This window comes from Balearica regulorum, chromosome 7, assembly GCF_011004875.1.
Source record: "Balearica regulorum gibbericeps isolate bBalReg1 chromosome 7, bBalReg1.pri, whole genome shotgun sequence".
Lineage (NCBI taxonomy): Eukaryota > Metazoa > Chordata > Aves > Gruiformes > Gruidae > Balearica > Balearica regulorum.
Window position 1 is genome coordinate 2705450 of NC_046190.1, and position 144179 is coordinate 2849628.

The following is a 144179-nucleotide window of genomic DNA, read 5'->3' on the forward strand; positions in this document are numbered from 1 at the left end:
GACTACATAAGATAATGCAATATTTGCTCAAAAGGTGAACTTGTCATGCTATACTTGTTTGATGCCTCTGAAAAGTGAAATGTAATAGGCAATTGTTTCACATAGCAGTTTCGATTGACATTTGTATTGCATTTGCAAAGCCAGTGTACTGAACTCCCTTCTTAACTATAATCTTCATTAACCAAATTTGCACAAAACACAAAGCAATACATATGGATTTTGCCAATTCCAGGCTAACTGTTACTGCTCATTTGTCAGGATGTAATTAAACTGATTTCTCCTGGCAGGACTTAGCTTTGGTAAATCACAGCATCCAAGTATGATGAGATAGTACACAAACATAGCAAGGTGTACTCTGAAAAGTCTTAAAATACATTTTTTTTCTCTTTTCAACCTTATTTGTCCTCTTACGCTAAGAATAAATGCAATTAAGGGGGAAGAAGAAAATAAACCCTCCATAAAACAAGTACCAACCTGAAACATGAAGACTTTTAGATCCTGAAGTTTGTTTGCGTAGTAATTCCACTTCTGCCACCTGCTGAACATGAAGAACCTGTAAATTTGTAAAATATTACAGCAGAGCAACAAACATTTTACAGTTTAGATTTCAACTGTATATTGAAAAACACTAGATTTATAAATAATATGCATTGTTTATTAAAACAGGCTTAGAAGTATGCAAATTAAATCCTAGAATATTTAAAAATTTAAGAACATTGACCAATACACATTTGAGGCACTTTACAGGAAGAGTTTAAGTCTTGTTTTATCATTGAAATTATTAGCTCTAAAAGCAGCTGTAGTATAAGAATATATACAAGCACATTTGAATCTCACCTTGTTATTGGACCTAGTGGAAGATTTTTATTTAAAGAGAACTATAATACTAAAAAAAAAAAAAAAAAAAAAAAAATCTTTCAATAGCCACAGTACTCACAAGCTAACACTATCTCCTTTAAGGATGAAAACTTTGCTGAGAACAAAAAATAAACTAATGAAAGTAAATTAGTAAGATAGGCTTAGTTTGATATTTATAAATTCAAACAATACATTAGTGGACCAGCACATAGAACAACAGATTATTGTTGAAAAAAAAAGAAAAAAAAGAATGCTTATTCTCTAGGGCAAACTTCCCCATTTAAAGCACACACTCCGTACTTCCTGCATCTCATCTCTCTTCAAAAAAAGCTAAGGATTAATTTTTAATAGCATACCTGTACTAGTAACATCATAGATTATTAAGTATCTATTACCAGAAACTGCAAGTCTAAAATTAATAAATTATTAATTTTTTAAAAAGTATTTATCTGAAGGAGTTTATTTGTATTTTCAAACAGAAAGGTAGTCTATGGTTGAAAACCTATTCCGAAAAAGAAAACAGAACAAGGAAATGGAATACCATATCACTACTAATACCAATGTACTTGTAATAAATAAGCCTATGGCCACAAAATTACCTGCAGTGTTTCATCTTTTGGAGATCTAGAACGTCTCTTTCTTGGAGTTGATTGGAGAGGATATTCAAATCTGGAAGAAATATTTTAAAAGACAACCATTTTTTTGTCAAATAGCTGATGAAAAAATTCCCATGATTAAGATACATGACGAACAGTTGTCCACTCCCAATAAGATACACATATCACTTTTAAAGGCTTTAACTACATCAAAATACTTCTAAATTTTCCCCTAAAAATGATCACCCTTGAAACAAAAATCAAAATGATCTCTCTAGACAATTCCGTCTTTATTGGTTTAAGCTTAACCATAATATATAAAAGTGATAAAAAAAGAAATCTTTTAGCCTTTTGAAGAAGGTCTATGAGACATTGTAAAGAAATACGAAATAAACTAGATTAACTTCTGTTTCTGAAGATGGTAAAAGGACATTTTAAGTTTTCCTATTTATCTACAGCCATCTTCCATATCTTCATCCAGCAGCGAGAGCCTGTGTGCACAAAGCTCTCTGCACTGGTTGCCGGCAGAACACATTCTAGGATCGAGGCATTAACAGTTTGTCCCTGGCCCTTACCTGAAAGAACGATCAATAATAGTTAACACATCTCCATGCTTCAGAGGTACAGGTTGCTGAAAACAACCACCATTCAGCTGCGTAGGATTTACTGTACTTAAGTTAGTCAATATTGCCTAAAAATAAAACAAACATTTCAGTAGCCTGATGAGATGCAACGATGAAATGCATGCCGTTAAAATATACGTATATCTTACCTCCTTGTTTTCATTTACTTCAATTTTACAATGTTCTTTCGAGACCTGAGGCAACTGGATGCGAATATCACATTCTGTTCTCCTGTGGGTGAAAACACAATTTGAGTTTCAAGACACACAGAAGACAGAAAAATCTGACTGTTACAGAATTAGGTGATTTCCCGACTTTTCAGCTAATAATTGCACAGCAGCATGACACTTTCTTAGATTTGGTCACAAGAAGAAAATGAACTTCCTAAGTCTTTCGACTATGGCAAAAAATGACAGGAGCTTACACTTATACAACATCAGAGAATCCATATCAGATTCTGAAAAAAGCAGTTCACAGCAAGCTGAAAGAGACATGTCTACAACAGATGCCTGGTGGTTTGAGATTACTCGTTTCCTGACTCGCAAGTTGCCGAAGACTTGTGGAATATTTTTAGAACATACCAGCGTACACTCTTAATCTCACTCTTAGGCATTCATTACTGATCAGTCTCCAGAATATTAGGCAGATGGACCTGTGGTCTCACCGGGATTGCCACTTCTACCTTCTTGAAAGTTGTTAGTTAGAAATTAATTTTTGTACCATGAAGGGTGACCTGTCTGGGCAGCGCTGCTGAAGCTAAAGAACAGTATCATTGACACTGGAGTGCTTCCACTAGACTTTCACTGTGGAATCCGATTCAGGACTGAATCATTACAGTTAGTTAAAATTTCTATCAGTCAGTTAAGTGTTGAACAGACCCAGTTTAGGAGAAGTAAAAACATTTTATTTGAAGCCTATTTATAGTAAGATCATCTAGTTAAGTCTTCACCTATACTGTTCAGGTACATTAATTTTATCTTTTAAAGTAAAACAGCTGGATCAAGCTCAAAACCCACTATCACTCAACTGTATAAGTCAAAGAGAGTTTCAAGATTGGAGGAGGAGGAAGAATAAGTTCTTAGTAAATTTTAACATTAAATCTAGATATTGGCTGACATACTGCATTACTGAGGTTTTGGAGAATCAAAAAAAGTAAAAAAAACTGAGAAGAGCACTGATGTAATGAAGGTGGTCTAATACAAGCCATGTACCTTGCTTCTCTTCACCAGCCAATTACTGGAAACTGACTTTGGATAAAAGAATACCATCACTTGCTTGTCACCTGTGTATTGCTTTCAATCCCTTCCCCAGATTTACTTTGGCCAGAAACTATTAAAACAAAAAATAGTTCTGGCAAGGCAAGGAAAAAGAACTGCAACAAAAATTAAGTTCAGCTTCTTAGTCTGACAATTAACCTTAATCCAATATCGCCTTCCCTCCCCTGAACATGATTTACAAACATTTATTTTTGAAAATAAGCATTAGAAGATATAACCTGCAGGAAAAATATCTCTAATATTATTTTGATGTATGCAAGTACTCAACTAATTCTCACCTTCCAAATAAACAAGAACTTGCAGTGAGTGGAAAACTAATTCCATCAGTCCCATTCCGTTTAATTACAACAATATTCCCAAAGAGCGGCATCTTCAAATTCAAATGGAAGGAATCTTACCTATAAAAGAGTGTCAAAATTACTCATCCAAATAACACTTTACATATTTATTAGACCAATGTAATTATGTTTTTTACTTCTGCTCAAGAGACATTTTTCCAAGGTACAGCAGAAGAACCTCAGTGCCATTTACATGTGTTTGCTTGTGCAGAAAACTAGGAACTACCTACCATGAGCAACCACTGTCATCATACAGGGGAAGCTGAAGCACTGTGTGTTTGGAGAAACTGATGCTCACACAGAGTGCAAGAGCAGTCATCACATGTACATGTAAACCCAGTTACACTACTTTTACATCACAATTGGTTTGCTACCCATCGGAGCCTTTGCACAGACATAGGGCCAACATATTTCATCCCATAAGCAACTTAAAATACTATTTTCATGTAAACAGTCACTCCTCCTCACCTAAATCTGGATATTATACTTTGTCTTATCTACACGGAAATTCTTGAGGCTTGAGTTTAGAAGTAAACAGAGACCGATTGACTACAGTTGTATGCTCCAGAACAAGGAGGAAATGGTGGCATTACTGCGAAGAACTCGGAGGAAGACAGCTGAAAAGAAGGCTGAAAGTTTAGCTGTTGCTAGGATCTCCTGTTCGGCTGCTGACACAGCTCAAAGGCTGCAAACGCACCTCTGCGTGCCACACAGCGAAAACAGAAGGCAGAACGGCTTTTAACTTGGAAAAAAACTAAACAAAACAATAAACCAAACCCACAGCGCTTGCACAATCGGTTTGCACAACGCTATTGCTTTCATATATAAATATAAGTGTGTCACGAAGTACAAGCAATCCTCACAAAAGTATATATAAAATGCACTATCAGGTATACATTTGAAAGTGGTAAGCTAAAACCAAGGGAACTAACTGTAACGAAGAGCGATCCTTCTGAATTTTCTTGCTAGGCTTCACACGGTAAAATACTTGTTGATAAAACAAAACACACCCTAGGACAAATTTGACAGTACCCTGAAGTACCTGTACGTTACAGGAACGGCAACCTTCAGTTTTCCTTACCCGAAGTGCCCTGTTCACAGTTTCCACCGACTCCTACCAGCGAAAAACACCACCCGAGCTGCAGAAGCCGCAGTTTATGCCACCGTTACGAGCCCAGGCTCCATGCGGGCGCGCCTGCAAGCGGGGCGGCCCACAGCCACCGGCGCAGCCGGGGCCGGTGCGTCCCAGCTCCCGCTGACAGGACAGGGCAGCTGCCGGGAAGCAACCCGGCCCAAAAACTCTCCGCGGCGCCCGGAGCCCCAAAGCCGCGTCCGGCCGGCCCGATCCCCACCCCCGGACCCCTGGGACGCCCCTACCTCCCCACGAAGCCGCGTTCAGCCACCACCGCGGCCCGCAGCCCCCAGCGCAGCGGCGGTCCGGACGCCTCCTACCTGCGGCGGAGCGCTGGCAGGTCGCTGAGGGGCCGATGTGGCGGCAGCGGCGCTGCCCCCGGCCCGCACAGCCCCTCCTGTCAGTGCGCGGCGCTGACTGAACCTTCCCGCGCGCGCGCCAGCAGCCGCCGTACCCGGCCCTCACGTCCTCGCCGCTGTATCCCTGCGCCGCGCCGAAACAGAGCACGGCTGACGTGCAGACGGCCCCGGAGAATCGCCGCCGCACTCACGTGCTGACAGCCGCCATGGCTGGCGGGACACACCGAGCCCGGCCGGCTGGAACAGGCGCCCCGCGGCGGCCGGACTCTTTTAGCCTTAACTGATACCGGCTTGGCGGAAGGAGAAAAGAACCCCCGAACTCAATAAACGGTTTCTTTTCGAAAAGGCGCGCGACGGCCCACGATTGGTGGAAAGGAGATCACGTGAACGCCCGGGGGACCCAATCGAAAGCGCGGAGGCGGTTTGATTTCAAACGGAGGCGCAGGGCTGGGGCACCGCCCCTGGGAGCCGTTCCCCGCCTCAGGGCGGTGCCTCCCGCCAACGCCCCCGGCCCGAGAGCCCTTCTGCTCGCCCGCCCCTGTCAGCAGCACCCCGCCGGGCGAGAGAGAGACCTTCAGTGGGGCGAGAGATCCCCCGCCCCACGGGAGCAGGCTGGGGGCCGTACCTGGACGGGTTTTTTCAGCGCCTCTGCGACGGAGAGGAATTCACAGCGGACTCGGCTGAGTCCCTAATATGTACCTCTTTGGCTACTAATGTTGCTTGAACCTTATGAGAACTCGTCGCGTCAGTAAAAAAAAAAAAAAAAAAAAAAAAAATAATCACAGAATCAATTTATATCACTTCAGCTTAACTTAGTCAACTGCTTTCTAGGCTAATTTAAGCACCTGTATCTGCTTTCTGCAGTGATCTTTTGGTAACAGTTTACAAGGGTAAATAGTGACAGGACAAGGGGTAATGGCTTTAAACTAAAAGATGCTATGGCTGCCCCTGGCTCCCTGGCAGTGTTCAAGGCCAGGTTGGATGGGGCTTTGGGCAACCTGGGCTAGTGGAGGGTGTCCCTGCCCACGGCAGGGGGTGGGACTGGATGGGCTTTGAGGTCCCTCCCAACCCAACCCATTCTAGCATTCTATAATTAGATTGAAATATTTTTAACCATGAAAATAAGGGGCTTTAAGGGGGGGGGGAGAAGCAAAGATGGAAGGAGAAAGCAGCAGTAAAAATTAAACTAGCATTTTAAGTCTATTTTACTCAGCCATTTAGTTACCTCCATTTATCTACAAAAACTGAGTCCCTTCTTTGTTCCCTGACAGGAATCCATTATGAAGACTTGAATTTGAGAATCTGTAAGACAAACAATCAAGAATCAAGACAAATACTGTTTGTGCTGCTCTGTATTTGAAGGCAGAAGAAAAACCCCCCAAAATTGACAAGTAACCAGAATTTAGTTCAGTCACACAAAGGTAGAAAGAGCTGTTCCTAGGCAAATCCACTAGCATTGTCCTCCTTATCCTTGATCAGTCTTACATAATTGATATTGCTATCATATGGTTGTACAAGCCTAAAAATTAATTTCTAATCAATGAAATAATCTCCAGGTATTGAAAAGGAGAAGAAACCACCTTTGAGCCGTTTGCATATAATCTCAGATCAGAATAATTTTTCAGATTGGAAAGGCTTTTAACCATAGCCCTCTCCAGAATACACAAGGTATCTTTTTAATACGCTATTAAAAACTTGTGCAGAAAAATGCACGTTGTGCTGACTATGGAACTTCGATCATTATGTTTGGTTCTTCCTGTGGTTTGAACATTTGCACTAGTGGTCTGAAATCACAAAATATAAGCCCTAACACCTAGTTTTATTCTCCGGAGTCTCCTCTATGTGATACACAATATTAAGTTTTAAAAGCAAGCTACCTATTTGCTTTCCCATTCTTTTTGTTGTTCATGGGAGTCATGAAAGCTTTTGAACCTCTAGAAAAGAGACTGGAAGGTGCTGTTTTCACCTCCGTGAAACAGTATAGGAAAGGGCTTAAAAACAAAGGGAACAGAGATTTGTCAGGCAGCACATGAAGGTTCGGGTGACGACACTCTTTCCCCTCCCTGGTCGGCCAGTTCTGAGGAGGACAGGACCAAGGCTGTTCTTTTGGTATTGGTTTGCTCAGACTGTGAAACCTCATTTTCAGACTCATTTTCACAAAAATCTAAGCCAAATTAAGCTGTTGCTGGAGAAGTAAATGGAAAAGAAATTTAAAATAAGCATGAAACCAAAGTACTTCCAGAAAATCTGAATAATTTGGAAAAAAAGGGAAAGCAATTTACTCTTACAGACTATATTTGAAATATATCCTGGATAACATACATTAGTAAGGTTGAATTTCTGATGTTTTCCCCTCTATTTCCTAGCTACCAAACATAAACTGGTAACTAACACTTAAATCTGGTTTTTATCTTTTAAGATGACCACAGGAAAAACATCCTGGAGGAGCAGTGTGGGTTCCAACTTGCACAATATTTTTGATATGCAGCATATTATCAAAGACATATAAACCCAAAACATTTCAGTTACGAATCTCCTTCAAAAAGCAAACCTTATTTTTACCATAACTAATTTACAGCAAAGATAGCCTCACTCTATTCCTTGCTTTCTACCCCAACATCACACGTACAGTTCCTCCCCCAAGATGGCTGGGGAAGCTCCAAGAGAAAATAGATTGTTGAGTGATGCTTCATTTTTCATTTTTATAATAAATATGCATTACTGAGATATGGCATCTGGTGACCTTAATTCCAAGTTAAAGTTCTATGCGTGCGGGGGGAAAGAGATACAAAGGGAGAAAGGCCTTTTACAAGGTCATCCAGTCTTTTGTGCTTTAGGGGATGAAATTCTACTATTCAGATCTTTCACAAAGCAGAACTCCTTTTGATATTACTACTATTTTATTTAATTTTCTAGTTTGCCTCAAATACTACTTTATGTGGTATGATGACTTTAGGGTACTTTAGATGTGATACAGTTAGATGTAAGCAGCTTTTTAAATGTTATTTTTTTCCTTTGAATTAAATTACTCTGAAGTCTATTTTATAAGCTTTGGTAGGGTTTTAATTTAGTTCAGCATATTAAGTCATGACCTTATTTTTATGCCTTCAGCTTGTAACTACTGGACAATCTTGTATTTAGATAGAAAACATTCAGATAAAATCAGAATTCTAACACTGGGTATCATTGCCAGTAAACATATAACAAAGTCAGACCCTTCCCGGGGATCTTTACAACTGCAGTTATACCTGAGCAATGTATCTAAACCAAACAGTTTATACCAACAAAAGTCTTTGAAAGCCTAATTCATTACAGTTTCCACTAGCCCAGATCAGATCAAACTGAGCTGGACAGCAAAAGAGCAATTTTGCTGCTATAGTTACGAGGGCAGTGTCATGTTGACAAGGGCTTTGGTGATTTTAAAACAACAACAAAAAATAAAATCTGCAGTATGTCAATAATTGTATATTCTTGGCATGTCATACAGTAGTTTATTAGCGTACTTACCCCACAGAATCCTGTCACGTCCTTTGTGATAAATGCCTCCGCAAACACAGCAATACTTACAGGAAAACACAAATTATAATAAAGGTTTTAAGCACGGCTTTAAATCTGTCTTTAAGAGCAGCAGTGGTCTCTTAAATAGTAGATATATAAATATTTGCAAAAGCAGATTTATAGGAGGGAAAAAATGACATTTTCTTCAAGGTTTAAATTTTCTGTTAGGGTAATTTGTATCTGTGCACATTTAATTTACTAGGAGTGCAAGTCAACAACTACATCTGCATACAAGTTGAAGTAAAACCGTCAACTTTCAAAAAATGTGTTGAAAAATAGTTTATTTTAAATCAGTGCTTGAATCTCCTTGCCAGTTATTTAGGCATTTTTAACTTATTCAACCACTCAAAGGGTAATTAGGAAAAAGCTGCTTCACTGAGATCCATCCGTATAGATCTATGAGTCTTTTCAGGGCTTAATGATCAGGCTTACCAGTGGAAGACCGTGGCCTAACGATAATTTGGTGGCCCAAACCACTAAAGCATGCTGGGGCTGAAGTCTTGGGCCAAGAGCACAAGAACAACAACAAAATAAAGAGAATTAGGAAAATTTATCATCTTAATTTCTCATATGAAGCTCCTTATACAAAGTCATTTGGTCTAGTTTCTGAAGAGGTGGTTTGGAAGCACTTGAAAGAACGCAGCTTATTTCTCACAGGTTTGTACTACCACTGTTTTTTAACTGAAAGTCTAAGAAAGCACAAGTTCCAGTTAAAGCTTTTACTAGAGTAGGGCTTTATAATGTACATAGGTATTGGTAAATAAGGCACTAAATTCAGGCAGCAACTTTAGTGTTACTGAAAAGCCATCACCACTAGTCAGCCTTCGTTTTTAGAAAACAGAGTTACCTTTGAATAGAGTAACACACAGCAGGGAAGTGAACAGAGGCACAAACGAAGCACTCATGATAAGCCTTGCTTCTAGAATTGCCAAAACAATCTGTATATGATATTTTTAAGCAAAAACTTCTGTATTTCACAAAATCAAAGTTCATCTTGAAAACTAACTTTCTAATAGCCTGTTTTCACATAAAGCCCTCAGAGCCATGAAAGAGGACTGGAAAGCAAACTACACAATGTCATGATGAAATATATAATTTTAAAACTGTGAATTAATACCTGGTTGTCCATATGTGGGGCTGGGCGTGTCGTCGTTCTGTGTCTGTACAACAGACCTGCCAATTACAAAGTTACAGAACTGGTCACATAAGAGTAGGGCTCACCAAGAAATGTATCACTGACAACTCTGGATGCTGAAACAGTGAAAACCCTCAAACCTGGTAACAAAATTCTTATTCCAGGAAATTTTGCCATTAAATCCAACAGAACTTTTAATCCTAAAGGTGATCATAAGAGGGGTTTTGCATTGCCCATTGGGTCCTTTAGCACATCAGCTATTTGTGTAAAAGTGACTGTACATTTGTTTATTATGACCAGGGTGAGATTCCACTGTTTTCAGCAAATTACATCAAGCTCTGTTAAAGTATGCAGTACTCTAACAAGGGAGGAAAGCTGTTCCATGTGCTGCTTCCTTGGAAACAGCTTGTACTTGATCCACAGGCTACTACATGGTTACCATCAAAATCTCAACTAGAAACTACTTGTATAAAATTTTGAAGCAAAATAACGTAGAAGAAAAAAAAATATATTTCATAGAGACTAAGAGCGTACTGGTGTCTCCCAGAAGACAAGAACATGGTCTTGTCTCACAGAGACCATGAGCAGGACAGAGGCAGCCCTCTGCCTGCTCACGTGCTGCCTGTTGTGCCAAAACAGAAAAGATGCAGCCGGGAGCTTGCGCTGCTACAACCTGTCTGCTTGTGCCAGATCACTGCCACCACGAGCACAACCTGAGCTTCAGACTCTGATCCCACTGCAACTATGCTAAAGAAATCCTTCTCAAGCTCTTCCAGACTGGTATCTGTTTGCCTTCTTTGTGTCTACCCAATTGGTATGAAGTCACAACTTAGATCTTTTGTTCAACGCTTATGAATAGTCTGAGCATGGCATGGATGAAAACATTGGAACAATTTCTAATGCGATGCAAACAGGTGAAAGAAAAAAAATATTATTTGTGAAAAGAACTTCCTTGGCAAAATCTCGATTAATAATTTAGTAATTCTCCTATTCCGTGCAAAGTAGCACAGAAAATGTGTAAAAGTCATTAGAAGAAAGCTCTTATTAAACTATCTAAATTACAACATAATCCTTTAATACCTAAGAAGATGAAGAACATTCACGGTGAAGTTCAATTGCCCGAAAAATTCTCAGACGCATTGAACAATTTCTGTATTAAGCATAGCTTAGACCTGACAAATATGCCTTATACAGAACAAACATGGCTTTGATCTTGCTTAGTTTATATTATTTAAATAACCTATTAAAATAAATACATTTCATGAACAGTTTACAATGAAAGTATGTTTTTTTGCTAGAAGCTGAGTTTCTAAAAACATAACCATATTCAGAATCACCAGATGTAAAACGCAAAAACTCAATAAAGCAGCATAAGGTCTTTAGGAAAAAAAAACCATGCACATTCTTATCCAATGAGCCAAGAAAAATCAATTGCTGGAGAAGCGCACAATGATAAAATTTAGTTCTTGCATGTAATTAAATAGACTCTGTATATATAAACAAGATCGCAAAAGATACAGCTTGCTTTCTTACTTTCTGTATAGTTGTATTATTTCTGTATTCCAGTTAAGTCTTACCATTCTTCTGTTCTGCAGATTCGTCATTAAAATGAGACACACCAGAGACCAGAGGGTATCTGTTGTGAGAAAAACACTTTCACTCATTGGATCTTAATCATACTGTCACTTTCTCACTGCAATCTCTTTTTATGGGGTGTTAGAGGCAGACATGAAAACTTTAGCATCAATATAGTGTATAAAAAGCCACGTTAGCTGCTTTACAGAGGTGAGGATCAAATGATCCCAAGTCCTTTCTATAATTTTAGATTTATTGTCAAAAACCCCACTCTGATTGGCTGTGTGTTATCACAGATGCTTTTTACTGTTGATCTTTAATACAGAAACAGACCAACAGAAGCACACTAAGACGAACAAAGGAAGAAAGTCATTCTTTGTCTCTGTAATCCCTGTTATTTAGCTTAAATAACCTAAAAAATGGTGATTCTACTATACTGCTACACAGAACCTTATTATACTAGAAATTGTGCAGATCTGTAGTAATCAAATTATGATTATCAATAATTAAATTAACCAATGATGAATTAAAAAGTGATTAATACTGGAGATTTTTCTATTTTCTGAAGCCACACACAGGCATCTGTCAGTTCTCACACAAAGTGAACTTTCAGCAGGCTCACAAGCTGTGCATCTTGGCATGTGCTAAAAATATACAATCCAATCACACAAAATATTTTATCAGCTCATCTGGAATTACTAAAAAAAATAATAGCTTTCACACGTAATGAAAAAGATTACCCTTAAATTGGTAGTATTTAGTGTCACAGTAAGAAACAGCAATATTTTCCTGAACACTGATTTCCTAAAGGCTCTGTATTTCAGTGTGGTGCATCCCTGTGTTTAAAACTCTGCAGGTAGATTCTCTATTAGTAAATCTATCTTTTCGATGAAGCAAAGACATCTCTTCAGGATGCAAACGCTTGCTGTCTTTGGAAAGCAACGCTTAAGTAGTTGCTACAGTTACTCCTGGATGGTTCAATTTGTGTTGAAAGCAGCGTGATTACCAAGCGCAAACACTTCAATGGTAGAACAGCGAACAAAAAGGACATGCAAACTAAAAGTTCTTCCAAACAAGTTTGGAAAAAATAATCAGAAAATTATCTACACTGAAAAGGTATTTCCACAATGTTAGGTGTCAGGTGTACCAGATGAAACAGGGCCAAAGGGGTCAGACACATAAATATTGCTTCATTAAATCATACTTGAGGAATAATATTCAGTCTTTTCAAATCTCTCTGATATTAGCTTGACAATAGGATTACAATCGTAACCTTTCAGCATAGTAGTTACTCCTGGTTTACATAAATCTCCCGACACCTCTTACAACAGTGGGCCATCTTGATTAACTTTGGCACATGAGGTCCAATATAAAGCCTGTTGAAACTAATGAAGAAATTGCTGGGCTTTCAATTAATGATGGGTGACACAGTTGAAAGCTGAGCTGCTATTTTTATCTTGGCATGACACCGTAGTGTACCGCAGTACTATTACAACTTACACACAAAGAACCGCTCTCGCCTCTCACTAACCTTCCCTTCTCCCTCAGAGACTGAAACCCACTCCTCCATCCCACGGAGCCGCCTGCAATGCAACATGGCGCTGGGGTCCCCGTTCCTCCAACAGGAGCACAACCCCAGGGTTCTTGCCGCTGCGCCCCGCTCCGGTGCTTTGCTGGCCCGAAGAGCGAGGAGCTCTTGTGCTAGGTGCCGTACGGATAGACGGGGGAGTAACGGTGAGCTATGGCAGGGTCAGGCTTTGAATCATCACGTTTAATGCTCATCAGGGAAGGCTGCAATGGGACAAGTCATGTCAACGCTTTCTACCGTCAGGTCTTACTTGTAAATGCAGTTTGGGAAGACCTGGCCTTTCAATTGCCATCAGGAGTTTATATTCACTTTATATGCACAATGCTTCAGTTACGCCAGGAATCTGAATATTACTTCCAAATAGCTGCAGATAAGTACTGAAAAATTATTTATCTAGATAATGGATTTCAACTCCTTTAGAATACTTAATTTAAATGAACACACAGCACAGGAATGAAATAAAAAGATTTAAGGAAGGTAATGTGGTCTGAGAATAAAAACGAAGCTTTGTTCTTGCATCAGAATGTATTAGATCTTGCAATTTGCATATACAAATAATTCAGCAACATTCACCAGCATTAAAAACACAGCAAGATCAAATTATAAATGTAATAAAAGAAAATAATAATAGCTGAAACTGTATAATACATACATATATTATAAGATTTGACAAATTAAATACAATTTGGTTATACAGAAAAGTTTCAATAACTTTACATTAAAAATGGTACTAGGGAAATGAAAACATTTCAAAATACTGAACACAGGTGGTCAGGCTCATTTTAAAAGTTTAAAAAACTGATACGTAAAAATACCCTAAAAAACACTGGTAATTACAGTATGCATTCTTCATTAAGGCCCAATTCAGCAAAGCACTTAAGGGATTGCTTCAGGAACAAAGAACCTATGGGACTTGAATGTTTTGTGGAATAGAGATGTCGTAAAGCGAATGCTTAAATGCTCAGGTGAACTGGAACCTATCTTAACACATGAGAACAGACAGTCAAGTCACATAGTGACCAAAACCACACACAGATCAGAATGTACAACTTCTAATCAACTATTTGGCATTTTAAAGTAATTCCATGCAACATAGGAAAATTTAAAAGAAAATTCATATATATCTATATCAGGAGACAGCTCCCCAGTTATGAAGCTGCTGCAATGAGCAGTCTGTTGACTAAACACAAGAACTGGAAAGCAAGCTTTTCAAATTATTAAAAAAAAGTCATTATGTAGCTATATTTGTGACTTCTGAAATATATTCTAGATATTTCTGCTTTCTCTGAGATACCTTAATACAGTTAGCAACTAAAATCTGAGTACCCACTTAGTATGTGATGTTTCAGCTTAACTCCAGCGTACTACTTGCTGTGACTACAGAGAGCGTAGTTCCGTGCCCTGCAGAACGATCCCTTGTAGTAAACCCCGCGGGCAGGTGCAGTTCCCCTACAGCTCCGGCCGCTGGCGGGGGGGCCGTGGGTCCCCGCTGACATCGCACCGCGTTGCCATTGCGCTGAGGAGGTTTCCTTCAGGAGGCAACTCTTAATCCCAGCTTTTATTTAAGGGACTCGAAAGGCTGTCCAACAAATTCGTTTTCAAACATAGGCTAGATGCTGACATTGGGATCTAATGGGACCACAAAACACGCTGCTTTGGAAAATGGTGGGAAGTTCTTGGCATTATTTTCTATCATCATTTAACCTCTCTCAGTCTCCCTGTGCTACAAATGATCATACTGAAAACCCCACTGTATTGGTTTCCATAACGAATTTATTTGATGGCTTTTTAAAATTTGATAAAATTTTAGCATGCATTAGTAATGTAAACTTACTTAGCATTCGTTTTCATTACCCAACACTTTCTGCGTCTTGAGTGTGTCTTCTAATAGCAACTCACAACAAAGGTTTAGTCTTTAAACAATCTTTTTTAAGTGCATAATTTACTGTACAAATAAATACAGAAGTGCGTCGATGGGAAGACAAGAAGCAGTAAATGGCAGTGTTCAGAACAGTGTGCTTAGAAACTTCTAAACTGCACCTTTTCCATTCGGTAGGAAAGGAAAGGTATGGACACCTTCCCGTTTCCTTGCATTGTTGCAAAGTATAATGCTGTTTGTTACCGGAAAGGAAAAACGGACATGGGATAAAATAGTGCAAGAACAATAGTGAAATGAGCAGTGGAAGTTGCTTATTTTAAATAAGGCTTTTATGTTTGCATCGAAAAAAACCAACCAACTGGACAAGACAGAACTATTGCATATTAGTTAGGTAATTAAAGTACATATTCACATACTTTGTGCTCATTAATTCATATATGCATTTTAAACAGTGGAAAAGATAGACTTTTTAATTATTCAACATTCGGATGCCCTGTGATTTTTTGGATTTTCGAACCCCTAAGCATTACCTGTTCAGGGCTACAATAAAGACTTTTAAACTTTATTTCACCAATTATATTATCAGTAGTACTTTCATTAAAAATATATCTATATACACAATCATATACCCCTTTTAGATAAAGGAAGCATTCCTTTTTTGATAATATGTATGGGAGGGTAAGAACATAGAGGAGCTTTTTGCTATAACGCTTAATGTTGCTGGCATTACACTGTTAGTAAAATGGGTTTTCAAAATTTTAGCCAATACTGCTAATTCTTCTGTTGTGTCTCATCAAAGAATAAGAGTTTATCTCTCTCTCCTTTTCTCAAAGAAGCGGGGAATTACGCATGTGTATGTAGAGAAGCTTTACATCCATTTCTGACAACGGCTATAAAGCCTTTTCACGTAGACAAGTTCAGCTGCTGCAAAATATACTCTTCTGATATGCAAAATATTCTCAAAAAGTGGTAAACTCACATTATTGTCATTCTAAATTGATTTAAGCTGGTGTAATATTTAGGAGAGAACAAAATAAATGGACTTTGAAAGCTATATTAAATCAAAAATTCAAATCTGTATTTATACTGATTATACCTTACTGACAGTAAGACTCAAAATAGAACTGCCATCAACCTGGAGGTTCTTAAAAACAGCCTTTAAAAGCAGTTATATTTTCCAGTTGGACTGTACATTATTACACACGAAGGGCCACATCCTGATACCTTTATCGTTAATAGCACTTCACTCCAACAGGCTCTTTGCCTTCAATGAGACTATCTGTGAAATAAATTACAAGTAAGCATGAACGGGTTATCAGAACGTGTCCCCACATAAACATCTATTTTCATAGTGAAGAAAGGTTTATGGCCAAAACATGTTTAGTTTAAACATATGTACCACAATTCACTTTTTTTGTATGAAATGTAAATCACCTGCGTAAAGTTTCAAGAATTGGGAGATAACATTGATACATATTTATAAGGGGAAAAATTCAAAGAAATAGACCCTCAAGAATTAATTTACTGTTATTTAGAATAAAGATTTCTATACCATCTTATAGTGATATACTGTATATGAACATTATACTTTGCTTTAGAAGATATTTACATTTAAGAAATAACTTTATACAGCAAATGCAACTTTTAGAGCAAACACAGAGTCATATTTACAGTTAAGTCAACAATCAAAATGACATGGAATAAATTAACAGAATATACAACTATTTATACAGACAAATTAAAAAATAAGGCAGGAATTCTCATTTGAAATTAGCATAATCTGAAAATATGTCGATGAAATCTTGTACCACTCTGTAGCAGAATTCATACTGTTCCTGAAAAACAATAAAAAGGTATCAAAACATGCTTTGGTTGCATCGTACGACTACACTGGAGAAAAGCATACCCGTACAAATCCTGGTGGTAAATGCAAGATGCTCCAACTTGGACCATTACTTGGACCCGCAGCTGAGGACTAGCCAGTTCTGATTTTTATTTATGTGTTTATTTTTGAAAATAAAAGGGATGGTGCCTCGCTCTTTTGTCAAACACAGGCTGACTGTTGCTCGTCAGTTAAAGTGATTTCTTTAAGCTTTCTAGGTGATAGTTCTTAAAAATGAATCAGTTCTTAGACCTGCCTTCTCCTTTAAGGGAAGCAGCTTACTGTACCTGGCTGTTACCCAGCTCACACTAAAGCGGGTAACTCCTCCTGCACCTTCCCCAGGGAGCTCCTTAACTCTGGGCTCCATCTTCTGAGCTTTACAGCAGAAACCGAGGGACAAGATACCTCCTGACAATGTAACTTTAAATGTATAGAACATTAAAACCCCTCTACGTTCATTTGGCTGAAGCGGAGCTCCCCTTGCAATGTATTTATCTGCTGCCTGCGTTAGCCTGCCGGCCATTTCTCTGCATCCTGAAGACGGGACACCTCCGCATCTGCTAGACCTGCCGATGCGCCTCCCACGTGATTTGCTGGATTACAAAATCTGTACCAACACTGACAGTGAATCGAACTGGCATCTGAACTCACTCATGCTGTAACGCAGGGTTTAGCCTTTCGCCTCTCCGCAGGCTCAGCTGGGAATATCTGTGGCAATTATGCCTTTAACTAACAGTATTAAATCACTGAGCCAGAACCCCAAAAGAAAGATTTCATCCCTGTCTCAGTGGGACTGTGGCTAATCCAATTCTACTTCTTCGACCCCTTTCTTCCTATCTGTAGCATGGAGAAAATCTACCTGAAAAAGTGTTTTGAGATAATTGTTTCTAAAGAAGTTTCAAATTACTGAATGGAAGCTGCTATCAAAATACAAAATATCAGCATTTTTATATATTTTCCAAAAATGTAAGTCTCAAAAAAATCTTTTTAATGTTTATTCAATAGCGACAAGCGTCTGGACCAAGTTTCATGTATTACTTGTAGCTGTCTTTAAAGAAGTCAAAGACATTTCTCCTTTTCAGTGATCAACTGCAAGCCAATTTAAGCCCAGAAAGAACAATAACTGATACATGGCTTAAAATGCATTTACTTTGTATGTTTTGTCACCTGCAATGTGCAAAAGATTTTGGTTTAACTGTCTCCAGTTCCTGCAAGACAGAATGTTTAGCCAAGTTGTATTTTCAGAAATGCTATTAAAAAAATAAATCTGTAAAAATACAGATTTCTGATAATGCATACACAACCATCATGCAGGATGTATTTCAACCTGCAAAACCCCCCTTTGTTCTCCTCCCACAAGAACATTTACAAACGTACATCCCGTGACGAAGAGCCGGGTTGTTAAATACCGTACCAGTGTTTGCACCATGTGCGGCCTTTGCAGTCGTAAGCTCTTCACAGCTTGAAATACATCCAAGAGCCCTTCAGCCTTCACTCGTTCCAGGATATTGCTGAGCGCTATGAAGGTACCTGTTCTTCCAGCGCCGGCACTGCAACGTAAACGCATTTGCTTGACATACAGTAGGATAAAAATGTTAAAAAGAGAAATAATTGTGATATAGAATAGCCAAACGCTACTGTTTGTTAGCCAACTTCTACTCATTTTTTTGTGCTTAGTTTGTCACGTCAGCTACGCTAGGAGCCGGAATTAATGGAATTAACTGGGAGCCAGGGTGGAACCAGTGAAGGCTGGTTACCGGCTGCGGCAGCACGTGGTACCCTCAGCCTAAGGCCGAGGCCCAAATAATGAACTGGCAAAGCTGCTCGCCCCAATCTGCATTCATCTTCAACAGACAACTTCCCGTGCTCCCACACTCTGCTCTCGGTTCTATTTTTGATGCGGGAAAACACAACCTTCCACTGGTAGTTGCAAAACTTGGGTCCAATGCAAGGAAGCACTGGGCGATCAAACCCACATTGTTCTGTTAGGTTGTGATTTATACTTATACATGGTGGACAGACATGAAAACAGCATTATTATTATTATAATTATTATTACTACTACTACTACTACTACTATTAACTATGACTACTGCTACAAAGCATTTTGAAGGAAAATGTCCTATTGAACTGTAATGATTTTAACAGCTCTCAGGATCTAAGCTGTTTCTTCTCCAACAGGTGTATCGATATAAGGACAAACTAAAGCAAGACTACACGTGAGGCTACACTACATACAAGAACCTAAAATTGACCATTCAGCCTCTATCTTGACTACAATAAGCAACCTAACGTACTCCAAAGGAACTGTAGTTTCTTTTGTTTCAGTATCTTTGACTCAGTATATTTTGTCCAGCATCTGTTTCAGATCATGATTCCATGGAACCAAAATAGATTTCAGTAATTATCTGATTTATTATGCCTAACTCTAGATCCAAAAAAAAAAAAAAAAAAAATTAAAAAAAGATTGCTTTCTCTCTCCTAATCACACTAATTAAGGACTATGTGACACCAACAAAACAGTGGTTGTGCACTTTGATAGGGAATAGTTACTAAAACCAGGATGGGGTTGGGAAATTGGCAATCAGTGGTAAGATAGAGTGGAAGCTTCACTGGATTGCTGAGTAAGGATAAACATAAAATTCATTAAATTTAAAATTTTAACGTGTTTTAACCGTAAGTAGGTGAATTCTAATCACATGTCATGCGATTCTACCTTATTTCTATCAAATACAAGAAAATCTGATAAACACAATCCTTATGAAAAGATTAAGTGCAAATGCATGTATCCTCAGCTGGATACATTAAAAGTCCCGTTGGAGGAAAAATGAACAGGTACAACGTGTTAGACGGGTTATTCCCTTTAGACAATTACTTTTATCAGATTAAAGACAACTACAAAATCCAAAAGGCTTCAGATTAATTTGTAATTAGCTAATCTCTAGTAGCCATTTGGGGTTTCTGGAGTAACCCATGAGTGAGGCATTTTGGAACAGGTCTGCAGCTATCAAAAGATGAAGATGTAAAGGAAACCTGTGCACACACATCATCACCCATGTCACTTATTCATTTATGCCTAGAAGAGGTCGGTACGCATTGCTTTGCACCGCATTTTTAACACTCCTTGTGCTAGGCTCACTCTCCTTTCATCTGAAACATGCTTTTAGCAAATCTTTAAACCCATATAAGTTGGATTTTTTAAATTAATTTAAGGATTTTTAGTATGGATGCATGGAAAATTAAACTGCTTTTGAAAAGCAGGAGAAAATACGTATTGTCTCATGGGAACAGAGCACTACTTTTGGCATACTTGCTTCTCTTTCTGGAATTCCTTTAAAAAACCGAAAGTCAAGAAAGTGAACTTTCAAATTTGACTCAAACTTCATTTCTTGAGACAAAACGTTCAAAGGCAAAGGACATGCAGGATGGGCAAAGACTGGGCAAAAGACAGAAGTTAGGGATCTCTAAGCAACACAGCAGTCTTGCATAGTTTATGTTAGAGTATGGAAAGGGAGAGACGGGGAAGAGAGAAAAAGCATCAGTAGCCATGAACTAAAGAGAAGACAGGAGCAGACACACACTGGAGGAGAAGGGAGTTAGGATTTGGAACAGATTGACTTTGAATTCTGTTGGCAACCCAGTCAGCAAACCCCTTCTACACTATTTAGGGTCATGCCTTGATTCTACTTAGGAATTATCTTTTTTAGCAGCTCCTTAAACTGTTTGTAAATAGTTGGAAAAAACAAACAGAATTTTTCACAAGTTCATGTGAACACTCTGAAAAATCAGTCTTAGACTTGATATGTGTTTACTTTTTCATAAAGTTACGTTACGTTATATTTGAAGACTCAAGTATGACTGCATGGAGAAGTTCAAGTAACTCCAAAGCTATTTTGGAGTTACAAGGCTGTCCAAGTAGGGACAGGAGAGAATTCTCAGCATTAAAAATCCTAGAATACATTGTGTGGTCTGGGTTTCATTTTCTTATTTAACCCATTTTATAATGATTGCAGTAAATTTTGAAAAAAATCTAGGAAAAATGCGTGCCAAATGATTAAGCTAAGGCTTCAGGGAGGCTGTGGGTCTAAAAGCTCAGAAAAGTAGAAGCAATGTGTATGTCAGGTAGGTCTTACACATCTAATTTGGGTATGCCAAAGACAACAGTTCCATTTATCTCTTATTTTATTGGCTAGAACTCCTGGATATTTTACCCACTTTAACTCCCTATCAATTCAAAACCAGTGGCTGTTAAAATTTGTCAAATTGCAGAATCAAACACAAAATGTCCTCGTCACCCTCGAGTGCAGCCACCACGGGGTGAGGGAACCCACAGTCCCCTAGGGAAAACGTATGAAAACAAAGAGCAAAACACTTCCGAAGGAAGGAGGAGGAAGTTTTAGCAATGAATGCGCATTGGTGCAAGATCATGTCCCAAAACACCAACAAATCCGAGTCCTGGATCAGGCTCCCAGGATCTCTGTGCTTCAACAGTGCGTGAAAATACAGGTGACGTTGTAGACAGCCAAACACAAACCTTAGCTCTCAGAGACCGAGACGGCACCTTCGAAACTCAAATCAGAGCAAAATAAAAGTCAGCGGACGCTGCAGAGAACAGCTGTGAATATGGCCGGTCCTATTTCTAACTCTAGTAGCAAGCAGACAGGTTCTTCTATCAAAAATACTTCGAAATGGCCAGCGAGTGTACTTCCCTGTGGATAACGCTACGAGAACCATTTGAATGTTATATAAATCAATACAGGTTTGTGGGGTTTTTTTAGAAGAAAAACATAATCAGTGACTCATTCAAAATCAGATGGATATTCTCTGAAATGCAGGAAAAAATCGAGAAGCAGCATCACGTCACCTAGCTCACTGACAAACGGTGGGAGAAGCTTATTCACGCAGGAGTCAGACATGTGTCTGTCACAGTGTCGGTGCCCAGCATTTCTCAGTAGTGGGATCACAGACAGGTAGAGAAAATACCACAATTAATATAACAGATGGTTTTAGATATAAAGATGCCAGGAACTTGACCTCCATGTAGTGGTAGAAGAGGACCACAGTCCAACGAAATCCAGTTTATCTTGTACAACATTCCCAAGAGGAAAAGATTTAAAAGACCAGTATTTAGCATGAATTAAATAATCAATTTTGAGGGCAGGGATGAAACAATGACTGGTTTTAATGTTGTGGTCAAGCCTGCAAGCTTCAATTGCAAGAGAGACTCTACTGCAGGAGGTCTTACAGGAACACGGTGCAGAGGGACGTGGCCTCTGCAAACTCCTGTGCCGGGCAGCGCAGCCCGGAGTCCGTCGGTGCATCCGCAGCACCGGTCCGGGGAGTCTGCAGCAGTAAAGAGGTTCATGGCAAAGCGTGACCTCGAGGCTAATAGCCTCTTATTTAAAAAACCCAACCCAAAACATAGGAACTTCTCTTCTGGGGGCCCTGAAACCCTGCTGGCCCTGACCCTGTGTACGGTGAGCTTGACTTTGTATTGACCAGAAAGCAGAAAAATCTTTATTGATTTATAAAGATTAAAATATTTTAAAAGCAAGGTATGATTTCTGAACTAGGAATTAGGCAGAACACTAGTTTTACTAGTATTTTTTTTTAAATCAGCATGTAGTACAGAAAGGGAAAAGACGAATTTAAAAGACTTATAAACACCTCTGCACTCTGAAAAACACCATTTCAAAAAACCAGCGAGAAAGCCTTTTAAAAATTAAAACAAACAAACAAAATAGCTGCAATGAAAATGTACAATGAAAAAAAAAAAAAGTGAAAACCTGGCACAGGATAAAGATATATTTTAGTTACACACAAGCTACCCCTTAGCATTCATGTAAACACTGTTTTCTCTGTCCTCGCAGCTCTCCTACCTGCTTTCAAGGACAAGGGCACATTTTGCCTTCAGCTTAGATTAGGGTATATTTTATTCTCCTGATAGTTTGTAAAAACCAACAGCATTTTGATCTTGACAGAACATTTGAGCACTGTATCGGTGGGGTATGTTACACACCACTACAATAAACCTATAGCTTTACTTTCCTAATCACAGCGTTTAGCAATACTTGGGTGCAAAATTATAACTCCGCAAGTTAACAATGCACTTGTTTACTCCCAGCCATTAAGGATATCATTAAGGAATCCACCTTGCTAATTCAGCAAAGTACCAATCACAAATCCTTTATGTAACCCTAGTTTTTCGTTTTTTCTATCTTTTTCTTATATTTCTTAATTTTTATTTATTTTTAAAGGATGCTCTCTACTCCCTCATGAAGGAAAGCTGCTGTAGCAGCAACCAGACTGGAGAAAAAGCCAACCGGTTCCTTAGCAAACGGTGGGCAGAAGAGGCGAGCCTTACCTGCAGTGCACCGTAATCGGGTGATTGCCCGTTTGCTGCTGCTGCTTTTGGACAGCTGCAATCAGGTCGATCATCCCCTTCCCTTCTGCAGGAATCCCGATTTCTGGCCACCCATGGAAATGGAACTGCCGAATGAGCCTGCTTTGCTTCTCCTGGTTACCCTGCGTGAATGCAAACAACAGATTTATCCAGTTGTTAACTCAAAATGGAAACAAACTTCTTACCTTAAACGTCTGTAGCATAAATTTTGCCCGTCTCTAGCGGAGGGGGTGATTTGCAACCTGGTCCATAATCTGTTGTCATGCAGACCTGATTGTTCTGTTTCTGAATTCCCCATCCGCTATGCTGATCATTTACCCCTGTAATTTTCCTTTTGATTTGCACAGCTGCTTCCCCAGGGTAGTACTAAGGATACACTGAAAGATTATTCATCCCGAGCACCACCGGCTGAAAGCTTTCATCGTGCGCAGGCCAAATCCAAAGCGCCATTAAACCAGCCCAGTTTGTGAAATGCACTCACCTTTGCACGACACCTGCTACTCTGAAATGTAACCGTTATTTGCCTTGTCTTTCCTGCTTGCTGATTAAAAGCACGTTAGAAGTGCAAATAGATATTAACACCATGCTAAGGCGGCTAGCCCTGGACAGGTTTGGATGCAGACGGGCTCTTCACCTTCTTAGGATCGCACTACCCTGAGATTTTTGTTTGCTCTTTCCCATGGCTGCATTATAACAGCGCACGGATGCAACATTAATATTCTGGCAATTTTACGACGTCTCATCAGCTCTAGCAAGGCACAGAGTAGAAAACACGAGGTCTCTGCTGATGGCAGGTGTTTTCCATGTGTCCACCATAGGGGACATCTGGTGAACAAGTTTGACGGGAAGTCTCCAGACACTGTTTCGTACTGGAAGCCCAGAAAGTTTCACCATGATGAGGAAAAAGGCTTGGTCAATCCTCCCTCCTCCCAGCTCATTTAACGTAATATTGCTTCAAATATCATTGATGCAGTCTAGCTGGACTCAGGCACAATACAAAAGTTACTCTGATTTCTTAGATCTGCAGCAGGAAAAACTTCTAACGATGCTGGATTGTAGTGCAAAGCCATTGCTGTTTGGATATCACCTGCAGTGCTGTTACGTGGGATTTAAATACTTCCCCAGGTGACAGAAGCCAACACATTGACAAGGACTCTCTGCTTTGTGAAGCACGGTGCGTACTCCCGCCTAATCCACCACCCTCCTTCTTAAGGAAACACAGAGCACTTTGAATTCAAAGTTCTTTTGCTTTGCACATGCTAACTATTTAAGTGCATAAATTATATGCAATGCAATAAGTAGTTAAATGAATTATATTCTTAACTGCAAGTTGTGGTTTTTTTTTTTTTTCTTCTTCAAAAAGAGCAATGCAAATCAGATCCTAAAGAAATCAGGCAGTGAGTGAAGAGATGCATGCCCAAAAGATCAAATCCAGGCTCTGAGTAGATCATGCCTGCAGCAGAGCAATGTAAAGGAAGAGCTGGTAGGGAGGGGTAAGTACACGTGCTGTTAAAATGCTTCACAGGATTTAAAGATCTTGAATTGAATGTTCTTTTATAGCTATGTGGGAGATGGGAGAAAATACAAGAACAACAGCAGTAGCAAAACATGAAGAAAAACCCCAAACTAAACAACCCCACAGCCCACTTTGATCAAGGACATGTTTTACTGACCAGAATTTTCATGGGGCTTTAAACAAAAATGTTTCATACCAGCTTCCTCTTGACTGACACAATGTTGGATGTTGATTAACCACATTTATCTTTAGATAGAAATTCCAGTTACATAATCATGTATGTAAATGCCTTCACATGTAAAAAACCTCATGTAATTTAAAAACATTACCTGATTGTATGTAACTATGAAGTCCCTTACGCTTATGGCATCTAACAGACTGTCATTCTTTATTTCGACGGTTATCTCTCCGTGAGTTACGGAGCCCTCTGATGGCCAGTATTGGCAGCACTTTTCCTGCAAAATTGAGAGGGAATTGTAAACACTCCTTGAAATTTTTTCCAGTTATCTACGTTGTCGTGAATCTCTGATATAGGAGGTGACATACAGCATAATAAACACGTTCTAAACACCTTGCAATGAAAAGGCTAATAGCCAAGAATACGGTAATAAAATATTACTATAATATAAACCATTAAGATAAAAAGGGCTTAGGAGTCATAGATGGCAAATACTGCTTTAAAACAGGTAGAATAAAATCCTGAAAGCAATGCAATGTTGTTAAAGAGCCTCCCAAAACCAACAATAAAAAGAATTTCACAGCACTGAAACACTCTGGTTGCTGCATTGAACCCTGAATCTGCAAACGGCGGCACACAGAGGTGTACAGGACTCTCCTCATTAATTAACGACGTACTAGGAGAGGTTCAGAAGAAGCCACTGGAGCTTATGCTGGCAAAACAGGGAGGGAAGTTTTCACAAAAGCTTTGTCCACCTGTTACCAAATCCCAAACCGCTGTTCCATGTCAGGCATCCCGATGAATGTTGTGATTTTAATGTGAACCGGGCCCTTTCACAAACCATAATTTTCAGTAGTTTGGGTGGGTTTTCTGACAATTCAAGCCAAAGCAGCAACACTGGCCCAGTGAAGCAAGAACTCATTTTAGGAAAGGCAAAAAAAAATAATCTCCTATTGCTAGAATTTGTAGGCAACAAATAGTTTACCTAACATTAATGCTCGTATTTTACGGGTGTTAACAGCAACCGCTTTGCTCTGGAGCTGGCAGCTGCGCGACACGTACCTGCTCCCTCTCCTGAACTTCCGTGAGCATAACGATGGTGTGGCACTTCCACTCCCACACCATCCGCCAGAAATCCTCCACCGTGTGCGGAAGCGGTCCCTGGGTGGCGATGAAGTAATCCTTCTGGCGATAGCCCTGCGGAGAAAGGCCGGGACCCCCTCATGTCGTGACACGCGAGCACAAGCGAGCCACGCCGCCCGACCGCGTGATGGTTACTGCAAAGCTGGTGACGCTGAGCCCGCCCGCTGCTTGCTCTTGGCAGGAAAAAAATCCCCCGGATTCACAATCCTGAGATGTTTTTTATGGCTTTTTACAGTCACAGCTGAAGGATGGAATTCTGCAGTAACAGGTAACTGAAAGGATTTCACGATGGGATTATCACAACTGCAGCCACTAGCTGTACTGCAGAGCTAACTTTTATCTCCTTTTTTGAGCTACGGTTCTATTTACACACTGATCACCTTCACAGCTCTAGTATCCACAATCCTCAGTCGCTACTGGGCTTTCACTGCTTAAGGACGTAATTAATTCTCATGTTTAAATAAAAACAAGACACGGAGGAAGGGGTTGCCCAGGTTCACACAGGAAGCTGGGAACAAAGTTGGGCAGGAACGCAGGTCTGCCCAGGAGAACCCTGGTCCCCAGACACCATCAGAGCCTTCCCCCAGGCTACACGTGGACTTTGCTTTGTCCTTTACATATTTACACCCATTAACCCGAATGCAGGAAATGGAACTGTTGGATGCTAATTTTACGGCTAATTCGTTTCGCCGCCCATTTTTTAGAATTTAATAAAAACCTTACTTTATAAATCTAACAAGAAGAATGTTTAAATTACACGACCATTTCAAATAAAACTGAAAACACCAGATAAGAAATTTGTTTGGAACACATGAGCCAGACTCAAACAAAAAGGCTCATGTTCTTCATAAGCCAAGTTGATTGTGCCTCTTTAAAAAGACTTATCATCAGCAACAGTAAAATATTTGACTTGCAATTTAAATACATGAAAATTTTTTATACGTACATCTATGAAGGAAGCATTGATGTAGTCTGTGTACTCTTGCCCTCTTTTCATTGACAGAATCACTCGATTAAAATCATCTGGGGGGGGGGAAGAAAAAAAGTCTATTCTTACTTTTGCTAACTCTACGTTGATAGCTCCACTATTACATTTGTGAAAGAACAAAACCAACAAAATCTTTTATCTGAAAACCAAAAAGCGTCTTAAAGATCTTATCGAGGATTTAAGAAGTGTGTGGAGGAGGGCACCGGTTTTTCTGCTGTTGTTTTTCCTTTCGCACAGGATATGGCCAGCAAGGTCTGACTTTTGTTTTGAGGTGCAGACGTTACAGCGCTGCTCCAGACTATGCAAGGAATCACACAGAGTGCGCGCTGGTTTAAAAGGTGGAACTGCTGAGTTCTTTAATTCAGTCCCGAAAAACACCTGATCGTAATACATTTTACATTGATAAAGTAAAACACCAAGTTGTTAAATTGTTTGCAGACCCTTTATAAGGGTATAACGCTTTGCAAGGGGAGGATAGTGCTGTTTGTATCAGTAAGTTCTCTAGAAACTTCAGAGCAGACATGCCTGTGGAGAGGACAACAAAACCAAGGGGATGGCTAACGGAAACACCCCCAAAAAAATGTGTTCTAGCTAAAAACGAAGCAAACCCAAAAACTACCAGTCTGGACAGTACAACAGGTTTTGAAAGCGTTTGAATTTTAGAAGCGGAGAAGTTAAAACTTTTTTTCTTTAAGATATACACAGTAATTATTTGGAGAATTCCAGTTTCGAAATGCAGACAGGACCTCAGCTGAGTTATCCCGACAGAGCTGTACTCCGATATGAGCTGTGCTGTTGTCAACGTATAGATACAGCGCGTGCTCACGACCGCCTTAGGATAATCGGGTGTTTATAGCACTTGTTTCTATATATGTAAAAAATTGATCTCTTACACGGGATAATCTGGATGACTCTAGCTTTCTTCATATTTGCTGGAAGATTGCCCGTTCTCATGTTTTCTTTCATTATTCGAACATTTGTTAACTTCTGCAATAAAACAGACAACTGAGGATGAGCACTCGTTGGACCAGAAGCGGTTCTCGCCCACCGTATCTGGCACTCAGAGGGTTCCCAAGTGACTTTATCGGGTACGAAACGGTAACACACTCAAAGCGAGACAAAAGCCAGTTCACTGTCCTGTCTATAAAATATAAAGAATAACAGTCATGTAAATTTTTCATACTGATAAATATTTAAGAACCTGAACCCATGACCAGAGCATATCAATAAAGTTTAAGGGCTGTAAAATGACAGCAGATTTTAACATTTGGGGTCTGTTTGTTGGGGGTTTTTAAGACACTTTTGGACTGTCTGAGCGTGGCTTTCAGAAGCACAGAGCACCCATTCCCTTTGAAAAGGTCTAAGTTTCTTAAATTTGACATTTGGAAATTTAGTTTCATAAAATTAACCACTTTTGAAAACACCTTTTAAATAAAAAGGTCTGCATACCATTTTATCAAATGAATTTTGTTAACTTTATGTTTTTAATTTTTAAAATTCATTTTTATTTTTTAATTAATTTCTATTTAACTAATTTTCTTTTTTTCTTTCCAGCCTTTACACTCGCAGAGGCAGACTGACCAGCACGCCAACCAAGCCTTACCTCCAGCAGCAGCCACCCCCGACCCGGAGCGATGCCAAGAGGCATCCCGGCCGGCCGGGCGCTCAGTAACAGGCTTTTCCTTTCCACATTGTGCTCAAGTACTGAAAAAAATTCTCTTTCATAGACTTCCCTTCCTTTACGGTCAAAACATGAACTGAATTCATATTCAAATGAATTTCATTCATAGTACTATCATGACAATCCTGTTCAGAGTATTACAACGCCGGTGCCGGGGTCCTTGCAAGATTGTGCAAGGCAACACAACAATAAGAGGTTGCTTCTGCTGGAGCGGGATTTATTGGGTAGTGATCGCAGCTACACAGTTGCATTGCAGCAACTATTTATAGAAATTCAATTTAAATTTGAATTAATTTCATTTTCAAACTGCAAGCAGATTTTCAGGCATGTCTTTGCCAGGTACTGAGTGTCCGGAGCATATCTCAGTTCCAGTAAAATCTCTAGTACCAGCAACAGACTACTAAAAAGAAACCCCTACCCCCTACAGAGATCACTTTTTAGCTGCTCTGTAATACTGTGTTCAACTGACTTTACGTCCGAGGCTCTCATACCGGTTACAACACAGCTCTACGCTTTTTTTAGTGTAGGTGGGCTCGGTGCTCCTGGGCCACGTAACTGCTCTTCAGAACACACGGCAGAACTAAACGCTGCTCTCTGCGCTTTAACGCAGCCTTGCTGGCACAGCGGGCAGCAAAAACAAACTTAGGAATTCTAGAAAAAGTAGAATCCTCGGTGTTTTCATTTGCTTCCTTCCCTCAGACAGGCCAATACTCTTGATTTTTGAACTTGTTGCCATATCGGCAGACTTATTTGGGCATCATTTTCTTTTTTCCAGTTCCCAATTTGTGATTAAATTCGTACTTTAAAGGAAAGGGAGAACTCCAGTTAACACCCATATGTCGTTTAATGCTTTAGACCTATATACAGAATAAATATTTTAGCACAGCAAAAGTCATAGAAAAGTTCGATTTCTTCAGGACAGTAAAGTCTATTTTAAACCACGATCACAAACAGCCAGCATGGTTTGTTTCTGCTTTTGGGGTTTCTCCACTAAACAGAAATGCTTTGTTTCTTTTTTTTTCCCTGACAGGTCTGGATATTCAGCACAAGATGTGTAAATTCCCCGCAACTCTCCCTGCCGTCAGTCATCACTGAGTTAACAATCCCGTTGAGATGCAAATTAGGTGCACGTAACCCAGCTCCCTCTCCCAGCATTATCTGATCCGGTATCTAGTACCAAACCGAAAGAACAATTCCAGTTTTTTTATAAACAAACAGAAAGTATATAGGAAAAGGTCCGTAGGACGACGTAGCTTTGCATGAGCATTTGCAGAACAGGATGTTAAGCAAGGCCCCATTCACCGACTCCGCAGGACCGGTCCCAGCCAGCACAAAATAAAACAAGTTGTTCCGTTTTGATGGACTTTTTCTTTTGAGGCTACGCTCATCCTGCTTCTGAAGTATCTTTTTGGCCTGAATGTTGCCACACTTAGAAATCCAATGGCAAAGGACTTTCATACTTACTTTAAATTCTTCTTCTAGCCCTATTTTGACAAGGTTTGGCGCTGCGCTGTGTGATGTTTGTAGATGTTTTTCTAAGGATGACACGTCTAGCTCCGTGTCACCGTAGAGGTAGTATTCAAGTAAGGCTTGATAAATGAAGGAGTATTGCATCTGGAACGAACAAGGAGGCAGATTAGCATCCTGCAACGCAAGGACATGAAACTATGAATTCTGGCACCTTTATCTCTCTCATTTGGTCTACAATCTACTAATTATCAAAATATGCCTTAAGCTAAACAAGGCTTTTCTTGTTATATCACCCACATTCTCTAAAATTCTCTGGTGCATGGGGAAACCTGGACACGATGCCTGAAGATAACGTGCCTTACGGTGGTCTTCACAGCCCAACACGCCTCTATCTTCTTCCCCAACGCCATCCTTCCGCTGGGCTTTGTTCATTTTCCAATTATCCAGGTGTGCAACAGAATGGGACATACTGGGATGCATATCAGAGTGGAAATACAGAAGCATATTCTTCTTGGACCCCCAAAAAGTTGTAATTTCAAGTGATGAAAGTCCACTTACGTCAGTCTGAACCATCTGCGGACGCTGATTACGGATTCTTGAAACAAACTCAAACACATCAACCTTCTGTTCTGCGTGCATCATGTCTATTATGGCATCTATAACGATAAACGTGCCTGTGCGACCCACACCAGCGCTTGAAAAGGAAACGCAAACAAACAAGAAAAAACTCAGTTGAATTACAGGAATTGCTAGAGCAAAGACACAGGTAGAACTCATGCTGTTTATGACTGAAATACTCACTGCAAAACACAACATTTCAGGTTTTTGTTTTAACAATGATAGCAACAAAAAAAAAAAAAAGGATGTATAAGGTTTCATCATAAAAAGTCAACTCTTAACATCTCAGAAATGATGATATCAAAGTTGTATTAAAAAAGACCTTTGAAAAAAAATTCTGCTTGACCAGCTATAATAATTCAGCCTAAGATGAAATTTTAAATTTTTTTTTTCTTAATTTTTAGCTTGTGCGAATGCTTGCTGTCGCATCCTACTTTGTTACTTGTAACAAAGTTCTACACTTCCCAACACTGCCATCCCAAAATACTGGGTTTTTTTTAATACATCCTTCAACAGCCACGAGAGGGAGCATGATCATTATAAATTACACCACTCCCGACTTTCAGCTCTTCCTTTCAGAGGAAAAGGGCATGGCATCCTGTGCTAGGCATTAATAGCTCTCCTTTAACCTTCTGTTAGCCTACTTGGTACAGTGATGTCCACAAACTCCTTCTGAAACACGACAAAACCTCTCCCTCCATCCCGGCGTGCCCAAAAATACAGATCAATTTTCAGCCAGGAAGCATCAGGCTTTAAATAACACCAGAAAAAAAAATTGCATGCATAATATGACTTAGTTCATATGTACACACACATACTTTTAACAGCAAACACCACGTGAAACCAAAGCCCCCGAGCATCCGATTCCAGAGGTCAGGTGGAGACGAGCAGACCCATGGAGTACCACGGACCTCCCCCAAAACGCGACTTCTTCACAGTGAACAAGCCCACTACAACCTTCTGCCTCCAAATTCCTTTGCGTTCACTCATCAGCTTTGGCAGGCTGCCCTCTCTCCTCGCCCAGCCATGTCCCAACCCAGCGCTCCCACCCGCCGGTCCCCTTGGCCCCTCTGCGGCCACTGACCACGGGCCACCCCACGGTGGCCAAGGCTGCCTTCCCTCTCGCTTCCCTTCATTCACGTTTGACCTCTGCCACCGCGGACGAGTCCACCTCGAGTCCTACTGTCTTGATTCTCGCTTTACAGAGATTTTCCTTTTTCCTGACACATCCTGGAAACCACCCGAGCGTGGGCCGCTCATCACCACTTCATGCTTCTTCGCCACCCAGCCCTGCGAGCTTTTACCCATCGAGCCCCGCGCTCAGCTTCCTCCCTTCTCTTCCCTTTGCAGACACAATCCCTTTTTACACATCCTTGTCCCCTCCCCGCGCCTCTGCCCCAAGGTCAGCTCACTTCAGCGCTGAATTCAATCCTTGCATCTCCCTGCTAAAGCTGGTCACCTCACCAACCTCGACATTTGCCTTGGAAGTTCCCCGATTTTATCCGTCCTTAACCCTCACTAGGGTACCCCTTACTCAGCTATTCCTCAATGTAGCTCACTGCTCACTGAAAAAAAAAAAAAAAAAATCTGAAAACTTCTGGGGAAAAAAAGAATTGGCAGAAAATCCTGCCCCCCCCTTCCTCCCCCCGCCCTCTCTTATCTGCTGCTCTTTACTTCCAAATGCTAAATTAGTGTTTTATTAACTTCCAAAAGATTCCGATTGAGCAGTTTTTGCTCGAAATGACTGGGTGATATTTTTATAAAAGCTCACTAAAAATGGACGGTTACTCACTACCGATGAGCTTCCCTTTCCTTTTTTCAACAATTCAATAGTGTCATATCCTGAACTGTAACGGAAATTAAGTGTCACCTCTCTCGTTCTTTATTTCTAAAGCAGGCTGAAGTACTGCCACATAACGGTGTTACCGTGTTCCACTGGACCACTGTATTTAAATCTCCACTGGACCACTGTATTTAAATCTCTGCAGTTTTTTATTAAGATATTTTATACTTTCCTATATTTTGTCTCTACTTCTGCTGATTAAACTAAGTACAGAATTTCCTTTTGGTACAAAACGAACCTCAAACCCAATATGAGTCCCCACAGAACATCACAGCAAAAGGCCATAAAAATATTGTGGGTTTCTCGGAGGAAAGGCTATGTGAGAAAACTAAAAAATCTTTTTCTGTTTAATGCTTTTCTTTAAGCCTCTTATGTGTGACACCTGGGAGAGAAGATGAATCCTGGCAAGGCAAGGTCTGGATGGAAATGATGAAAAAAAAAATAAAATAAAAAGGCTGGCTTGGTCTGGACAGACAGGCTCTTTTTCAACAGTGCACACTTCAAGGACTCTTGGAGAGTATTTCTAGTTGTCCGACACAAGCAAGAGAAAAAGAAACAAATACATGAGTCTACAACCATTTCCTTAGAAACAAACCCCAGCAAGACAAAGCAGCTATTCTTTTCTTTTTATTCTAACCTCGCTAGGATAATTGCTCCTGAAAAGACACTTCTTGCTCGGTTCTGAGCTTACAGTTGCTATAGAGATTGCAATTATTCTTATAAAACTGCCTTGGAGTTTGTTTGTGGTTTCATCAGCATAAGATTTCAAACAGTTTAGCACAAGCCTTTACTAGCAGGAAGTTTGGGGGGGTGTGTGACCGAATGAGTGGCGTATGTTCTGTAGCGGTATGTAGTACATTTTTAAAATTGCAGCATTTAAGTCTCTCAAATGCAAGTCTTTATTCAAAACTTTCTAGGCATTTAATAGACAATTTACAAAGCAAACTGCAATTTGCCTGTGGGAGAAGTGGGGGATGAATTCTCAGAGGAGCATTTAATGGCAAAGGTCGCAGATTTGTATTACAAGTCTGTTTTTGTGACAAAGAACATATTTATACCAAACACTGGGTATCGCTCACAAATTAAAAAAAAAACCAACCCCAAAACAACAACTTCTGTTTGAGTATTAAAGTGACAGCAAAGACAGTTCTTCTGAAATTGTTCTTCCCCCGGGCTCTCAAAAAGCTCAGCATATTATTGCCCTTTACATCTATAAACATGTAAGTAAACATATACATACATACACTCACAAACTTCATAGCCTAGGAACAGAAGATTAATATTTAGCCTTGATATTCGACATGTACCTCTAGACCAAGCTCAGAGAATGGCTCGAAGAGCACATACATACCTACAGTGAACCACAATTGGTCCAGCATGGGCAGGATTCAGCGTTTTGACTTTTTTCAGGAATTTCAGCATCCCGATAGGTGTGAAAGGCACCCCGAAATCAGGCCAGCTGGTAAAGTGAAGCTGCGTGACGAGCCTCGGAGCTTTACAACCGTCATGAAGCTGCAGGAAACACAGAGACCCTGCGTTTGACATTTCGTTTTTCATGCAAAGACTTATAAACAAACTGCTGCGGTTATTTATTACTTTAATTTCTGCAATGCTTAGAGCTTAACTCAAGGATTAGAAGTTTACAGTGCACGTAAAATACAACCACAGAGTAAAATTACCATATATTATTAAAAAGCCTCTTTGCAGTGAAAACTAGAATAATCCCAGGATAGGATTGCAAAGAGTAAGACTCACAATTTATGTTAATAATGGATCAAGTCCTTTTTCACTTACAAAATCCTCATGAGACTTCTTTTAGCTGTCTCAGACGAAACTCACAAAATTCAGCCTAAACACTCAGGATCTGCATTGCTAGGAGATGCCAAAGGCCAGCTTTTGCCATATCACGTAGGAAAAATGAAAGAAGGGCTGCACCTCTAATGGCCAACAGCCACCAGTTTCATCATCTGACCTACTCCTCAGGAATGAAAGAGTAGGTACTCCGGAAGCAACCACAGCAGAGCTCAGCATCGTTTCACCTGCATTCACTAACCACGACCTGTGGACCTTAGAAAACGTATCTGTTTCACAAGCTTTGAGTCTGGTAGCCAGGGTCAAGGCCATTTCTTTCAAACTGGAGAAAGCCAGCTGGTTTTGTAATGTTACCTGGTCTCCACCAAATGAATCCACCCATATTTTGAGGGGTTCTGAGCTCTCCATGTAGTTCTACACAGCTATACATGGTTTATCACCTCTCACCAGCGCATATTTTTGGTCTTCAATTTGAATTAGACAGTCGTTGCATTATGAACACAGCAGCCCTCCCTTTAAGAGGTGAGGATCTCCAGCAATTTCCTCCCATACAAGGCTACAGACTATGGACAAGAGCAAAGTCATGCCCATCCCCTCTTGCAATCTAAAGCTTTAGCTGGTGCCGGAGACCATGGATACAACAGAAATCAAGCCGTAATGCTGTCTGACATCATTGGCCAACTAAGAGCTACTCTAAATACCCAAGCATATCCAAAGCCACTCATTTATTCATGTGTGCAATTTGTCCCAGAAAAGGTCAAGAAGCTGCTCCTGTGCTCCCTCCCTGACAGCCACGGGGAATGACTTTCTGCGGCCCTTGGCTACAGAGAAGAAGAAACGGAGCAGAACCTCTTGCAGTCCATTAAACTGCGGCGGACGCTGCTGACGGGCAGAGCTTGCTCTCCTGCCTAGCAGAGGTGCAACACCTTTCTCAATTTGCAAATATGTTTAACTGATTTCCCAAATGTCTTTTAAGCAAATACTCAAGATTGTAATAATTTCCTTTAAAAATTAAAATGAAGACTCAGCAAGAGCGTTACCGCTCCTTACCGACTGGACGCAGAACTTGCGGATAGTGTAGTCCACCAGAACGATGCAATCTTCCACCGACACGCGGATACTTCCATAAGTCCAGCAGCCTTGGTCGGGCCAATACTGATAACATTTTTCCTGTACAAACATACAGTGAGTTTTAGAACGCTGAGTCTGCTTTCATTGTTGGTCACTCGTAAAACAATGAAGTTATTTGAAAATAGCAGATGTCAGTATGCGTATGGATACGCAGAGTTTCTCATCTGGCACAACACAGCTTTAACACTTTGATAGTGCTGTTGATGCTTAAATATATGCAGAGGAGGTGAGAATAGCTTTGAGGCTGTTTTTACCCTAGTCAGACCTAAACAGCTTGGGAGTTTTGCTCGGGTTTTTTTGTTAGGGCGTGCCTAACTGTGGGCACTGGGATGTTGCGGCTCTTTATTTTTAAGCGTTAGGTGTAATCAGTGAGAAATGCGAGGCAGTCCTCCTTCAGAGTCGTCAGCAACATCCACATTTAACAGTTCTGGCTTCTCATATTGGGAATGGGTTTGTCTTATGGACTGCCTTTGCTGTTGAAGCTTCAGCAAGCAATGCTACGCTTGCTGCAAAATAAAGCGGAAGCACCCCCGTGAAGAGGCAGACAAGGAATGCATCGACAGTACCTTTTCTTCAGTGTAAAAAAATGCACAAAATAGCTATGAAGGCCAACTTTCACACAGCGAGATGGCACATCACATCTCACAAGCGCATCTCCTCGTCTCCTTCCCAAAGCCAGCTGTTGCTGCTGATCCCCGCGTGTCCCAAGGGCAGGGGAGGTGCCCTCGGGCAGCGAGAAAAGCCCGGCTCTCGGCAGTGTGTGGCTCCTGCCTTCTCCCTCTCCTCCCTCCCGCACCCAAAAAAACCCCAAAGGGTTTTTTCCCCAGTATATATTCTCAAGGACTTACATATATTTCAAATAAGGATGTAACATGCTCGGTGTGGCAAACTGTCCCCCAGAAGAAAAGAAAATAATTTAAAAGTATTTTTTATGTTTCTGATGGTACACCTCCTTAATGTTTTAACTTAGCTCCTCAAGTCTGCGAAGCAGGAATGAAGTTAAGCGTTTCACGCTTGTCGTGCGCGTCTCGGTGTTCAGCCAGTACAGGTGCAAAGGCTCGCACAGCGGGAGGAGCGAGATGCGCGCAAGGAGGGATAGGGGGCCAGGGAGGAACAGCATCACTCTCACAAAGCAGCAGCTTTGGGTTTTAATTGTTTTGTGTGTGTGCCAGAAAGAATTTTGAAACCTAATACTCAAAAAAATGAAGAGAGTTTTTAATCTTCACTTCTACCTGAGCCCACCCACAAGTGCAGCCTTACACTGCGATAGACACATGCACGAGAATTTGCCTTTGGCTACAGGCTATGCAGGACAAAATTAGCTATCAGATTTTTTTTCCTTGAGATCTACGCATATAAATTTGTATTTTGGAAATGAAAACTACATTTATGAGCAGAAGCTCAGATGTGCTAACAGGGACCGGAGAAGGAAGTGGTCAGAAATGTGACTGGCCCGACGCTGAGCGGCCACGATTGCTTTTGGAGCACACTCTCGCAGAGACATCCCGGAGCAAACTGAAAGCTCTTTACCTCTTTCCTTTCTTTCAGGTTGGTTAACATGACGATAACGGCCGACTTCTGCTCCCATATCATCCTCCAGAAATCATTAACAGTTTCTTGCTTCGGTCCTGCAGACAGAATACAGCTTTGCTCAAGAGAAGTGATGGAGACCAGCACAAACACCCCCCGTCTGCGCGTTGGGTGCCCCCCCAGATCTGTGTTCACTACGCACTGCTCTGGTTTTGAATATACCACATATTTCTTAAAAAAAAAAAAAAAATAAATAAAAAAAATCCTATTTGCTTTTACACAGTCAGATATCTCCTCTCCTGAAACATTATCAATGGTCTTTGAAGCGGGCTACGGCAGGAGCATGGTTTAGGGTTTCTGCTTTGCAGCTCTCCCCCACGCCAAGGTCCAGGTTACGTGGGACCACAATGAACCACCGCCTTGAGAGCTGCTCATCGTGTGCAGCACAGGAGTAGTTTCTGAAGGGCAGGGGCAGCTATTGCTTTGTGTCTGAGATTGCAGTGACAAAGTTCACACAACTTGTGGCTAAATATAGCGTAGGAATTCATGGGAAAACGCTCATTTCTCTATCAGGATCGCATAGACAGACTGTATTACTGTATTATCAGGAGACATCATTTTTCAACCCCCCAGTAAGTAGATGAGAAAAAAAGAATTAAAAAAAATAAAAATAACAGAAGCAAAGCAGAGGTGGAGGGAGGAAGGCGAGTCTCTTCGCTCAGAGCAGTATCTGCAGGTCTAGAGGCAGTGGGTTTTAACTTCATTTAAACTGTAACCTCTGAATCCCACCTCACATTTGGCCATCATCTGCAGCTGAAAATAACCTCTGAAACACGCCTAAAATTAAATACGTTCAGCCATTAAGATGTACAGAATAGAGAAATGAGAATGAATTACCTTGTGCTGCTATAAATTTATTCTTTTCTTTATAACCCTATGGAAATAAATACCACAGCAGTTAAAAAATTAAATACCAACGTATGCTAGCAGAAAAACACTCATTTAATTCAAAGTTTGCAGTTTGGCCAACAGTGGAAAACTGTCAACTTACATCTATATATGATGCATTGATATAGTCTGAAGGTGGGACTCCATCGATTTGGGTCAAAATCACTCTGGAATGATCATCTGGAAGAAAACACATTACAAGCATGTTTGCATGTGAAATAATAACCTGAAACATGTTACTTCCTTGCAAGCAGGGGGCCAGGCTAAGCACACGCTTCCCAACCCAGCTCTCTCCCGTATCATCCCTAGTTCTCATCAAGAAACTTCTTCCACAAACATCTTGCTCTGCTCCCACACCTGGAGGTCACCAGGACTGCAGCTCTACAATACTGGAAGCCCAAACTTTGCCATATTTGATTGCCCAAAATTAACCTGAGACACTAAAATATCCGCTTGACAGAGTGTAATTTGGTAGAACCCCGTCAGAGCTAAGGCTTTACAGCACAGCACCTGATAACCATGACGGAACAACCTAAAAGATGATGGTCAACTCTAGAGACATGCCACAGCAAAACAGGTTCTGCACGAACAACGCATGAAGAACAGTCGTGGCCAGCGAAATTGTATAACTTGACTATTTTCAGCAAATGAACACTACTACCAGCATGCTCAATGCCAGAGTTAATTGTCCGATTTAAAAGAAAAAGGAAAGTCTTACATGGCAGGATGTTGGGATATCTGTTTTTCTCCCTGTTTTCTTCCTTATTTGCCATTTCAAACGTTCCCTGCACATATCCAGGTGTTAATGACTGAAAGAAAAAAAGGATACCAAAGTCAATGTGTTAGAAAACAGCTAACTGTTGACTGTGCGTGACGTAGGGAAAATCTGCATTTATACATATTGCCTTGCATCCAACAAAATTAAACATATTTTATTTCTTTTTTTTTTCACAGTAACTTTCATTACTCTATAACAGGAAACAACGTCCTGGCAGATTTCACTACAGAAAGCGAGTTCAGCAGTTTTGGAAAAATAAGTAATTTTTCCACCAGAATTCGCAGTTATTTAGAAAATTGTTAAACCCCGAGCTGCTGCTTTAAGCTGCCATCTGCCGCGGTGATTCACAGCGCCGTGACCCAGCCGCATGGATGCGCCGCTCCATCGAGCTCGGCTCCGACAGCTCCTTTTAGCAATAACAGTTGGTTCAATAACACAAATAGAGTTTGATTGTTAATAGCTCACTGCTAAGAACATGAAATATCAAATATCTTGCCCGAGATCCACAGGTGAGGGCCCAATGCTGGCCGAAAGGGAAGAAGAAAAAAAATAAATCCCAATCCTTTTATGCTGAAAGTCGCTGTACGAGCGCAAGTCAAATTCTGCAAGTAATCAGCAAGATCTAGGACTGCAGATAAATTTAGTCAAGCTTAAAAAAAAAAACCTCAAAATGAAAAAAAAACAAACCAACAAATCAGTCTTGCAGAGCAATCAAATGAAAGGAAGAAATGGAGAGGAAGAGGGTGAAGATGAAAACAAGGAGGTGACCAAGGCAGAGCCCCTCCACCTCCACGCAGAAGCTGCTGAGATGCCACCACCGGGGCCAAGCGGCCCAGCTCGGGCTGCGGCGAGGAGCCCAGGACAAGGGCAGGGTCAGACAAGGCACGGCTCACCAAGAGCCACGGCACGAGGCTCCTGCCCTGCGCTTCTAGCCGCCCCCTCACTGCGAATGGCATAAAGATTCCAGTTTCATCAAGTTTCTTGTAGCGAACTCCTAAAAACAGCGTGTTGGATCCCACCGGGGTAAAATCCCAGCGGTTTGGGACAACACAACCGCTTTCTCCCACCTTTCTTCTACCTCCCACCTGTCCCTGCCCGGTCTGAATCACACGGGGGGGGAGGGAAAAAATTGGTAAGCGACTGTCGGCATAAAGCAACTATCCCCGCTGGCCTGGCGGGGAGCAGGGCTGGGAGTTTCCCCGTAGGAACAGCAATCTGTGTTGTCAGGGTGACATAGGATAAAAGGGGGGTACGGGGAGGACTTCGCCACCACCACAGAGGAAACAGCAATGTGCATTTGTGGTTTGGTTGGTGTTTTTTGGTTTTTTTGGTTTTTTTTTTTATCCCTTAAACTTGTGAATGTAAGTAAAAGAAAGGAGAGAGAAGGTTAAAAAGACTTGAAAAAGAAAGATGCTTTTAGCAAACTGCTTAATTCCTTTTATGAATGAAGACCGTGTTTTTGTTAATTAAAATACATGTACAATTTAGAAAACACAGAAACTTAATTTATGTTTTGCATAAAAAGAAGTAATTAGCACTTCAAACACGATTTCTTCAAACTTCAAAAGTCAGGCAACAAATTCCCAATAAACAGACATACAAGTTCTGCACCTCCATGCGAAAAAACACACGAAAAGTCATGACCTCTGGCAAAATCGTCCCTCCGTTCCCTGCTCCTTACTCCTGCAAGGCCCTGACATCTCCCCAGGAACCTCCTAATGTCACGCTGCACCTCCTGAAGCAGGTTTGGAACCCCGGTGCAAGGACACAGCCCGTGTCGCTGCTCCCACCCATCTTCAGAGGGGAGGATGTGATTCATCAAGGATGTACTTCATCACGTCCTCTCCATCACCCCACGAATCACGAGGAGCTGACGAGTCCTGGTGGCCCTGGGTCATCTGCTGCCACCACAGTCCCATGTGCTCCCCCTTTGCAGGAATCCTAAAATCTCTGTGAAGCTCCCCAGGGGATCAACCTACTCCGCATCGGCGCATTTTCCTCCTTTTTTTTTTCACTGAATGAGCCACGGGAATGTCTTAATCAAGTCAAAATTAAGATTTCAAAAGCAAATTCTTACAGGAAGCTTTGCAGACAGTAATCTGAAAATCAAGGCAATAAGCTAGCCATCACAAACTTCAAACATCCAGCTCCTCGTGCGTTATGGATGATAAAAAGATGCAAGGCTTATTTGAAAGGACCATACCGAAAGGAAATTTTTTTTTTTTAAAATGTTTTCTTCTTTTTTGCCTGTGAAGAAAGAACACACTCTTCCTAGTTCCCTATGTTCACAAAGGAATCAAATAATAAAAAAATGAAGCAACCAAGGGTGGAAGGAGCCTCTGCTATTTTGGTTAGTGTACGAGTGCAACAAGTGCAAGGTACTTCTTAGGGGTAACTTACGCCTTAAGGATAAACCAAAAGTATTGAAGAACACCGTTAGGCACACAAATCTAAGAAAACTGTCCTCAAAAATCCTTTCTAGCCACTGCGCATCTTCATCTATCAGCACTTGCTTTGTTTCCCTTTTGGCAGAAAAAATCACTTGGGACCCAACTTTTTTGGCTGGTGCACATGGCTGGCCACCGCCGGCTGCCAGGACTGCCGAAACTCCATTTCAAGCCTAAATCCGTTTCGAATTCGCAACAGAGACCCTGTATCTGCGTTCCCGGAGGTGCCAGAGCCCTGACATGCCGTATCAGGCCATGCGAAGCAAACACCGGAGCGGGCAGAGATCCCCATCGGCCGAGCATCCCCCGCCCCGGCTGCAGCCAGGGTCCCGCAGCCCCCCCTGCCCCATGGCTTGTGCAGGGGGAAACGGCTTTGGACCCATCCAAAACCTGCGGCGTTTGGCAGCTACAGCCTCGAGGGGCAGGTCCAGGTGTAACCTCAGCTGGCGGGAGGACGGAGCTGAGTGCTGGGGGATGCTCCGAGGGTGAGGATGTCACTCAGATGTCTGTGCCCACGGGTCCCGCTATCTCAACCCCTTTCCTTCCAGCACTGCTTCTGTTTGTCACCTTTCCTGGTTTATGCTACAATATCAATCACTCCGATTTCAGCTGTCTTACACCCTTTCTTCCCCTGCCAGGCTTGAGCAAACAGCTCATATATTCACGCAAGCAGCCAGAGGAGACAGAGCGGGTCAAAAAAACCCCCCACGTACAGCACCGAGCAGACATTAGGTACCATCACCCCCCGTCACTGCTCACTTACAGGGACCGGACCCCAGTTTTCAGACTCAGCGCTTGTGTGCAGACAGCAACTCACATGCTCACAGCATGGTGCAGAAAATGATCCAAGCAAAGCAGGTTTTAAAAATAAAAATAGATGGCTTGTTTCGCTCCTAACTGCAGAACGAATTAATCAGGAGAGTCAAAATTCACAAGCGCACATCTTGTCAAATTAGTTTTCACGTTCATTTTGTCGACTTCAATAAATATCTCTACAATGCTCCCTCTCTGATAAGGCAAAGAAATTATGTGTTTTAAATATATCATCAAACAAACTGCAGATATAAATATGCTACCAATTAAGAAGGTAACTTAACAGACTGTCTAATCAATGCGTGCATCGGCTTTGACAACTCCGTATTTGACATTTAAGCTACTGCTCTGTGCAACTTGCTTCTGCTGTAAGGGAAAAGAAATAACAAAAAGTATGGAAAAGGCCCCCGAATGCAGGCGTGCGAGAGCAGACTCATTGCATCCATAGAAACCGGCTCTGCAGCAGCTCGCCACAGGCTCTGGTTAAGACTCATCTATACGACCACAGGCGACTGAAGCTTGGCTTATGGGCAGGGAAAAAAAAAAGAAAAAAAAAAAAATCTCCTTTCTGACCAAGGTAATGCTTTAAAGAAAATCCCTTAAAGTTGAGATACTTCATAGAAACGGATCTGCTAGGGCACAGGGCGCTGCCAATGGGGAAGTGATGGGATGATAACAAAGAGCACAAGGGCAAATTACAAAAAAAAGGCCAAACCTCACTAGGACACTATTCAAGACCACACTGTCTCCTCCTCTAAGTGCTTCCTATAGAGGTGAAACACTCAGACTCGTAAAAAACCCCTCCACCAGCACCAAGAAAACCAATGCTGAAGAGATTCATATTCAATTTTCCTCTCCTCCAGCTTTCAGGCAAACACATTCTTTAAATGTTAGCAAGTGTCAAACAGTTTATATATCACCAATTTGGCATCACCGTGTCGTAAAGCAGTTCACGTTCCAGATTTTGCCCGGATAAAGGGTTACCATGAATGACGGAGCACATACGAACGGTACCAGCGCTCTCACACACATGCTGAGGCTCCGAGATACCAGCATGAGGCACCAAACGCTTTGAACAGGATAGTTAATATCTGCAGATCTTTTGATTTGCCCCTCACTTTTTGCCACGAAGCCGTCCGCTCCACACGCGAGGACTTACATTAAACTCCTCCCTGAAGAGTTTCCCTTCGTCCGCCGATCGCATCCGTATTTCCTCTTCAAGATTTTCTACTGGAATAGGGAAATACTTCTTTGGGCCTGAGGGAGACCGACTGAGCAGCATCACCCGTTGTTGTTCTGTCAGTACAAGGAAAGAACATGTTAAAGGCATGTCCAGAGCAACAGATAACAAGCTATTTCCAACTACAAATTAATTTTTATGCTGGAAGATGCCAAAACATACTTCTCACATGAGACTTCAATCGGTGAAAAAGCTGATTTAAATGAAATAAAAATAAAAACCCAAAACCACAGGCCAAGCAGCTGCTTTGAGAACATAATAAATTCGAGTAGAACCACTACTGGTAAATTTAATGGTTTCTGTATTTCCACCAGATTAAAATGTGACCAAGTTTTACTTCGAAAAGGAGAAGATGCCTTCTGCTGTTAAAGAGTGTACCAGCCCAGAGCTGCCACAAGATTCTTTCACTTGCGAATGGGAAATAAAAATAGCAATTTATTATATATTTTAACTTGGCAGACAGCAGGAACTCTGCACCAAGACGAGCCGTTGCTGCTGCTGCTCTCAGTTGCCCACCCCGGCATCAGCCCAGGGCGGCACGGGGGCTGCTGCGGGCACTTCTCGCCACCTAGGCCTCAGCTGGCGTGGGGAAGCCAAGCCCCGGGACGCCCTCCCCTGCGGCCTTCGCGGCCCCTCGGGAGCACAGCGGGGCACCTGGAAATCGCCGTGAGCATCCCCACGGGCCGCCTGTCAGGGCGGTTGGAAGAAGCGGAGGGATTAAGCCCGCCGGTTGGTGAAGACAAGTTGTATTTACAACCGAAGGCAAACAGAAAGGCAGACCGCTTCCCCACATGGGGCAATTTCCACTCGCAAACGACGGCTCGCTGGCGGCTGCGCTAACCATTCATCGCCCAAGGGCACTACCCGGGGATCTCCAAACCGCGCTCGCTCGCCGGGGTTCCTGCACACAACCCCCCACAGGAAGCTGCCGGGTGTATTTAGAGGTTTGACTTTCTCCCTGACTGCCACCATGTCTGTTAACCCACTCTTCAGTTCATACGCAGCGACGTGGAACTGGCGCAAAGATGTAATTCTTTTTATCGTTCAGTTTCTCTCTTTGTGATGGCTAAAATAATTTACAAGCAAGAAATGAACGGCTCCTCCACGTTTGCTAGGTTTGACCCGAGCCGCACGGAGCAACCTACCCGAAGGGCTCCTCGCTAGCAGACACGAACCCAGCACGTTGAAAAAGCCAGTGGAAAACACTTTCAGCTCCTGAGAGTGTTCTATTTTAGTGCCGCTGGCTTACAACACTGCCCTGTCTCATCCCCTTGCTTGTTTCTCTTTACGTTCAGGTACCAGCCCGTAATTTCACAAAGAGTTAAGGAGGTTTTTTTCCTCCCCTTTTAAGCAGAAATATTGCAATTCTTTCTCTAAATACAAAGATCACAGTGCCAGAAACCTGCTTTCAGCTGGCATCCTAATAAAACATATAGGAAGGGTATGAGAAATATTTACTAAGAAACATTTGCTGTACCCCAACTTAAAGTGAAAATTATTTAAAACCAACAACTGAAAGATTATATATACACATACTTAAATATGGACCACTACTTTTTTTTTTTTTCCAAAGTATTTTTTCTTTAATAACAATCCTATAACTGAAATCTTAATTAGCAACCAAGCACATGTATACACAAGCAAAATTCACACTGAGAAGGAAAGCAAATCTCTCCATACCTTGTTCTTCTAAGATCCCATTTGGCATCTTTTTGTCCCCGGAGTTCACAACAGCTTTCCGATGTCTTCTGAACCTGAAATACACCCACCCCGTTAATCCCAGTAACTACATTGAAAGGCAACAAGCATTTTCCCAAACCAGTCGTTACCAACCACGTAATTCTGGAGAAACTCTTTCTGTTCATCTTCACAGCGAGAGCCACCACCGCCACGGCACCCTCCTCTACGCTGCGATGGAGGCTCCTGCCTCACCATAAGTACACGTTTCATTTCCTTGTTAGATCATATCGAAACAAGACTGAGCTAGTTCTGCACGCGGGGCTCCACACAGACCTACCTGAAAAAATAGCCGGCCAACAGAATGAAAATGATGAAGACCAGGAGCAGAATCAGCATTGAAGTCAGTAGGTCCTTGTGTAAATTGTTCTCCTCTGTAGAGTCTGTGGATTGAACACAGCAAACGTGAAACATTATCAACACAGATTGCCTAATCTGGAACAGAAACTTTGCTTGATGTATCAAAAATCTGTGGTTTTATGCAAGAATCTGCTTGTACTTACTGAAAGCATCACAAATTATTTACTATATGCAAAGCTGAAAATAAAAGCTCAGTATTTTTAATTTTTTTTTCCCCCCTTCAAAAGCACAGCCAAACTACCTGCTGCTGAGAATATCAAGAACATTTTTTGGAATGACTGGTTAAGCAAAGAATTGCCTTGCAGTTAGACTAAGCTTAACAGGTACAAGGTATTAAGCTAAATTTGAAGCCCATTCCAAAGGTTTGCTGCCGTACCCTTATACACATCAGCTGCTTCTCAGCCAGACAGAAATCACCCAGGAACGCCACCCTTTGTGCAGATTTTATTGACTCCAGAGTCACGGTGTGTGTTTTAAACACATCTCATTTGCCAGTCCAGAACACCGCGGCTGGCTGTACGTGGCTGTAAAGCACAGGCTGAGCATGACAGGCGGGACAGGGCAAACTGCAGAGTCTTCTATGGCTTATATTATATATAAAATATACATTATATCATATATAAGAACAAGTAAGAATGATGTGACTTTTAACAAATACTCAGAATGAAGATTAAAAAAATATATCTAGTATAAATTGCGAGTCTCATCCCTGTTAACAGTGTTTTTATGGATGTGACTCTTTACATTTCAGTTTCATTATGCATCTGTAACCATTTAATTCTACTGAACAATTCAATATATAACACATTAAAATCATTAAAAACCCAACATGCTTTAGCAGGAAAAACTCTCAGCCAGCAGCAAGCAAAATATAGTAGTAATTCTCCTAACACCTCCTGCATTCACACTCCTTAAACTCTTTCATTTTCCTTGCTTTTACCAAAGCCTTTTTGAAGAAATCTTGGCACAAGCCTCCACATAAAACCATGAAAGCACAAGATTACAGTAAATATATAAGAGTACATAACACCTGCAATATTATAGAAAAAAGCTCATAGGGATAAACTGACTGTCTGGAACTGATTGCCGCAAAACCATCTGAGTGTTGGTTTGTATCTTGTGAGAAGCTGGAAACTCTCTGGATGCTCAAACAGGGTATTAGGGCATGGAAAAATTTCCTTGAGAGGCACAGGGGCATGAGGGGCGTGCAAGGGAAGAAAGTATCTCAAGTCAACATAATAGTAGAAAGACAGAGAAAGCAATAAAATGCAGGAAACTTGACCTTTCAGTGGTACATAAAGATAAAAGTGACAGGCAAGACAAAATTGAAATCAGAAAGCATCACTTGACAAGGTTTCAGAAAGTCACTACTGGAAGGAGTGTCTGGATGAATGTGCATCAGCCAGAAACAGCTTAACAATATCTGTGTGGGATTTAGCAATACCGCACTCCTATAGAACCAAGATATGACAAATAAATAATAATAATAATAATATATATATATTTGCCCCTCACAGGCAAAAAGGAGCCACTTTAGCCCACTTTTAAAGTTTAGAAATTTCAGAGTGAATATGTTGGCATCTTCCAGGATTTAGGGGTTTTCTGTTAGTTCTCATCATCAGCTCAGTGTTGAGACCCATGAGACAAGGCGGGGGGGAAACAACAAGTTTGAGTCACGAGGGAATTAACGTTTCCCTCAGTTCATTACACAATACAAAATTCCCCGTCTCTTCCTTTCAGAAGAGCTGATGTACCTCACACCATGTTTTTGGGGTGTTTTTGGGAAATGGATTCCCGGACAAGCACAGAAAGCTTCCAATCCAACCCAGAAGAGGAGAAATTCAACCTCCTGCCAGACTACCGCCTACATTTCTTTTGCTAAGGACAGAGCAGCCTGCAATGACCGATGCGATTCTCTGCATCATGATCTCACCTCTCCTCCTACCATCTCCCAAGGATGAGATGGACCCCACAAACAGTCCCTTCATCCTTGTACCTGGGCACATCGGTTTTCGAAGCCTTGCAGTGGCACGCCAATGGCTTCACCTTTGCAGAGCCTGTGTGTAAGGCACAGTGTGGTTTGAAACAATTTCATTTATTACCTGTATTTTCTTATTTTCTTTGATATCTGCATCGGTAATTTTATAAACGTAGCCCAAAAATTGTATGAGAAAGTTACAACCGGGCTTAGGCCATCGTAGACTCAGAGGCTGAAAGATCTTTGGCCAACACAACTGTCTACATATTAAGTGGGATTTTAAGGGAAGACTGAAAGACAGACCTGAAATATTTTTTTAATTAGTGCTACTTCAAAAATTGACAACTGAAATATTTGAGTAAACGCACGCAGAAGAGGCAGATCTCCTCTAAAGCAGATCTCCACTGCAGCCACTGCCAGGGGAAATTTTCCACTGCTTCAACACAAAGAGAGCTGTGGTCCAAAACCACAGGGTTTTCTGTTCACAGCCACACAACAAAGATCATCCCGAGGGTATTTTTCAGAAATACAATGAAATAGTGACTTTCGTCTTGACGAGACAGGCCATGATTATTGCTGGGAGGATGGTGGCAAACCCTTGTGCTTCCCCTGCCACCCACTGAGGCTGACTCATGGGTTCTTGCCGGCTTCGTCCTCTGTGCCGCCAGCCCAGCCATCCGAACGGCTCTTTTTGGAAATGTATCACCATTTCCTTCAGGGTTATGATGTTCCCCCTTTCTGTATGTGTCAAAACCAAAACCACCCGCAAGGAAAAAAGGGAACTAACAGCAGTGTACGCGCATCAGTAACTGTGCCGTGATCCTCCCTCCACACTCTCTCCCAAACTTTGGTTTTCTTCATCTCTGGATCAGATCCTTTGCGTGCACGTAGGATCTGAACAGTAAAACGGCCCAGGAATAAAAGTGTGGTTAAAGCACTTTTTCCTCCCTCCACAAAGGAAGCTAACAAGGCAAGGTGTGTAGCTTGCCCTAGATTAGCAAGTCAGGTACCTGAAATGATTCCTGTGCTTGACAAAGAACAGATGAGATATTGTTTATCTGAGCACAGGAGAAATCCCACAAGATCTAATTATTCACAGGTCTGAACTTCTTTTCAAACAACAGAGAACTTAACCCTTCACCCCTCCAAAGCTAAAACTAAACTGCTCTCGCTCATTATTTGGGTTAGATTTCACATGGGGGTTTTTTCAGGGTGCATCCTTCATCTCTGCCATCCCTTCAGCAGATACACAAATGTCCTTTAACAGTGCTCAGTCAAATCTGACCACAGAGGCTTTTTGGGCAGCGACACATGCCTCTGTTTTGGGTCAGAACTGTTGTTTTGGCCATCCAGCCTTGTAAAGGACCCGGACCTCTTCGGACATTTATTTTACATGAAGAGCAGCTGTCACAACACCTTGACACAGACTTTATCCATCACACGGCAAACACAGCGCAGGCAATCTTAAATACTGCCACGTTATAAAATGTATGATTATGAATACAATTCTGGTCAAATGTTAACAGAGGTGTTTTGTCATCTGCAGGTACAAAACCCAAGGCTTCCCAGTGACCACAACGTTGGTAGTTACAGAGAACTTCTCCCAGAGTAACGTATCCCCCACGTGCGGGATGCAGGAGCTCTCAGGCACCGCTCTGCTAAAGAGCTCCGTCCAGCTTGCATCAACTTCTGCAGCCAGCTTGCCTGGTGGCTGTCAAGACCTCACATACTACTTTAGGGTGCATTTCAGACCAGATAATCTATCACATGTGAGAGTGTCGAGTACCTTCCATGTCACTCCTTCACCTGTTCACGTTTCCAAAGGCAACAAAGCATCTTCAATTTTTATTGTAGTCTATCAATTCTCCTCACCTGCCCCACAGAACAGGTAACTCATAATTCACCAAGAGCAACCACAGGGAACAGTGGAGCTCACCAAAGCACACAGCCACGGGACAGAAACCTGTTCGTGTTACACCTTGCTGGGGTACCGGGATGCTATTCACAGCGCAGATGCGCATGTGGCGCAGGCTGTCCTCATGCCACCGTCTGGATTGATGCTAAGGTGAAGATACACTCAAGCGGCCTATTTTGGGTAGTCCTTAGTACTTTTTGTTGACATAGGCATTTTTGAAATGTTTGGATTGGGTGAGTAGCAGAGTATGTAAATTATTTTTTTTGTTGTTGTAAAAATTTCTGGAAGTGCTTAACTTCTGTTCCCTGAATTCTCTACTGAGATTTAACAGTGATTGATTCATTATAATTAAGCCTCTTGCACATCAGTGTGTCCTTTCTATACACTGAAAACCTACAAGTTAACTCAATAAAAGAACTGTCCTCCTCAGTTCTCATCTAGCAACCCTGTCTCCTTGAGGTCTGGCTGAAGTTGTGCTGAGATGACTGGGCAGGAGAACTCCACCCATGCCAACGAGGATATCGCAAGGTCCAGACTAAGCCCTCTCGAGCTATTTTTGGAAGAGAAAACCCCAACCCCGCAGTGAATCACAGTGCTTCATCATGCCTCGACTGCGGACAGGAAGCAGATACGCAGCTGATAACCAGGAGATGCGTTTGGCATGTATGAAAAACAAAAGCAAATTAAAAAAAAAAACAAAAATAAAAATAAAGGAAGGGCAAGGGAAAAAGACAGGTAGAGAAGACAAACCAGTGACCACAGCCTGTGGTGCGCAAGAAGGCAAACAGCAGCGAATGCAAGAATTGTGCCTGCGTTTGCCACCCCAGAGCCAAATGCCGCACGGCCGGACCGAGCACAGCCCCGCCTGCCACCGCAATCACAGAAGCATAAAATAGTTTGGGTTGGAAGGGACCTTTAAAGGTCATGTAGTCCAACCCCCCAATCCCAAAACATCTATTTCTGCAGTTCTGCTTTTCAAACTAATTCTTGAAATTGAGTATTTACCAGCAAAGCTTTTAAATACTACGTAAAATAGCCACCCTCTTTCTTAACAACTCAATTTTCTGATGATGCCTCACTTTCTATAAGAAAGAAGCACCATAAGTCTAGTGTGAAAGTCCCCATCTCTGGGTCTGGCTGTCATATAGTAAGACTTCATTTTTTGCTATACATTGCTTCAGTTATCTTCAAAGACACCCATTAACTTCTTGGAAGTTTAAACCAGCAATAAATAGAGCATCAAAAGCTGCACGGTTTGCTGCCTTTCAACCTCCCACTCATCTGATAAATTCATCACCGCTACGTGTTAATACATTGGTAGCGGAAAGGAATTGTAAAGACGGGCATGAAATCCATGAAATATTCATGGAGTAAACACTAAAGAAATGTAAACATTCGGAATGGACTTAAAAGCTTTAGTACTGCAACTCTTAGGTTGCTTTCATATTTCAACTGCGTAACAAGTAAAAATACAAGAGGAAGTAAAAGAATCCTGCCTGTGATTAATACCAGATAACTGATTAATATTTGAGTAACCAGGAATTATTTGAATGCTATGGATGGTAACAGATATAAATAGTCTGTCACATATTTGATAGCACAAACTTTTATCTACTTGAAATATACATTTATTTATGCAAATCCAAATAAATAAATACTGGTTTATATTTCTTTAATATAGTTGAATGAGTAGATGGCAGTGCAACTTCTCCAGTAAATGGCAGTGCAAAAAACCCCAGAATATTCTATTTTCATGAAAGGGAAATTTCATAGCAGCAATTTCATGGTACTCTTGCAGAAAGCAAAATAGTAACAGTGCTGAACAATTAAGCAATACAGACCAAGTATCCATGTTTAAAATAAGAATAAATACAATATCTTAATTCAACAAATGTTGTAAAAAACAAGTCAGTTAAAATAATGGCATGCAATAAATTATAACTACTCCTTTCAGAATCAAAAGCATCTTATCTCTCTTGATCATTCATCAAATTAGCATGCAAAAGGAAGGCTGGATTTTTTTTTAGAATCCTTCAGTTCTTTCCATATTCTTTTAAATGGAGTTTTCTTGTCACTTCAATGAAAAAGTTTTTATCTTTGGATTAAAAAATACTGTATTAAGTCAATGGCTACCAAAATTATTAGATAATCCTATTATCTTGGAACTTTCTATACAGCAATACATTTTCTGCATGCACGTCTATCAGACAAAACTCTTCTTCCCTTCTCACTGCAAAGTAATGAAGGCTTTGATACTTAGAAAAACCAGTTTAGTCATACTAATCACTTCTAACTTGTATCAATGAAATTAAGATTTAATTAAAACACAGATGATAAGATTTCTCTTATCCATATTATCATACTTAAATTCAACACAATTTTGAATTAAACTTTGAAGATGAACAGTATCTATGGGGAAACTCCTCTTTTACTAATTTTATTTAAAGTTTTGGGAAGTGATACAAATAACAAGTTACTTTCCCTTCCCAATTCCCATATTCTTACATGTTCAGATCAATTAGTAACTTGTTCTTCTACTGCTCCAGGTGCCAGACAAGAAGCAGGGCACTGACAATATTTCAGCAGGGCCATTTATCAGCAATTTTATACCCAGCTAGATTTTTGTTTCTATTAGCTATTTATTTACTTATTTTGAAAGCCCTAAGAAAAACAACACTAAGATTGTCGTTGCTAATGGTAGAGCCCCTTGCTCCCCTAAACCTCCGCTTCCCCTGCGGAAGCAAACGCCTCGGATTTTGACAGAAGCAAAATACCAAACACCTAAATTAATACAACCGAGGGCCAAAACAACGTGGCCACCAGCCCTGCCTGGCATTTGATTCTGCCTTGGCTCTGCTTCCATACGGGTGCAAAGTTCACGGGCGGATTAAAAGCAAACCAACCCGTCTCCCCCTAAAAAACACCCTCCTATTGACGGGGTGTCAACAAGTCACGTGAAAACCTAGCAAGATTTCACCACACTGTTTATATGGAACATCGGCAGCTTTATTTCCCTTCATCCTGGTCCACAGAGCAGCTATCCCTTTGGAAATCCCCCTCTGACGTAAGCATGATGTCACGCACTGCCACCGCCTGAACAGTGAACCACTGCCTGACAAACACCACTCACCAGCACAGGGGTTTCGAAGACAGCTAGCTAGGTTTATGAAGGATAAGGACAACGTCCGACTGAAACATATCATCCCCTCACAGAACAGAATGGTAGAATCAGTATCTTAAATAAAAAAACCCAACAAACCCTAATTTGACTTGAACTGGCCCCTCTCCAGGACTGTAATGGGTTAGGACGTAGTTGCGGGAGGGCTTGAAGCTAGAGGAAGAAATTCCAAAAACAGAAAGGTATAACAGGAGGCATAAAAGGAGGTATAACAGGAGGTATAAAAGATGCCGAGGTGCACCAGTGAGTCAAAGATTGCTCTCAGGTCTTTGAAAAAGGTTTTTCTATTTTTCAGCTTACCTAGTCTTATGCAGGACCCCTGCACTATTATCTATTTCCGCAAGTCTTGCCTTAGATAGCTCATATCATTAGAAAACACAGAATAAAGATTCTGGTTCTTCACGATGTTTAAATACGTTCATCCTGCTGTCTAATTGATAATTTCTTTATTTCAGATTATCTGTGTCCAGGTCCCATCCCGTTGGAGATCCGCAGCGACAGCTCCCGGGGCGTGGAGATCGTGCAGCCCAGGCAGGAGGAGACACCCTGAGCTTCTCCACCTCGCCCAAAGCTGCCCTCTGCATTTCCCATACATGGGGAAGAGAAAGCACCAGTCATATGGAGATCACAAAAAGAGGTCACCGGCAAGATGAGAGGCACATTCGTAGGGTCAAAGTCTGGGAAAATCATCCAGGGACCAGAAGTCCCTTTCCACACCCACTCCCATACCCGTAAACTGAGTGACGTCCTTACTTGTTGTTGTTGTTGGCTTTGGCAGCTCAGTTTCATTGAGTGGTAAAGCTGCTGCAAACAGAAAACTAACACAGAGCAGCAGGAGTAAGCAGGAATGTTCCATCCTGGACCTAAAAGAAAATGAAAGCAAAAGATAAATTTTCAGATCAAGTTACTATTACGTTTTTCCCTCGCATCAGAACGAAGCTAAAAGAAAAAGCAACGTTTACTTTAGATGACAAAATTAACATATTAATTACAAGAGGCTGCCATCTCAGCCATTAGCCAGTCTTGCCTGACTTAAAAATATTTTCTTTGACACAACGCACAAACATTACTTTCCATATTTCGCAAGTGGCAGAACACATCCAGATGGTGGCTCTACATCCATTGCTAAAATTACAACCACCGTGATACTGCACAACAAAGCTCCCCGATGTTGCAGTATAATATATTGAATATTACAATTTCCACAGGATATTATATAGTACTGCCAAACAACAGACAAAAAAATCCGGGAACTTAGCAGTCATCAGAATAACCATTAAAAAGCCCTTCCTTTCAATGTAAAATGGGATAATCCACCAGACATAATCTCTAGATAAACTCGAACGTATAAAAAACTTCTGTACCAACTTCCACACCACCTTTTTGCTGCTCTCACGCGTGTTACTCAGAAGTGAACCTTATTCCCAGCCTCTCCCCTCTACCTAGGACTAAATTCAGAACTCAGCGTACGCCTGGTACGCTTTAAAAAAAAAACCAACAAAACAACAGACCCCAAAATTAATTCTCTCGTGCTCTGAAGGGATGTCAGCAGCGGCAAGGCTCTCGCTGAGCACGGGCACTGCTCAGCGGAGGGCACCAGAAACTGCAGCTGCCTTGGGGAGCACACAGACCCTCGGAGGAAGGGCATCAAGTAATCTCATCTGATATTACGGTTCATTATTTGTTTGCTTTTTGAAGGCTCTGCTAGACAGAGAGCAGTCCTTCTGCCCGCTGGAAGCACTTAAAGCACCCTCGGTTTACCAAGGGAACCCTTCCGGAAGGGATTGCAGGATGATTTCTACCCACTGCCCCTAGGATGCTATTTTCAATTCTGCCAAGTGTTATGAGAACATAGGAGTAAGAAAAAAATAAGTATGAAAGGAAAAAGACAAAATATATTTTTTGAGGGGGGAAAAAAAAGCATAACACTTTTTTTTTACATGGGAACACACACTTAATAGTATTTCTTTACTCTTGCTCTCCTTACAGTTTGCAAGTTCAACTGATCTAGCTGATTTTTTTCTCTAACATAACGAGTGAAGAAAGAATAATAAAAAGTATTATTAGCATCAAACTTTATTTTCTTAAATGTCTTTTTTTTTTTTTCCTCCAGTGCAGCCTCCTACTGACAGACTTACTCATTCAATTCCTTCTACTCCTGTTTACAACTTAAGCAGCCCAGATGTCTCACGCTAACAGGCTCAGCCAACAGCCGGGTTAACCCTGCACTAGCCATTCTCAGGATTAGACAACTAATTATACGTTATAGCTTATCACAAAACGTATCGGCGCTACCATCGCACGCAGACCTGGTCCAACTACTACGACCCAGCTTTGTCAGCAGGAGACCCATCCTCTTACTCCAAACCACTTCAGCTTCAAGAAATCACTTTAGCCAGGCCTAACCAGATAAAACCAAAACCATTTATAGTTTTGTATGACAGTTATCATAGTAAGGGATCATATCGCTATCAATTATATGAAGTTTAATACCTAGGTTACTTGGAGTGAGTTAAACGAATATGTTTTCTCAGTCTTGTCTATCTATTGTAAGAGTTGAGTAAGAAGTTAGATGTTGTAGGGAAGAAACCCAGGCTGTATTTAAAAAAACCAACCAAACAAAACAACACCACAAATTTCTGACAATCACCTGCCATAAAAAACTGCAAGTCACTGTGAATTTTTGTGTTCGGCAAAACAAACACCCCGAGTGGAATTTGGTGTAACTTTGGAAGCAATCCATATTATAAAACCCAGGTAAGGCTACATTGTATTTAGCATCATACAGAACCTTCCAGAATTTAGCAAGTTAGAATTATAAAGCAATAAATTCAGAATCGTTTGGGTTGGAAAGACCTATAAGATCACCAAGTCCAACGGTTACCCTCGCGCATCCCTACGTCCCACGTCTACACGTTAGAGCACTGTGCTGGAAGCTCAACCCACGCAGCAACACCTCACCTAAACCGAAGGGAGGGGAAAGGAAGGAAGAGGATTTGGAGGCCTGGAATAAAGCCAGAATACAAGTGGAATCCATACGAAAAAAGGGCTGACGCTGCCAGGAACCAGGATCCAAATGCTGCACTTCACCGACTTTACACCCTCGGCAAAGGCTGCGTAACTCCAGCGGCCTCTCGCCGACCAGCTCTGGCAGTTACTGCTCCGCTCAGCGGTTTTGCAGCGCAGCCTTGAGTTCACCAGCTCACTGTTAAAATGCATCCAGCTCTTTTAAAAAAATTAATTAATTAATTAATTAAATAAATAAAATTGAAGTTGCAGGCAGGTCTCCAAAAGACTGGAAAGTGTAAGGAACATTAAGGTTTCTCACAAAATTACTGTTAAGAAGGTTTTACAGATACAAAAACACGCCAGACATCTTGTATCTGTTCTGTTGGAAGTGATAAAGTATAACTTGAGTATACAGTCAGCGCTCCACAATTTAATCAGAAATAAACACATCTACAAAGATCATGCAAATTCTGGGATCTCATTTCTGTCCGAAGCCATGATTAAGCACTTTGCATTTCTGCTTGCCAAAGAAAGAAGGATTAAAATTTATAGCAAATTTTGGCACCTTGCCACAGCACGGAGGCAGGTGCAAGAGACTGAGCTTCGTACGACCGAGCACCACGTACGACTAAGTAGTAAGTACTTCTCTTCGGACTGGGGTGGATGGGCAGGCAAGTGGCAATAACACAGAAAAACACCGTAAGCTTTACTGCATATGTGTATGTGTCACATACAGGACCTCGACTATAATAATTTTTTGAAACAAAAATCCCCGCTGCTGTAGACACAGCAGCATTTTCCATCCTCAGGAAGGTACAATGTCATGGTACAGTCTGCTTAAAAAAAAGAAAAAAAAAAAAAAAAAAGGTAAAAATAACAGCAGCAACTCTCCAGAGAGAGCAGGCAGGCAGAAAAGCACTGCTGCACAAGAAAGGACAACCGGGTACGACAAAAGAGGCTTCTTGTTGATAATATCAGAAAGGAAAAGATCCGGGCAGACATACACTGTTGTTACTACACGGCGTTGCTGTAAGGCAACTGCTGCCCCGCCTGGAAAAAGAAATAGGAACTGCTTTCATAACCGTATGGGGATACAATGCATTTTTATCTTCTTATATCCTACTACCTCCAGCCTTTATTTCCCGGATATGCGTGGGTAAATGGCTCGGCACTTAAGCTTTAACTCCACCGACCAGTAATTTTTTTGTAGTGAAGGATTCTTAGCTATTTCGGATTATCTGGAGCCTTAAAACGGTGCCAGAGACTCCTGTTACAATTGCAGTTTTAAAAGTCTGCATTGTTATAGATAAATGCTTCTATGTCCAACAGAGAACTTGATACCATGACAAAAAAAAAAAAAAAAAAAAAAATCCCTGTAAAGCCGCACGGCTAACTCAACCGCTTCTCGCAGGGCACGAGGATGGCCCAGCTCCCCAAAACGTGAGGAAACAGCATTGTTTTCAGGGATTACTGGATTAGTTCAGATGTTTAATCTCTATTTTCGCTGCAGAACTGAAGCCTCATCCGACCTGATAGCTTAAGAATAAAAACTGGGGTTTAAGAAAAGACGTTAATAAAACCTTTGTCGTGCTGCGTGGCATTGCTACAGCTGTGTGACTTTTTTTAAGGAGCCCGATGCACAAGCTACGTCAGAGCAGGTTAAATAGATACCCATTCTCTGCATCCTCCTAAAGCACGAATAAACCGGTAAAACATCCCGTCTAATACAGAGGATGGTGGACAGACTGTTGGGTTTTGGTCGTCCGTCCTCCCCCCCGCCCCCAGGCTTTAGGATCACACAGCACAAGTCATGACCCAGATTTTTAGTGCTAAAAAAGTAGTATTCTAAAGGATAAACACCATCCATTCAGAAAATATAATTAAAAATGAGAGACATGAAAGCATTGCCACTGTAGGTTGACAAATGTGTTGGCACCTGGGGTGTTGGCCACACCAAGAGCAAGCTTGATAGCTTAAAAAAAGGAAAAGAAAAAAAATCAAAAAAGTGAAAGGGGGAAAGCCACCCTCTCTCCTTCCTCTATCTTTTCTCTTCTTTTGCTCCGCTTTTCACCCATAAACCCCCAAACAGAGTTGGTCCCACTGAAGAGCCTGAAGCCCCGCGTCTCTTCTCTCCGGCTGGCTTGGGGGGGTTGCCCTACCTGAAGCAGGTGAGCCGGCTCAGCGGCAGCCCCCCCGGCCGGGAACCCCGCGCACCGGGGGCAGCTCTCATCTCGCATCGGGGCTGACCGCAGTTACGTTCTCTTTCCCGACGCTCCGGCATTGCCCCGGCGTCTCTACCGACGCAACTCAGCACGCCAGGCAGCGCCAAGTTATAGTTTAACTGGAATAGCTCTTGCGTGACTTCATTGCACAGTTACGTCGTAAGGCGGGGAAGAAAGCGTTACCGTAGCACTTCAAAGAAAATTATTCATTTTGACTAGGTTTTTACAAAGTAACTAGAAAAAGAAGTGTTCCTTTCCAGTCCAAAGGAACGGGTGGAAAGCGGGCGCTTGCATGAGGATGAACTTAAGACCTGTGGCTTCAAGATAACTCAATGAACAGCGGAGGGTAGCGCCGAGTCCCGGCACGCCCCCGAGACCGAAAGGCCAGGCTCTGGGCCACCGTCCCCACCAAAGCCTGGGGAGCAGCAGGACCTCAGGCTCCTGCGCTCAGCTCCGCTGGCGAGCGCGTCCCACCACTCCGTGGGGCATCAGCTGGAAACAGCTCTTTGGTGTCCCTCGCCTTTGGGGTAACCATTCCACAGCAGCTAGTTACGTGGAGTTATACCTTAAACTCCAAATCAAATTCCCAGAAGTTCGGTAGTTACATGTTTTGACCCGCTTTAAAATTTAGCAGCTTCAGAAAAAAATGAATATATCGGGTATCTTTCCCTTTTCGTTCTTTGAATCCCTGTAATTCTGGCTTAGAGCCTTAGGATGTCCTGAAATCCAGAGGAACAAAAGAAAAGGACTGGAGATGTTTGTTGAGATGTTTGCACGTGTGTTCAGCACAGCCCAGCAAGCAGCAAGAAACTCGGGCAGGGACCTCTCTGCTTGGGAAACCTTCCTCAAAATTCAGCCGCGCGGTCTGCTGCACAGCCATTCCTCAGAGGCAAGTTAGAAAACACCCCGTGACGAAAAGTTAAATTTCATCATAAAAACATAATTTTTTATGGGACTGTCCACAACACACTCACTGTTGGGTTTGTTTTGTACATATAAATACAAGGTTTGCTTCTGACCTCTTCAGGAACAGCAAGAGCATTTAAGGGATAAATATCTAATATTTCAATTCATGTATAATTTAATATAACTGCTCACAAAATTATATCTGACAATAACAATTCCTCATGTATTCTATACAAATACCTGCAATAAAGATCATTTAAAGGAGACGGAAATAATTAGATTAAGTAAAATACAAATTAGAATAATCACTTACACGTCAGAGATTGAGTGAGGCAAAGTACCAATTAAACTGGATAAAATTAATTTCCATTTAGAATAATCAAGCTTGATAGACTGTCTTACTTGCTTAGTCACTTCGTCTCTAATTCAGGTAGAGAAATTATTACATTCGCTTTCATTTTCATGGAAGAGGTCAGCATACGCAGCACAGAGTATGTGTGTGACAGAAAGTTACAGCATGTTGAAAAATGACAATTTCTGATCTGCCGGAGGCCAGTTTTTCAGGAAAGCACACTGGCAATCTGCACGGCACACGCATTCACAGACTACATACAGCTTAACAAGGATTTATAGAGAAAATACGTTATCTGCTCAAAAAAAGTTACGTTTATAGAGACATACCCTTACTACAGACAAAAATTACCACTTTTGCAATAGTAATTTTTAAATTCTGCTGACCTGGTCTAACTGGTCCTGTCTTTCTCAGTATCACGAGCAAGTCTCAAAACCCAGTCTACCATGGCTAACACTAGTTCAAATCCATTTCAATTAGCGCTGCTGAGATCTCCGGTGAATATAAATCACAGGTTGTCACCAGCAGATTAAACACTGCATTAGCAGGTCTGCTCTGAAAAGGATTAAGTGACAGCATTGACAGTGGGGTTGACACGCCGCCGTGACAAAGTGACATTCGCCACGTTAAAAACGGTGAGGAATTTTTCAATCAATCGGATTCTATAAACGCACCCAGGACCAGGAGGCAGCAGCGTTGACTACGACCGTGATCTGTTTTCTTCTGTTTGCTTGGGTTTCCTGGTGCTATTGCTCACCAGGGTCAGATTCAAAGCAGTTATGAAGATACGCTATGTGCTAAATTGTCTTAGAGGATTGGTTTAGATGTGTTTAAAACCAGGAACATAATGAACTTTGACTGCAGCCTTCATTTTGGAAAACTATGCACAACCCACTCATGTATTACATATATGGCTTATCTGCAGCCCCATAGTTCCAGAAATGAAGAAAAAGAAAAAAAAAAAAAAACAAAACAGAGATTTCTTTTCCATGCCGTGCCGAGTGGCTCTCAATACGAAGGCTGTGAAGATTTTGGGACATCGTATCTAAAATGACATAGGTCAGACTTGGCAAAGTCAGCTTTCATATCATAAAAACTAAGAATTAGGAACAGAGCACACAAAAAAGAGAAGGAACTACAACTTCAGAGAGAGAGAGATGAAAATGATTTTCAAATTCAAAACGGTATTTCCATGCTTCAATAAAAAAAAGGTTACGATGATTAATACATTCTCTCTCTCTCACAGATGTATGCTTACTCTCAAACATTTTTTAAAGAACTTTTACTGTTTTTTGCAGCTGTCCGACCAGCTTTTGCAGGAAAGAACAGTCTCTGCAGGTGCATTTCGGAAGGAGTCATAACCCACCTCCACTGCCAAGCACCGAGACCAACATTGATTGAAACTGAGCTAGGGTAAGCCAGTCCACACTAACCAGAATAAATGAAATATAATGAATCAGGATGAAGCCAGCAAGCAAGTCGTAATTTATAAAACAGCCCTCCACCTGCTGATGCAGTGACTAGCCCCATTTGGAGGTGCAGCCTTGTTTTCGGAAGCTATGAGTACCATTATGGGTGTCTGTCGGTCAAGCCCAGACTGCTATAACCAGGAGCTACAGTCCCGCAGCCGAGGCACCGAGGACACTCTTTCACAACTTTCTCACCTGATGTACAGAAAAGTGTGTAAATATTCTTGAAAATTTAAACAAAATTCTTGCAGTTCCTTCTGCTATTAAAAAAACCCCTGAAACAAGAAAAAAACCCACAAATATCTATGTATGTTAGCTAAAAAAGTCCCCTAATAATGTATTTTTAAAAGATTCATACCTGTTATGCCATGAACTGAGGCTTTAATTATTAAGGAGGAAGTTAAAATAACGCCTATCTAAAGCCAAGTGTAAAGTCCCATGATGTCAGTGTAACTAATTGAGTCACGTTTTATTTACATGTTTACACAACTGCAAGGGGATTAATTCTAAATACAACCAATACAGCTGTAAAGTGCTCAATAATATAGCGGAGCACAAAGGGCTTCCTTTGCAAGAGGTCCTCGAGGCCGTTCCCTCACCAGAGGCTGAACCATCTGTACCTACCCCGTCCCTGACACACGAGCCTGAGGTGTGCATCCCAATCTCCACTTCTTCAGCATCCCTCAGCTCTGTATTCCACTCCTTCGCCTTTTCTTTTTTATTTTCCCTGCGTGGAGTCACCCCACGGCTCCTTCTCCCCCCACCCAGAGAGATGGATTACCAACTATTCCCATTTGAGCTTCCTACGCTTGAAGACAACAGGCATCTCCCTTCGATCGTCGATTCCGTACCCTCGTTAGGAGCAGCAACTCTTTCAGCCTCTCCAAACAGACCACTTCCATACCCCAGTAATGCGCATTACTCCCTTCCGGACTCTCTCAGCCCCAGATCCTTCCCAAAGTCCTGATGCTCTGGGTAGGGCCTCATCAGCCCAAAACGCAGGGGAACGATCCGTTCGCTGTCTCATGGGTTCATATATTTTACGCGTCGTGACATGGGAAGGATCAGACGGGTGTTTCCCAAGTTCTCCTACGGAGGCAAACGACTTCAGCAACTCGCGCGGTGCAGCTGACATCTCCTGCTTCAGACTTTGCAACCGCTTTGCACCTGCATGCCGTCCTCTCCACAATGCTTCCCTAATTAGTCAGGATTGCTTTGAATGCCATTAGCACAATACCTCCCATGCAAGCCAAGCCATTAACAAGACACAATACATAACAACATCCAGCTACGGTGAAGGCCACACACCTGCACTCCTCAGGGTAGAGTTTTTCCAGTTAATAGCTGCTCTGAAAGCATCGGTTTCATCACAACCATCTTTTCCTAACGTGCTTCTGAGAAGGCATTGTCTCTTTGAGACAGGGGCAAAACCCCACTAAAACTTCTACAGGTTCTGCTGAAATCCACAAGAATGTTACGCTGTCACGGGAAACAGCCTGATTTGACAGGACACGTCACTCCCTACACACCTTTCCAACAGTTTCCAAGCAGTTACTGACATTTAATAGTTCTGGTATTTTTCCTGGAAACAGAGTTATGCTGATGAGTCTGCGAAACCTCCAGCCCCTCCTCGTCTCCTTCCCAAAGCGGACTCACGTAACGCCCTCTGCCCGCTCACACAACATCTCCTGGCCTCCTGCAAGCTCCCAAACACAAACCTGGAGATGGCTCCAGCCTGTTCTCAGCTGAGGATTTCACACAGCCCCCCTAGGCCGAAAATACCCAGCTTCATCCGAATGCGAACTGGTCCTTCCCTTGTCGCAGCCCGAGTTCCCATCCCCGTACCGGTGTCACTGCGTGGCACTGGTGCCTGGTGGCTTTGGTCACCTCTTCCCTGCTCGTCCCCAGGCAGGGCAGGAGCCTGACGTGCGGAGCATCCTCTGCCGGGGAGGAGAGCTAAGCCACCGCTCCTCCATACGTTCTTTCACCTACCTTCAGCGTTCACACAGGCAGCCCCTGAAGGACCATTTCTTTCAGCAATACTTAAGCCCAACCACTCGCAGTCATCTCGTGAAGGTACAGCTGAAAAGGAGCACAATGACATCAACTGCGCAAAACCAGAAGTCTTTTCAGAAACCAGAAAATTCAGGAGAAGTTGATTCTTCTCTTTTTGGTCCCAGGGAGAGAGGCTCTCCCTTGCGTGTCAACTGCAGTCCTGCACGGTCCTGCCCCAAACACCAAACTGCAGGTCTGGGGAGAGAGCTCCTTGCTGCAGCAAGAGCCTGCCCCCGCAATGCCTGGTCCGAGCCCAAATCCCACCGCACGACACCTTCAGCCGGAGCGGAAGAGGCAGGAACAGGGAACCAGAACAGCAAATCCTGGAGCTCGATGCCACCATCGCTCCACCTGTACGTGTCCCGGTGTCACCACTCTGATGACCTCATCTTACCCGCCGTCCGTGCTCAGCGTCACACGCCAGCTGCTGCAGGTGACCCCATACACAGACGTGATTCTCCCCCAACCGTTTCCGTGCAAAGCCCAAAAACTGCTGTAGGAGTATTTCTTGAGCTAAAGGATAATTCTCAAGCTAAAGAAAGAGCTGAATTTGTTGTCTGCAGTATTTAAATTGCAATATTTCTGGAGACTCGTCAGGTAATTCTCTAACGCGAGTCTCCATTGTAAGACATTTTCACAGGAAGAACAAACTATTTTCAGTTAATTGCAGTTCTGTTACTTCTATCGTGAGTTGGGCTTGAACTTATTCCCTTTTTTTATGACCACTTTCACCATTTCCTTTTCGCTGACATGCCCAGTTGTGGCAGCGGTTCCTGCAAGGCAGGGCTGCGTGCACGAAAATTTAGAGCTACGCCTCACTCTTCGTCATTAGCGAAACGACTCACGGAAAGCAAGCGATACCTGCTCTAACTACTGCTGAATTTACGAAACAGTTAATAGAACCTTTCATAATCGCATTAGCGGTACCATGAGCCAGTCACACAATTTTATATATAGAAAAGCTTATAATCAGCGAGGAGCCAGCCCCCCCGCCCCCCGTTCCCCTGCGCAGGAGCGCATATCAGCAGCGTTTTGACGAACATTTGAATCACCCCAGCTTCTGCAGCGTACAAAGAGGAGCCAGTCTATTCAAAGACAGTGTGGGAGAAAAAGCCTCATCTAATTTTTGGCAGAGGAGGTTTATGAATTGCCTGGGCTATCACTGCTAACCCCAACTTGCCCGTCAATCTCTTTTCTGTCTAGAAATCCCAGATCAGACGCTCCTAAAAGACACTTTAAAGTTTAGAGGCAGATACTCAGCGCAGAAGAAATTACATCCAGATAATGAGTTACAACTTTAAAGTGAAAAGCCCGGGCAAATCTGTCTCGAGGACGAGCTCTAACTCACGGTTACGGAGAGGGGCAGCGGTGGCACGGGCAGCGAGGGCAGGATGTCGGTGCTGAGTCAGCAGGAAGCCCACGCTCTGGCCACGGCCGCCGTGCCTGGAGCAGGACGCAGAGAGGAAGTGGTTGTGACTCCTGGGTTGGTGGTGGCCCACCTCGCAGGGCCGCTGTGACTCCTGACCACGGGTGCCAGGTCTGCACACCCACGTGCCAGCCCCACAGCAGCTGCGGTCCCTGGGGGATGCTCACACCAGCCCCAGCGTTAAGAGTTGCCCAACACCCAAGCGGAGCATTGAGCTGTGAAAGATTGTGTTGAGATTAAAGCACAGAACATCATTATGGTGAAAATGAAAGAAAAAACATTGGATTATTTCAAAAGTACATGTTGTCTCCCATTAGGTCTATGCCACAGCCATTTTACATTCCTATTTCATATCCAAATGCATCTCTTGCTGCATAAATATTCATTGTCCATCCTTCCTGGTCTAATTTTAGATAAATAAAGATCTCTGCAGCAAGGCTCTATTTTGAATTACTTACTATTTTACCTGTGAGCTCACTAAAGGAGTGAGTTCATTAACACAGAAACATGGAGAAGGAAAAGAGACTCACTGGACTAGTATTTTCAGGGCACTGATAAACAATTCAACACTGGCCAACAAAAAACTTCCAGGACTTTGTTATAAAATCTTACAGGAACAAACATTTCAGGAAAAACACCTTGACTGGTTTTAAAATCTCATTAATATCTTCTAAACAATTGCTACCCAAACCCCGAATTAATTAAGTTTTACCGAATACATATGGAAAACCTTTCAAACAAACACAAAAATTTGCATTTACATTTTTGCAAGTTTCCAGCATCCCCCTCTCCCAACAGGCCTGTGCTGGAGACTGAAGTCACAAATTAGGGTCACCTTTCCCCGTGCGCTGTCAGCAGATCAATCTGCGACGCCTTTCAACCAAGGCTCATACATAAATTAGGCAGTCTGCAATTGATTCGCAGGAGAAACCCTCGAGCAGCGGAGTGAAACACCAATAAAATCTTACAATTAACTTGAGAAGTTGCCTTTTGTTCCGTCCCAGTGGTCCTTTTATTCTTCAGTTGCAGAAAACATATCATCATACAGATGCTCCCTTGTAATAGATCTATATGAATATTTAAAATTGCTTCTTGAAAATGAAAGCTAATTATATACGATGGAAAATACATACAGAAGAATTATATGCCGCACAATGGCCAGATTAATTGCTTGTTTCAGCAGCAAAGTATTTCATTTTGGAGGGGAGGATTGGAAAAACAAAAGCACAAGTGTGTGCTCTGTCTACATATTCAGACAAAGCAGGAAAAGGAGAAAATGACATCTGGATGCTTGAGAATTCATTCATAACACATCAAGAAGGTGTAACACTGGTAGCAGTGTTACGGCTTAAAGCTGCTCAGCCCAGCAGGGTTTGGATGTACCCGTAAGGTTTCCAACATCTAGCGCGGCTTTGCACTGCAGAAATTCAAACCCAAACCATGTCCCTGCAGCGAAAGCAACGCTCAAGCTCCCAAGTTAAAAGGTGGATTTCACAGTGTGTCCAGACATGGGACACTCAGACGCTGCTTTCGGTACCGTCATCAGTCTTGGCCATAACGCATTAGCTGTATTAGCTGACTCTTCATCCTTCTGCTTCCCTAACTCTCCTGTGCCCAGAGAGGTGGTAGATGCCCCATCCCTGGAAACACTCGAGGTCAGGTTGGACGGGGCTCTGAGCAACCTGAGCTAGCTGTTGATGTCCTTGCCCAGGGCAGGGGCTTGGACTAGGTGAGCTTTAAGGTCCCTTCCATCCCAAACCAGTCTGTGATTCCACGATTCTATGAAACCACCTCCTCCCAGCACACACAGGCACAGCTCGGAGGCAATGCCAAAGGGACTGCATCAGCCTCTGACTCCTGCTCTAAAATACAAAGGGTTTGATAGCACAAAGCTTTACATATTCTTATACCTTTTGTCTTCTTACCACCCCACTTGTTCCTACTTACGCCAACACAACCATACATCATACTGCCAACCGATCAGGTTAAAACGAGGGGGAGAAAGAAGGAAAGCTTTTTTTTTTCTTAAATCTGAACCAGATTAATGATCAAACTCACAAGCAGAGCCCAACCAACGGCTGAGCCAGTGGAACGGAGGTCTCACAGGCAAGGGACTGCAGAGCAGCAGCGGTAAATACAAGGCAGGGCATCTCACACGGGGAGCGGTACCTGACCCAGCCTGGCCAGGGTGGCTTGGCCATGCCTGCAGGTGACACACACTCTGCAAGTGGGTTTCCACGCCTCCGTCTGCTGACAAGGACTGCTTCTTTGCCGCCTCCTTGGCAGAGCTTGCGCAGCTCTGGACCCTGCTGATGTCCTACAGACAGACAGACAGACAGACAGGTCCCTGCTCTTCAAGCTGAAAAAATGCCTAAACCAAGAACCTCACCCCAGGCTCTCCTCTCCTTTCTTTAAGCAGAGTATTTTCTGTAACCATGCTCAACTCTCTTCTCAACTCCTGTTATGACCTATGCCCGCATCTCTGACCTGGCCAATGTGGACCCCCATGTCAGCAGCAAGGATGCACCACCCACAGCCCGCACTGCCAGCCAGGCGAGAGCGACTGCCACCGAGCCACGGGCATTCCCCACGGCCGGGAACCCAAACAGCCCCAGGAAAACACCCCTCCATGGGGGTGTTTGGATACAGCTTCCTCACGCTGAGCCAGCTGTATCCAAACATTGACAACAGCACGAACCAGAACCTCTCAAAATACAAGAGCGCGACATGATAAATGTCACTTTGGGGATTATTTTTGAAGCTAAACCAACAGGAGTTCTTGATCTTCAAACTAAGCCACTCATCACACGGGGCGAGCAGAGGACCACGCTCACTTCGTACATCCCAAGGGCTCGCAGAAAGCGTCCGCTTCAAACCAGCACACGCTGCAGTTTACACAGGCAAAAATCCACACTCTCTGTAACCTTTTTTCCTCTGCAGCTTCCACTTATGAAATATATGTGTGTATATATCTCTCTCTCCAATTTTTGACAAAGCAGCTCTAAAACTTCAACTAGTGAAAGTTACCCCATAATATTTATCCTTCACAGAATCTAACGTGCTCCTGAGACTGACAGCAGTCACAGTGAAACAGCTACCGAACCGAAGGAGAGCTAAATAGATGACTGGATGTTACTTGTGAAAACCTGCAGCTTCCAATCCAAAGCAATTCCCATTGACCAGCCAGGCTACGTGGCAAATTAAATGCGTAAGAAACAATTACCAAACTAATGAAGCAAGCTATGCCAGATGTTGAACTTATACCCCAGATAATTTCATGTAACACCTGTTTGGTGACTGGAGTCATATCGTAATAACATAGCGCAGAAACATGCACAGAGATTCAAGGGTAACATCTGCTTTTATATTTAGTGGCTTGCTGAGCATTCATCAAAAACTTGATACTCCAATTATTTATTTGAAAGATGTCGCGGTGTTGGGGACAGACGGCAGCTCTTCGCTCTTCCAGCTCCCCTGCACTAAGAACTAAAGCAATAGCTGGGCCTGCATCACATATATATTGTGGCATCTGTCATCTGTGTTCGGTATTTCTCTTTTCCTGCGACATTCAGTAAGTCAGTAGATATATTTACTTTACATAACTAAATTTATGGTACCAACAGCAGCAGCTTTAATTTGAAAGAAGGCTTTGGGACATGAAATGCATCTGATTTTCTCATCCATTATTAAGTTCCAGGCTTGCTAATAAGCCATTTATCTCTAAAAAAGATCGTTACCAATGCAAATTTCTAGGGATAGTAAAGTTCTTTACAGCCTAGAGTCTCAAGAAATAAATAGAAATTGCATTTCCTATTAAAATTAAACTAGAAAGCTTCTGAGTTATTAGAAATGTGAAATCCAAGCCTGCAGCGTGGTTAGTACAGACAGCTCTTGGAGCTCGCGTTGAGTCCTGGGGATGCAGGCACTTAAGCCTGCCCACAGCAACCACAGGCAGCATCCCCAGGATGCTGAGTGCCTGCATCCCCGGGACTCCCCCCCACACCCCCGCCAGTCGCTGCGGGAGGGCAGATGGCCGCCCCGGGCACAGCTTCAGCATCGCCACGAACGGCGCTGAAAGCGTTAACACATGCTGTTCTGCATCGAGAAAATAAAATCCCTCCTGAATAAGCTATCTGCAACTTTTCATGGCGTAACAGAGGATTAAGGTTTCTTGGCAGGGGGAGAAGATTTATCTTTGCTCAAGCCTGAAACAAGAACTTGTATCATAAAAAAGAAACCACTAGAAAAAAAAAAAAGTCAACCCCAAGAGGAAAACGCTGATGCAGGCCGGAAAAGCCTCCAGATAGAAAAATTACATTAGTAAGAAGCTCTCTGACACCCTGTGCTCTGCAGCAGTCGGGGGAGGTTAAATGCAGCAAGAACTCCTACTTCCTCCCCGTCCTCCTCCACCTCTGACGGCAGAACACTGATGCTAGGCACTGAGGGCAACTCACCCCCGAAACCGCCTCTGCAGGAACGCAGTGAGTTTTCCATCATCGCAGCTCAGGTCACCATTGGACTGGTAAAATACGAGAAAACCCAATAAATCAGCACTGGGCTGAGCTAAGTCCTTGGAACATCTTTCAAAGTCTGAAGCCTTCTCGAACTTTAAGCTTGTCCTGGATTTAGGGAAATGGGAATTTATTCGGACATATTAAAATAGAAGACCAAAATACTGTCATCCCTTTGGAAAGACACGTGTGATACTCGGAGCCCGGGGAGCCGCTCCCCTCCAGCACTCTGCCAAAAATTAACCTTTTTCATAGGATGAGAAAAATGAGGGAGGGGATAGTGCAGGAAGAATCCATTTAAATGTTTAAAATGTTTACACTTCCATTTAAAACATCTGCATACTATTCAAAATCATTAATGGTGGCCACGTACTTTTAAAAAAAATTCAGTTAAGTGGGAGCCCAGAGAATATTTTCCAAGTTCAGATTATTGGATACAAATCAGTCAACTGTGGTTTAAAAGGAAATAAAAGATAAAATCCATTAAGACAAAAAAAGAAGAGAGTCTAATAAAAAAAGTACTTCAATATCTCTGAAGGGCAGCACATAGCCTGCAGCTGCTTATATTAACATGACTCATCTCCAGGAGTCAAGAGTCAAAATTCTGCTTTTTAATGTAGTATTATACCTTTAAAAAAAGTCTATTAATGGCTTCAAAGAAAAGAATGACCGCCAAGAAAACCCCAAACCTGGATATTTGTTGTAACACCTAAAGTAGAGAGATCCAATGCCTTTGTCGCCAGGGAAAAACATCTTTCCTTTCCTCTGGCTGACCCAGGATTATAGCGTGACTTTTACTACGTGTAAATAAATGGCACTAGGAAAGGAAAACCAGCCTCCCCTCAGTGTCAATGTACGGAGATTCCTCCTGAAGCTTCACCCGGGGAGGAAGCAAACAGCACTCACTTTTGCACCTCCTGGCCCTCAAAGCCTCCCTTGCGTGTCCTAACTCCACTCCTGGCATACCGAGGCGTTTCACCCAAAATACACGTGCCCCACCTTGGTCTCCTTCTCCACGCCCTGTCGTATAACTTGCGTTACCTTTGAAGAGAAGTCTTCACTCGGCGGAGTATCTCACTTGGTATGAGTTGGGTTTACAAGCCCGACTTAGCAGGTGACCAACCTGGGCTGTATTCAAACAACGACCTAAATCATCCTCCCTTTTCCCACAGATTACAATATACCCCCAGTGCACTGGAATTAAACATGCCAATTGTTTTGTTGTGTTACCTAATTGGCTTTAAAATACTCTTCAATTAACGAACAGGCATCCTGTTAGCAAAGTCTGCTTGCAATGAGACCAAGAAATAGCTTGGAGGAGGTGAGGTACTGATAAGAAAATAACGGGTGAGATTTTGAGTCTAGAAACATCGTGGACTGTTGTATATCGTCTTCCCTACACTCACTGATTACTAAAGGACACAGGCATTCTTTAGTATAAGCTGCATGATATATATGGTAAGCTTTAAAAAAAAAAAAAATTCTTTACATTAAGCTTAGAAAACAGGATAAAGCTTTGAACAAGTTTTTCTTAGCACCACTACTTGCACAGTTAAGCTTAGAAGTTGAGCTGTAAATTAGTATACATTTAAAAATGACGCTAGATACCACCTTTAACTTACACGGCAGGTGAACACCATTTCAGAGAAATGATTCTAAAATCAAAGATAGAGAGAGCTGGGGTAAAACGTACCAAGGAAGACGATGATCTCTGATGCTTACACCGATAGCAGACATAGAGCTGCCCGAACTAGCGACAGCTACACCGCTGGAGATGTCCTTTCCGTGTGCCTAACTCACCTCCCATCCATCATCACCACCTCGCTTTTACAGCCCTACAAATTGATGGATTCATGTTAGTTCCTCGAGGCAATGACATTCATATCGCAAAGCCAGGCTCCTGATGAGCTATAAAAGACAATTTGTCAACCCTTCAAATTATAGCTGGCAGTGTAGACACGTCTCCACAAACGCCACCGCAGCCAGCGCGGGTGTCTCTGGGGCGACCACTACGAGCATCTCTCGTGCAAGGCGCCTCTGCTCACTTCCCCGGCTAGTGTGCCCTTTCCACGAGAAACCGGATTGAACCTCAGCTTGAAAATGCTCCCATCAAGTAGCAAGAATTCACGAGGGAAGGGGGGGAACCAAAACAAATTTTAAAAGCCAAAACGCCCCACCAGAATACCCCCCACCCCAACAAGGCAGTTAACCATCTCCCTGGGGTTTGGGCCCCACTTTGGGACTGCGTACAAACCTAATCTACATAGAAATGCCATAAATAAGAATGGTAAAATGTCCAGTATTTGGAGTGAAAGCGAAACAGTCTGAGAAATGCATTAAAAGAACGTCAAAAGGAGATTTAAAAAAATACCAACAAAACCCACAAAACTGAAAAAATTACAGCTGCCACTGTTTCCTATCGCCCCACCGAGTTACTCGTTCTTATGTCTCGACTCCCCCTCTCCTCCAAGCCTTGACCTTCTCCTCCCGAAGCACGTCCTGCAAACCTGCTCGTCCTGCTGCCGACCCACGTACCCAGCTGCGCTGAGCCTCTAGCCTCGCGAAGCAAAGGTTTTCTCAGAAATAATCCTTCCAGTTTCACGCATTTTTTGTTACTTTAATACAGGAAATAGCTCAAAACAGAACTGAAGGTTTCTAATTTTTGTTTGGTTGTTTGTTTCGGTGGCCACCAAGTACACCGCTGCTTTGACTGATTAACAGTTGATATAACGTTGGTCAAAAACTGCTACAACACTGTAAGTTTGCCTTTTTTCCTATTAAAAAATCACTACATTTTTGTAGTTATATTCGATACGGAGGTAAGACAGACATCCAGTTCTTTTCACGAATCCAAGGAGTCACTGAAGCAACAGCTTGTTGAGCTATCTGCCATCGGTGCGCTGAACTAAATCCTTTAACTTCTACGCTGAGGAAGCTGGTGTTGCACATCTGCTCTCAGCAGAGGTACAGCAATCCTGTTCGAAGACTAGGTTGGGGAAAAAGTGAATTTATTTTCAGAATAAAACCAGGATAAAATTATGGGCTTTCCCAGATGCAGAAAGTTGGTGAGTAATAATGTCCCTGCCCATTAGGAGCACCTGGACATCGAGTATCTTAAGTGAATACTAGACACCTTAAACTCTGTTAATTAGAAAAATTATTTACATTCTCAACCGTAATTCAAAATATACAGACAAACTCAGAAAAGTCCATTTGCTTTCTATAATTAATCCGCCCCAAAGCTGTGCACTTCAGGCAGAAAGCTTAAGGCTGAAGCCTTTATGCATCAAGAAGCACACAGATAATTATTCTTCTGTAACTACTTCTGTCTAACACTGGATGGCTTCTAATTTTTTCTTCTGAGTGAAAATACAAATTTGATTACTGGAACATTATTAAACTTTTTTTTTCCCCCTGTGTGAAAAAACAGTATCTGACCTGCAAGAACGTAACCACTTAGTAATTAACTGGAAACAGAGCCGAGTAGTAAAATACATACTGTATAGTATAATAGCACTAATAGTAGTGCTCTTGTTATTGTATTTGTAAAAATTAGGGTTGTGACTCTTGGTATCTGTGAGCAGCACTTAGTGTTTGCACCACAGAGTGCAGCCCAAGTTCGTGATTTCTTACGCACGCCAACAGAAAGCTTTCCTTAAATACGGGCTGATGGCTGCAGCGGTTTTCCTTTTCCTCCTTGAAGTAACATGACAAAACTTCTGTCCCAAATGTATACCTCTTCTCCACACATCTGCAGGATGACAGGATGCCTTGTGACAGTCAAAGTTTCTGCCTTACACACTCCTCTGCTCCCTTCCACTCAATTCGTGCTTAAGGAAAAAAAAAAAAGTTATTCTGCCTCCAAGATATCTCTCTTTGCCCTTGATGGCTGAAAAAGTCTTCGCAGGCAGCACAATTTGCCGAAATCATTATTTCATTTGATTTTCATCTTCACGAATGTTTTATTAACAGCATCCTACAGCCGTGCCCTGCGTGACAAATGGTTCTTCATGCTCAGGGAAGGAGCAGGCAATGACAGAGTCCCCAGCTGATATTCGAATTTCTTTGTATTGTAATTTTGCAGGAAAAAACAAGGCCTTTGCAAACACCCCCCATCGCTGCTCTGCCCCCTCCTTGCCAGCCTCCCCCATCACCAAAGCAGGAGCCGGCAGCCGCGGGACCCTCCGGGGAAAGGCAGGGTACGGACGGGAGCTCATACCGGAGAGAGCGGCTGGCAGCAGCGGCAAGCAAGTTCCAGTGGAAGAAAAATAAAATACACACAGGAGGGGACGTTTGCAGCCTCTTTAGTGCATTAGAGATGCCACTTACAAATGTGAGAACATCAGGAACAAAATAAAAATCACGGTTCATAGTATATAAAAATTATTGACAGCATCTCATGAGTAGAGAAAAATGTTTCGCTACCTAGTGCTTCTGAGCCTTGAAGAAATTTGAACTGTTAGTGCCAGAAAGTCATCTCCTCTGAAATACCCATTCAAAACAATTAATGAAAATTAAGTACAATATTCAGCCTAACATGGGGCACTTTAAATCTGCTCTATACCTTCACGCTAAGTTCACATTACTAATATATGAACATCCAAGACAATGATAAATTGAAAGATTATTAAAGAAACTGTGTAATAAACACAGAATAATATAAGAAAAATCCATGCAAATTTATTTGGTCCTGTAACCTTGAAAATCTCCAAACCCCCACTGATTTAGAGGACTAAGATTAAGATCACTTTTTATTTAAAAAGCTCTCTGTAATGCAATAGTTCTCAGATAAACATGTATTTAGGTCAGTGGCTTCCCTGCCTTCTCCAAAAACTGTGCTACTTACCTAAAAAACAGGAATCTCTCTGCGGTGGAGCTGCTGCGTCTTTTGAGAAAATGTATCATTAGATCAGGCAACCAAGGTCATATTACTTATTTTGTTCTGATGGCTTCGCTAAATAATTACACCAGGATTTCTCTCTCTTCAATGCCACCTACATATAAATAGCAACCTTCAATACAGAAATAGGTTTTCTGGTCAATTGTGGTATTTATTGTGAACTAATAATACTGCAACTTCTGTAGCAAGGTGCCTCTGGAAAACCTGAAGGAAAATAATCCATGTTACTCACTGCTGCTTAAAACAACATATTTATGCCACAAATTTTGAGTTTGTGAGATCTGATTAGGTGCCAGAGACCTCCCAGCTACGGAAGTCCCACCGTACACTGCTCTAGCAAGGGCAAACTTCTCTGCTCATAAATATGCAAGATAACTGCACAACCCTCACAAGGCATATATTGTCTGAAAATTCAGGAAAAAAGCATACTTCATCTATTTTAGACCTGCTTCCAAAACGATTGCTACGTTATCTCTTACTTTTGACTATTGAGTGTTTCAGCCTACTATGTTATGCGCCCATAAAGGACGAAATTGTGCCAAAGGGTGCGAGTTGTCTGAAACGCAGGAATCTATTAACCAGAAAGCCAGGAAGAGCAATCACAAGCATCGCCAGCAAAGCCAACCTATAGCGCTTGCAGACATTTCCACATTTACATTCACCTGTGCACAACTGCCATCCTACAGCACTGCTGGACCAGTCAGTCCAAGAGATGTCGAGACCACAAAAGGAGCTGGCTGGGGGACACAGAAGGTTTCCCCTGTACGACAGCAGACCTTACAGCTTATTAAACCGACCTTCCCACAGCTTTTACTTCCAGCTGAAACACAGAAGCAGCGTACTGCACGTGTGCGTTCTGCTTGCAGGTTTTAAATCACTAGGAAAAAAAATAATCTAGTTCACTCAAAATGAGTGAAGTCATTAAGCCACAATGAATATTTGCATATGCACAGCCAAATTTGAAATGCCAGCTATTTTTGCAAGAGCTCCTGTTTAAAAACTGGGATTAAAATGCTAAAGCACAACACAGGGCTAAAGCCAAGTACGCATAATGTTAGTCGACCAAAGGGCAGCTTTCAAAAGTTAGATCCTCACGCGGATTTCCATATGCAGTGGCGTTCCCCCAGCTGCCTTCCTGCAGGCAGGATTCCTCCCCAGGAGCAGGGCTCAGCTGGCCCATGTCTCCCGCGGGGCCGGGTCCCTCAGGACGGCAGCACAGCCGTCAGGTCTACCAGGCACCCTTCCAGTTGGGTGCTGTTTGCAAACTGGGCACGGGTGCGCCCCGCTCCACTGCCCAGCCTCAGAACCACACGGCAGGAGAACAGTACGTAAAATTTATGGATAGCCTCCGTGTCTACAAATTACTTCTATTGCTGCCTACACACACAGTAGTCATATTCACCAATTCAGACTTGAGCAGGAGAGTGAGCTTTTCTTGCCCCAAAGAAGAGGAGAGAATTATAAATTAAATATCATCACTATATTTAGAAAATAAGCTCTTTCCACTGCAGTTATAATTATGCAAGTGTCATAACATTTTGAGCTTCCTTGGATACATAAGTATTATCTGCAGCAAAAAAACACATTTAACATGGCACATTCTCGTTTACATTAACAGCTGTATCGAAAACTATAGTTTAAAAAAACCTTTCCAAGCAAATGTGGCATAAGGATTCAGTGTCAGTCACTGCTCTTGCCCTTGGGCTGTACGACCCCTGCATCCCTGAGACTCCTTAATCCACCCATTTCCTAACTCCCACCTTTTACTATTCCTAGCTCCAGTAAATTCAGAGGCATTTTTTTTTTTTTGCTTGGTTTGTTTGCATTATGAAAGAAACAAATATGTTTTTCTCATCAGAGATTAGCAGAATGAAGGTTGGAAGATGCTGGATGGCCTCCTTTGATGTGAGAGGTTTACACTTGACCTTCTATTTTCCTTCCTGGATATTTATATCCTGTTGGGTCAGAAAACTGAGCAAGACTACGATACGCATAATGACCTGCTAAAGAAAGCTTAGATCCTTCTCCTAAACGCGTATCTATGGCACTTGGTGTTAAGATTTTTTTTTTTTCTTCAACAGTAACTACAGTGATAAGTGATAAATCTTCAGTTTGGCTCTCTTGGCATTTGAGGTAGCTAAATAGATGATTCCAAGCAAAATTTCTCTCTCCAATAATTCTAAGATATTGCCTCAAAAGGCAAGAATTAGTACTTCAAATACACAAACAAAATTAATCCCAAAGAAATTAATCAGCCCCTGAAACGTAATAGCTGCAAAATCCAGTGCACCAGTGTTTGGAACTGCAATGTGCTTGACTCGGCTTCGCTATGACCCCTGAAAACGGAGAATGCTCACGTGTCATTTCTAAAATGCACATATGAATCTGAAAGTACAGCTTTATAGCTCATTTCTTCATCAAAATGAAAACTACTTGCAAAAAAATGAGTATATATAAGTAACTGTCAAAGAATACTTTTGTAATGTATGAACGCTCATTTCTAAGACATTTTCAGGATTTTTATTTGTCTTTATACGCCTATAATCTTTAATTCCTTTTAATCAACATGAAATCTATTGTTTATCTGAAAGTAAGCCAATTTTTACTCGGTAATAAGGCGGCATCATATGTACGAGAAAAGCAAGGCACCAAAGCAAGCTGGGGAAAAGCCAAAGGATCACATTTTAAACGAGGACAAAAACTTTTCTCCAGACAATCTGTTGCTTTCCAAGGAAGGGGAACGTCTGTGGCTATCTGCAGGTAGTTCGAACGAACACTTGAATATTCATTTGCATTGCAGAATAGCTCTGCAGCCCATGCTGAAGTCAGACTGGAGAGTAAATATTCCCTGCAAAAATTATCTGCATTGGCACCACACTTAAGTTACTTAATTATATTATTTTAATTGTGAATAATTTCAGAAAAATGGCAGCTGTGCAGAATTTTTGAAAGCATCTGCTGGAATGCACTGAGATACACCCCAGAATAGGGATTCCCTATGTGCAACACACACCTCGACTCAGGGGAAAGGCTGCATCGCGTTGTGGAAAGCAGCCTAATACGTGTTTGCTCCTGACAATGGAAGCAGTAAGCCTGTAATACTTTTCTATTCCATTCTTGTTAACCAAAGGATTACGATCCATTCCCATCACTGTGTTTTTTCTAACCACTTAAGCTAATACAGCCAATACATATTTATTGAAATTCTTCATGCAAACCCAGCAAAGCCCTTGAAATTTAAGCCAAAAGCATTAAAATTATCTTTAAGTCTTCTTTGGGGCTGAGACATCTATTTTATATAGTCTCATCAGTAATGTGATAATCTAGAATACTTCTGAGGACTCAAGTGCAAATTCACAGAGCATTCTCAGAAATGTGCAAGATCATCTGAAAATGTTCCGTTTTGATGTTAACTTGGGAACCGTTCTTTGAAAAAAAAAAAAAAAGTAACTTCAAACACTCGAGCAAAGCCTAATATCTATGGCTGACACACTTGTAAAGTGTCCTTGGAGACTGGCTTGTTCAAATGCAGCACAACCTACAATTACAGTAATCATTAAATAACTTTCTTTTAGAAGTGTGGCCAGAGACTCTTCTCCATCTCTTAATGACAGGGAACTACACTGGACTGCAAGTGGGAATGCTGGGCAGGGTTCAACAGTATTGACTTTTGATTAAAAAAGAAAAGGTTTTATTTACTTAGGTATTACTTGCCCAAGTAATACCCACGGCCGAGTCTCTGCGGCTAAGCATGAGATCCACAAATTATGTACCATTCAGTGAAACTCCTGTTTTGTCAAACCTGAGAACTTCCAGTTCTGTTTTTTTAAAGATTCTTTAATTGCTGATATTTTTTTTAAGTGACTGTTTACTTTGCAACGAAGGCAACTTAATCCCTGGTTTTAATATCACAGCAGCAATGATAATTTTTAAAATAGTAGGTCTGAATGATCAAAATGCTGTATATTCAATACTCGTCCTATCTACACATTCAGAAAAAAACCTCCCAATATTCCACTTTCTCAAGAAGGAAATGGCATATGGGGCTGAGCGATCCCACTGTCAACTTTTCTCCACGTATAAACAAACAGAGGAAAATCATCACAGGCTTCAAACGTTAATAATGGGAGGAAAGGGGTCGAGGTCAGGTCTTAATTGCCAACTCCGAGTTCTCCACCTTAGGAAAGGCAGATTTAATAGACTGAAATATATTTCTTGAAAATAACCTAATGCTAAGATTACACTTATGAAAAAAAGTTAGTATGTTTTTCTGAGTAATGATTGCTCGTTATCTTCCTGAATTCATACTAAATCTTGGAAACTCTTTGTTATACACCACAGTGGAAGCAGTACTTCCCAAATTATGTACAGGGCTAAAAATATTTCAGCAAGTTCCCTCAAAGTCTAATGTTTCTATGAGAAACGTAGGTTTCCCCCCCAGATAAATTCACAGTATCCATATCTATAATTTAAAACCAGTTCATATTTACTTCTAAATATCATACGTGTGAGATACGACCTCAGGTATTCAAAGCGGGTATAAAGGCACCTGTGGAAGGGTAAAAATCCTGTATCTTAGATATGAAATATGGTGCCTCAATACTCTGGAAAATTTCATTGGGCAACTTGGAGTGCCTTTAAGTACCTCAAAACGTACGGATGTAGGCATCCAAACCACAACATACCAGTAGTTTGTATAAAGCCAGAAGATAAACCCAAGACGTCAACCATGCAGACCGGTGGGCACCAGCATTGGAAGACCCACGTATTTCCTCACACCAACATTACGAACTAGAATAAAATCAACATTTATCCATCAAAATACCTAAGCCATCATTTATAATAAACACACAGAAATCCAAGCAGGGTCATGTCTTCATATATCACTCCAGTGCCCTATGCCTTCTCCATTTGCTGGCTGCAGGCTCTCAGCTACTCTCCCATCTTTCTCCCCTCTGCAATCAACACATATCAATAGTTAAAATGCAGGAGCCATAAATAACAGGAAAAGACCCCTAAACTCCACCTGAACCCGTGTTTCAGAAGGAGCTGTCACTAACTACGATTAAAGGACAAAGAGAAGGAAGGAGGTCGCCCCAGCACAGCCCCGTTGCTCATGGGCACATCCCGGCGTCCCAGCTTGGGAAGAGCTGATGAACAAATAACCACACTGATGGGGTAATAGTCCCCCCATTGCAGAAGGGACACACCTCTGCTCAAAGGGAAAAGAAATTTAAAAAAAAAAAACAAAACACAAGAAAAAAAGAAAAAAACCCAAGCATGGTCTAGCTTGCCAAGCAAACCTGACTTTCCATTAGAAATGGTAAGATGTCTTTTGAGATTTTACATTTCACATTTACCAGTTAGGCTAAGCAGAAGCTGTGTAAAATAGGTGTTATTAAAATGCCATATGTAATATCATATGGTATTTTCTTACATAGTTCAGTTTCTCAGCTAAAGAGGACATGATATGGTAATTCTATGCAAACTAAGCTCTGACTCAACAGCACACTGCTTGTGTAATTATCAAATCCCCCACTTTTATTTATGTGGTTTTGAGTTTCGTTAAATAGTTTAAATAATTTAATACCTTCCTGATTAAAAAAATACCAATTTCACAGTTTTGTGTATAAAGAACTAGAGTGCACCGATGCCTTGCGGACTGGCAAAGGAATCCAATATTAAAAATAGGCTTTTCACTTTAGGAAAATGACTGGATGCCTGGCTACTTCCTCCAATGTCTTAAAATAAATCCCAAAAACTAGACCTTAACCTTCACTTGCAGAATCACAGTGTTCTGACTTTACACACAGCCTATACACGTAGGTACACACGTTTCATCAGGGCCACGTGCAGCATTGAGGGCTGTCACAGACATTGTTCAGTATTTAATCTTTCACTTAGTAGCATTATGAATGTAATTAATGCGGTATGTCTTCTGTATTTTTTGGCTTAATCCCATTTATTTTTCCCGAACCAAGAGCACAGGTTTGCAAATATCTTCACCTGAGCATTAGAGGAATCGCCATTGCAATTTGGTTTTATTGACGAGAAACTTTGAAACAAGGATGTGCTAGCGCTGCAATCAGGCACTAATAATAATTCTTGGCTGCCACAAAATTTGAAATCTCTCATTTTCCCAGAAGGGGCCCTTATATTCGCTGGTTGCCATGGCGATGTTGCAGTATAGCTGGTATGGGTTTCTGTAGCTTCCCGCCTGGTCATGGTAGGAACTGGGGAGAGGAGCCCCTTGGTTGGCAGGGTGCAGCTCCCGCACCGAGTCCTACCCGCTCGCAAAATACAAGTGAACCACTGTCTTCTGCTGGGGCAGCCGGGGCAGGACCACAGAGCTACAACCAGCTGGTGCTACAGGAGCCGACACCTGAAGCGGCAGGGGAAACGCCGCCAAGCAGAGACCTCTGCCCATGCAGCACGAGTTAATTGGAGGTTCCTCTCCAGCAGCTTCATGTAGGCTCCAGCTAGGAACATTTTCCTAAACCTCTTCACCGCTTCATAAGAGATGAAATTAACCCCCATGCACTTCTTATCCTCTAGTTTCCCACCGACATGACAAGGCCTGCATCGCTCCTGCTGTTCTGTGCAACTTTGACAGACTAAAATATTTACTTGAGAACATTCTCCATTTATTCCAGCAAAGTTACTGCTGAATCGGAACAAGAGGCACGTTTATTCACATTATTCACGTTACATTAACTTCCAGCCAGGCTTGCTTTTGGTGCACCCTAAGCAGCATGTTGTCTCCTTTCAGAAGACTTTGGACCACACCATTACTAAGAGGTCTCATGTAGGACAACAGGCTTCAACTCATATATTCAGGCAGACAAAGGTACAAAGTCCCATCACCCACAGTGCTCTTCTCAGGAGAAGTAAAGCCTCGTGTAAGCTGGCTACTACATTTGTCTTTGCTTCTGGAAGAGTAAAACAGGGGTTGGTGCACTCAAAACATGTTTCATCCTCCATGGAAGAGAAATAAGGAGATCACAATCTGATTTACAGACAGGTTTATCTGCAATGGCTTTTTCTCATCCTGCAAGTACAACTGCTTCAGGATCCGTGGCCTGTATATATGCACACATACATTTCCACCCAACATTTACAAATTATGAATTTTTCAGACTATAAAGTCCAAAATGAAAATACAACTCAAACTAGTTCACGTCCTTGAGTCACATCTTTCCAATAAAAAATATTTTATTAAGTCAGAGCAAGCCCGAACGTCTCCAACAATTCCTGATGCCAAACTTAAAACAATTGTGTACCGAGACATACTTACAAATTTACAAATCAAAAAAACCAACCTACAAACCAAAAAGCCTCCAACAAGCTGTGTTTTCCATTTTTGTTCTCTTCCTTTTGTAATGATGAGAAGCCACATGAAACCAGTGGAGTCATCGGGAGAACATCTAATGATTTTAAACCTGATTATATACTCTTAATGAACTGTTTTGCACGTGCAGTTCCTTGCAGCAATGTGTCACTTGTACCAATCTGCCACATAAAAACAAACTGGACTGTTTAACGTAATGCTTTTCGAATACAAATGTGAGGGGGCTTAACAGACAGATTGAAAAAATAATTAAAAAAAAAAAAATCAATGAAGAAAGCTGCTTCCTTCCCGTTTATTACTCACGTTTTAGATAAAAAAAAAAAATAAGAGGTCAAATCAATTCAGCTGAAGCTGACTAACATGGTGTATTTAGGTTATCCTGCACATCCAGCACTGTCAGCACGATGCGCAGACGCCCAATTGAACAAAGTGACTTCTGCACCTTCGCACGATGACTAAAGCAGCACGCTTAGCAAACCAGGTAATATAGCAGCAACAGAAATCATGAAATAAAAAGTAATACATAAACTTATTCTATACATATATACTGGTAATCATGGGGTATAACAAACGGTATTGGGAAAATACTGAAGAAGCTAGGGGAAAAGGAAGCCCCAGCACTGGAACAGGGATACCGCTGCTGAACCCGCCGGCAGACCAGGCTCTCGGGGCTGCTACACCTCCCCTTGGCATACAGAGCCAAGAGTCGGTTTGTTTGAAACATTAGGGTTTTCATCTGCAAGCCAAGCTGCCAGCAAACATATGTTCAAATACTGCCAATCCAGACAGTGAAGCCCAAACGGTTATTTGGTAAAAACTGTAATTTTTTTAATCTGTATTTCAGTTGTGCACAGCCTGAGTTACAGCAAGCATCCACATCGATGAACATCACGTAGGCATTACAGCTGCTTGTCTGAAGGAGACAAACACTGTGCACGATTATCTTTCTGAATAACCACCTGAAAGGTGGATATTCCCTAATTTACAATACCAATCTTTTCTGACCTCACAGACTAAGAGCAAATGAAAGGTTCTGCTTCCTCCAGACCTTGTTTATACCATTTCCATGCGCCTGGTACCTTATTCCATGCATGACATTCCCCTTTTGATCCCAACTTTGCCTGCCAGCTGTAAAGCTTGCTTTAGATCTTGGTCTGCAGTTGACTATATTCAGTTATTGTTGCAGTAGGACACAGGAACCAGTGAGGTTCTGTTTCTGCCATTTTCTCACTCCGTTCCAGCGCAAGTTTAGCTGTGACTGATGTTTGCTCCCATTCCCTTCTGATTATAGCCAGTACAGGTTTGAGGTTGGCATACCATTTAATAAACTGCTTTGAAAAAAATTATGTGGAGAAAACAGCAAAGTTCTTTAAAAAGTATAGATTATTGTACTTTGAATGAGCCACAGTACAATATAGGTCTTCAGCTAAGGAGAGCTTCAGCCCTGATACAGTGACCCATCAGAGACCAAGCTCCTGAGACTTTCTGCCAAAATAGTGAATTTCCTCTTTATCACCTTACCATTGACCTGTAGATTTAAGGAGCTACGAAAACCTGCAGCACACAACTGCTCTTTGAATCGAACTCCTCTGCTGAGCAGAGTTCACTGTAGAAGTTCACTCAGACCACCACCACCACCAGGACTTTTACTGCCACTAACATGATACACGAGTACAGTCCATGTCAACAGAGGGAAAAGGAAAAAAGGTCAACCAAGCCCTCCCTCATGTCTGCAGATGCCCTCAGCAACCTCCTCCAGGTACTTCGCTCTACGCTCACATCAACACCACCATCTCCAGGAGAGCACCATATTCCTGCCTCCAGTTGGCAAGACTCCCCAAGAATTAGCAGAATGTCTTTCTGGAAAGAAAAAAAAAAGCTAAGGAGGAGTTTGACAACCTTTACATACAGTTTCAAGATACACTTCCCCCCCCATAATCTAATTGCTTCATCTAGTGCATTTAAAGGAGACACAAGAAGGCAGAACCACACAGAGACCCATAAACCAGGCAGATGTTTGATAGAACACTTGGCCTCGTTCAGCCAAGTTTTTAAAGTAATTTTAAAGCAATTCCATCGTTCACTGGAAATTGCCAAGAATGGTTTAGTTCGCTCGGACTTTTGGTAGCAACCCAATTCCACACAAAACCCAGCAGATTCCTAGAAGATGGAGGCACATCTCCAGTTGCGCTACTTCATGTTTTGCCCAGTGCTGCAGTTCAGAGGGAAGAGAAGTCATTAGAGGAAACACTCGGTTGCTTATCACGAGCAATGGTTCATTATTTCAGCTCAAACTCAGACTTCTTTAACACCTATCTAGTAATCCTCAAAAAGTTGACACTCTGAGAAAGAAACTTTACAGTTTTGTGGTCGGAATAAATATTCACCAGAATAATTCCAAGAGCTCAAACCCTGCATTTTCCCTCTATGCAAAAAAGAAGTGAAAGAAATCATATCTCCTCGAACACCGTGACCCTTCTGGAGAAACAAATTGCTGTATTTTCCCAGCGGTGCCTGGAACAGACAGAAGTGGAAGCTGGTGACTAAAGGAACAACTAAAAATATCTGAAGTAGTCTGGATCTGGAGAGTTGCTGGCCTCACTGCAATTACCAAATAGCATATTCAGTTTCACTGACACTAATGTGTGCAGAGTATGTTCATTTACACCTCAACTAACTTCAAAAAGCGCTTTTTTGCCCCAATTAATGACAGTTCTTCCTTCCTTTTGCTACATTCCCATTTTCGCCCCACCCTTAGTGCAGTAAACCACTGCCTCACTCGTTTCAAATATGGTTTGAAGGGAGCGGGTGAAAGAAAAGAGAAAAACGCCTTTCCGACATACGTGAACAAGAGCAAGAGAAGGAAAAACTTGCACTGGATGGGAGCAGATGGACACCAGCTGGTTTCTGAGATACAGATGTAACTGTGTATATTTAAACAAAATCAGGAAAACCCGCCAAAGTTCAGCACAGAAAACAGGGCAACCGTGGTACCAGCAGAAAGGCTGATGCCTCCTCTGGGACCTTCACAGGTATGAACACCATGTTGCAGCTGAGCTTTAAAGTCCATTTTCAACTCAAGGTGAAAGAGAATTTACAGCCTGTGCAAGAAGCTCCCATTGGCAGATGGGGCCAAAAGGCTACAGTTTGCCATTGCTTATTCTTGGATAAAGTCCTTGTAAGTCCTTCTCAAGATTTTTTTTGTTCTTTGAAGGAGACAAGAAAGAGGTTGGTAGGGGCTTGTCTTCAATTAAAAAGCAGCCGTGTAGTGTTTAATCAGCAGATAATTTCAAGCAGTAAATTTCAAGTAAATAAAGTACAGTTGAAAGCATCACTCAGAAGGAAGAGGAACTGGCAGAGGTAGCTGGGAAAATATAATGCGAAATAAATCAAGAGATGATGAGACTTCTTCCCCAAAGCACAAGCGAAGATGACGGCGAGGAAGGCAAGCCCTCCTGGACACCCGCGGCTGCAGCATGCCAGGGGACGAAACACTGGTGCTCCCCGACCCCGCCACGAGCAGCCTTCACTCTTCCATTTGCCATTTGTCCCATCCGCTATTAATACACAATCCCCTTTTTCTTTTGCTCGGATGTGCACAACATTAATTAACAAAGAAGTGCACGAACACATGTATCATTCAGGAGTAGCGGTTTGGCAAGAGGCAGCGCCTGATGGAAAATCCAGCTATTGATTTTCCTATAGGTTGCTGTCATCAGTTCTGCTGCCTACAAATAAACAACCTAAAGAATATTTGCTTTCCAATGACAGCTGATGTCAACAACAGTATGTATTTACTGTCATACTGTCTGCGGAATAAACCGATATTTTATTATTTACTGTGTTTTAAAATCATCCCTGGAATTCCTGATGACATTACTGTGGGTAAAACGTACATGTAACTTAGATCCCTGGCAAAGCACTGAACAGCCACAGCCAGTTGGCATTCAAATTCTTATCAATTCTTTTCAAGACGTGCTATTAAAAAGAATTGCTACTCTCAAACATATTTACTACAGAACAGAAGAAAATCTGTATGTGATTAATAGTACAACAATAATATTAATACTGTAGAAGCATACTCGTGGGAAATATTTAGCACAAGTGAGTTTCGAGTGCTGCTTGGGGTATTTACAGCAGATTTTGTTATAGCTCACAAAAACATAATTTTGCAAGGATTTCTAAAAACATTTATTTCTCTTCCTTACTCTGTAAGTTGGATTTTTGCATAAAGGCATTTTTTTGTTTGAGGAAAGGGATAAGGAAAAAAGGCACAGTGTTTTCCCACCAGCCCTTGACAACTTTCTCTAAGACACCATGTGCAGAAAATACAGAAGAGGGTCCCATGTTGGAACCTCCTCAGAGTGAAACACGTAACAAAGCTGTAGATTTGACCATCATATTTAGAGATGCCGGCCTATTTCATCCAAAAATATTATTTGGTGGAAAATATCCCTTGGTGAAATGTGAGTTGTTACCATGGGAATAGCGTTCTGGACTGAGACTGTATCCTGGATCTCAGATGAAAGAGAATTATATTTCTATTTTGGAAGTAAAGTATGTTAACTTAAAAAAAAATAAAATAATAAATTCCAGCATTTGTACAGGACACTCAGTTCCAAATCTGCAAGCTTTATTTTCACAAGCACAACAGCAGACAACAGCAGGAGCAGAGCCTACAACCTGGTACCGTCTGCAGGCACACATCCTGCCCTTGCTCCCTCTTGGTGCCAAGCACCAGCAGCATCCACCGAAATAATCGGGTAGGAAAGCTTCTCCCGCTGTAAAACTAGTTGTTTTCTGAAAGGGCAGACTTTTTTTTTTAATAAAAAACGATTTTTCTTTTTTTTCTGTCCCAGTGTTTATTATGGCATCCTCTGAAAAAAGGAAGCTGGCAAGAGCTCTGCGTCTGCCCGAGCCATCTGTCTCTGCTTACTGGAAACCTGCTGGCAGCCCAGACTCACGTGGAGGATGCACAAACACACAGACAGGCTCGGCGTCCCGTTATTCACTTACGTGACATTTAGGTCACTTATTTCGCATTACACATGGAGGATGGAATACAAGCAGGGGTGTGTTTGGGGGGAGAAGGCAAAGACGGGAGAAGAGCACGTTGCACACCATGGCAGGAGCACGAGCCGAGGCACCACCAGGTTCCCGGGAACGGCTCCGTCCCTCCCCAAGGGGGACACAGAGGGGTCCCGAGGTCCCAGACACAGCGCATACGTACACGCTGGGGTTGCTAATCCAACCGAGACACTTGAACGATGCATGGCTGCTCTCAGGCTTTTACCGAGGAATGCGACAGAAATTATTTGTTATTCCAAACTTCACCCACCTCCATACTTCCACTCACCTGCAGAACAACCTGCATATAGGTACCGTATGCCTCAAGGCTCATTTCAGCATATAGATTTTTCTTTTCATATGAAAAAGAATTTGAAGTTTTCGCTACAAGTGCAATTTCACAAGTATCGAGCCAGATTTTTATGTGTTATAGTGTGTTCCCATTCCTCCTCCTGACACAATAAAAATACACTGCCGGTATGACACAGCTAATTAAACAGTAACTTTTTTAATAAGGCAACTATAAAACTTTCAGACAAGCTCAAATTCCCTTAGGCTACAGAAACATAAACACTTAATTTTAGTTTCTGCCAGACACAGAAGGACCCAAAAATTACTTAAATGACATTTTCAGCTTCAGAGGATATGAAACTAAACCAATGAACCTTACTTCCTTCTAATAACCCTTTCTGATGAAACAGAATTAAAATAGTGTCACCAAAATCTCCAGTACAAAAGCAGAATAATTTGCAAACGCACAGGTACTAGTATTTTCACTATGTTGTTTGTTTTGCATTTTCATCTTATATTTTGAGTAATCAGTTACCACACTGTAACAAATGAAAATCTCTACAACAAGGAATCTTTCAGAGCAGTGAATATTTAAAATACCTTCCTAGTTCTCTGTGTTTCCTGGTCCAGGGAACATTATCTTGGTTTTTTTAGCCCCTGCATGTTCTGGACCACAATGATTCAAAGCACAAATACACATCCATGCTTTTAAGCCCAAGCCACAGTACCAACTTCACAAAGACGAGTCACACGCTTGTACATTTTAGGGTAAAAAATACAGGCCCAAGAGACTAAGGAAGGGCATCCTCCAAATTATCTTACCAACTCTTTTCACCCAAGTAATTCGTATTTTGCTGTTCTATAGTCCCTCTCCTAGTTTGGTGGTTTTTTTTTTTTAATTTTCCTAGAGAGATTATTTCAGGTAACTTACACACTCAATGGACAGCCTACCAAAAGTAATTTTGATTCATTTTCAGTCCTTCCATCTAAATACACTGGTCGAGTTATATTTCGCGTATCAGACGCGTTTCCACTGTCCTAGTCCTGCCTCGTGTCCCTGCCTGCACCCTCCGCCGTGCCCTCCTCCTCAGCAGCAGATTTGGGCAGATTTACCCCTGCATGGCAAAACAGGAGACACACAACACCTCCTGTATTCCCCCTCTGCGGTCCCAAAGACTACACACATCTAGAAATACAGGCACGCTTCCTTAAATTGCATTATACAAACCGATTATTTTTATTGTCCTTTTATTTACCTGCTTTCCAACTGATGCAGAGATGCCCAAGAACAAATGCCACTGCCCCACAGGATCCATTTTTTCAGATCAGTGGAATGCTGCTGTCCGTGAAACTCGTCTTTCAGAATATATCAGCCAAAAAAAGGGTGAGCTTTTTTATAGAATAAATTCAGTGTGCGTGTGTAGTCCCACCCTGGTGATGGAAACCCTGATGGCTGAATATTTTGCTTGCGGCTTTAGCATGTGGTAAGTGCTCATCCCACAGATTCAACGGAATAACCTGAGAGGCTCTGGCCATGTTAGAACATCAACATTTTCCTCCTGTGACTGGAAAAGGAAACGTTCAGGCTGATCCGTGACTGGCTGAAGCCACAACAAAGTGAAGTCCCCTCTTTTTCCCAACAGAGCAGCTACTGAGAACGTGGCTGTGTGTAACAGAAAATCTACTTGTGGTACAGGTGAACAAAATATTCAATATCCAGTCATCCGTCTCATCACACCCTACTTACAAATACTGGGGGGAGGAGGGAAGGGGAAGTTGCAGGAAATTTTTTTTTCTGCAATTTTCCCTCTTCCTTACAAGCGCGCCGTCAGCGTGCTCCCACGCTGGCCTCCTGCCATGGGAAAACCCGGCTGGGGAGACTGGGGCTCAACTTCTGTAAACCTAGTGAACAGCTGGCTTCGATGCGCTGCTCACGTCACTGGGTGCCCCTGCTCCCCGTCCCCCAAAGGGGGTTCCTGCAGCCCATTTGCATGAGATTGAATTCAAAATCCCGTCTCCAACTACTTTATTTTTTCATACGTGTAGGGAAACATCTCACGGGAAGGAAAAAGGAGAGAAATTTCGTGTTTGAAAAAGATGCACAAGCCTGAGATAGCAGGTACCTTTGGAAAAAGTCAACCAGGATTTTATCACCAGGTCAGGGTAATTTTAACTACATTCTCTTTTCAGAGACCAGCAGGCTCCGGAGAACTGTCTTCTTGCAGGCACTTGAAAGAACCAAGAGTCGCACTCAGTGAGCTGGCAAAGCTAATTTAAAGCCTATTGTATGTCCAAAAGCGAGGAAATCGCTTTTGGAGAAGCCACACCAACAGACGGCATAACTCACACTCATTTTGAGTGGGGTGGTGGGAAGAGGAAAGGTAAGAGCTCACCCACGTGCCTTGTGGGACCGTGCGTCACAAAACAACAACAAGGTCTTTTTCTTGGACACAATTAGCAATTGCTAATTGTGGAAAACTCAGAAAGGCAGCAGATAAACATTAAGCAGAGTTAATGGAGTCTCAGGAAGACCCATGAAGAACTTGAAGCCTCATTAGATTGAAGACCTGAACTGATTTTTTGGCAATAAATCGTTCTGGCAGCTGCAAAAGCAAAAATGGGTAGCTCTGATTTTGTGTGTGAGCAACTGCTAGGAAAAGAGCGGGGTTGAAGGAAAAAGAAAAATCCTTTGGCGAAGCTACATAAAGTCCTGAGATAGACCTCAAAATTTCTTTTATGGAAAAAAATCTTTAGAATTTTAATTTATCGAGATTCTAGAAACTTTGTTTCCCCCTCTGACGTGCACAGACACAGAGCTTTGATTCTTTCAGGGAACTAACTAAAGGCATTAACTAAAAATGAAAAGCAAACCAGATCAGCTTAAGCTGCTGCCTTAAAAAATTATTTCTGTTTCACAGCATGCTAATTAATGGAACAGAACCAATATTTTGATATCATGATTAAGAACAGTTAATTTTCAGCATTTTTCTTAACAGCAGATGAATTTAAGACGCAATTACCACCAATGCAATTATCTGGCAATTTGCTCACTAAATGACTTTCCAAGATGTGTTACTGAGATAAGGCAATGCCTTCGTTAAAGTGCCTTTGAGCTAGTGAAAGATGAACCTGCAGGGAGCGTTTTCTAAACAACGTACATCTCGATTCTTCAGCAATAAAGCAAAACTTTTGCTTCACAAGTAAGGACAAAAAAATGTGAAGTTAGGTGGAGCAGCAAGACATTGAGGTTTTTCCTCCTTATTTCACAAACAGTTATCACTACTGACAATGTTGTGATGGAGGACACATCCAAAAGATCATTTTTGGAAAATATAAAGCTGAAGTTCTTGACTTTATTGCATTTTAACCATGGGACACAGGTGAAGACCCGCTAGCAGGTGAATCACTTTTTCTGCCCTTTACTCTTTCTGTTCTAACTACTTACTGGTTTTTCACAACGGTGTTTCACGAGGAGCTGCGCCGGTGCCTGGACAACATAAACTAAAGAAATGCCATTCTTCAGGGATCTGGAAAAAGGATAAACAGGGAGGTGACAAAATCTGCAGGTTTGAAGTTATTCAGTTTGGTCAAAGTTAACATTTCCTGATCAGATTTTGGGGAGAGATATCACACCACTCGACCAATGCAAACTGGTCAAACAGGGGAAAATGTTGACTATACACGCAACTGGTCATCTCGCAACTCGGTAGATAAAAAGATCTTGAGAAGATCTTGCTGGCTCTGAAAAGGCTCCCAGCTTTCTCCCCATCCCTGGGAACCAACCTCTGCACCCGGGGGCCACCACGGCTCAACATCCAATCTGCCAAGGGACCTGCGCAAGCACCGGTGCGAGCCAGGAGGTCCCCAGGCAGGGCTGTCTGACCAGAGTAATTTCTGACCGAAACGCAGAGGTTTTGGTGCTCAGCTAAACCTCTACTGTACCCACGGGAGTTGGCTGCAACAGCCACTGCAACAACGTGACCAAAACTTATTTTCAACACTGAAAATTCAAAACAGAGTAATATTGTGTATTAGCTATCCTATATGTATATTGGTATATACACAGCACTGGTTTTGATATAAATACTACCGTGATGGGATGGCTCCAGAAGATACGCTCTGTCCAGAAGATGGCAGGTTGTGAGTGACCGGAGTGAAAGATGGTATCTTTCCATCACCGAAATACCGATTCACTTTTTAGTTTCTTTAAAACCATGAACTGGGGACTGTAACGATGCTTTTACCAACAAGAGTTTTACTTCATTAAGTCAAGTATCCTGATCTGATGTACAGCGGAGGAAAACCACCCTTTCCAGGCGTAAGAGAGCTCTCGCTTTGCCCTACAGTCTGTTACAAGCATTGATATTTTAAGCACTGTGTAAACGTAAAATTTCATTTTCCTCCCAATCATCAGAATTGTTTTTGATTCCCAGTATTACACCGGCTAACAGCATGGCTAAAAATAGCAGCATAGCAGTACACCTACTTCATGAAAAGGAATTTAAAATATAATTCAGTGAACGACTGTAACCAGAGGATGTTTTAAAGCAGCGCAGTCCCACGGACCAGCACGGACACCTGCTGTGATAAGCTATTGTATTCTGTCAATCCAGACTCTGAACAGAAATGTTAAACATTTTCTTAGACTAATCATAATTATTAATAATAATGAACAAATTAAGCGGATTGATGATAAAAAGTGTGAGGATCTCCACCATTTTGGAATATGCTGTATACCCCCGAGTGCAGTTGGACTTGCACACAGATGTGAATTCCCTTTCATTATTCATTCACAATTTTCTGCATTTTTTTTCCTTAATTCACAATTAACAATAGCACATCACTTAACAGCACATGCAGCTTCCCGGCAAGGACTTTAGGTGGGCATCGACGCTGGGTGAGACAGAGGAACTTAGGCTGAGAAGGACCTTTGGGGTCATCCTGCCCGACCTCCTGCCGAAAGCAGAGCTGAGCTCCAGGCTGCTGGGACACGTGCTGGTGCCGGCGGGGCTCTGAGGAGGGGGATGCTCCGGAGCCACACACCACCCTCACGGGGAATTTCCCTCCCCCAGTATAACCAGATGCTTTTGCCCACTGCCTCCTGTCCTTGCACTGCGCACCTCTGGGTAGAGCTTGGCTCGGTCTTCTCCATTACCTTCCTCCAGGTAGCTGAAGACTGCAGTTCAGTCCCCACCCTGCCAGCCCTCTTCTCCTCTGGGCTTCTACTTCACATCCTCAACGCCCTTGCATTTGGCTTTGGCCAACGCCAGGAGGCTTCTTGACGTCCCTCTGCACAGCATCCCTGCCCTTGAGCACAACAACCACTCCTCCCAAACTGGGGCCATCTGCCAACCCGTCGAGTGAGCACTTCATCCCATCATCCAGGTCACTGGCAGAGATGTTACATATGAATATATGGCTGAATAATATCCAGTGGAAAAATTATGGATAATTTTTGCTCTCGTGTTTGCTCAGATTAAATGAGGAACAGCTGCTGGGCAAATCTGACTTCAGAGTTTGCTCCCTGCTAGAGCGCAGTAGCAGTCGTTTCATTTTGATCCCACGTGGCTCCAATGGTAAGATGATGATACCGCACAAAAGTCCTGAATGATCTCCTGGAAGGCCAAGAACATGCAGACCATGCCAAGTTTCACCAGCTACCTTATGCAAGCTTCCACAGATGTGAACTTATTTGGTAGTCTTCTTCATGACAAAATAAATAATTTTTTAAGGGTCTTGGCCAACGTAAACAGGAAAGACGCACTGTGTTCAAAGGTCAGGCTTTGCATGTCTTCTATGTTTTTGATGTACAACGGATGTTTCTTAGGATGTTTTAGATATATACAGAATATAAAATCAGGACTACGTTAACTAACATCCAACCCTTGTACCGCATCTTAAAAACAACAAAAATTGCTTCTTGATGAATATAAAATACCTCATTTTATAAAAGAGCTGCAGTTATTTCAGCAGACTTCAATTGCTAATACTTTGACCATTTGCCACAAGCACTCAAGAGAGACGAACTCCCAAATGTCACTACACCTCAATGCAGCAGAAATACAAACAGCTCAGCTCAGATGCTCGCTGACGGCCGCGCAAATGCATTTATTTCCAATATGCTGGTTAGTCACCCTGCATTAATGCATGCATTAAAACGGGTCTGTAACGCACTCCTCCCCCCCCCCCAAAAAAAAAAAAAAAGAAAAACGCTTGAAACCAGTTTACATGTACCCACCGAAGGCTTCTTTTAAGCACCCTTTCCACCAGAAATTAATTAATTGCATCTACTGAAAAGGCTGCAAGTCCTGAAAGAAACGTGCCATGCGATTTTAAAATTGATCATAGGAAAGCTGAGGTTGGCAAGGAGCTCTGGAGACCAGCTGGTCCAAGCTTCTGTGGAAAGGTGGCCCTTAGATTAGGTTTTCCAGGGACCGTCAAGTCATAAGTATTTCCTAAATTTATTTTAGAACAATAATTATGAAAATTATTTCTACCCTGTGCTCTAACGGAACTTCCTTTCCTGCACGAACGAGACGACAACATCTTTGCAGGATTTGGTGCATATCCAGCTTTAGATAAACTCACAGGTGAACTCCTGAACACAGCAGAGAGGAGAAGATGCACCACACCAGACCCAGCCAAAACCCTCAGCATTTACATGCGTTATCTCGGGAATCTCCCCTCTGCATACCTTCCCCTTGCCTTCAAAACACAACGGCACTGCCTAAAGGCAGCGAACGCTGCTTTGTGGGAAGCCTATAAGACTGTTCATTAAGTCTGTATAATTTGCAGGCACTTCTCTTCACCCTTTTGTACTGAAGCAGCACATCAGGACAGCAGGATACATCTCTTCAACTGGATTTCCAACACGATGGCAATTTATTTGATGCCGACATCCTCACACGGGCACGCAGCATAAATGCCACTTTCCTGGGGATCATAATTCACGCCGATGCCACATGGTGGTAGCACTACTAAAGGGATGGAGAGCAGCGAGCTCTCACAAAGCATTTGGGGTCACGCTCAGCTGCAAATTGTGGTATTTGATGTTCTTCTAGGCAGCCCATTTCATCTAACCTCCCCAGAGCCAAAACGAGACAACACCATCCTCATTTCAAAGAGAATAACAATTTGCACTGGAATTTTACGTAACTCCATTCAGTCATTTTTCTAACATCTGTGCCTAAATGAAACAATGAAGCACAGTAGATGAAATACAGAAGGCTTGCAAAGTCATTTAAAATACACAACTGCTATGGTTTTCACCACAAAGGCATAAACTGGCCCTTATAAAGCTGTATGCGGATAGCTGCCGCTAAGTACATCGTCTTAACGGCCTCCAACGTCACAAGCAATCACTCTGCAGCAGCTTGTTTCTTGGTCTCAGATGAACACAATCCCAACCCAGTCATTTATTATAATCTATTTACAGAGCAACAGAACACAGCGGTTTCATAAGATGGTTATAACCATCTTTCTAATTCAGGCAAACATCTTACTGAAGGTAAGAGTCAACTAAAAATAAGAAAAGAAGAAATCAAAAGCCTTTTCAGCTCTACTTCGCAACTGTCATTTGTACTTTTAAAATACAGATTTCCTGCTGCCTAACGTGTTTCCAGAAAACAGAAATCCACGGATTCTCAGGCCAAAGTTTGCAAGCAACTTCTCATTAGAAACGAGCCACTCCAGATCTGAAGAAAGACTCAAACCTCCAGAAATCCGCTGCCGCCACAAACCACGGAGGACAGAAAAGGACACGGCGGGGAGAAGGAGGCTTACCTGCCCTTAGGAGACACTCCGCCTTACAACGCGTTTCACTGATGCTCTGCCAAATACCAGCCTTCGTGTGTTCAGTCACCTGTAGTGACCAGTTACACCAGAAAATAACACAGAGACTTTATGGGTTTGACTCTAGTGCAAGAAATGAGGAACAGGTTTGGGAAATAATGGTGGAAAAAAAACAAATTAAAAAAATCCATAAGCCTCAAACTGAATCATTCAAGCGTTAGGGAGGGAAATCCTCCAAGTCAAAGTTGTCCGTCCACTGGGATCACTCAGTTCTTGCTACTCAACGGAAGCGTCCACCAGGACCACCTCTATCCTGCCTGGACATCTTCGGCAGACGACTGCCAACAGGCTACAGACCTGTAGCTGCTGTTGACAATTACATCAGGTTTTTTAAATTACGTATTAGATATCCACACAAAGATTCCAACCTTTCAAAAGTGAACTCCCCCCAAAAAAAACCCCAAAATCCCATCCTCAGCCAAACTGCTGAGCACAGCCATCGACCCTCCTCCCAGATCCTGAGCAGGTTCTGTGAACTCTGCATGAATAACTCCTCCATAGGAACGAACACTGCCGTATTCATTTAGAAAACAAACACGGTATTATAAGAAAATATGCTGCTCACAATTCTGGTGTAATATCCTCAAACAACAGTGTAATGTCAAAAATGGCATTTTGCTTACCCTAACTCGAACAGTGAAATTTCTGACTCTCTATAAACAAGCAAAAGTTTCAGGTTTTCTTCTACGGTAGAAGACACACTTTTTCAAGACAATTTTATTATAAAACGAATATGTCTAAATTGCTTTTCAGGACTTTGTTCTGTTTTCCCATTTTAATTACCACATATTAAAAACTCATGGTACAATTACTGAATTTGTACAACTGCCTATGTTGTGCAAAAGCACACAGAGAACTTCCTCCAGCAGACTGCGGGTTGTTACGAAATATCCCAACATTAATTCAGAGCTGCCTAAACTCATGAGTATGGAAAAAAAAAAAAAATAATCTCAGCATCTCCTCAACTACAGTTTATGCTTCTTCCAAAACAAAAAGAATCAACGTAAAAGCAACTTTTTCAGTCTCTGGAAAAATTCGGCACGTGTGCATCCTTTCTCCTGCCAGTCTGCCTCACCTTAGCTAGGACATCGCATTCCTACCTGACACTGCATTATCCATACTACTGCTTGGACTTCTTCAGGTTTCCGAGCTGATCATCGGATTTAATTCCACAGCAAATAACCAAAAAGTCATTTTAAATACAGGCATTTCCCAGGTGATGACCCTACTTCTTCTGTTTAGTAGTTATTGTGGGGTACACAAGTAAAAGGTAATGCAGTACAGTCATCTTTAGGAAATCTTTCTTAATTTCTGAATATTTACACTGTTATTTAAATGAAAATTAGCATAATCTAACTATATTTACAAGCTATATAAGAGTTCCCACTTTCCTACATTGCTTTCATGCCATTTTGGTTTGAACTTTTCTGTAATAGCTCCCTTTCCTTTTTTTAAAAAAAACAAATGTGTTTACACGATTTTTTTTTTTTCCTCCAACTTAGTGAGGTTGCAAAAATAAAGCCTTGGCTATTTAAACATATTATTCAGATAAGATATTTATGGAAGGTAAATGTTTACACTTTGGACTGCAATCTAACATATCTAACATATACGAGTACAGTGCTTTTAAAGTTGTACTGTAATGAGGAATACAGGTTCTAAAAATACTAATAGAAAAAAGAGGGTAAAACTCTTTCATCCTTAACTTCAACGTGAAGCTTCACCATCGCATGAATATGGATTTTGCGTTCTATATATATAATCACAAGTTTCTAAGGTGCCTTGGGACCTTTGAAGAAGGCACAGAATAAATGAAAATCATTTTAATTAAAAGCAAATTGAAGGGCTTCCTAATCCAGGCAGCAGTAGCAAATCTGTGGAGACTTTTTAGAATATGGATCCTTGAAATTACATTGCTTATAACCCTCCCTAATTCCAGCTTCCTTCCCTCACTTCCCCCCCCAAAGGAGGCTCTGAATCTGCACAAGATCAGGTTTATTATGAAAATTCTGCTCTAGTTTCTAAAAAAAGATTTTGCTCTAGTTTCTGAGCGGCCAGAAGCACTAGCATCCACATGGAGAAAATATAAACAAAAGAAATGAGAAAGGGAATGTTTTTCCGCACTGCACTGAAAAAAAAAAAAAAAAAGATAAGATGCTATTTTATGCTTTTAAGAAGTCATTTAAACCCTGATTAAAAAAAAGTTGGGAGTTCTCCTCAACAGGAGGCTTTTGAAATACAGCTCAAAAATAAACTAAGCAACCACATACTAAAATGTTATCACAGAAGGGGCTTCATATTAGAAAACTCACTAGGTAGCAGAAGGTATAGAAGTAAAATAGACATTATAACTGTAATATTTTTCATTACTGTTCTTACAGCAGGAGGACATTATTGGTGACGTCTCCTACCGGCTGTCCCTGGTTCATCATTACCTATACCGATAAATAAAAGAATGAATTTACAAATACCACTAAAAATAAACAGGAATCTAAAACTAGTAATATTATGTTCATTTTTGTCTGAAAGGCATTTTTACACGTATTTATCTCATTAAGTGATTTAATTCCTCCACTAAGAGGGAAAAAAAAAACCCAACCAATCAACAAATCCCAACCTTGAGGGGAAAAAATCCAAACAACTGAACAAGAGGAACAAAAAAAGAAAATGGGCAAAACGCCTGGAGAAACACTGCTTTGATTTTGACACATGGGAATAAATGGGAAAAATATTCAGCTAACCCTTTTTTTTAATCAAAACATCTTCCATCTCGTGTGCAAATTTCAACAGCTGAGAAAGCATCCTACTCAATCTCCACAAAGTGGTGTCAGCATGTTTTATGTAAATACTAGTTAACAAGGGATGTGTGTTTGCAGCAAACATTTTAGGGTTCTGCTTTAGAAGCTCTGGATTTACCCTCTGTGTCGGAGGAGAAATCGTAATTCTGAAGAAGATAACAGGAGATATACACAGAGGATATAGGAGATTTTTTTTTTCTTTTTTAAATAGCCACGATGTATTTCTTATTGAAGAGTTTTAAACAGTTATTTAACAGATTAACAGAAGAGAAAAACTTGATGACTAAGCTCTGCACCAATATGTGGCAATATATGGCTTGAAAACAACTGTATTTTGCAACGTCCGGAAATAACGTCAGGTTTTGATGACATACTCATTCTGAAAGGATTCCTGAGACCAAGGCAATTACCCCCCTGGACAATCAGGGAAGTGTCACACGAAGCACAAACACGACACGCCAAGTAGTACAAGAGCGTGCTCTCAGACAGGGCTATCCAGGGGAAGCAACAAATTGAGGTCAGCATCTCGGGTTATCAGGCAATGGCGATTCCCTCTACCCTAAGGGCAGGACTGGCTACGGCACCTACTGCCACCGCCCCAGGAAAGGGCAGCTCCTCCACAGCCATCCGTGCTTTTACAGAAACGTGGTTCTCCTCATCGAGTTTCATGTTGATTTAGTAATAATTAGTTTATTATTCTTCCTCTTCAATCTTTTTGCTTTTGTCTTTATTTGGTGTCTTAAAGACCCGACCGCCAGTTGCGACGTAGCCATCTGAAACACCATATAGCCATAGGGGATCTTCAACATCACGCTGAAAGGAAGCACAGCTCACAGCACTGGAAAAACAAGAGTGCAGCATGTGCATGAATACGAACAGCAATAAAAACAACATACAAGATCAAAGGCTCCTTTTTTTTTCCCCCCTTTGGTCTTCTTCAGCCCTCCTTCCATGGCTGAGAACCACCTCAGCCGCTCAGCACCGCTCCACCACTGGTGTTGGCATAACAGTTTGGGGTAAGCCAGCCCGAGAAACTGTCTAGGTTTAAATAAATAAATAAAATACTAAAACAAGAGCCCTCCAGAAGGAAACATTTCCCAGATCTGATTTACAGCCTGCAAATAACAACATTATACATCTTCAGTGAGTGGCAGCTCAGGGGCATGAATAAGTAACTGAGGACTGGCAGAAACCCATTAACAATTTTTTGCTGGAAGAAGACAGTCGTATAACCGCAACAGCCTTCATTCAAATCGACAAAACGAGAATACTGTTAGTTCATTTATTTCAGCCTTTGTCTGTCTTCTCTGTTTAGTTTGTAACTTCTCCTGTCCAAAAATCTCCTTCACATAATGGCTCCCTGCGGGCAAAAGGGAAGATAAAGAGACCAGAAAGACAACTGTGACGAGCAAAGCAGCTCCTCTGTGAGCCAGGGAAACGCAGATAGTGCTTGCAGGTCCTGCCATCATCTCCACCGTGCTCAAGTCAATTGTGAACCGTTTGCACAGATTTCAGAATGGTTTTTCCAGTGTAATGCAAACGGCAGCATAAAACCCTTTCCCATCCTGGAGACCGATGCTGCCAGGTCAGGTCTGCTGTGGTGGACACTCTGCTGCAGCCTGGGAGCAGGACCCACACCGTCAGATCACTGCTAAGAGTTAACAAGTTACTTCCTTCAGTTCCCTCTTCCACAGCCCATAAATACAACTCTACTTCACACACATGACAGATTGCATTAAATAATATTTACAGAATGTATTTTTCCATCAACTAGAGCGCCTAAAAACCCTGTTCCAAATGAGACGACACAAGTCAGTGGATGGCAACTCCTATTCTTATTCTCCTCAGAATTTTATCAGCTTGAAAGAAAGGTAACTTCCAGCTAAGTACATACAAGCTCCCATTTCTGAGGCATTAAGTTTTATCTCAACAGGATTCTCACAATCACATACGGCAAGAGCAGGAAACATTTCAGCATCACCTTCATCTCCATTCTAGCACAGCCTTGCTCTAGCCCTGACCATTCCACAATCAGTCAGTAAGATTCAAGTAGCTATTTTGTCATCTAACGTTGCAGTACAGGAGACGTGACTGTCCCCCCCCCCCCCCCTTTATGATTGCCAATTTTCATTACAAATGTGCTTTGATGCCAAGTTAACCTTTTCTTCCCTTCTGTTTGTGAACAAATGTGATGCAAATAAACTGTTTCTCTGCCTTAGTGCAGAAAAAACTTCCAACTTTACATATTGAGTCGACTGGAGAGGACTCGTCCTTGGAGACTTGTAAATGTGCAGGAAGGACAGCACCCCCTGGAGACTCACAGTTGTGCTTTAAAGAGAAGAAATTGGTTCCAAGTTTGTTTTCTGTAACACCAAGGGGATAAATAAAAGCTATTGCCCTCAGGAAGCACTTCATGTTTGCTTTTATACAAAGTTTCCTTCATTTGAATATACTGGGTATGTCCTACAGGGACTCGACCTTCGTGCTTGGACGCTGCTATCCTAAGACCTTCCTGTAGAAACTCAGAACCCCTGTTTGCCTAATGCAGGAGATGAAAACTCAAATTTGTATCAGTTTTTGCTTATTTCAGCTATTTTTCCAGATGATTATCCAAAGAAAAATGATGAACTTCATACTTCCTTAAGTCATTATTACTGCTGGCTCCAGGAGCATCTCAGATGTTCACATTTGAAGATTGGATAAACAACCAGAAATCCAGATGCAAAACAAAACTACCAGTGGGAGGGTGAAATCAAAACAGATAAATTTCCCTTCAAAAATACCAGACTTCATACGGACAGTCACTTCTTTGCAAAAATATGATGAAGGAGGAGTTCTACAACTCCAAGCTGAAACACATAATGAACACCAATATATTTTCTGGGATCTCCAGGAGTTGCTGGAGGCTGAGGATGATCACCAGTACTGTGACTCCTGACACCTCCAGAGTCCCGTAACTTCCAATGCACATATTACAAACATTTCTTTCCAGAGTGAAGTCCACATAAGACAGAGTTTGAAAGTCAAATGGTAGACCTGACTCTCCATGGGCTCTTCTGCTGCCCCAGTCTCTTCCCCTCCTTAAATAGTGGAGAGTTATGCCCAGCTGTTGGCACCGACTATTTTTCCACAAAGATAACACCCTCTGTGACTTGGTTGCCTTCTAAAGGCTGAAATCACAGAGCCTGTCTTTCAGATGAACCTTTCCCTCCAATACTGGTGGTCAGATGGCCTACACAGATGAATTCAACTATAAACATCATAGAGCTAGCAATTAATCAGCTTAGAAAGGCCTTTTCTGCTCGTGTGACCATCTCACACACTTGCTCTGAGGTTGAAGCTACAGGAGAGACAGAGACGGTGAGATGGCAGGCAGGTCCACAAACCAGGAACAATGATGTGAATCGCTTAAGAGACTGACAGGCCACACCAAAGAAGACTGTCCACGCTCTAGGGGTGTGGCAGAAAATCAATATGCAGCCTCTTGGGTCATGCATACCCGTCTGTTACATCTCCCCGGGGCGTGTAAAGGGTCCCTACTGCAATCACAACTCCCAGGGAGATCTGTTCCGGGGGTACAGAAACCAAAGGGGTCTAGTTGTAAATACGTCTAACTGTTCTCATCCTTCAACCTAAAATTCAGGGCCCTCAGGAAGCTGAGGCCTCACAGTTACAACTTGTTTAGCAGCTTCTCACTAGCTAAACCACAGCTGGGGGGGAAACCAAAGATCCACACCCCAGCCCAGAGCCTTCAGAAATTAAATGAAAGCACGAATGCTGGAAGATGACTATTACCAAGTCATCAAAAACTCCTCTAAACATCAAAATTATTTTAATGTTTTTGAAACAACATGCAGAGTCACTTTTACTACAGCAAACACATTTGTGCATTTAAGGAAGGATTTCTCTCCATTCCTCCCGTGTTTGCTGTAAGGAGCAGCACCTTTCTGTACCTCCTCTTCTCCAAAACCTGCGTTTGCCAGTGAGATTTCTTCAGACTTATGGCAAATTCTGTACCTGATCACAAAAACCAATTTTGACAGCAACTCTTACCTCTTCTTTTAACGGTCATTTCCCATCTGCCAACTATCCTCGTCCCTCTAACAGACATGCATGACAGAACTCTCTTTTTCTCACCAGGAATGATCAACGTATGCCTCAGTAAAAATTTTAAGAAAGCTCCAGAACAAACCATCCCCACCAGGTCGGCATCAGAGGCGCTCTCAAAATTACAAAAAGAAACTGCACAGAATGCCGCAACATTAGCCCAGGTATCTATCCCTGCCAGTATCTCACCATCATGCAATAACACACTCGGTACGCTCACAATGCCATGCATTATTTCACAATATCAGTAGACATTTAATTTCAAGGGTAGCAGAAGTATTGCTGAAATAGAGTCTGCACAGACTATGTTGGCTCCTGGCTGGTCCTGGTGGGCTACCAGCAACTGAGGTTAACTCAGCGAGAATATGCAATAAATTTTTTCCATTTGTTACGCAGAAACATCGTAAAAGGAAAATGAAAACCAGAAGAATCTTTTTTCTTGAAATGCTAACAGTAAACGTGTTACTGAAGACATAAACAAGGAGAAGGTATCCCCCAAGAGATGATGCGAAATGAAGTGTAACATCGCCCAGACACAGCCCACCCGCACGCAATAACAACTGCTCGGCTTCCCAACAAGAAAGTTGTTCCTTCTCTTGTAAAAACAACCCCAGAAAACACCCCAAATCTGCTAAATTAAACCCAGACAGCAAACTGGACTGTTGTGTTGAAATGCCGTTCCAGTGCTTTCCTTGGGGCTGGAGTGAGGATCCCTGCCCGCCCCGGGGCATTCAGTTAACGTGATACAACATTTTAAAATAAAGTTTTTACAGTAATGTGCGAAATCATGCCTCCTGGTATTCTTCAAGGGTGGAAAGAGAAGTAGGTTGGATTTGGATCGCTGGAGCACAAGGCCATGACATGATTTTAGTCCCCTCTAGGTTCCAACACCACGAAGGTTCATTCAGATGCAGGTGGAAGATCTGAAACATTTATTTAAAGAGTTGATCCTGCCTGGCCGAAAGCTCATGGACTGGCACTCCAGACAGTCTCAAACAACATCCGTCGCCTAACTCTACACTCAATGCTCTCTCTTGCAATGCTATTTATTTGCATTATTTATTTTCCTTTCTTACCTTCTGTTTTACCTTCCGGCAGGACATTGACACCACATTAGCTGGTTTGATTTGTGTTGAGAAATAATTTTTGCTGAACTTTTCAGATCCAGTGGTGCATCACCAGCAGATAAGCTGTTCTGGCATAATAAAGTAAACTGTATCTTAAGTTTAAAAAAAAATAAAAATGGGGGGAAGCAGAGACATTTCCAAAGTAAGGGATTCTAGCTATCCACTTGGAATTTTCTTAAGTTGCTCAGGATATCAGATCAGAAATATTAAAGGCTCTTTTGAAATAAAATGCAGTAGTAGAGTCCCAGAGGCCCAATAACAATATCCTTTCTCCATTGTCCTGACTTTGTTTGCTTGGAAACAAAGCACACAAATGATTCTAGCGTTCCAGAAACTTTATAAACAGGCAATGCCTCCTGTGCTCATTCTTCCTACAGAAAGACATGATAGCATAGACCTATTCAATACCTGCTTGCATGCCTTGAGAAAAAAATAAAATAAAATAAAATAAATAAAATAAAATAAAATAAAGCAGCGACCAAACAATCCAGAAGCAAAATGGGCTACAGGGATTTGGTACGGAGAATCTCCTTATTTTGGGGCCCAGCAACACTACGGAATTGCTGCCATAAACATCATCCTTGCTCAATTATTTAACTTTGGTCATAATTAGAATAGACTGGAAAACAAAATCCCAAACTAAAGAAACACAACAACATTGCTGTGCCAACAATCCCCAAATTAATTTTACTACAGTAATTACCACTTACTACCCTGGTACAGCTTGAATTTGATCATGTTATTTACCATGACCTAGGTATGAAGCTATCTTGAGGAAACACTGTTTCACAAATTCATATTACCAAACAGTGCATGTTGCAATTAAACAGGCGTTTCAGTATTAAAAGACTCTGATCAAAGAGCAGGCATGTGATGCAATTGTTTATATGTTTCCAGGGAGACCTAAAAAGCCAGAAGACAATAAAGCCCTAAAAAGCTAGAAAACACCTGTTGGTTTTAAGAGGTTCCCATGGGAGTTCTTAAACACAGTTAGAAATTACACAAATGCCTCTGCGGTTTCTGAGTTTTGTTTCTTTTCGGCCCTGAAAATTAACAGAATCTGCTTAATACTTTGGAAAATTTATTAGCTACTGCTCAGTTGAGCAGCTACTGCTGCAAATCCCTAAGCAGCAAGTTCTGACATCCTACCAACTCCCAGCAAATGCAGGGCTACTTCTGATGTTTACGTGCTGTATCATTTCTTAACTATTGATTTTAGATGCTGAGACTACCCGAAACAGTTCCCCTCTCCTTCTACCCGATATCACAACAGTATTTTGAAACTGCATCTATATTCCATAGATACAATTCATCGATACATATACAATCAATAGAGTATTTTGAGAAAATAAATACATTTTTAAAAGACCAATACTACATGGAATCTTTAAGGAAAGCATTATTCCCTTCTGACCTAATGAGATCAAATAAACAAATAAATCAAACCCTCACTTGTGAGAAAGTTAAACATATATGAAACACAGCCACAAGCCCCAGATACTAAAGACTTGACACCACCTGCCTTTGGCTCAGGAAAGAGGGGACTTCCCTACGCTCCTGCCTTGCCCTTGTCAGGATGAAACAAGTCGGTGCTGAACACGGTCATTTTTCCCCCCTCGAGCTTTGTTGCTTCTGTCCCGGAGGAAAATTCTAGTTTCTATGCAGAGATAAAGATTGCTGTCAGCCCCTTAAATCAGACACCGTGAATGGCTTCAGTGTTAGGCGCTGCATGACGAACGAGCTCCAGAGCCAGTCGCGTACCCAACACAATGGGGATCTGTCGTTCCTCAAGTCAGGGTTGGGCAGCAGCCTACCAGGCATCAACAGATGTGCTTGTATCACCTCCGGTGAAAAATACCAAAAGAAATACAATATTTTCTTAAAAAAAAAAATCAAAAAAAAAAATCAGCTTTTTCATTGCATTCTTGCATTTTGAGCAACTTTCAATAACCACCACCAAAGCCACGGAGTGTCTCAAAATGAAAGGCAATCAGGAAATGTGCTTACCTAAGTGAAAGCTACAGCACAGCCAGATTCAATTCACACAAAAACAAGGGCGGATCTTGCTATAAAAGTCATTTTTATGACAAAATCTTTAATGCAAGGATACATTTGCAAGGTGTTTTTTGGATTCAGGTTCTTCTAATTCAAAGCAGTAACAGGAAAGCCCATGGCCCTCACCGGCTGCAACCTCTGCACCTGGTTATACTGGGGAGGTGATGACCAGCAGGGCCAGGAACTCACAAGCCCACTTCCACCTGTCAAACCCTGCGCTCTCCATGGGTTTTTGGTAACCTCACCCATCTGCCACTTGACCCAGGCATCATCACAGCCCTCTCTTGAATTCATGAGTATTTGTTCCCTTCGTCTTGCCTTTCCCCAAACGGCTCTGTTTCCTGACACAAGCCACCTCCACCCCTGGACACTAAACATCAACAGGCTGAAGTTCCACATCAAATCTTAAAATCACACCTTGTTTTCTTCCCATTCAGACTATGAACTTTGTCTATCAATATTTTATCAGGTTAGCATTGTTATTTGTAAACAAGAAATAATACATTAAAAACATTTTAGTCTATTTGTCTTGCTCTGTTGGGTTTGACAGGTTTCTTATAGCTGTAAGAATCAATCTCTGTATAAGTATAGACACAAATAGATCTATAAAATGTACATTACCCAACACTGGAACTCAACCAGTTACTGTCCCCATGCTCCCTTCCCTCATCAGACGGAGGCACAAGGTAGGACAAGTGTCTCGAGACAAGAAGTGCCCTCAGTACAGGGCAGGAGCCCACGAGCTCTCTGAATTATCCCTGCCGAGGGATTTTTCTCTAGCGCCTAAAGAGAGAGCCTGCTAACCGGGGGGTGCGCTGCTGGGGAGCGCACAAACCCACGTTTATAAACTGGGGAATACGAGTTTTCAAATTTCCGGTAATATTAAAATAGCAATGTAACTAAGTTCCTACTGGCTTTAATTATGTGACAATCACAAATAATTTGGCTTTGAAAACACATGAACACATTAAATTAACCTTGGAAAAACCACGGTATTACAGAGGACGTTTGAGGTTGCTAAGAGTATTAACAGCAGCATGCCTCAGACACAGATACAACAGTTTGAAAATTCCCCCAACCATCAAGTTTCCATCCTGCTCGTGGCAAAAGCAGCAGTGTTACATACAGCCCCTGCGAACAGACATTCCGTATACACATTAATTCAGTGTCCTGTGTGTGCAAACACCGACGCACCATCGAGAGGCAGCCCGTGGGCCCGATCCTGCTCTGCCAGAAGGCAGGGGCGCAGCTTCCTTCCATCCCAGAGCAGCTGGACCTGGTCCCAAACACGGAAAAATAATACGAGCTGACACCCACGCGCTGTGTAAGAGGACTGACTGTCTCTCTGAGGGGCTGCAGAGCGTATGTCATGCTCCTTGTTATGAGAACAATCCAGCTACGGGGAGGGAGGCAGAACATCCCAGCTGCAGTTTTAACTCCGATGCTGCACGGGCGAGGAACTGCGATACAGCACCTACCTCCACCGACCTTCAGTTCGTCCACGTACTCTGTAAGGGAGCATACGAGCCTCAGCATCAAAGTACCTTCAAAGGGGCGTATTGCTCCTTGCAGTAGTCTGGGGGTTTTTTAAATATTTTTTTTAAAGTACAATACAATACAAGCATTTTCCATAAATGTACTTTTATAAAAGCAATGTCTTCAAAGTGATCCTACCACAAATTTTACTAAGAGATAATCTATTACCACATCCCGCCAGTCTGCCCGTCTCATTGACCTTGAATCATCAGCCTCTATTTCTTGACCATAACTAAACACATCTACAGAGAGCAGCAAAGGAGGATACGCTATCTTCTGCAACCCAGACACTTGAAAACCACTCGAACCACGTCAGGCCTTTACTTTGCCTTTGCTACACAGACGGTGTTTCCGTTATCAGCCACGCAGCCGTCGTGACGGGGCTGAGCACTACGGGCGAAAGCCCAGGGATGAGGATGCGCACGAGCACGCAGCTATTCGCTTCTGGGCAGAGCACACGTATTTTGGGCAAGTAACTGTCACGCACCCGAGTCACCGACGGCTTCAGAAACATATTTTGCCAGCACCTTAATAAAAAGCAAGCCTGGTGGATCCAATCAGTGATGAGGACACTAATTACTTGCATGCAAGAAGGGGGACGGAGTGGCAGCAGAGCCTCCCACCCGCACCGTGAAAAACCTTACTGCACGTTGAGCAAGCCGCTAAATTAATAAGCGGAAATCCACCAACCTTTCAACATGTCTTTGCATAGTACCATCATCGTTTAGGCCGTTAAAAGCCAGCGAAAGCACTGCTGGAGAGATACAGGGCTGGGTAACAGCACGGGACATCAGCTTCAGGCTCAGCTGTAAGGGAACAGGAGAGTCTGGAGGTTCTGGAGGAGACTGTTTAATAGATGTCATTAAACTTAAGAGTTCGAAACAGGTACAAATTCAGGTATAAAGGGAAAAATAAAAGCATATAACACACCTCTGAAAACTGGTACACAGCTGTGAATGCTTTTCTAGCTGAAAAATTGACAAAACGTTGCTTTCCCCCCCGCCGGCCCCTTGACAGCTGGGCATATTTCTGCAACCGCCGTCCGGCAGCGTAGTTCCTTCCTTTCCCACGCTCCGGAGCTGGTTCCGATTACAGCTCCCAGCGATGGCAGCATCCCACGGGGCAGGACGCCACAGCCCGGCTTTCGGAGCGTGGTACCCTGGGGACAACAGCTCGGGGATGGTCTGTCCCCAAATCACACTCTGCCGGTTGTAAGGGGTTGAACAGTTTCCCTCCACAGGGAACAGATCTCTGCAGACCAGAGCCAGGCTGGACAGGAAGAGTGGATTCTTATTTATCCATCCTCCAAGTCCAAAACAAGCTCTGTCTCCAAAAATACAGAGTCGCTTGAGGGTCCCACCTTGCCAGAAGGGCTAAAGTAAATAAATGCGCTGTCTCAAAACCCGAAAAATTTTTCTTTTGCTAGTGTGTTGCTGGAAGGGCAAGCACCGCACACCTTTCATCTCATTTTGCAAGCAGAATAATTTCTCTTTCAAAAAAATAAAAATCACAGCCCTCCCCCAGAGGAAATTTTCTAACATCATCTTTTTTCTCCTTTCACCATTTCACAACCAGCCACCTTTAAGTCCAATTTCGATAAAAGTACACAGAGAAAAACTGTCCTTAAAGAACATCTTCAGCACCAAAGCATCCTGCACAGCATTAATTCCTTAAAACGTCAGCACTGTATGGATCACAGGGGCGGCTGGAGAGAAAGCAGCAGCGATTCCCAGGCTCTGAGCTCTCTTCCTCCTGACAGTCCCCGTGTTTCAGTTCTCTTTTATACAACCTCCAAAGAGGAACAGAAGGTACCTCCATTTCCCACAGACGAGGACAGCTAGGAAACTGCCAGTTGCAGTCAAATGTCAGGCAGAAAATGTAATGCCCCAAAGAAGTCGGTGTTATTATCAGGGCACAGCACGATGCAAACTGTTTCCAACAGCAGCTTTTTCCCCTTTTGACACAGAAGATGCCACAGAGGCTCGGTCACTGCACTCTCCATATCTTTAAAGCAAAACCAACATCAGGAATATAGATATTACAGCTGCTAAAACTGATGGGAAAGAGCCTGGCAGATGAGGAAGGACTGAGTACCCAAAAAAAAAAAAAAAAAAAAAAAAAATCTAAAAGATTGTGCACAATCAACCTGCTAAAAATTATTATATTTAAATATAACATTACCAGAGCAAAAAGCAGTATGCAGACCAGCTGGTGGGACAGCAGCAGACTGGCAGAACTGAGCCTGAAGATGTTAACTGCACAAAGAGCTACACTAGGCAAAATTTGTCATCTCTTTTGGAAGGCATTAAGCTTTCATTTCAAAGAATAAATTGCTAACCAACAGCCTTTGGAAATGTAAACCACTGTTTACAGAGAAGGTTTTGAGTGTGCAGTGATTTTTCAAGGAAATTATTCAAGTTTCTTCCTCTGAAGATCCTGGTAACTGAGGCCAAATTTCCAGGGCTGATAGTTTGATGCAGTACAGCAATTCTCAAGCTTTTTCAGCAAAAATTACAACTCTACCAAGTCAGATGTACACATATCGTCTAAATAGCTTCTGCAGTTTGCTAGTCAACGATATTAAAAAAAAAAAAAAGAGAGAAGGTGAAGGCTCTGACTGCTAAGAGCTCTCCTGCACATCATTCCGTGCCCCAGGTCAAGCCACGTTGCGCTCAGGCGAAACAGTGGGATCGGAGCAAGTCCCCTTGAGAAAACATCACACGTTATGACAGTACCCATTACCTCAACATCACATCTTCCTAAGTTTGTTTCTAATAGTTTAAACTAAATAGTGCAAGTAGGTCACCATATAAATATAGTTCCCTGTTTCCACCTTTTCCTTTCCTGCCTGCCTTCCCAGAAATATTGAAGTCACTAAAACTTCCTCTCCCCCCAGTTCTGCCGGGAACCGGAGAGGTGCTGTAGGTGGGAGGTTAGCCTGTGCAAAACAGATTAGAATTAAGTGGTGTATCTGTGGCCTTGAAATGTGCCCTCAGCTGAGTTTTTAATTTGGCTTTTCAAGATTGATCAGCACACATGTAATTTAAAAGCAATTTGAAGCAGCGAGCTAGGTACTTTGACTTAAAATTAATGAGCTTTTGACAACTGCAAACAAAATGATAATGTGAATCCATTTAAACTCATCCCTGTGTTTAACAGGAAAAGCATATATCATTTTAACTTGGTTTTACAAAGGCTTTTCTTCTGGATTATGCAAGCTATCTTACCACGATCTTGCTCTCAGTAGCAATTTGCAAACTTTGACCAATTGTATAAGATTAGCAGGAAGACAGGTAGCAGATAAATTAATATCGTTGAGTAATTAAAGTGACAGTGTGCGGTATGATCAAATGCATTCACGAAACCCAAATGTAAACTAAAAAACTCAGAAAGTACCCGAGCCATCTAAACCCGCAGAACACAGGATACAAACGTGATTCGTGATTTGTTTAAATCAATAGCCTGCTACTCGCGACAAAGCGCAGCGCCGTAGCTCCAGCAATATACAGCGTATTACGGCAGAAACTAAGGCTAGGAATACCCAGAAAAATAACGATCAAAGGACAAACAGCAAAGACGACAAGATTAAAGGGCAAAAGACAATAAAAGTGGAATTTACTAGAAGAAATAGCAAGCAAGGTGAAGGAAGGATTAATAGATACAGCTGTATTGGCTGAAGATTGGGTTTGTTTGCTTATTTACTCTTTAATTTGCACAATTAGTTTGGAATTCATTTGAGAAACAGCTACAGGTAAAGAAATCGGCACGTTCAGCAATAAAATCTGTGAAGTAAAAAAATAATTGTAAGTACAGTTTGAAAGGTTCACACTCTTCCAGCACTGGCAGTCGAACAATTGCACCTGAAGCACACTAGGAGCAAGAGCAGACGTAGGGCTGGTTACACGAGAGAGACAAGAAAGTATCCTAATAAGTTATGGTAAATTCTCTGCAGAGTTTGCACATAGATATGCTTACAAATTGCCACATTATCCCAAAAATAAATTAAAAGACAGAAAGGAGGGTTGAAAAGTGAATTGCCCCTCTGAGAAAGAGATTAAAATGCCTCCCATGTAACAGTGAAAACAGCTCAGAAGCTAAAGAATTACAGCTTGTATTTACAGATCCTTTATCAAATACACTGAAAACAAGAGGGTCTTCAACCGCAAATTCTCATTGTTAGCTTCAAGTCATGATTACACGGGCTTTCTCTCCTTGGCCAAAGAGTAATCCTTCGCTGCTGATAAAAACGTTCATTAAAAGAACAAAGGGAGGTAACAACTGCTGGGAGCAAATACCAAGACAAAAGCCGACGGAGGACGTTAGGAACACGGAGCCAGGACACCAGCGGCCTGTGGGGCACCAGGACCCTTAGGCCACAAGGCCACAGGCCAGGGAAGTTCTAGCCCTACATAACCAACCAACCGATTCCGTTCTCATTACAATCCACGTTACACCACGGCCACAGGAAACTGATGTTTAAAAGCATCGTGCTCGCGTAACTCATCTCAGTCTTTGGTTACGCTGGCCAACAACCAGTTACTCTGCTACTTTTCATCAGTCCCTTGCAAGGGGCACCGTCCTGAGCTACAGCAGCGCTCCAGTTTATCTAAGCTTTCTCTAAAAGTTATTTCGGATGAAAGAGATATTGTTTTTACTGAAGAGGGAGAAAACTCATCAACCACAACAATTAAAGAAAAACCCAACCATCAGGAAACCTGAAACCCACTGGTCTCAAGACAGTAAGATCTTGTCATGAACATGCAGATGGATATTTCATTCTAAATTATCTGATAATGCCTCCAGAGCAACAAAACCTAGAAGCAGGAGGAGACCTCTTAGTTCATCTCACTCCCTTGCTGTGGCAGAAGAGCGTATCCCCCAGCTTATCTAATTATTTTGTCCCGATCTTTTTAAAACGACATGAGTAATGCACTCTTCACTTGCTTCCCTTGTAAATCTCCTTATATTTGCTTATTCGCTTTTTCTTCAAAAAATCAAAGTACTATTGACCCAAACCCTTCCCGAGACTGCATTCTCCCTGGCAATCCTTGATGTTGCAGCATCCTGGTTAGCGTGTGTGACCTCCGTGAGCAGCAGCGTCATTGGTACGGCTTCGCCCGGCTGCTGGGGCATCTCCTGCCTGAAAGAGCTGCCTCCTCTCAACAGCAATAACCCAAAAACTGTCACTTCCATCGCTCCTCTGTTTTTTCAGTTTGCATCTCACCTCACCCCTACCTGACTTACGGTTCTGGTTTTTTGTTCTGTTTGGAACTCTCATTCTTACCAATAATTATTACTTTACATTAGAAAATCTAATGTGAATTTTCAGGATTAAGCACTTTTTCCTTTTTACAGCAGGGATAAAAGGGATAGAGAAATCCATGACTGAGTTGTGCCACATTTTCTGCTGACAATAAGCTGTCATTGCAAGCAACAAACTACCCCAACAAATTTCTTTCAGTTTTATTTCTTCCCTTAGCCAGGAAACAGCTTTGAACACACATACATCACTTCTGTGTGGGCAAGCATGACATCTCCTTTTACTTTGCCACTTCAGCAGTGAGTCACTGGCCAGAAGTCAAAGGAAAAAGGGCATTTTTAGGGCATCGCTGTTCGACAGGAGATGTACTCGGTGAGCAGCGGAGAGGGCTGAGCAGAGGCAGCTCGCCCTGTGCCCGACAGACACGGCACGTCCCCTCGTTCACGGCCAGGACCAGAAGAATAGGAAAAAAAAAAAAAAAAAAAATCAGCCTTTAATGCTACACTTGTCTGGGGAGCTGTTTCACTGGCGATCATCGGTTGGGTGGCTTGTTTAGGAAGAAAAATCTGAGCACACTGCAATCCAAATACAGTCCAAGAGCATCACCCTCTCCTATCACCAGGGAAATCTCCCATCTATTCTTCCATTTCCCAAAGGCATCTCTGCAGACCACGCAGTGAATCTTGGCAGGCAAAAGGATATCATTGATGGAATTATTATACCTGCGGTAAGTCAACTGAATTAAAAAGCACAACACTGTGCACATGCCTTAAAAATATGTTCCATGTTGTGAATAACTCAAAAATAAATCCTGTACAAAGACTTCAATAAACTGCTGCTGCTGAGTGTCTCCTAATCTCGGTCTTATCAGTATCTCATTTTAGCTCCGGCTTACACAAGTTTTCCGCTCTGTTGTACATATCTATTTAAAAGATACCTACGTTTCAGCGAAAAGTTTGGAATAAATACAGGCACTTTTTTTTTTTTTTAATATTAACCCTTGTAGCATTTGGGATTATACAACACATACTGTTATCACACAGGACAAAAACTCCACTGGGATGAAACCTCATGTAGAAGGACACAGGCAATGGCGGGGGGGGGGGAAGATAAGATTACAGATAAAAAGGATGCAGAAAGCCTCCGCAGAGCAGCCTGGTGGCTACAGCCACTTTTCATTCAGCTTGAATTCTGCTGCATCACATCGCGAATCAGCTAAAGCAATACCTGAATCATTCTCTAAGGCAGCTCTCAACCCATAAACCCAGCATCACGTACAGGATACCCATACACGATGCTCCACGAAGAATACGTAATTCAGAACTCTTTAATAATTTATCAATTCAATTTACAATACTTTCGATTATGGGGCACTGAATTATATTTTAGATTACAGAGGGATTCTGCTTTCATTAATATTGTATCAAGGAATCAATAATGAAATGCCTATCAGGAAACAAAGACCTGCTCAGCGCAAGCATCCCTGGCCGCAAGGACACAGCACCGGAAAGCCACAGCATCCCAGCGCACGCTGGATGTGGAGCAAGTGACCAAGCCTAAGTTTGCATACATCATTCACCGGGAACACTGCGTTGCGCTGGTTTTACTATAGTATTTATACTTTTTTTGTTAAACTCATGTACTTCCTTGAAACGCAGCATATGGCTTACATTCCAGGATCAGGTAAACCGCGTGGTTATCTTATCTCCAAACTCAAACATGATGATTACGATAACATTTTAAACAAGCAGCAATTTCTTATGCAGCTCTCCATCTACTTTGAATGCATCACTCTCGCTAATCCCGACAAAACTGCCCAAAGGCCTTTACGCCTTTCAGTAAACGCACACAGGTAACCGTGTACTCCGCCATCTCTCCACCCTGCACCCTATTGCTACGTTTTACATAAAAATTAAAACACAGGCACCATCCTCCTGAAACGAGAGGTTTGACTGCGGGCTCCTCGGCTGGCGGTTTGCCTCGCAGGGTGCAGGTCGCTGCTCCTCTCCCCGTTCCCCGGGCAGGAGTGACCCCAGCTTGTCCCACCTCTGCTCCGCGCAGAGATCAGCCACCGCCGCTCAGCCAGTCCCCCCTGACGCCGATGGAACAGCATCTTCCAGCAAAAACATCCGTTTTCTTGCCAACTGCTTTTGCTGAGAAATTTTCAGGGTACTTACAGATACAGAGTCATTCACCTTAACGTTTCTATGTAAAGGCAAGATTTTTCTACAAAAGCATCTTCCTTCGTTGCTGACGGCCTTCAAGTGCTCTGATACAACCTTCAGACACAGGATCTCCACCTGGTGTTAAGCCCTGCCAGAAATCTATGCTGAAGAGTATTTTGGAAGTAGAGATTGCAATACAGCGCCACATTTACAAAATGACAGTATCATTCAAAGGAGATACAAACATAATCCTCAGGTTCTCTATATAATTGAACAACTTTTCCTGCAGAACCTCCCGCTCCTTCAGCCAGCAGGGTGGACTGCGCTCATGCCAGCACGGCAAACATTCAGTATTCCTTTTGATCTTTCTGGGTTTCATCCTAGACAGCATTCAGCACTTGGCTCTTTTTTGTTCTTCACTACAGCACGACTGACCTGTTCCAAAATCTCGAACAAGTTGACGTGACATCATCAAACACAAAGAAGTCTATAAGCACTCTACTGATAACGCGTGTAGTTGCTCAGAAAACACCACGGATAGCTGTGACAGGGCAGCACTGCACCGCACGCTTCCTACAGCTCTTTCTCACTTTGCAGTTTGTCAACCCATGTCCATCCACTTTTCTTCATGTGACCTCCAAAATGAAAGAGCAAAAGGTCACCAAGTACACCAAAGTATTCCTAAAACCAATTCAGTCCATAACACAGCTCTGCGGCTTTGGTCCATAAACCAATGGCTCCAACAAACCAACTGATGGCACAACTTGTCCAGGAGAAGACTCAAAAAGCACACGACGGGCAGAGTGCAAGACACCTGCCTTGCAATCCACAAACGTATTTAACGAGTGCAAGTTTTGCTATAACGAAGCACACACCATCCTGTGAGAAAGATGCCAAGAAGATATAAACTTCAAAACCTGCATAAGCCACCGCTGTCACCTTCCAGTCGGGAACGTGCAAAAGGGCACTTAACCCGTGCAACGCAAGGACCACAGCTCTGCCCGTCCTCTGCTTCGGCGCCACGAGAACCCGCGTGAAGAGGAAGATCTTACGCAGACCTCCAACCTGCAGAGTCCCCGGACCATCATCTTCCAGCTTCCCATAATTCAGCCCACACTGAATTTCTGATATTGCCCAGGCTGTGTAATCCGGGAGCCGGGAATGTAACAGAGGGCGGGGGAAGAAAAATAAGACCAAGTAAAACAGGGATACAAGAGATCTGTTCTGGCAGGGATCAGCCGTGAACTCACATAGATGAAAAAACCCTGATTGAGCTAGATAACAGATCAACATGTGAAGTGGAAAAGTGGAAAGGAAGCAAAATACAAATGCTAACTAGGACCCAAATGTGCTAAAATTATCATCTTTGCACCTGCACTTCACAGGCTGAGGATAAATTACTGTAGTCAAAACAGCAGCATCACATTGATTTGGGGTATATGAAGATGTCTGGTTCTATTAAAGGTGTCCAGGGCATAGGAAGCTTTTAAACTAGGAATTCAGTTTTTATCATTTACTTGGAAGAATATATTAAACACATTTAAGGAAGGCAGAGTATGTTAGTCAAAGCACAGCAAGCAAGGATGGCTGGCTCCTGTGTAATTCTTTAATTTGTGAACAAAGAGCAAATTAAAGGAATCAAACACTACACCCACACCATTTTGTTTCTCGCATTATTTTCTTTCTTTCCCTTCTACCACATTTCTAAAACAGCTGATTTTGTCACTTGAGAAAACCAACATTTTTAGCTTAACTCCCCTCACCCCCCTAACGCAGAGCCCCCATACGTAATGTCTGCATCCACGCCAGCACGGCTCCGCTCGTCTCGGAGACCCCAGTGGGGTGGTCTCCGCTTCTCCCACCTCCATCCTGACCCCCTTTCTCTCTCGGGACACAAGTGCCACCCCCCCCCCCCCCCAGCACAAAGCAGAGGCAGGCTGCCCGCAAGCCCCCGACAGTAAACAGAGACCATTACCCCCCCCAGGGACCCCCCTCCTCAAGGCCCAACATCCACCTCCGGCGAGAACAAGACGGGGCCGGTGCCACCCGCACCACCCGCATCTTCCCACACCGAGACTTAAATGGTTTCATTGATCATCCAGCAAAGCAACCCGGGAACTTAACACGTCTCCTGGACAAGGAGAGCACATTATACCATTATATCCACATAAAAAACATGGAAATGACATCCAGTTCATCAAAAGTTACCTTTTTTTTTTTTAAAGAAGCCTCAAAGTGCAACGCGCACAGAAGCTACGATTGCCACGCACACAATAAATATTTTCAATTCTCAGCCTCTTCATTTCTACTTTCCAAGTTTTCTCATAGAGCTTGTAACATCTTAGGAAAAAAAGCTCGATAAGCGATGTCATTTCTTTTAACTCAGCAGTCCCTACCCATACAAATCAGGCAGAGGCGGTGGTTTAGAAGCTACGCAGCTGAACGCACAGCAAATCACCTCACTCTATGGAAATAAGCCACAAGGAGAAGAACCTCACAGAAAAATTAAACAAAATTAAGAGACGCCCTTTCCCAATTAAAAAACACTGTTCAATCTCACAGCAGATATCCATTAACCCTTTCCACAACTCAGGATTAAAGTGCAAGAAAAAAAAAAATCCAATTATGGGAGACAGTTAAAAGTTGTCTTTACACTATCTTTGTGAGGTTTGTCATTGTTTTTCCCTGTATTTCAAATGAAACCATACGCAGGAGGAGAGCAGGGGGAACACCACCTTTGGTTTTGCAAGTTATAAATTTGATTTTTTTCCCAGGAAAGCCTCATCTGATTGCTCCCTCACAGCCTGTATAAGGAACGCACAAAGTTTTCCAGCAGTTGCAGGATTTACACCTACCTCCACACAACCAGGTGCTTTGTCAGCCCGGAGCCTCGCCGTGCCCGACGGCTCTGCCAAAGGGAAGGGACCACCGGAGAGCACAAAGGCAGCACCGACACCGGTTCCTCCGGTGATGTCCTTCCTCCGGGCACTGTTCGGTGCCAAATCGCAGCATTTGCCAGGGCACCACACTGCTGGCAGCGTGAACCGGCTGGCCAACATCATAGCGAACCGATGAAGGGCACAAACGGAACCGTACCGGTTTTAAACGACGCTAATCTTGCCCACGGGAGCCTAAAAGAGTTCATTCACAGCCATGTCACCCCTGGGTCCTTGGTCCTGTACGTGGGAAAGCTGCGTGTGCCCACCTCAGAGAGGGGGAGGCAAGCGGCGCGGATGCGCTGACAGGAGATAAAGGGGTTTCAGAGCTGCAGTTCCCACGCCCTGGGCCCGGGAAGAGCCTGACGGCCGAGGCACCGTGCTTCCCAGCTGGCTGGCCCGGAGGCGAGCTGACAGGGACGCGGGCCAGCGGGGCACGCAACGCCTGGCCGTTCCCTCGGCCCGATGTGTCCCGCATGGCCCAAAACCCAGCCTGGTGTAACATCCCCCAGCCAGCGGGCACCCGGCAACCTCGCCCCGACACGGGGGTGCCCGCTGCCCTCCGGGCTCTCACGGGAAACGCGCCCGTCCCGCCGGGCTCTCCGGCACGGCGGCAATTCCCCAGGACGGGCATCCCACGGAAAAAGGAACACGCGTGTCCCCGCCCGCCTCGGGGACACCCCTGGAGAACGAGCGCGGCGCCGGGCGGCAGCGCTGGCAGCCGGGGCCGGCTCCGAGAGCCCCGCGGGGGACGGCACGCAAACGCCGGTCGCTTCCCGACGCGCCCGCAGGGACGGCCCGGCCTCCCGCGGGACGGAGAGGGCATCGCCCGGCCGCCCCTCCGCACCCGGCGGCCGCGGGGACGGGGCTCTCCCCCGCCCCACAGCTGCGCGGCCGGCGAGCAGCCAGCCCCGGCCCCGGCCCCCACCGGTAGCACCTGCCGACGGCAGCGGCGGCCCCGGCGCCGCAGCATCCCTGAGCCCCCCCCCCGCCCCGCTTCCCCGGGCGGCACCGCGCCCGCCGCCCCCCCAGCCCGCTGCCCCGCGGCCGGGCGGGTCCTTCCCTCCGTCCGTCCCTCCGCCGGGCACCGGGCTCCGCTCACCTCACCGGCTCCGTCGGCGGCGGCTCCGCGGCCCCCTCGGCGCCCCCCGCACAGCGGCGGCGGGCGCGGCCGGCCGCGGGACGCCCAGGCGGTCTCCGGCCCGAGGCGGCGGGCAGAGGCGGCGGCAGCCAGGCAGGAAATTTCCCTTCGCCGCCGCCGCCGCCGCCTCCTCCTCCTCCTCCCCTCGGCGGCGGGCGCGGAGCCGCCTGGCGGACACCGCCCGCATCGGCAGCGGCGGGGCCGGGGGACCGGGGCCGGGCGGCGGCGGAGGGGACCCGCGGTGCTCAACGCCCGCTGGCCTGAGCACGGGCCGGGACTTAATCAGCCGGTGGCGGCCGGGCCTCCCGCCGGCAGGACTCCCTCCCACCGCCAACGATTTGGCAAGTTGCTGCGTGCTAACGGCGAAGTTTCAAACCGGGCTTCGGCTCCGCGGTCCGGCACAGTCACCACTACTACGCCAGCCAAAATTTCCGAAGTCAGACCTGCTATCTGTGCATGTTGAAAGAGCCTCGTTTCTTCCTGCGCCTCACAGAAGCAACGCTGAGGATGCACGGGCGCACGCGGGTTGGGCGTTTGATGGCGTCGAGTTCTCCTTGGGCAGCAAGCGCGAGGTTGGGCGTCCTCCTTTGCCGAGATCACCAGCGTGTGACGTGGCTCGGAGGGACTTGCGAGTCCCCCGTCAGGATCAGACACCCTCCCGGGATCCTTCCCCTTTCTGCTCACCCCACCACGAGCGTGCCGCGGCTCCACCGGAGCTGGGCTGGAAGGGACAAGTGTGAGGCCTTTGGCACCCACCTCCCCCTCCAAGAAACCTCTGCAGCAGCTTGGGCCGCACGGGGCCAATGAATCAAGACGGTGAAACCCAGAATAGAAACGTCAGGCTGAAAAGTAGGACAGGGAGGAGGGGATTACTGAAGGAAAGGCGAGAATCTGGGAGTCTGAAGGCACATCTTGCTTTCTTTTGTCTCCAGTCCCTAGGATACCACCTCTCGCAAAACAAGAAAGTCTCCCAGCAGAGTAAATCTCTCCTCCAGGAGGGCCTCGCGTATATCTTACTTTCAAAAGCCCATATCCGTGCACACCATGTTTATTTTAAGTGTACCAAAGGATGTCAGACAATTAGGGATCGTGTGAAAAGACCATCGAAACAAAATATTAGAACATCTGTGAATATTTGTGTCTTCTGCGGTAAACTTAATCAGAGCCTAATTATGTCCCTTTGGCATCGTGTTGACTAGGAAACAGCAATTTCGTAGAAGGCTAAAATTTTTCAGCAGACATAGCAGTGCAAACGGGCACAGTACCAGGAAGGCGTTTGATTTTAATGAACGTGTTTGTAGATCAAATGACTGCAAATCAGCAATCTTCTCGCTAGTAACCATTTGCAAGGAACTGTATATTAATTTAAATGACTGCTTATATCCAAGCAATAAAATATGTGGAGTTATTATACACGTTAGATAAAATTGCCTCATTTTCTGTTAGTGCAGAAATTAAAAGTACTATTATACCATGGTTCCCAAATTAATTAATCATGAGAAAGAAATGTGAAGCCTAAGTTGTACAATAAAGGACCAAAGAAAATGCACATTATAGTTATTAATACATTATTTGGGGGAAAGAAATTTTCTGTAGATAAAGGCAATATCTAAATAAATTGTACAATTGTGAAATAAAGTTATAAAAGAAACTTCATCCAATCTTTCTTGCTCCAGCATCCTATACTCAAGTCCTCAGTATAACTATTGATACAGACATGACAGAAATTTAGCCTTGCTAATTCCTAGCTCCGCATTCTTGCAGTCACGTCCAGGATATTTCTAAGCCTGGGTTTATGCTGCTGATGCGTTTCGGGATACACTAATGAGCTGGAGCCAACAGGAGCGAGTAAGCCTGAGGCTGATTTTATCTTCAGTTGCTGGCTAGAGAAAAACAACATAGTATGATGTTCTCTGATATAGAGCTTTACCCAGAAAACTACCCACAAAGTCTAGGAGCTGGGGATCTGAAGAACGGAGCTTCTGTAAACCCATGTTTAGTTGGCTCCAGACACGGTCTGAAGAGAATTTATGCTGTTGAGGAAGGGGAGAGGATGAAAAATGAAGCTATTATGGGATTTGAAGCAATTTAGCTACATCGACAGAGCTTACTCGCTTCATCAGAAAATAAATTTAAGAAGCTGGAAGACTGAAATGCTGTAGCAAAAATAAGATAATAAGGGGTAGATGTCTGCATGTTTAGCCCGATAGAGGTCCAACAGCGGCTTTTCTTTGTCCATCTCACAGTCCACTGGTCATCTGTCTTTTCCTCTCTTTCCATCACAAATCAAATGCATTCTCGGAAATGTCAGCTCTTTGGCAACCGTTTCACCTTTGCTTCCAATTTGCCGGAGGAGCTGCAGGACCTCCGACAGCTTCTGGCAGGACCCAGCACCTGCATCCCTTGTTTCGCAGTCTAGAAGTAACATTATTCCAGTAGAAGTGGTGGAAACTTTCCCATGAACAATTACAGTCACTTTGCTACTCTCTGTTACAAAAAGCGTCTTCTCTGCTTCAAGCTCAAGAAGCACATGATAGGAAATAGGCAACATTTGAACATCAGAAATTTATTTCAGGTATTCCAGCGTAATAGTGAACCTGATAGCACCAAGTACGATAAAATTATTTCCTGCTTTCTGTACTACGCCTGTAAAAGCAAAAGACAATAGCGCATGGTCACGGCCTTGAGAGAAAGTATTTCAAGGAGGAGCATCTATAGTCTTACTAAAGCATGGGATATCGAGTATAATCCTACCAGTTCACTCAGACAAAAGCTTGCAAAATATTCACCAGGCTTCCACGTTTACTGAGAAATGGCCACTCCACCCTTGGCAGCAGCACGGTAGATCTGTCTCTTTGCCGATACTCTGGAACACAAATTGTGAATGTACTGAAGAAGTTAGAAAATCAGAGGCAGCACAGCAAATAACAAACACGTGATTTCTGTAACTGCAAATGTATCTCAGCCTAAAAATACAGGAAAGGCTCTTTAAAGTACCGATAATTGGGCAACAGCATGAGAATATGTAACATCCCAGTGGTAGCTAATTTAATGACTTCAAAGAGGTATTTGTCTAAGATTTTTACATTTGGAATCTAAAATTATGAGTATCTAGGAATATATTTAAGTATTCAACACTACATATCTTTATAATTCTTACAGAAATTGCAATAAGTGAAAGCCTGCCCTGCCAGCTCTTCTCCCCATCTCCACCTCCAATTACAAACCTTGAAGCAGCTTCAAAGCCACATTTTATTAAATTGAAAATATTGCAAAGGCCGTATTTTCTTCTTTTTACAAGCCTAGCAGGCTTTTTTCCCCCACCCTTCAATAAACTGTACTTGACCACTCAAATTGTGCTAATAACAGCAGCTTTTTAATGCCTAAACACATTATTCTAAAGTTTTGCAAGTCATCTTTTGGGATATAAAATATACCCTTGGACATCTTAGAGGCTTCAGTGGAGCTCAGCTGTTTTGGTAACTGCAGTCACTGACCTGCGGGGTTAAAGAAAAATGGAAAATGTCTCTATGCTTTCAAAATTTTATTTTAAAATTTCTTATTTTACCAGACTGGCTTATGCTGTTCTGTTCGAACCCCCCCCCCCCCCCCCCCCCCCCCAAGCATTTGACAACTTGGAAATGGAAATGGAGAGAAACAGCATGAGCGAGAAGTCAGATGTTCAGTGAGCTGCTACCGAGGTACGCGTCTCCTTCACCTGCCTTGGCATGCGTTGTGTGAGAAGTTCTAAAGATAAACTTTCCAATGGAAGAATTAATTTCATATCAAACTTAATGCTGGCTAATTTCTTAATCTCAAAATCGTTGAGAAGAGGTAATTTCAAGGATTGCCCCTGCAGCCTCCACGCAAGGCAAGCGGCGTTCCCGTTTGGGCAAGGAGTGCTCATGGCAAGTGGAGAAGATGCTGAAAGTGGCTTTTCCTCCTCTACCAAGATGAGGCATATTTGACCATGACCTCTTCGGGTTTCTGAGTACAAAACCCAGTTCTATTGTAAATATATGCTGGAGTAGCACGGGTTGTGCCTCAAGGCACCAGAACAGACACCAGCTAGCTGACTCAGTAAAACCGAGGAATGCTCTTGCAGCAGCAATCATTTCAGTATAGGATTTTTTTCATCACATTTGTGTGAATAAACCACCACCAGTGTGGTGGCTTTGAGATCTTCTGCCTTTTTTTCTTTCAAGATGGAACCCACCAGTCAGTGTTGCTGCTGACTGCTCACGTGAAAGGACGCTGCTCCGGGGGGGCTGGTGGCAGCACGATATTCCGGCTGTCCCTCCAATACTGACCAATACGCTCCAGCGTCAGAGCCCAGAAATCAATAACTATCTAGTGATGGAGTTCTCAGCTGAAAAGATTTAGTCATTTTCTGGGAAGAAATCCAAACAACATTTAAAATGTGTTTGGGTTTTTTTCAATAGTGCTGCAAAAAAGGTCAGAGCAAGAGAAGAATGAAATCGGAAGATGGAATAGCACAAATTCACCGCATAGCAGCAGTGGGTATGGATACACAAAAATTGTTGTGCTCACATCCCTCTAAGTTTCCCAAACAGTTGTTGCAATAATTTTGCAGTTCAGTTGAGCTTCAAATTTTTCATCTCCAGCTACAATAAAATTTGTGATGCCTTATCCAATTTCCTTCACCCAGTCCAAAAGGCGTAAAACAAATCCCTGTTTCCGTCACCTCTCAGAATGCTGGCTGCAAAGCTACCAGAGGGAAAAAAAAAAAAATCAATCTCATTCTTCATATTCTATAGTACATTTATAATAATTTGTTTCAATTACAGTCTATCCATCTTATAAGAGATAGAGACAACGTTGGTAATGAATGGCCTGATCCTGCAATGCTGCGCATACATCTGCCTTGTGTGGAGATTTATTGACTCCTTTCGGAGCCAAGTGCAGCTCAAGGATCTTGCCATCTCAGATGCTGAGCTCCTCGCAAATAGACATGGAAAACAGAAAATAAAATGGATGTGAAAGCTGTGTCTGATATACAAGGATGTACCACAAGGGTGATGTCCAAGGGTAATCACAAATATCAGCGTAACTGCCAGCCAACCACGCTGCTAAATCATCTTTCCACCTGTCAATCATTTTTTAAGATGAAAGATTTTAACTAAACAGGATTTTTTAAACCACCAGTAACCATCACTAAACTTTGCAGTTGCAGCAGAACAGAAAATAATTTGCAGTGCCTTCACCTTGAATTTCTCCAGCTGCTGCTGAGCACGGCTGAGCGCACTTACCTGCGAGCCAGCTGGGAGCGAGCCCTCGGACCCTGCCTGCCGCCTCCGGAAGATGGCATCCCTTGGGAAACAGCATCCATTGGAAGATGGCATCCATCAGGAGATGATGGCATCCACTGGAAGATGGCATCCATCGGGAGATGGCATCTGTTGGGAGACGGTGTCTATCCAGACCTGTGGGCAAAGCAACTAACCACCATGTGATTTTTTTTTCACATGTAAGAATGTGTTTGTGAAAATATTATAGAAAAATAAATGTATATGAAATGTTTGCAATTAAAAGCTTTCTTTTTATATTTTTACATAGCTGGTGCTGAAAGCAAACTAACTTGTACATAAACAGAAGAGAAATACGCATTCTGTCTCTAAAAAGGGCTATATGTATATAGCAAAGGATTCAAAATCTCTCGGCTGTCCCTCTGGTTCATAATGAATTACTCGGATTTTTCTGTTTGACTGCTGTGCAGGGCTGAGGCTGGATCAGTGGGGGCAGAGTCGGTAAGGTGCTGGTCGGGAAACACTGAGTCGGAGAAAACTAATCTCTTCTCTTTTCTCTCAAGTGATGAGGTGTGCCATGTCAAACTACAATTTTCATTACAAGTTATATGATACATTTTTAGGTAGCTGCAAGAAAAAAAAAAAAAACCACAAGGAATCATACCATTGGCAGAGAATAGATTAACTTCAAGGTGGCAGGGAAGAAAAAAGCAAATTACGGTCTCATTTACAGAGCAATTCCCCTGGCCTCAGGGGAGTTTCAACTATTTCAGCCACAAAAAATTGAGCTGAATCACTGAAAACTAAATACAATTCAATACGATTGCTCAGAAAGGAACTACAGGCTATCCACCACAGCTCTTAGTCTCTGTTATTTAGCGTTTTTTAAAGGTCTGGATGCTCAGTTCATTTAAATTTGGTTCTCTCAAGTCTGCCAAAAGAGGACCACTCAGCAGCATCTGAAAGTTCGTTCCCTCGAAGTTAGGACCAAGAGAAATATCAATTCTTAAACATACGTATTTAAAATATATTTCACTGGGAACAAGTGGCACAGCCTTTTTACCTGGGTTTATTAAAAAATATCTGTGGACTATAAATACTTGGACTATGCTCTTTGTGTGCAACTAAATGGTGAACAGGGATTAATAAGCTGGTAGAGGTGGATCAGTCTAATAAAGTTTACTCATATTGCTGTGGTTAATATTTAACGGAAGTACGGGACAGAAAATGAAAGGCAGGTCTCTTGTTCCTTATTGCTCTGAGGGGCTGAAAAGCTTCCCTTTGCTCTTTGGTGCTTAAATCATACACTGACTGATTTCTGCTGTTACGTATGTTAAGTACATATATGAAGCGTATAAAGTATCTATGAATAAAATGTATAAATTCTTAAAAGCATAAAAAGTATCATTAAAGTCCCATATAATTTGAAAAAAAAAAAATAAATACAGAAGACCATATCATATAAAAGACCAGTTGTACTTCTCAGAAATAAAATTGATTGATTTCAAATGTGATTACTGCTTTAAAGTTTTGAATCAAGAAATCAGAACACTGTATTACAAAGCAGGTATTTTCTCCCCCCAAGAAATACTTTGTCATTTCAAATTCAGAAAACTTTAATTTCTCAATATCTTTACAGTACAAACCAGTTAAGCTCCAGGGAGATATCTCAATAGGTTTATTTAATAGCACCAGTAAAACAGACGGCTTTCTGAAGGTTAATTTAAAAAAAAACGGGATGATCTAGAAGCATGGGTTCAATATAACATGGAATAATGATATTATAATTAATAGAAATAAAAGTTAATGTAATTTCTTTTACTTTATCCTGATATGTATGTAGTTATTGCATGAAACTACATGGAATTTAATTAAGAATTGTAGCTCTTCCTTAAAAAATAATCTATTGACAGTAGACAGAACCTCCTTACTCCCCCAAAAGCCGAGACCACAAAGAGCACAAAGAATTTAGAAGAGGTCTCAAAAGACATAGTTGGGTGGCTTTTAAGTAAGCTGGGAATCTGAACAGAGAAGGAACATTTTATTAATCTTTACCGTAACAAATTAGATACAGATTTAGCAAAAATTCTTTCCAGCCTGGTTATCAGCCTTGCAGGAGAAAAAGCAAGAGGAGTAAAGCATCTCCCAGAGAGCAGCGAGGGGAGCTGGGAACCCCGGCCCCGCGGGCGTCGGGCTCTAGAAGACGTCTCCAGAGCCGTCATCGGAACGCTACGCTTCGGCAAGGCGATCATAAATCATCCGCCGGCGATTCCTCCCAGCCTCTGCCAGGCTTGTTTTGTCGTAACTATGGCAACACCTTTTCTCCAGACCAAAGTTCAATTATTTTACATTTTTATTACCACTGCTGTTTGCTTAAAGTTTACCAGGGTAACTGTCTTCTAGCACAGAGAGCAGATCCCAGAGAGCGCGGACGAAACAACCTCATGCCAAGCAGGACTAAAGAGAAGAAAATACTCTGAACCGGTGGAAAATCTGACAAAATGCCGTCCAGGAAAAAAACCACCATGTTTGCATCCGCTTTTGTTACCTGTGTTTGTTCTTTCGTGATGATTTGTGTAGTTCTGGCGACCCAGCAGTGGATGAGCAGCGAGATTCGCTTTTCTGCCACCAACTCCAGCGGTACGGTAAGCCTCACCTACGGACTTTTTCGTGGTACCTGTGGACAGTTCGTCGACGTGGGACTTCAGGTTTCAGAACGCACTTTCCAAGGTGAGTGGTGTTACGGCTGGAAATGGATGGCGTCCTCTTGCTCACGCAGGTGACGGACGTGGGAACCGCGGCTCGTTCGTGTGCTCGTCTGTGACTATAATGCTTTAAGTGAGAACAAGAATAGCTGTAAACCAGTCTGGGGATTTAAGTGGTATAAAATAAGACCCCCCAAAAAGCACAGAAATGCTTCATCTAGTTACCTGTGATCTTAGCCTACACCTTGGAACAAGGGAAAAATACAAAATAGGAACTTTATGTAAAATTGATTTTAATTTTCAGAAGCTTTTGGTGAGGAACCAAAAAGCAACGCTCAATTACCATTTTATTAAAGGATTACAAACCTAATTTATCTTTCAGGATTTTTTTTTTTTTTTTTTACATTTCATTATGTTAAATTAATTGTTTGCCTTAAAACATTTTGTCACCTACTATCAAATTAGCATCATTTTTATAGAAGAAGGTTCTATGAGACTGCTGAAGGAAAAAGAAAGAAACACGTAAACCAATAATTTAGATATGATGTTTATATGTGTGTTGGACCTACACATTAATGACAGTATTCCTTTGATTTCTTCCTTTAAGAGCATGCCATTCCATTTTTAAGCGCTATTATCAAACTTAACCATTTAGCTAGCATTTTCAAACCTTAAGCTTGTCTTTTTTTTTTTCCCTTTTTTTTAAGCTAGACTGTGACATATGGATTACAACATGGCTTGTCATTTTTTCTAAGGCCTTTCTTCCCCCACCCAATGAGTGGTTTTTAGGTGACTCCTCATCATCATGACTTTCCAAAAAAACTCTGAGATGAGCTTTGTGAACAAGGTTATTAGAATCACTTCTTAGCAAACAGCCAGTAGATTCGAATTAAACTACATCTTTTGTTGATACACAACAGATCTTACTTTTTGTGCATCCGCAGTTCTTGGTATTTATCTTCAATAGTAGAATTATTACAGAATAAAAAGAATAAAAATGGTTAAAATAATAAGGAGGACAGAAGAACTGAGAGATAAGGGAGGAGGTATTCTACATGGGAATAAAACAAAGTTAAAAATCAGGGGAAGAGCAGAAAGGGTTTTACCTAGACCGATCTTAAAGAAAGTTAAGACAAGCATGAAAAATCCTAGTATGAGAAGAAAAACATGAGAAAAAGCAAAACAGAAACAAGAAATTATGCATACCAAGTACGAAACACAGACTCAATGCTGATTTCACACAGTTCAGCAAAGATTTACTGAGCTCCATACACAAGTAGTTCTACTGATACGAAGAAAAGCGTTCACAAAGCCCAAAGGTAGATAAGCCTGAAAGCTGTTGCAGGGATCAAGGATTTGCACTCAGTTTATCTATCTTGCTGTCTCACCAAGTTCAGAGCAATAATGCTGATATGCATGTGTGAAAGCAAAAAAAGCCAGTCAAAAGAAACCTAATGAAAACTTGGAAGAGTAGGTAAAACAGTTCTGAAACATGAGATATGCTTTAAGATTTTTTTTTTTTTCTTTTTTTGGTAGGCTGTTGTAAGATGTCCCATCACAGAGAAGCCACCAAGGTAGAGCGCAGCAGACCTAAGCCTCCCAGCTTAATTTAGTACAGAAATTGTATCTGTACAAACAGGCACCCAAATTCCCACAGTGGCAAAGCTGTATCACGCGAGCCAGTTCACATTATCGCAATTATGTTGCCTTGAAAAACCTGAACACAGGAGCGTTCCTAGCAGAGCGTATAGCATATATTGGGATGGTTACATAACAAATACAAAATCACGAGTCATTCAAACCAGTTTATTTACAGTTGTATCAAAATAATCAGAGTAATTTTTAGAAGAGCAAATATGCATTTATAAAAATAGCATATAGATGGTTATATCTGCTCATGCCAGTCAGCTCAAGCCCAAACCTTGTGCCATGCGGGCAGACTCTTGCTGGTTTTAAAAGCGCTCCCTGTAAAACCAGGAGTCCACCCATGGAGAGCCGATTGCAGGGCGAGGATGGAGTCTGGCAGGAATTCAGGGCACGCGTCTTGCCTTTGCACAGCAGCTAACACAACGCAATCCCAGCGCCTGGGCACTACCAGCACATAGATTTTAATTACAATTAGTGACAAGCACTCACAGCACACTTGCATCAGTAAAGGATTTCAGTTCTTTGCATGGTCTACCTGCACTGTGGTGGTGGTGGTGGTAGTTTACCCCCATCAGATTTAGGTTTTGTGCTTATCATTTACAACATGCCATCTCAATTCTCACATTTCAGCCATTTAGGGATGAACAAAAGGACTGAGCTTCAGGAGTGGCTAGGTGCCTTCAACAGCTGCTGAAAGAAAGTTGTGCTTTATGAATAGTCTAAATACGGATTTGCCCCCATCCCTCACTAGTTCAGTAGGGCATATATCCAAGATAAAATGAACTAATTTAAAATTAATTCTTAGGCTCTATACTAGGCATGATTGCCATATTTTATATTAAGTATGATTCTGTATATTCTTGAAATAGAAGAAATACTTCACAGAATTGCATATATACTATTTTTAAATTCAAATAATCGGGTCCTCCTAAGACCCGAGGTGTCTATTGTTTGACGATATCCTTAAGTAAATGGATTGCCTGTGCCAGAGAAATGAAGCGCTGTGCATTCTCCACTCTAACATTTCAGACAACAGTAAGAAGAGTTATAAGCATCCTTTTAAATCACAGCACGATCTGTCGCTCAGCAAGTATGGCCTGGCTAGGGGTCTCTGCTCTGCACCCTCAAGTGGCATTTTCATACTTGAGTGTGAGAAAAGAATGGAAATCGTGAAAGAGTAAATCAAAGACGACAGCTTGGGGATACAGAGCACTTGTCAGCAATAGTCCAGGTTGGCTTTTATTAATGGCCATACAAAAGTAGATGGCCAGCTGCCAACAACAGTAGATCATCAACAGCCTTTTCAAAGATCATAACTTATTATTTTGGAAACCACAATGTTAAAAGAAATTTCCAATCGTAAAGATGAAAGACAAACAAAGGAATACAGTTTCTGCAAGCATACAGCGCATGAACTGCCTGGTCAGGGCAGCCTCTTTAACAGACTGCCCTGAACGATCAGTACGGCTACTTCGAAGGCTGTGGGGATGAGCAGAATGGTCTGGCAGAATGTAAAAGTTATTTAATAACTTCATTCCTTAGAGTCTTCCTTAGCTGTTTTAATGATTTGTCTTAGAAGGGACCCACCTATGAATATAAGTCTGTAAAAGAGCTTGTTCACAGTGTTGCTTGTTTCCAAGTCAAACGTAAAAATTGTGAGCAAGGTGCAGGAAGAGGCACACCCAGAGAGTCCCGTGATGTCAGAATTCATCGGACTGCTGGCAACCAGCAAGGCCAACAGCACACGAGGAAGTCGTCGTAATTTGCTATAGCAGAAAGGAATCCGTTAACTTTCTAACATGTAAAATACATGACAAATACTTGAAAATTACTGGAACTTCATTAATGCTATCATTTGTTTCCAGGTGTTGTATAGGACCTCCTGAAAAGTAGAAAGCTGGGTTGAACTTTGGGGGTTTTTTTATTGGTTTGTCTGTTTGTTTTTGTTTTTTTTTTTTTAATGAACAATTCATTATGCGTCATAAGTGATCGTAGACCTCATAAAACCTGCCAGATCAGCACTGCTTAGAAAAGACCTCCAGACTGGCAGCTAGACATCATTCACACTCAGGTTAGTAAAAGTTTGGGAAATTCTATCCAACCATACAAGACAAAGATGAAAAAATAGAAAATACAGGAAATTAAGGAGAGACCTGGTAGAGGAGAGAACCTCTGTTTTCAATCTGGAATTAGGTTATTTTACACTGATGCAGAGGTAATCCAGCTGTGGGCTACTATTGATCCCATTCAAGTAGATCGGCTAGCGTAGATTCCTTCAGTTTGCACAGAACGCTTTATTTAGAAAAAAAATCTGCCGCCACTAAACTGGCATTTTATTTAAAACCTTTAGTCTTGTGCTGTTGCAGGCATGCTTACAACAGGCGGAGTCTGACAAAATTACATCCCCTAAACCGTAGGTCACTGTCAGAGATAAACAAGATCAATTAGGGGGTGCAATAGCTGTAGTCGGTCAATTCTGGAGATGTTCCAAGTGATAAAATTAAGTGAGGCTGCCGGGGGAAATTAGACAAACCTGTCTGATTTGGCTCCAGACTTATTTCTTGAACTAGGCAATGCCCAAGTGCGAGGGCACGGTACAGGGGGTGGTGTGCTCACTTCCATTTAATTGGGTGATGTCTCCTGAATGCCTGTCTTTCCTATTCTTCTAGGAGAATTGCTTAAATTTACAACTAATTTCCATAATATATTCTTACCTGCCATTTCCTCAGACAGAAATTAACTTCTATATTATATAAAATGAGAGAGAAGCTCTCCTTTTCATTTATTGCCAATAGCTCTTCTTTTTGAGTGTTTATTTTCTTTTTATGGGGTTTTTACTCTTTCTTGTTGATATTTTCACTGCTATGATTTCTCCAATTTATGCACTGAATACTCTGCCGTAATGGCTTTGTATTAAAAGCAGCGTAGAAAGGAAGTTTTCCTGCAGATGGCTGTCTACCACAACACCCATTTGAACAGAGCTTGAAAATATCGTCATATTTGTTATGGGGTAAGGCAGCCACAGGCACATCGTAGATGCTTTTTCAATCTTTAAACTGAAAGATGGAAAATATTTCTATACTGCAATTACACTTTGAGTATATTGCACTCACATTTGTGTCTCTATTATCAGCAACATATCAAATAACTAGAATGATTTAGGCAAAAACAATAAAACTGATTACAGTCCTAGAGGGGTTCACTATATGTGCCAAGTATGTATGGCCAGCCATGCACGTAGCTATAGAAACTACACCAGGCAACAATCTACGTGTATAAACTGGAGTAAGCTGGAGCAAAAAGGAGAGGTGCCGGGATGCTCGATGTTGAGATGCATGACTCCTTGACACATGGTCTCAGGAGTGGAGACCTCGAGCGCAGGGCTGAGCCGGCAGCTCGGAGCCCACGTTTGCCCCTCACCGAGCCCAGGGCCACCAGCCATGAGCACAAAGCGCAGACCCTTGGGAGTCACAGCACTCCACGCACCCCGTCCTCCTGGTGAAAGCAAAGCAAGAGCTGCTCCTTTCTTTTAAAAGAAGGGACCATTTATTTATTTTTTCCTGCAGAATGTGGAAAGAGACAGATCTGGTCAGGATATGAACATCAGCTCAACCACGTCTCATCTGTCCTTGAATGACCATGTTTGTCCTATAAGTGCACCTGACCCTTCCAGGCTAATGGCTTTACTGCACTTTTAGAAGCTCTACCCCTTGTCAGATTTATTCCATATGAGGGAGACTGCTGCTATATTAAAAGGAAATAATCTGCAATTGGAGCCAAGCTTTAAAGAGGCATCCGTAGAAGTTACCAGACAGCTCAGGAATGATGGGCAGAGGAACACCTAGCTTTCTGATCTGATTTAGACATAAAATTTCTGTCTGGCTATGTCAAGAGGAAGTACTTACAGAAGAATTAAGGAAGAGAAGTTTACTACCCAACCTAATGCCCGGGGAGTTTGTGTGCCTGCAGGATTAGCAGACATGCACTTATTTCAGCCTAATGTACCTTCACCCTATGTTGGATTTGGGCTCATGTGCTGTGTCTAAGCCTACTGTTCCTTCTACATCCTGACCTCCGCAGACCAGACAAATCTCTGGTTATTAGCCTTTAATTGCAGCCATGTCAGTAAGTCACAAGGCGGTCCGAGCCCACCAGACTGTGCTGGCAAGGCTGATTATCAATGCTGAGCCGCTGTGTTTCAGTTGCAGATAACCTGAGCGACGTCAAGGCGAGAAGCATAATCACTGGGATTATTGTGCTTCTGGTTCTCAGTTTACTGAGTTCCCTTCTGAGCTCTGGATTTACCTGCACTAATGTTGTCAGTAATCCCTACCAGACATTTTTGGGACCCATCGGAGTCTATACCTGGAATTCCTTATGCGGTGAGTAACGCGTCCCTTGCTGACCACTTTCTGCCCACCATACGGATGAATACTGTATTCTCATTGATTCCAAGATTAAGAAATACATATCTGTCAAAGGAAACACTTGGAAAAGTATTCTTTTCAGTTGATTTTGGTTTTTAACTGTGTCTGCTGGGATACCTGAAAACTATCTTTTAAGTACCAGTAAAATAGTATTATTTACTTGAAGTGGCACCATCGATCAGTAAGAGTCTGGATTTACTGGCAGCAAAAATGGAAATGAAAAAGCCTCGGCAGGTGTAGCATCATTTCATGGATGATGCACATCGAGGAGGAGAGTGTAAGCTGACAAATACAGAACGAAACCGTAAAAGTATGCACTGGGTGTGACTGCAGTGCAATTTGTAACCTCGTTAAGACCTTATATGTCACTGGTTTATGGTATTTGTAGCATATTTGTTGCTGAGTTACCTACATACCAAATTAGGCCTCTAAGGTCGAATCTATAGGATAGACTCGAGCTTCAGTTCTGAAAAATGTGTTGAATGAAATATATCTACAACAACATTAACATGGAGGGGGTGGCAGTTAGGACAACTGAGTCATGGCAAAATTTATTTCCTTCTCCAAAAAACACTTTCACTGAACAAAATAAGTTCTAATATTCCCTAAGCAGAAAAAAAATATGGTAGAGATGGTGAGTTATTAGAGACGTGAACTCTGTCAAACAGCTCCCTGGAGGTCTAACCCCTCGTTCACCCCGTAGGCTTGAGCCCGGCTGCTCCTAACGCACCTTCCTACCCTCTTCATCTTGCTGCGGTAATGATTTCAGCTCTCACACTCAATTTGTCTCGAGAGAATTATGCATTCCTCTAATCCTAGGTTTGCATTCAGAAAATTTTCTGTAAAGACATCTGATTACAGAGTACTTCAGCATTAGCATTTTGTCCCTAAAAGCTCTTCAGGTCCAAAGATGCTCCGCTGGCGGAGCGGGAGCATGCTCTCCCTTGAGCCACGTCTCCCTGCAGCCGTGTCCTGTCCTGGGGCCGCACTCTGTGAGCTGCCTCTGCCAAAACCAGACCTTGGTGGAAAGGGAGTCGTATAGATAAATGTAGTCTTAATCACGGCAAGTACAGGCGGGGGGTGAAACCCACCCCTTTTTCTCCAGCCATGGCTAACTGACAGTGTATATAAAGACGGATGCTGAAACAGCTGTGGATGCCTTGAAATACAATAAGAAATGCGAACAGAAGCCTAGGTTAGGCAATTATTCCACTTTTGAGACAACCAGATTGTTGTCTCATCACATGAGAAAGCTGTTTGTTTCCTGAGCCCAGCACCCGTTACGCAGCCCGAATCTACAAGTTTTGACCTGAATTGAAAGGCCCATGGGCTTGCCAACATAAATATCAGTGAGAAAGTAAACCCTCATGTTGTCTAAGGATTGTGGTTACATTTTACAGCCCTGTAAGTGCTATGACCTGGAAATCTATTTTGCCATGGGCATATTTTTATGGAAAATCATGCACCATTTGATGTGTGAATGTATCTTGAAGGTTCCTAATTCTCCTACCAGATGGCCTGAAAGTCCAGAGTCCCCCCTGACAAAACCTGAACCTGTTTCAGCAGGAACATGGTGTACTTAGAAAAAAGGAATAGAAATATTTTCACCAATGTTCAGAGATTGTACCTCCATTAGTACTATGAAAGCAGAGATGCGAAAGTATTTTTTAGTTAAATATAGAAGTAACCAAACTCCACTTATATTCACAGAAGGCTATAGGAAATAGATACAGACCTAACAAGACATCTCTTTCTGGCTCATCACAGTGGGGGGGAAAAAAAAAATCACATTAAATGGTCTTATCTGAGAATAGTCAGTGAGAATCCATTAATTTTAGCAGGAAATATAGTTGCCAATGTCAAAACACCTGGAAGATACTATTAAGTGGGAGAAAGTGTCTTTAAACGCCCTCGTATTTTACTAATGGAAAATATTATATTAATCTTTGTCCTAGTCCAGGTATTCTAACCAATTTAATTAGACTATTTACAAGTAGTTACATAAACAGTATTACAGTTTCACGTCTAACATTTGTATTTTCTAGGAATCTTCATACTTATAGCCATGATACTTTTTCCTGTCAATATAGAAGAAAACAGCCTGTCTGTAGAATTGGCCCGCGGATGTTTTCCTTTTCTGGAGACACATATCAAATCTGAACACAATTATGGATATTCATATTGGATCATGCTGATCATCATTGTTCTGAACAGTGCTTCTATCATCATCATATATTTCTATGACCATGCAAGATATTCTAAGAAGAAGGAACAGGAAAGACCCATTGAAAATGCACCAAAAGACGTCATTCTGTTTTAAGGATACCGCTGAAAAGAGTGTGTAAATGACTATTTAATACGGACAATCATGGCTGATCATTTCCATTCAAATTGAAGCTGTGTGTATAGTTCAATTAACAAAATAGCCTATTTTGTCTTCAAAGCAATTTGATTTTATCTTTATGTTAGGTATTAGCGTAATACTTACCAGTTTCCATTGGTAAATGTGCTGCCTACACACCTCCGAGTAGATACAGCCCGAAGCGCGTGATGTGAGCACCATCCTGTAGGAATGGACCTCCTGCACCTTATGGCTCTTCCCCAGAGGGAACGCTGTGGAAACACGCTGCTAGAAGGGTTCCTCCTCTCCGTACCACCACTGCTGCCTTTCCAAGAGGACTGCCGCCCTCTTGCCCACGCAGCACAAAGGGGATGGTTCCCACCTCCCACTTTCTAGATTTTTCTGGACCACAGGACAGACTCACAGCAGCTGCCCTGGCTTTCCGTAGGGGTGCACCAACATTGGCACCGATGAACACGTTTCTGCTTCACCCTTCGGTCCAAATGGGAAGATCAGAGACATTGTTTTGGTTCTGTATGCAATTTGGGATCTCAGCAGTGCAAACACCAGGAACCCTGGCGATGATGAGAAATGGTCACCAAGCTATTGGTGGTTCATTCTGTCCTGCAGTTCTCAGTGCTGTCCTTTCCCTGCTTCGGGATCTTCTCCCGCAGGTCCCTATAGCACTGCCCCGGTGACCGTGGGCAGGCTTGCAGGCTCCCGTTCACAGGCAGGAGTGTGAGCACTTGGACAAACTCGTCTGCAGTCGGTCACCTTCCCATCACACCTCCCAACGGCACCAGCACCGACCCTTTTCCACGCGTCCTTTGCCTGGTGCTTTTGTCCGAGGCTGGGGTGGGCACATCGGCAGCAGTAGCAAGAGGATGGGCCATGGCCTACAGAACATGACATAGCAGCCCTGTAAGTTATTAATGTGTAGAAATATTAGCAAAATCCAGTTTCAGGCTATTTATAGACCTGTGATTACTGTTGACAGCAAACAGCAAAACTGCACCTTGAGCAGGCGTGGCCGTCTGCGTTCCCACTCGCTACAACAGGCTGTCATTTCGCCCTGACAGAAATGCCAAACGGTGGGCTTCGTTAGCAATGATTTACCGCCAGCACCATCCCTGCGCCCGCTTTAATCAGTATTTAACATGCACACAAAGACACACAACTGTAGAACTGCACAGAAGGGGGAAACTCCCTCCCTGGCCCCCCAAGGGAAGGTGAGCAGAGGAATGTGACCTTGGGACAGATGCCATCGTGCAAAGTCATGCTTAGTGCACATGCTCCAGGAGAAGCGTGCTGTGCAAAACGGTGGTCAGCACCTTCTGCTCCTTTGCTCCCTTCCTCTGCAGCTGGCAGAACAATTTTCTTTTTTTTTTTTTAATCGCGTGGTTTTCCTTTACAGTATGATTTTTGCAGTCATGCTTGATAGCTGTCCTATGATGGAAGAGGTGCTCATGGAGAAAAAAAAGCATTTCTGAAGAGGGGATGAGAAGACAGAAGAGGTGACTTCTCACTATTTATATCAAAAAATAAAGTTTCAGGATTAAAGTGCCCAATACGATATGCAGCTGTGCTCTTTCAAAGGAATCAAAGCAGAGGGCTTTTCCATCCTGCTCAAGCGTTTGACTAAAAGTATGATGAGGGCAGGGGGGGAACCAACCTAAAAGAGGGTTTTCTAAGACTTGAGGGGCAGCATAGGTCAACAAAATAAGAGATGTTATCTGCTCCCCACCGCTGACAAGAACCATGCCTAGAACTGCTTCCCAGTGCTGTAAACATTGCAGTTAAACCGTCGGATACTGTGCACCCGCGAGCAAAGCTGGCGGAAAGCCAAACATTTGCCAGTTTTGCTTTGGCTGCAAAAATTTTCACACAGTTTCAGCATGCATCTGTCACTGTGGTACTCAGCCAGCATCCATCACACGATACAATTACACTTATATCAGGCACTTGCTCGCAGAGAAATAAAGTCATCGTAATAGAATAATATCAGAGGAGCAGGGGCTCCTGCTCTGAAAAGCAGCAGCTTACCATGGCTTGGGCATTTCTATTGCACTGACGAACTAATTGCCATAGAAGAGCCAGGAAAAAACCCACATTCCCACTTTTGTGTGCCTGTTTGAACCACCTGGCTCTGCTAAAAGTCAGTCTGGAAGTCTCAAGGGACCTTACGCTCCCCTGCTGACACGTACGGCTGCAAGGCGGCAGAGACACACGTCGCTGGAAAGTCACTGCGTGGTGAGAGCTCACCTGCTTTGGTGTGGCTACAGATCTAAGTCATTACAACACAAAAAAAAAACCCCAACCCAAATTTAAATAGTAGTTGAAGTTGTAGGTAGCTAACAACGCTACCTTGATATTCTCACTCTCAATGTTTTATTTCAAATTAAAGACAGGACTTTCCTTGTTGCGCTCGAAACGATCCTCTCTGTCCTATGCTGGGTACTTTCTGCTTCATGCAACAGTGTTGGGTCAGCAGATGATTCTGTGACGATCTTTAAGGTCCCTTCCAACCGAAACCATTCTGTGATTCCATGTTGCTGACGGCGATTTAGCAGGCGGCGATGAGGCCGAGGAAGGCAGCAGCTTCCCACGGCACCGTGCCCCAAGGGGCGGCCGCTCGCATCCCTGCGCGGACGAACTCGCCCACCCTCGGCCAGGCTGCAGGGCAAGGACGGGGAGAGCAGCCGGAGAGGAGAATACAGAAAATTGTCACTGACTTTTCTCCCTGTGTTTCCCCCCAAATGCCACAACCCGCATTTGTAAAGAGGTAGCAGAGCGCTGCGTGCCATGGAGAGTGTTATATTTTATAATGAGGCTATGAAAAGGTCAGTTATCGGGTAACTGCCTGGATTTGGAAGCACCTGCTCCAAGTTAAATTACAAAATATGAGAGCTGTGGAATTACCTGTCTCTCAGAAAGAGAGCAGAGTGCCCAGGAGCCATCCAGGACAGGGCTGGCCCTGGCAGGCAAATACCTGGGATGAACAAGCAGGAAGCCAAACGGTTCAGGTATCCGTTTGCTGAATCAAAAGCTCAGTGAGAAGGGATTGTGCATCTGGGTTACAGCCACTTCTACCAGAGGAAGAAAAAAGGAGAAAGAAAAAAAAAAAAAAGAAGATGCAACATAATCCAACCATGTATTTAGCTTTTAGGATATCAAAAAGGAATTGGTCTGGCTCTTGCCAACCCGGCAGCCTTTGAAATGAATGGAGCTGTGTTCAGTACACTTATCCTCTTAATGAGGACAAATTCTGGCAGTTTACCCTTAGGTAAAAAAGGAAAAAAGCTTGCACTGTCAGCTTGATGCACTCTTGAAAGAAAAATCAAGCTCCCATCTTATCTAAACCCAGGGTAATTTTACACATTCATCACTTGCCAGTAGTTGAAGTGCGTTGCTTTTCACCAGGAGCCATGTCTGATCAGGTCAAGGGAAGGATCCAGGCTGAAACCAGCGGAAAGATGAATCCTCCCTCCGGCAGCCGAGGTCCCAGCTCCGAGCTAGCTGGGGCTGGGGCAGGATGCGTGCAGTGTGTTCCCTTGCCTTAGACCGCAGAGCTGAAGGTGGCTCGGAAACACGGAAAATTGAGCTGGAGCCCTGCACCGGCGGGCAGCAGCACCCACCGCACTCCTCGGTGGAGAGCTGGGCCCTCCGGCCAGGCGTATCCAGCACCCTTGGCTCTGCACACACAGAGCTGAGCCGGATGAGTTCTGCAAGCTCCACGCTGTTTGCGACATGCTTGGGAACCCATGACTCACTGCAGCTATTGCAAAGCCCTGCCAGGAGTTCGGCAGCTAGAGAGAACAAGAGGAGGATTATCCAGCAAGGCAGCCAAAGATCCCCTCTGCTTCCCCTTCTGATGGGCATAAAATGGCTCTTCTCCTCCTTTTTCTCCCCAAGGAGGAATCCAAGGCAGCCCCTCACTCCTAATCCACGCTAACCTATCCATACCGGTTGCTCTGACTAAAGAAGTGACTTACGTTTCTCTGGCTAAATAAGTGACTTGGTTGCTTCTACTAAAAGTGATCACAATTGAAATATCTAACAGATTTTAAAATATTCACATACAGCAGTATTTGGTAATACGTTCCCACCTCAGAAGCTCTGCTTTCCTATGTATGCAAGATCTATTGCAGCTTTATAGTTCAAAGTTTCACACTGGATAAAGTTACACCAAATTCAACAACTGTAGAAATGCTGAATAAAGGCAGCTTTTTCTTTGAAAACACATAAGATCCTCAATACCCGGTAAATTATCAGTTACCTTAATGTTTAGCAGCAGCTGAAAACATTTAATAAGACACATTGCAAACCTCACAGCAGGCAAACGCAATAATTTTTGATATAGGCATATCTACTTGACAGCACGGCAGAAGCTAGTTAACTTCACAATTATAGAAGAAAGAGCCAGCGCAGCTTTGCTGTTACCCACAGGCAAAGAGACTCAGTCAATAAAACCAATCCCCGTCCCCCAGGAGCTATTCTGCTAAAGAGCCATCCGGCTCCTGCTATTTAAAAATCTCTGCTGGTAGGAGAACTGACAGAATTAACAATCGATGTTCTAAATCAAGCGCAGTATCACCGACACAGTCATTACTTTTATTATAGGAGTATCAGGGAATTAAAAATAAATATTACTCTTACAGCCCCGTGGCAGGTTTGGACGGTGGATGAAAGGGAGGAGAGCCCGAGACCAGGATCACCACGGGACAGTGCGGCAGCGTCTCCCCCATGACGTTAGCTTTCGGCACATTCATCGGGTGCAAAATGCACGACTGAAGCTTTTTCTCTGTGTCCCTTCCCTAAGCGAAGCCTCTGGGACATCTACTCAACTGTAAGGCAAGGGATTTTGGCATGAAACCCTGCAGGAGAGCTTTAGGCTGGCACACGGGAACCTTTTGTCCTCACGGTAAGGCAGACCTGTGTTGTACCAGGTTTCCAATATTCTCTGATATAGCCACTGTACTTTTTACTACTCAAGTACCTTCTCTCCGCACGAGCCCACCTAACACTCCCGCCTAAGGCTACATCGCGTGAAATGGTCCTACCTATTTTGTCACACGCTAGGAAAAACGCAGAGGTATGATGACGCGTGCTGCCGGTGCCTTTGAAACGTGCCCATCCACAGCTCCTCCCTGCCCTTCCACCTCTCACCTGCTAAAACCTTTGCTTTAACCCCACAACTTGGTATTCAGGAAGCTCAGCAGCTGACACTGGAAATGCTGGTGGTGGGAGAGGCCTGTAACAGCGATGGGAGCCGCAGCGGTGCCCTGCCTCACGGCAGCCGTGTTCCTGACGGCGTTTGTTGGCCTGAACTAAAGTTTGGGGTTCTGAGGTAAAGAATTTCAACAGTTTTAGCATTGCTGGTGAAGCATATGTTAACGCTGATCCAGTAACAGAGCCCCTAGAAATCAAATCTCAGATGAGTTTCCCCCTTTCCAGAGAGGCAAGCCCCAGGTGGAGCACACATCAACGGGTGGTGGTCAGAGCTTCATGCATGAGAAGCTCTAAGACTTGCTCCCAACACCGCTCTCAGCACTTACAACTTTATGAGGTATCTTTTGTCCCACGCACGGAACATGGTTTCCTCAGGATGTTTTGCTGGCAGCATTTCCACCAGATAAATACTTCCCACAGGCCCCTTGAAGAGCACACCGAGCACGGCATGGGATGGGATGCACACTGGGCATCACGCGATACCTCGGGGGGTGCGAGGTTGGTCTGGAAGGGAGCTCTGCTGCAGAAACATCCCAGAGGAAACCCTGCTTGGAAAAATTTACTGCAAGGACAGAAACAAATCTTTGACCCTCAGTTTAAGTGTCCCCTTTCCATATAATTTTTGTCATCAGTGCTCCTAGGTGAGCTTCTCATTTGGTCTTCTAAAGAATGGGCACAAGCTAGTAGTCACCTTTGAGGCATCATCCCATCTCCCTCCTCTCTGCTCATTTATCTTTAAAAACCAATCTAGATAAGAGTTGCAATGGAATTCAGTGAGGATCTCTCTAAAGTTTTCTTTTGGAGAGGGTTTTGTGGTCCCTCCTCGCGTTATCCCTGCAAAGCAGTGCTGTGGGAGTGGGGAGCAGCTTCCCAGAGGGAAGGCAGGAGGAAGGATAGGGCACATGCACGTTGTCTCAGCTGGGTAACAGGGATGGAGGCCTTGTCAAAAGGAGATGAGATCAGTGTCAAAGCTTAGTTCAAGAGGAAAAAGTGGGCTTATAAAGCAGAGTTCAAACAGGCAGCGAGACAGAGACCTTCCCGCTCTCCACAGCGCTCCCCTCGAGGGGCACAGCTCCAAGCTGAGCCTGGCGATTAAAAACATCTACAGCTCTTCTCCCCGCACGTTTTGCTAAAGCTAAAACTTTACCTCATCCCACCGAAGGGCAGGGGAGGAGAGCTGCCTGCGGGGATGGAGCAAGTTGTTTAACACCGAGGGCAACGACTCTGCTTGGACACCGCAGGGATGCGGTCTGATAGATCACAGCCTGGTCCTTCTCTCTTCTCTGTTTTTTTGTTTGTTTGGATGTTTTTTTTAATAAAAGCAGCTGCAAATCCTTGAACGCTTAGAGATGGCTTGTAACTCACCTTTCTAGGTGACGGCATAGAGGTGGTGGTGACAAATATTTCTATATTTAATCGTGATGCGCTCTGTTATCTCAGGGCAATGAACTCCAGGCATTAACGAGCTTCTGCTGCTGGAGGAGCCCTTAACTGCAGATGACCTCTTACAAGAGAAGGAACTGAAAAAATAAGGAAATCAAATCCCACCAAACAGCATTCTCTTCAATAATTCAGGGCATTCAGAGCTATCCTTTCCTGCTCAGCCTGTCCAAACAGCCGGGCTCTGCTCCTTGCCTGGCAAGAGACTTTTCCTGGAAAACAAGGGGGATCTTCTCAGCTGCTCGTTAACCCCTTCCCTCCTGGCTGTTCGCCTCGGGAACCATGAGAGGGCAGCAGCCTCCTTCCTAGGCTGCCCTACCAGCCCTGCCTTTTCTATTTTTCCTTTTCGGTTTTGTTTTCCTGGAAGGGGAGAGTGAAAAAGAGAAGGAGAGAAAGAAAGAACTGTCTTAACTGTACATGCAAAGACAATAGTATATTCCCCCCCCCCCCCCTTCTCAGACACACAAAAAAACCCCAAACCCCAACGCAAAAGCCTTACCCAAACTGCATCTTAATTTTAGGTGCTCTAATTGACACCCCAACTCTGTGGACATCCTGGAAACGAGCACAAGTGGTACAGTATAGAGTGCTGGGTCGCTTATATATGACCACTGGAAAAAACTTTCTTAGCTAGTTCCCAATATTAGAAGAGGTAAATTAGCAAAACAATCAAAAAATCCAGAAGTATGCGAGTCTAGAAGATGTTCAACCAGCACTGCTGGTGAACAGTGCACAGCTATCCAAGATATTGATTAATAAAGGTACGAAATACAGACTCAAAGAGAAAATGGGATTTTATACAGCCCCAGCTGAGACAACGTGCACAGCCCCAGTCTTCAGAGCAAGAGTAAAAATACTGTATTTTGCAAAGGTTCTTGATCGATAGGGTATGAGCAAAAATGTCATCCCAAACAAGAATTAAACAGTATCGCTCAAAATTATTTCCCAAATATGGTTAATTATATCCCGGATACAGGAGAGAGACAATACATCCATGACCACGGGTGGGGTGGTTTCTCCCATTCTTCCTCTAAGACTTTAAAGAAAAGGATTCTCCTTCAGAAGCCAAATCCAGACAAACCCTCTTTCCATGTCAGAGGCTGGTACATTTAACCTGATCACCAACTCCATACACATTGGAAGCATGTTTTTCAGCTTCAAATATGTTCTAATAGAAAACTATTTTTCATAGAGGGGAAGTAAATATTCTGGAATAGATATCAACATTTTTCAGACTCCAGATTTCTGCATATATAAAAAAAAACAGATTAAGAAAAAATCCTAGGAAAATACAGGGTGATTGTGGAGATTAATGGGACTCTCTACAAAGTATTTTTCCTCTAGTTCTACATACTAAAGCCCCAGAATAAGCATATCAAAGTGAATATTAGTATATTCAGATTTAAGCTTCTAGGGCAAAGAGCAATTCTTAAAGTCAGCAGTGTAGAAGAAAGCTGTGAATAATTAAAAGCAAACTTCAACAATAAACCTCACTGTAGGAAGATACAGATGCACAGTGGAATTGTATTACTCTGCCATTTGTATGCATTTTCCAGTGCTGAAGTAATCTTTTCCAATAAAAAAATGCCTGCTTCTCTTCGGGGGGGGGGGGGGGGGGGGGGGGGGAGAGGAGAAAAACAAATCAAAGTTTAATTTCCAAAGCTTTAGAAATTTTCTGAAACTATCCCAAACCAAGAGATTATGGATTGGAATCATCACCAGCCCTTGTCCTCTGTTGTTTGGCTTGGTTTTGCAGGTGATCAAAAAGTAAAAAAAATCAAATAGTTTTTCCATGTTTCCAAAGTTTCTGACCAGCTCTAAGATTTATCTGATAGAATTTCCTTATGATTATCTATGCTGTATGTATATAATTCTGATGTCATACATTATTTCTTGCATAATATAAAGGAACAATTTACCCTAGAACATGTTATTTATTCAAGGAAATTTTTCATTACTATTTTGATATATTTAAAGAAGGCGGTTTAACCTCTTTTACATTTAAGTTTTCCCTATTTAAAGAAAATTTTAAAAAACTTAAACACACCTGTGAAGCCCTAAAAAAAAATATAATTAAATATCTTCCGGCGCTTCCCCAGATGGTCTCTGAAGATGCAAGGGGTCTTGGCAGATCATTGCTCCTGCAGCAAAGTGCCCTGTGTTGTGACAGCTTCTCCTGAGGGACCTTTCTCTGTGTTGGAGATCCTGCAGAGGTGACCCAATTAACTCTGGGTTATTTAAACTGGTTTCATGTATGTTTTTACATGTTAAGGATCAGATTCATCTCCCATTGCTCCCATCTGCCACATGGGACTATTTGAGAAGAAAAGTGTCATTCAGCGTAGAGAAACTGAAGCGACTTTTGCAGAATAGGGCAATACATCAACGCGATGGTGCTTGGCCTGTCTACAGCCCCAAGGAAGCTGTCAGTGCTAATAAAGCCACTGAAAGATAGATGATATCCTAATTATAGGAACTTCAAGGAAAAATCACTAATTATAATAAAACTACAGCTTAATTTCCAATGGACTTTGGAGTTCAGTCCAGACATTGCCTTCATCTGCCCATGCTCAGAGTATGTACAGCGTTTCGGGCCTCCTTACTGAAACTGAAGATTTCATGTATAAGATGTCATAGTAAGGAGAAGAAAAAAAAAATACATTTAATGTAAAGTGCCAAGAAATTATGGGTTCACATTTAGTCATCTAGAGAAAATTAGCAAATCTGATGAATTCTTTTATTGCACCATTGCCAAATGCTTCAACAGAAACTGTTTTAACAGTGGCTTTTGGCAGCAATTTCCCAGCTAGAATAGACTACAGCCAGGAAAACAGTCAAACTTCAAGGAGAAGAGGCAACAGGACAGTAGTGTCACATGGCAAATGCAGAATTATGTGATTTACACTACAAAAAACGTTTCCTAAAATGGTACCTAGCTATCCATGCGAGTTTACATCTAGACACTCCCTTCAGAGCTAGGACTTCTGTTATCTGGAGTTTTCCTTGCACCTCACCATGAGCCACACTGCCACATGAAACGAAGCAGTGCCACAGGGCCAGCCCTAGAGTTTGGGAGAAGTCTTGAGCAATCGCGTTAGATGATCCATGAAATGTACTTGACCCAACACTCGATTTCTGTAACATAAGTGCACAACAGACGATTCACACGATCAGCAGCACACTAAACTGTCTGCCTCATTATAACTGCGTTCAGACTAACAAAGATCAGCTTGTCCAGATTATGGAGTCTTCCTGGATTTCCAAGAAGATCTTAAAAGCCTGAGCTGGGAAACTTTGTAAGGAAGTCACGTAGCTGTGGCACAAGGGAGGGTCTGGCGTTGATAACACACGTAAGGCAGGAACCTACGGTAGGAGTTAGTGATCGGATCTTGCAAAGGATGGAGATCACCATTACTGTTCCACGGGGGACGCGGGGTGTTCGGAATAGGAACACACTGAAATGAGAAGTGATGCATACTGGAAAAAAGATCCCCATTTCACATTTGAAACTCTGTACACTGAGTTGACTCAGACTGAGACTTCAGGGTTTTCAGCTCAGTGCTAAACAGCTGTCAGAAAAGCTAATCGAATGTTGGGCAAAGAAAAAAAGAATAATAAAATGAAAAGACTAGGCAACAAGGATGAACAAAGGCAGGAAAGAGCTCCTGCATGATCAGTAACTAAGGGAGCAGGCAGGCAACTGGGCTGGCCGGACCTCCAGCCCAACACAGCATAGTTCATAGCAGCACAAGTGAACAAGCTGGGACTGGAACTTGTGTGGACTGCAGGACGAAGTGGGAAGTGATGTAAAATCTAGGGCCAAATGTCTAGAACCTGTCTACAATCCAGGACCAAAGCATTCGGGAGGTCTGATGAAGACAGCTGAAGAATTGCACTGGCAAGCTTGCAGAACCCAACATAGCAGGATGTTGAAGAAAGGCACATTAGGAACTAATAAATTATCCGCAGAGTTGATGTTGTCTTACAGGACTAATACAACTTCAGAGAATAATGTTCCGTCACATACATATCTCTAATTAGCACCAATACAGACCTTAGTGTGTATCTTTTTATTCTTCCTTTA

At 42.7% G+C, this 144179-nt stretch overlaps 3 protein-coding genes across 11 annotated transcripts in view; 1 reads left to right on the forward strand and 2 right to left on the reverse strand.

Annotated features, from left to right (window-relative positions):
* MKI67 (marker of proliferation Ki-67) overlaps positions 1-5515 on the reverse strand; it is a 25639-nt gene extending 20124 nt beyond the window's left edge. For 2 of the 5 annotated variants that reach the window (XM_075757626.1, XM_075757624.1), the window contains exons 1-6: positions 5145-5289; positions 3633-3752; positions 2227-2308; positions 2030-2145; positions 1458-1527; positions 475-553 (exon numbers count right to left, since the gene is read on the reverse strand). In XM_075757626.1, coding sequence (XP_075613741.1) covers positions 475-553; positions 1458-1527; positions 2030-2145; positions 2227-2308; positions 3633-3724 — 439 coding nt within the window. In that variant the 5' untranslated portion in view covers positions 3725-3752; positions 5145-5289. Of the gene's footprint in view, positions 1-474; positions 554-1457; positions 1528-2029; positions 2146-2226; positions 2309-3632; positions 3753-5144; positions 5290-5374 lie in introns of those variants that run through there. The other 3 variants (XM_075757625.1, XM_075757629.1, XM_075757627.1) reach the window with 3 other exon arrangements.
* Positions 5516-13545: 8030 nt separating this feature from the next.
* On the reverse strand, positions 13546-117152 carry PTPRE (protein tyrosine phosphatase receptor type E). Of its 5 annotated transcripts, none has more exons than XM_075757631.1 (20): positions 117001-117152; positions 53261-53370; positions 45357-45459; positions 45020-45093; positions 43259-43395; positions 38780-38870; positions 38165-38241; positions 38011-38047; positions 37114-37211; positions 35503-35622; positions 33992-34152; positions 30738-30873; positions 30174-30323; positions 27922-28015; positions 26987-27063; positions 25960-26094; positions 25049-25174; positions 23165-23325; positions 18215-18350; positions 13546-16753 (listed from the first exon to the last, which is right to left on the reverse strand). In XM_075757631.1, exons 2-20 carry the CDS (start codon positions 53361-53363, stop codon positions 16679-16681), a joined length of 2091 nt encoding a protein of 696 aa, XP_075613746.1. In that variant the 5' UTR covers positions 53364-53370; positions 117001-117152; the 3' UTR covers positions 13546-16678. The 5 variants fall into 5 exon arrangements, with proteins under 5 accessions (XP_075613746.1, XP_075613747.1, XP_075613748.1 ...); XM_075757632.1 differs by lacking the exon at positions 117001-117152 and adding an exon at positions 89509-89528; XM_075757633.1 differs by lacking the exon at positions 117001-117152 and adding an exon at positions 62458-62477.
* Positions 117153-124741: 7589 nt separating this feature from the next.
* On the forward strand, positions 124742-133534 carry CLRN3 (clarin 3). The gene is made up of 3 exons (XM_010307742.2): positions 124742-125036; positions 130861-131040; positions 133131-133534. The coding sequence occupies exons 1-3, from the start codon at positions 124808-124810 to the stop codon at positions 133403-133405; spliced, it is 684 nt and encodes a 227-aa protein (XP_010306044.1). The 5' UTR covers positions 124742-124807; the 3' UTR covers positions 133406-133534.
* Positions 133535-144179: the final 10645 nt, after the last annotated feature.

Bases quoted from the DNA above. Each gene is read 5' to 3' on its own strand.
- PTPRE (XM_075757630.1), bottom strand. From the start codon at position 61,145: ATGCTGAAGAAGTGGAGATTGGGATGCACACCTCAGGCTCGTGTGTCA. The intron at 53,371-61,089 runs GTAGGTACAGAT...ATTTTCTTTTAG, and splicing joins GCTCGTGTGTCAGGGACGGG to GTCCAGGATGGAACATTCCT. The intron at 25,175-25,959 runs GTACGTGTCGCG...TCAATTTTGCAG, and splicing joins AAGTTCAGGAGAGGGAGCAG to GAAAAGTGCTGCCAATACTG.
- CLRN3 (XM_010307742.2), top strand. From the start codon at position 124,808: ATGCCGTCCAGGAAAAAAACCACCATGTTTGCATCCGCTTTTGTTACC. The intron at 125,037-130,860 runs GTGAGTGGTGTT...GCTGTGTTTCAG, and splicing joins TTCAGAACGCACTTTCCAAG to TTGCAGATAACCTGAGCGAC. The intron at 131,041-133,130 runs GTGAGTAACGCG...TGTATTTTCTAG, and splicing joins TACCTGGAATTCCTTATGCG to GAATCTTCATACTTATAGCC.